General features: G+C 44.2%; 1 protein-coding gene across 3 annotated transcripts; it reads left to right on the top strand.

Moving 5' to 3' along the window:
• The first annotated feature begins 31,254 nt into the window (after positions 1-31,254).
• Positions 31,255-131,130, top strand: MGLL (monoglyceride lipase). Of its 3 annotated transcripts, none has more exons than XM_077325403.1 (8): positions 31,255-31,437; positions 33,028-33,166; positions 57,756-57,862; positions 109,596-109,732; positions 113,950-114,060; positions 116,703-116,792; positions 124,350-124,565; positions 127,308-131,130. In XM_077325403.1, exons 2-8 carry the CDS (start codon positions 33,042-33,044, stop codon positions 127,431-127,433), a joined length of 912 nt encoding a protein of 303 aa, XP_077181518.1. In that variant the 5' UTR covers positions 31,255-31,437; positions 33,028-33,041; the 3' UTR covers positions 127,434-131,130. The 3 variants fall into 3 exon arrangements, with proteins under 3 accessions (XP_077181518.1, XP_077181519.1, XP_077181517.1); XM_077325404.1 differs by lacking the exon at positions 31,255-31,437 and adding an exon at positions 31,720-32,060; XM_077325402.1 differs by lacking the exon at positions 31,255-31,437 and adding an exon at positions 32,106-32,390.
• The last annotated feature ends 1,978 nt before the right edge of the window (positions 131,131-133,108 follow it).

Below are 133,108 nucleotides of genomic sequence, written 5' to 3'. Positions count from 1 at the left end.
GCAAACCTCTTAAATGCCTTCTGAATGAACTCGCAACTTGGAGGAGGGATATTGGTCTCTTTAAATGCTTATTTTTTTCTCCATTGAAAACAATGGATGGGAGCACCTTCTTTGGGGGCCCATCTAACTGGACCCCCTTGTCCAATCTTTTTGAAACTTGGGAGGTTTTTTGAGGAGAGGTACTTGCAGCTATGCTATAAATTTGGTGCTGCTAGCTTTAAAAAAATCCAGCTCCCCCAGTCTCTTGGATACCCATAGATTGATTCCCTATGGAGACTATTGGTTATAATGGTCCCCATAGGGTAGAGATTCTCAGCCAGTGTGTCAGGGCACACTGCATGTTGGGATTTTTAAAAATTATTTTAATTGTTTTCCAAAAAAATCTCTTATATAGGCAGGTTAACCCACCCCCTCCAAAAGTGCCCAATGATGGGTCTGAAGGAAGTAGGAAGGGTAGTAGCCCCAGCCATTCAAACTTTTGCCAGCCAGAATCTGTAACCCAATATTAATTATAGTTTTTAGAGCACGGTCCATGTAATCTGTTTCAGAAATGGCAAAAAAGGAGTCTTACAATTCCTCAAAGACTAATAGATTTGTTGTGCCATTACAGTTTCATGAATTACTTCACTGGATGTGTAAGGAATTTTTTTTCATATTTCACACACCTGATTAAGAGGGCTGGAGTTCATGAAAGTAATGTATGTGTGTCTTTAAATTGCCACAAATCTTTTTTTTTATTTTTATTTTACTGTCAGTAGAGTTCTACACATTGTCTTTGGAAGATACAGAATAACCCTAAAGGGTTTTGAGAGCTGGTAGTTGATTGGCTACTCAGTTTTTAAATCCAATGCCTGGATCATGTCAGTATAAACTTCCATTCTTTAAAAGGCTTTATTTGAAAGGACATGATCAGCCCTAGGCATCTGAGAGTTGATGGTTGGTTGACCATTGAAGTTTTAAGTGCAGTTACTGGATCATTTTAGATGCCATTTCAAAGGACAAATAGAGACAGGATCTTCCTTAGGCATTCTGAATGTTGGTGGATTGCTACTGAGTTTTCAAATTCATTTCTTAGATAATGTCAGATACTATTTCAGTTGCAATTTAGAAAAGATAAATAGGAAATCTGTTCAAATTTAGATTAATCTTTTGTAGCAAATACAAAAGAAACTGTATTATTTTAGTGAGGTGAAGACCCCTATACTGTTTTCAGTGGCTAAGCATAGATTGCCATGCATACCAAGTATCTATTCCTTGAAATTAATAGATAATCCTGACAGTACAAACAATTGATAATCTTGTGTACAATACGATAAACTGCTGATATATTGTTATAACAATGGAAGGAAACAAAACATACATTCTAACCTTATTCTGTATGGAGCAGGGTTTAAATAATATTTTGCTTTAATAGATCTGTAATGTGAATGTAAAACCTCTCTCTGGCAAAAACATTCACTTGATTTCTGTTCTGTGTTCTCTTTCCCGCTACCAAGTAATTGAATGGATACTTCACCTCAACATGGGTAATCCATTCCCCTTGTTCCCTTTTTAGTACTGCCATGGGAAGACAGCATAATTCACTGGAAGCCCATATAATTTGCATGTATAAAGTATTGGGTAATGTTGTGTATGCGAGGCAACAGAGGGCTGAGCTTGGGGTCTGGAGCAGGATCTAAGCAACCCCGAAGGACAGCCAATGAACTGCTGGGGTCCCAACCACAGGACCCAATGAACTTGAGCCTTGGACAGCCAATGAGCTGCCAGGTTCCCAATCGCGGGGTCCAATGAGTTTAAATCAATCAGGCTCCGCTGATCCAATCAAGGCTCAGCTAAGAGCAAGTCCATGTCTGCCCATGTGTATATACTGGGGGCTTGTCCAGGCAAGTCCCCCTCAGCATGGTCACTTTCAACCTGGAATCACTATCACTATAAGAAATAATAAAGAGCTGTAATGCACGACTGCACCTTGCTTGTTCCCTATCAAACCCACTATACAACAGGTGAAATCCCTGATGTTCCTTTTTTTAAAAGTCTCAGAGACTAAAGGAGGACTCTATTAAGACCTTTGAAACCTGCTGCCCATCAGAACAGGCTGAACTGGGTTAGATGCATTAGTGACCTGACTCATGCATTCAGTATAAGGGTTTATATGCTTACTAGCAAATAAGCCCGCTGCAGGCCAAATACAGCGGGCGCTAGCGGGGTTCTGGAGGTTGGTGGGGCGGCATTGGACTGCTCGTCCTTGGCCCCCCCCCGGACCATGGCTCACCTGTGTAGCGGCGAGGGAGTAAATGGCGAGCTGGAGGGTACGGAGACAGTCTGCGGGCCGGGTGTTCAGGAGCAGGTAGGGCCAGCGTGGCGGTGGACACAGGTGCTTGCAGCGGCTGCGCCACCGGCTCTGAAGGCTTGTTTGCTGCTGGCCGGCAGGCGAAGCGTCCTGTGTGCGGGTGTGTCGGGCCGCGGCAGCGGCGCGGCGTCTGCTGGCTTGAGGTTGGTCGGCAGGCTGCTCCGGCATGTGTGGCCACTTGGCGAGGGGTCCTGCTGGTGGGGGTGGCTGCTGGGGGCAGCTGCGCCGCGGCCTCCAGTGAGTGTGGCTGCCGGGGGCTCCCTTGCCAGCGGCCTGACGCATCGGAGGCGCTTCGCGGCGGGGTTAGGATATGGTTGCTGTGTAGGGTTGCCAGCAAGGGATGGGGGGATAGGCTTACCAGATCCAGGTGGGATACTCCTGGAGATTTAGGGGTGGAGCCCGGGGAGGTTGAGGACCCCAGTGTAGTACAATGCCATAAAGTCCACCCTCCAAAGCATCTCTCCTGAGGAACTGATCTCTGTAGTCTGGAGATGAGCTATAATTCTGGGGGACCCCCGGTCATACCTGGGGGCTGGCATCCCTATCACAGTGCTGCCGTAGTCTGAATCTCGTCTTCAGGATTTTCAGTTGAAACCAGTAATCACGAAAGGTAATACTTTGCTATATGCTTCCTGGTGGCTGCCTGGTGCCCTGCTTCTTGACCTCTTCCATTTTTTAATCGCTTTTCAAGTTCCCTTCATCCTCCTTTACAATTGGCTACTTTTCTACTCTTTCCTTTGTCACTTTTCATATTGTTTCTTTCCCCTTCATACTTCTTTATCTCTGTCCTTCATCCTACCCCACACTTGTTTCTCCACCCAGCTGTGAAGTATGTATATGATGACGGGAAGTTGGAGAAGATGCAGTGGGGAGTGGAAGCCAAGTTATAGTCTCCTGCAAAATCCAGCCATAGTCCCGGTTTAAAAAGGTAATGAGTTCCTGAGCCTACAATTTGGCTCCATCACTGTTAATTGGAGTATACATTTTCTTCAACCATAACAATGACTCCATCACCAATTGAAAAGAAATAAAGTCTTCAGAAAGTTCCAAAGCAGAATTACAGTTGAAAACCAAGACAAAAATAATGACTATTGGAGAATTACGCCATTTTTAAGGTTAGCAATAAAAAAAATCAAGATTTTCTATTCCTTAGCTCAATTATCAACCAAAAGGGAGACTGCAATCAAGAAAGAAGGAGATTAATACTAGGAAGGGCAGCCATAAAGGAGTTAGAAAATATTCCTAAGAATAAGGATGTCTTGTTGGTAGCCAAAATCAAGTTACCATAATTCATGTGGAACTTGAAGAAATGACGAAAGCTGAAAGGAAGAACACTGATTAATTTAAAAAGTGGTGCTGGAAGTGATAATACCAACCACCCAAGGACAGATAAGCGAGTTTCAGATCAATTAAACTGGAACTCTCCCTGGAAGCTAAAGTGACTAAACTGTGACTATCATACTTGGGTTGAGAAGTTATGAGAAGAGGTGATTTGATGGTACTTAATACACAAATGCAAAGGCTGCAGTTGTGAAGTGGGTGGTGACCAGACAAGGTTCTTTCACCCCATCTCCAGTGCCTAGCCTGCTCTTTTTTCAGGGACTAGGCTATTTTTTTTATTTTTTTTTACCCATGTTTTTAACTGGGTGTTTGATCTTTTAAATTGTTGCTATTCTGAGGACTGTTATGAGAATCATTTATTCTGCCAAATGCTTTATGAATCGCATTTTTTGTTCTTTTTTACTTTTGGGTTTTATTGGTTGGCTTTTAATTAATTAATTAAAACAGTTCCGCAGGGCCTGCAAAAGGGAGCTCTTCCACCAGGGGTTTGGCTGAGGCCAGGCCAAACAAGCCAACACCTGGAGGGCCCCTGCCCCCCCTCCCTAGAAGCTCACTAAGACTCCTGGACCTGTTTGAATTACTATTGCTTATGTTATACCGTTATGTTATACTGTTACCCAGTTATACCAGTTAATAATATGAATGTTATAATTATTATATGTATGGTTCCATGTATAGTTTTAGTTACTGTTATATGTAAACCTCCCTGAGCCTTCAGGGAGGGCGGTATATAAATATGAATAAATAAATAAATAAATTATTTTGCTTTATGATTTTACGTTTCATGTTGTGAACTGCCTTTAGCAGATTTTTGAAGAGGCAGTGTATAAATAACTGCTAAAGTAAAGTGACCATAAATCTGTGGCCACAAGGTGGGACGCACTGCCATCGCCACCGCGGTACGCGGGCCCTCCCCCCTCCCCGACTGGCCTCAGAGGGGCGGCAGCAGGGCAGAGGTGGCAGGTGGGCCCTCCTCCCTCCCTGACTGGCCTTAGAAGGGTGGTGGCAGGGCGGCGGCGGCAGGCGGGCACTCCCCCCTCCCACCTCAACTGTCCTCAGAAGGGCAGTGGCGGGGCGATGGCGGCGACACCAGAGGCGGTGGTGGTGGCGGCAGGTGGGCCCTCCCTCCCCTCAGGGTGGTGGCGGCCTGGGAAGAACCACCTGAACAGGCCACAGCAGAGCCAGCCGGGAAGCCCCGCCCCGGAGCGCAGGCACCTGCGCTGGGGCCTCCTGAGCCAAGGGACCCACACAGGGGCCTCTTGAGCCTGGGCTGCCTGTTGTAGAATGCCGCAGGATGCGGGGCAAATATCCCAAATGCGGGACTGTCCCACCAAAGGCGGAACTTCTGGCCACCTTATGCTAAAACTGACTACCTGAAATAAGCTGAGAGCTAAATATTATCCTTTCCATACTGATTGTGTCCCAGAGAGCTAACAAGCCAAATAAAAAAATTCTCTTCCTTCCAATATGTATTATCCAGTTCCAATAAAAAGATCAAACCTCTGCATAAGGTAAAGGTAAAGGTATCCCCTGTGCAAGCACCGGGTCATGTCTGACCTTTGGGGTGACGCCCTCCAGCGTTTTCATGGCAGACTCAATACGGGGTGGTTTGCCAGTGCCTTCCCCAGTCATTACCGTTTACCCCCCAGCAAGCTGGGTACTCATTTTACCGACCTCGGAAGGATGGAAGGCTGAGTCAACCCTGAGCCGGCTGCTGGGATTGAACTCCCAGCCTCATGGGCAGAGCTTTCAGACGGCTGCCTTACCACTCTGCGCCACAAGAGGCTCTTAAACCTCTGCATAAAAGGTCTGTAAATCATGATAGAAAGAAAACTCAGGAACACCCACTCAGTATCAACAGCAATATTTTTACAGGTTATTCTGGAATTCTTTATTACACAATGTCATAATGGCATCATACATATACATAAAACCACAAGTGGTAAAACATGCCTGGCGTATCACAACCTCATCAGTTTGCATTAGGGAGATTTTATGTATATGATGTGTTTTTTTTCTTGGAGACTGATGACAGCAAAGGACTCTGTATGTAGCCACACAACTAAATCTTGCAGGGGCTTTTCTTAGTTCTGTTTTCAGGGTTCTGGAGGAAAGTTTCTTCCCGTAATATATATAAAAACTCTAGTATTTCTAGAAACCACCAATATATCAGATTTATTCATCCCATCCTTCCTCCAAGGAGCTCAAAGCAGCAAATACAGTTCTCCTTTCTCCATTTGTTAGGATAAGACCCGCTAAGGTCGCAGTGCTAAGGACACTTTCCAGGGAGTAAGCTTCACTGGATAAAATGGGTCATGCTTCTGAGTAGATCTTCGTAGACTTGCACTCTGACTGGAGTAGAGTAACTTAGTGATCTTTAATGCTGAAAGAGGATTTGACACTCGAGTCCTTCCTCAGCAGTCTAACCACTGTACTGCTCTGGATGATAAAGCTTCTGTGTTAATAAACTATAAATTGTGGGATGCTAGTCCTTCATCAGTAATTGAACGAGAGTAATGAGAAAGCAGTAAAGAGGGGAGTTGTCTGTGTTAAGATAACTGAAGTTGTGATAAAGTAGTGCACTTTAAATCTATTTTGTGTTGGCTATTCTAGTGAATCATGAAAAACGTCTAGTGCAAGATACCCAATATCTGCAGCAGCTTTAAAAACCTGTTCAACCTGTATTTTAATTCCTAAGAGAAAGGGGGGATATTTGAAACCTGCTGGAGCAGTTATTTTAGTTACTTAACTGAGCTAAATGAATTTGGGTCTCTACCACATGTTGGTTTCTTAAGATCATCTTATACTCTAGTTACAGATCAAAGTTGACAGATCTTTCTCCCTGTAGCTCCTTAAGTAGGAGCTATTTATTTATTTATTTATTTATTTATTTATTTATTTATTTATTTATTCATTTATTTATTTATTTATTTATATTTGTATACCGCGCTCCCCGAAGGCTCAGGGTGGTTCACATAGAACAGAACAGAAACAATACAGATAACTTAGATTAACAATAAAGAATGAAGTGAAACAACAAGCAACATGGAACAATAGAAATATTAAACATTGAAGTAACTCCTACTGAATTATGGTGGGTGCCATAGGAGAGAGCCTCAGGGGGAAGGCCCTTGGGAATCCATGGTTCAGATCATCCTCAACCAAATGCCTGGTGGAGGAGCTCCCTTATGAGGAACTGTTTAAGTTGCATCAGGGCCCTGATCTCCTCTGGGAGCTCGTTCCACCAAGTGGGGGCCAGGATGGAGAAAGTTCTAGCCCTGGCTGAAGCCAAGCGAGCTTCCCTGGGGCCAGGGATCACCAGAAAGTTGGAATTGCTAGAGCATAAGGCTATTTGGGGCGATCCCTCAGGTACACTGAGCCCAAACCGCATACGGTCTTGAAGGTGATAATCAAAACCTTAAGTCCGATCCGGAAGCCAGCGCAGCTCCTGGAGGATGGGCTGAATGTGGGACCTCGAGGTGTTGCTGTGAGGACCCTGGTGGCTGGATTCTGGAGCGAGTTGCCAAAGTCCAGCCTAGAGGTGACCATTGCGTGGATCACTGTGGCTAGATGTTCCGGAGCCAAGTAAAGAGCTAGTAGTTTGGCTTGGCGAAGGTGGTAGAATGCCAGCCATGCTACCGTCATGACCTGAGCCTCCATTGAGAGGGAGGCATCAAGAATCACGCCCAGGCTCCTAGCGGAGTGGGCCACTGATAGCTGCACTCCATCCAGGGTGGGTAAGCGTGCTTCCTCGCTTGGGTCCTTCCTACCCAGCTATTGGACCTCCGCCTTTGAAGAGTTGAGCTTCAGACTCTGCTTGAGCCATCCCGTCACTACTTCCAGGCAGCTGGCTAATTCTTCTGGGGGAGATTCAGGGCAGCCATCCATCAGGAGGAAGAGCTCTGTACTTCTTTTAACCCTGCAGTGTATCCTGTATTTACTCTTTTATTCATTATTATATGCTGCTAAATAAAATGTTTGAATGTGGTATAGAAGTCTTAAATTTCTTCCTCTGTTGCATCAATATTTTAGAAAAGTCACGGGAATATCAGAAGGATGTCTACATCTGCTTTGTTGACTACAAGAAAGCATTTGATTGTGTGGATCACAACAGTACGTACACCATTTGGTGCCATTGACTGGTTCAAAATAGAGAAAGGAGTGCATCAAGGTTGTATTCTTTCCCCTTTCATGTTGTTTGCTGAGATCATTATAAGAGAGATTGAACTCAAAGAATCAAACAGTGGAATTAAGATTGGTGGAAGGAATATAAATAATCTTTGGTATGCTGATGACACTACTCCCCAGTCAGAAACTAAGGAAAGCCTAGAACACTTGATTACAAAAGTCAGTGAAGTAAATAAAAAATTTGGCCTTTTCTTAAGCACTAAAAAGACAAAAATAATGATCATTGCAAAAAAACAGATATGTCACAATAACAATTGATGGTGAAGAGATCAAATGTGTTAAAGAATTCATTATTATTGGATCATAAATTGATGTGAGTGGTGAGTGCTGTACGGAAATAAAATACCGAATCGCTCTGGGTCGCTCAGCAATGATGAGCTTGAACTGAATATGTAAAAGCAAGGACAGAAGCCTGACTACCAAATGTAGATTAGTTAGATCTATCATATTTCCAATAGTTACTTATGGCTGTGAAAGTTGGACAATGAAAAAATCAGACAAGAGAAGAATCGATTAATTTGAAGTATGGTGACAGAGAAGGCTTCTGCGGGTTCCATGGACAACAAAAGTCACAAACAAGGAAATACGACAATACATAAAGTCTGATATATCATTGGTAGGCAAAATCATGAAGGTCCGGCTCCCTGAATCCCAATATTTGTATACTATTGCGATTCTTAAAATATTCTGAATATTTGTGCTCCCTGGGTGTTTCAAGGGATTATCTTTGCATGTGCAGGGGGGATAGTTGAAACTCCCTCCCCCAGCAGAGTCTGCTTGCTGACAGCCATTCCTTCAGTTCCTTTCACTTCCCTCCTTTTGGAAAGTTTGGAGCCATTCCAGCTTTACAGCAGGACAGTAATTTCTGAGACTCATTTAGCTTCCCCCCACTTTTAAATGAAGGGAAGCAAAAAAGGATAGCTGGCATGATTTCAAACTATTCCAGCAGTTCATTTTGCTTCCCTTCCTTTGGAAGGGGAGGGGGGAGTGAAAGGAAAGGTTTAAATGGCTGCTAGCCATTTAAACTTAACAGTTGATTAGCAGACCAGTCAAGATGTTAAGTTAAAATAGCTGGCAACCATTTCAGAGCACAGCAGCCAACTATGCAAGGGATTAAAAAGAAATGGGTAGAACACAATTCCTCTGTCCCTCTTTCTATACATTCCATATTAGATATCTTTTCCCTCTTAATAAAACAGTAAGGGGTGTTGGGGTGGGCTCAGTCTGTGATGGGGAAGGACAACAATTGGTCCCATGGCCCTGGACTGACAAGCGGAGGGGCCATTCGGAAGGACAGACCAGAATTCCATCCAGCCAGGAGCAATCTGGAGAAATGGCTGCCAGTCTGCTCCTGACCACCAAAGGGAGAGGAGGTCAGAAGGGCTGACGAGGGGATGAGAACAGAGGCTTGGACAGGCTGTGCCAGCCCTTTTCGCCCCAAGGCTGTCCTAACTGTCATGTCCAACTGCAAATTGCCTCAGAACCCTGACAGAGCTGGCAGGAGGCTGCAGAGTGCTCCCCCTCCCCCCCTTCAGGTCTGCTGGGAAGGAGACTCTGACAGGCCCTGACTGAGGTGAGGGAGGCATTTTCCTTCAGAGAGCAACGCAGGGGAGCCTGAGGGCCTTCCTTTTGAGGGGGAGGGACTTTCCTCTTCTGCCAAGAAGTTGTCTGTCAGGGAGGTTACAGAAAAGCCCCTTCTCACTTAAAATACTGCTCTGGCCGGGGGTTAGACACAGCCAAGCCATGTGGCTTTCTTCTTTGCAACTCTCTGCAGATTTGAGGCCACTGCACAGCGTTATTCTGCAGAGGAAACTGGTTTTTTTTGTCTCCTGTTTCATCTGCACAACAGCCCTGTGCAGTAGGCTTTAAGTCTTTCAATTCAACAACAACAACCTGTGTGGGAGGCCTTAAATGTTTCTTCTCTACCACAACCCTGTCCAAAGTAGCCCTTTCTGCCTGGGGAGCTGATCTTTATACTCTGCAGGTGAGCTGTAATTCCAGGAGCTCTCCAGGCTCCACCTGGAGTTTAGCTACCCCTGGGTTGGAAATATTCCTGGAGGTTTGGAGGTGGGACTTCAAAATTGTACAATGCCTTATTCAGCCTTCAAAGGAGCCATTTTTGCCTGCAGTTGGGAGGGAGTGGTGCAGGTGTTTCCCTCCTGGGCTATGGCCTATGGCCAGCCCTTACCAGCAACTGTTTGTATTCTGGGGCGCAGACAGGCAGACCAGCATCAGTCCTATGAGTCTGGAAAGTGCAGGAAGATCTAAATAAATACTTACAGCCTGAAACTGTAAATAGTGAAAGGGAGAGGAAGGGAAAATGATTGGAAAATGCTTTGAGACACCTTAGGCCTGCTGGGTCACTGTGGCCCTTTCCCAGTTCTCTCAGACCTCTCACAGCCCCACATCCCTCACAGGTTGACTATTGTGGGGAGACGAATGGAAAAGGTGTTTGTAAACCACTTTTCCTTTGGGTAGTAAACAACAGGGTACAAAAATCCGTTCTTCTTCTAAGGAGCAACCATGAAAGAAGCATGTGGGCACATAACATTTTATCAACAGTGAAAAAATGGAGAAGAAGGAACATGGTGGACAGCTGTGTACTGTGACTACCCAATGTGTATTAGGGCAGAGGGGCATTTCGGTGTCTGTGGCCTAATTCCCACAAGAAGGGAAATGATGCAGAACTGGGGGGGGGGGAAATTGGTTGCCACGTAATCTACCCCTAAGAAGAGTCTCCAGTCTGATTTGCCCTTCACGTATCTGAAGACATGACTCTGGAAAGCTCATCTGTAACCATTATGCCACAATTCCCAAAGGTCAGTCCTCTCCCACACTCAACGAACATTCCAAACCACAGGTTCTTGACACCCATATCTCCACACCCATGTCCTCATTTGCCACTATGCCACCACAACCTCCCACACAACACACACACTCAACCCCATGCCCTTACAGACTGGACAACTCCTCCCCTTCCTCTTCCCACTGCCAAGCTCTAGCGCCCGTTGTATTCTTGGATACAACAGGCTTTGCCCCTAGTTAAAATATAATTCCTTAGCTTAAGATCTTATAGATCTCTACAGAGTTTCTATTACTTTGCAGTTTCCTCCAGCTCTTCAGGACAGTACATGGTTAATGGCTTCCTCCTCCAGACCTCAGTTAGGAGTTCTGTATACTCTGATGGACTCAGCAGAAAACAGCTTCCTCCTTGCTTCCAGATGTTTTACCACCGCTCTTTCCTCCACTCACTGACCAGGTCAGGCCAGGTCAGAAAAGCTTTTCCTGGAGATTCCTCAGAAATTCCTTCTTGAAGTCTCTGTTCCCTGCTTGGGCCGGTGTGTGTTTGTGTGTGTGAAGCTTGACTATCCCTTTGTCTGGACAAGACCTATTGTCATTAACACTGGGGTAAGTCTGGAAAGCAATTGAACTTACTTCCCCTCCCCCAGCCCTGAGGGGGGGGGGGGAACTTTTAAAATTTAAAATTTTTAAAAATTAGAGTGAAGATTTTGTTCATGTAAAACCTCAAAAAAATGCCTTTCTTCACAGGGAGCTCATTCCAAAAAAGCAGCGCAACCACACAGAAAGCATGGTGCCTAATGAGGCAGGGTACCTTTCTTTTGCCAGTACAGGGTGGCTGTTGCTTCTTTGAAGACACAGGGACTTTTGTGGGACAGTGATCTTTCGTGTGAGCACAAATGTTGCTCCTGTCTTCAGCCGCATGTACAGATTGTGCAGCGGGCTCTTCTGTATTGTTCATTGAAGCAGGTCAGCTTTGCCCTTTGTAATCCTCCCCTTTAGTTGATTCAGTCTCCAGCAGGGGAGCAGCACTTCCTTTCTCACTTGGCCACGTTACTTCTCAAAGTTCCTAAACTTTGCAACACAGGCAAGCAGCCACACATTCATGTCAGCTTCGTTTTTACTTTTGTTGGGGGTTTCTTGACTTCATATCGTGAAGCTGCTGTCTAGTAGAAGAAATTATTGGTCTTTGCATGGAAGACAAAGGAAAGAAACAGGATTATATTTATGATGAACTGGAGGAGAAAAATGCATAGGTACATTGGAATGCACAGCATGATAGTTGGGGGAAAAACACATCAGGCAGCACAATAACAACCCTTTCTCCATAATTGTGTCCAGTTTGGCTGCTAAAATGCAGCAACATGCCATCCACCAATGAATTACCATTCCTTTTTTCCATGGTATTTGTTATGTAGGGCTTATAAAGTAGATTACGTAGTCATTACCAGTAACCAAAATGAGACCCAAAATAAATAGGTGCTTTTGAAAAGGAAGCCTATAAATACTCAGGGAAATCATGTATCCATATGCATTTGGCCTTTAGTTTACTCTGTGGAAAAGGGAAGGGTGTCCTGTGCTTGAAGCAAGGACATTTAAATTTTAAATTCCACTTTCTGGGTGGTGTGCAGTATCAACCTGACTGAAGAGCTACATGCCCAAACTCCAGCCAGAAGAGACGACAAAGCATGTGTCTATATAGCTTGTTAGCAAAACAGCAAGACAGAGCCATCTCTCTCCCTGCCCTCTCATATAAACTAAACAGCTCATGGTTGCCTGTGCCCCTTTACGTGCTTTAAGTATTCTGAATGCAGAAGGGTGCTGGCCTAACACACAGGTGGGCTGCAGCCCGACCTGCATAATCACATGCTCCAATACAGCTATCTTTTTTTCTTTTTGCTGATTTTTCAAAATGCTTGCTGCTAGTGCATGCACATCAAGGGCATTATGGCACGACAGACTGTAATGTCAAAACAAAACTGAGTCTCTCACAACCAGAGGGTGTGTCAATGAGGCAACTGTAGCCAGTTTCTGTGCCGGTACTTCCCTCCCACTTTGTTGTGACAGGGCAGAGAACTAATCGCAAATTTCCATGACACTGGAAGCTTTGGCAGGTCAAAAGATTCTGATGAGAAAGGCACGAAAAGCATATTATGACAGAGGAGATTTGTGAAAACAGATTCTTCCAGGGCCTCAGTGGATACCCTTGGCTAAGTAAAGTTATTTCTCTGCCCCCTAGTGCCCAAACTTAATAGCTGCCTTATTTCACGACAAACCACTTAAGCACTGCTGTACTGGGATCCCCAGTCTTTTATATATTTGGCGAGCCCAGGAATCCCACACAAGCAAGTCCTGCTACAAAAGAATACAGCAAAAGAAGGGGGGCTGGTGAGTTACACTCCACTCTCCCCAGCTGCATGTTTCCTTTTTTTAAGGGCCTGTTTTATTATTTTGTTTAGTATCCCACTCTGGACTCAGAGTACCTTACAGGAGATTCCCCCCACCCCCAATTTTTCTGACCCTAGCAGGTTCGCCATCAAAATCCAGGGTACTTGAGAATATAATATCAAATAATCTTTGTATTGTCTGAAATTAGGGACAGTCTGGGAAGTTCTCTTGCACGGGCCTCATTCAAATGAATGGGAGCAGCACAGGAACATAAGAGACTGTATCAGCTGTATTTTGCACAATGACATTTCATCTCAATTAGAGAACATGGAGTCCAGGTCTCTGGAGTGAGGTAATTCTTGCACAGCTCCTACTACAATAGTGCTTACCTAAGAGGCTGTTACAAAGATTTTTAAGAACAGCAAGGTCTAAAATGAGGGTAGATATGCTTTGTAGGTCATAAATTTAATCACCATTAAACATTACTAGGAGGAAACAAAACCAACATCTGCCTAGTGAGAATGTTGTTGATAAAGCACAAAATATTAAGTGTATTATGAAGTTGGGGGCTTTGGGGCAAATATTTTTTGCCTCAGTTCTACCGAGCCCTTCAAAGTAAAGTTCAGGAAATGCTTGATATTTTAGTCTATTGTGCCAGTTCACTTTACTTTGTTGACAGTTTATATTGCAATCAGGAATTCAGTTAGAGATCAGCAGTGGCCATATAGCTTGCACAAACAGTTTCCTGATTTCGCAGTGGGTGAAAATGATATCTTGTTTATGGTACACATACCGAATCGTGTCCTTGTTTTTAGCTTAATGCCAAAATGATAGTGTGGAAGACAGCCAGGTAGATGTACCACTAAACATCAACAAGAAGTTGCCATTGGCTTGTTATTGGGTCAACCATCCTAGCAGGGACTCTCCTCCATGTGTTTGTGCTTGAGGAAAAGACTGGGCACGTTACTGTTCTTTGAAGCCAAGGTCTACCCAGACTCTGTTTAAGATAACTTTGACATTGACTGTAGCCAGAGACTACCCAGCATCTGTTGAAGATTAAAAAAGCCTATTATCATGGTTCCTAATATTTTACTAATGAAGTGTAAGCAATTGCTAGGGGTAGTATGAGATCCTCTTTTCTCTTCTAAGCCCATATTTTTCTCTAAACAGATCTAGGGGATAGCATTGTTCAGGATCAGTGCTGGATTGCTTCGTAGCTATTTCTTTTACAATAGTGAGAATGCCAGGATATTTATTTGAAATTTCTCCTATTTCTTTGAAATTTCTCCTATTTCTTTGAAATTTCTCCTCTGGAGCAGGTATCTTGGAGGCCTTAATGGATTCTATATTCATTATGGATGTGGAACCACAGTGTTGCTATTTCTCCACCTTATGTTCTTCCTTTGTGCACCGGTATCAAGGTTTCCATCCCTGGATTAGTAAAGCTTTCCCCCTCCTCCAGAGCTCAAAGTGAAATTTATGAGCAATAGATTCGGGACAGACAAAACGAAGTACTTTTTCATTCAGCAAGTGATTCACTTGTGAGATTCAATGGATGCAGTCACAGCCCTACCATAAGGTGTATTTGTGATTGTGGAGGGGAAAAAATGGAAATAACTCTCTCCCCCCCCCCCCCCCCACAGTGCTGTTTTAGCAAGGGAAAATGGCAGGGGAGGGAGACAAGAGCCCTTCCTTCCCCCACAGAGGTATTCCGAGCCCAAGCACGCACTCCTTTTTTAAAATAGCCTCCCCCCCCCAGTTATTTATTTATTTGATTTTTATACCACCCAACCTGATGAACTGGCTCAGGGCAGTGTACAACATCATATATGCACATACGGAGTATTAAAATTATTTAAATTAAAAGTATTTTTTAAAATAATGACTTCCAGTTTTAAAAATATTCAGTGTTAGCAGTCCAATTTCTTGAACCTCTTCCCATCTAACTCAAGTCGGACTATGGTTTGGATCTCCTACTGTCGGTGGTACATCGTAGGCATGTGGGCAGATGGGACCTAATAGAAGTTAGATGTTTGCATTTCATTGGCCCCAATCAAAGGCCTAGTGGAAGAGCTCTGTCTTGCATGCCCTGTGAAACTGTGCTAGTTCTGGCAGGACTTGGATATGTTCTGGTTGCTCATTACACCAGGTAGGGTCCAGGACGCAAAATGGCAGAGCATAGTGCTCTTTGGTGGGTATAGATAGAAAGGCGGTCACTCAAATACACTGATCCTGGACCTCAGATGCCCTTATGGGTAAGAACCAATACCTTAAACTTGACCTTGAATTCAACTGGGAGGCAGTGCTGCTGTTTGAGCATCGGTCAAATGTGTGCCCTCCAGAGTGTTCTCATAGGAACCCCAGCTGCTGCATTCTGGACCAGTTGCATTTCCTAGTGCAAGAATAAGGATAAGCCTGTGTAGAACGAGTTACAGAAGTCCAGTGTAGAGTTGACTATTTCATGGATAACTATGGCTTGAAACCTGTGCCTCCACAGATAGTTGAACCCCATCCAAGCTTTCTCATTTGATCCTTTCCTACCTAGCCACATGGCCTCTGACTTTGAAGGGTTGAGTTTCAGGAGACTCTGATTGAGCCATTCTATCACTGTTTCCAGGAGTGGAAGTTATCTTATCCATCAGGAGGTAGAGCTGGGTGTTGTCTGCCTACTGATGGCACCCACACCCAAACCTTCAGACCAGCTGGGCAAGATGGTGCATAAAGATGTTAAACGAGGTCAGGAGGAGAATCACACCTTACGGCAACCCACAGTGGGCGTGGTATTGGTGAGTTGCTGTATAGCTGAATGGATTCCAGACCCAAATCAATAAAAAAGTGAACATCTAGTGTAGCCTTAAAAGAGAGTCAGACAGATTCATGGGGATAGGTCCATCAATGACTACTAGCCATGGTGACTAATGGGAACCAACACATCAACATTGCTTCTAAATCAGTGCTAGGAAGGCCTTGACTTCTCTGTTCTGTTCATTAGACCTCCAGGACAACTGGTTGTCCACTTAGAGTTATAAAATACTGTAGTAGATAGAGCACTATTTCATCATGCAGGACACTTCTTATGTCAATTTATTTAACAAGGCAATGGGTTTAGCAAAAGCATTTTGGATTTTCCTTTCTCAAACATATTTGAATGTGATGGGGTATTTTGTTTTGCTTGCATGCTGATTCCTCTTCAGGCTTCGTCATCCATCATTATCCATGCAGCTTCATGCCTTGCATTGTCTTCTGCTTTGTCTGTCTGTTAGAATGATAGAGTTGGAAGGGACCTCCAGGATCATCTAGTCCAACCCCTTGCACAATGCATAATAATAATTATTATTATTATTTATTTGATTTGTATGACCGCCGCTCTCGGAAACCGGCTCGCGGCGGTTCACAACATTTTAATACAGATACAATATATTAACCATTAAAATTCCCCATTAAAACCCCATTAAAACAATGACTAAGTCACAATGATGGCGATTAAAACTATTCCCGTACAGGCCCACTGGATGAGCAGAAGGGAACGGAGGATAATTGGGCATAGGATGGAACACTCTGGGGAACCAGATCAGTCTAGTACTGGCCTCCCCCCTCCGGGGAGAGGGGTCCGATCTTAGCCCCGGGCCATCACCCGGCCTTAGACAAACGCCTGGCGGAAGAGCTCTGTTTTGCAGGCTCTGCGGAACTCAGAGAGCTCCGACAGGGCCCGCAGCTCTTCAGGGAGCTCATTCCACCAGGTAGGGGCCAGGACCGAAAAGGCCCAGGCCCTTGTCGAGGCCAGGCGTGCCTCCCGGGGTCCTGGGATCATCAGCAGATTCTTACCCGCAGAGCGAAGTGCCCTGCGGGGGGCATAAGGAGATAGGCGGTCCCTCAAGTATGCAGGACCCAAGCCGCGTATAGTCTTAAAGGTTAATACCAAAACCTTGAACCTGATCCGGAAACAAACTGGCAACCAGTGCAGCTGCTTCAGCAGAGGCTGAACATGGGACCTCCAAGATGATTTAGTGAGGACCCGTGCAGCTGCATTCTGTACCAGCTGTAACTTCCGGGTTAGAGACAAGGGTAGGCCCGCGTAGAGCGAGTTACAGAAGTCTAATCTAGAAGTAACCGTTGCATGGATCACAGTGGCCAGGTGTTCCGGGGGCAGGTAGGGCGCTAGTAGCCGAGCTTGGCATAGATGGAGAAACGCCGTCCAGGCTACCTTAGTGACCTGGGCCTCCATGGAAAGTGAGGCATCCAGAATCACTCCCAAATTCCTGGCTTGGGGCACAGATGACAATTGTACCCCGTCCAGGCAGGGAAGACGCGCTTCCTGTTCCTGCTCCCTTCGGCCTAGCCAAAGGACCTCCGTCTTAGAGGGGTTGAGTCTCAGGCGGCTCTTCCTGATCCATCCAGCCACTGCTTCCAAACAACTGGCGAATTTTTCTGGGGGGAGATCTGGCCGGCCATCCATCAAGAGATAGAGCTGGGTATCATCAGCGTACTGGTGACACCCAAGCCCATAACTCCGTACCAGCTGAGCCAGGGGACGCATATAGATGTTAAATAATCCCTGCTGCCATAATCCAGAGAAATGAATTCTGTGTTTTTTGTCCTTACTTGACATTTTTCAGATCTGATGTTAAGACTGCTCCTTGGGTTTTTCCTTTTTCTCATCATCCTTGTCAGCATCAGTGAAGCAAACCTTCAGGTGCAGATTCAACAGAATTGCAATAGTCTGGCAAATGCATCTGATTAAATCTGCTTCACAAATCAAATTATTCCTTTGCAATCAGAGAGACTGCAGCAGAAAACTAGAGCAGAAAGGTGGCATGAAGTCTGTTTACCTGCTAATGCCAAAAGGAAATAATCCTTTACAAACTCCTGCTGTGATTGAGCCAAGTGGGTAGCCGTGTTGGTCTGAAGCAGCACAACAAAATCAGAGTCCAGTGGCACCTTTAAGACCAACAAAGATTTATTCAAGGAGTGAAAGCACTCTTCCTCAGACTATGAACTGACCTTCATGACAGTGGGAATATATAAACAAGAGTTAATCCTGTTAACATAGTAAACTGTATCACAACATCCAAATACAGCCATATGATAATTCTTTGCTAAAGCAGCCAATCAGACACCCTCGAATTCAGCTGTAGTTCACAAAAACATAGGAAAAGTAAAACTGTCAGTGATCAATGGCTTCCATCCCACCAATTTGCTGCTGCCCCCCACCTGTTGATATGGTGGTTCATAGTCTGAGGAAGAGTGCTTGCACTCGAAAGCTCACACCTTGAATACATCTTTGTTGGGCTTAAAGGTGCTACTGGACTCTGATTTTGTTTTGTTAAACTCCTGCTGTAAAAGCGTAGTCCAGGAACCACATATCTAAAATGCTCCCGTGCTGTCCCCTCCTACAGTCTTCTGGCCCCAATCTACTGGCTGTTTCCCTACCCAAGGTAGTCTGTCGGGCATCAGCCAGAGCCCATTCCTTCTCTTTTGTTGCTCCCATGTTGCAGAACACACTCTCTGAGAAGGGCAGGGGGAACACCATCATAAATAATTTTTAGCAGGCACAAGCCCATTTTATTTGCCATGACTTTCAATTGGATATAAACTGCAAGTATTTGTGGTGGGGTAGGGGGGTTATTTGGCTGTTTTGTTTATGATGTTGTTAACTATGATTTGTAAGCTGCCTTGAGACATGAATAAAGGTATTGTAACAAATGGTGTAATTGTTGCAATTTAGAAGCACACCCTTATAGGAACATAGTGAACACAAGTTCCCGGATCACCCCTCCCAGTAAATTCAAGTTTATGACTGATGTCCTACCCAGGTCCAGATTTCTAAGTACAGGCATAAGTGGATGATGGTGAGGTCACAAGCCTATTACAGATGGGAAACTGCAACAAATTAAGGATGGAACAGGAAAAGATGACACTATGGAAGTTCTGAAACAGCGTATACGTGAAGGCTGGCCAAAACATCATAGCAGCTGTGATCCAAGTAACTGGAAATATTGGAACTGTAGAGATGAATTCAATGACAGATGGACTGATTTCCAAAGGCAGCTAGATAGTAATCCAAAGGAAACTCTGGTATATCAAGCTCCAAAAGACATATGAAAGCCTTTGGGGATAGAAAAATGTAAAAAAAGAGAGCATGGAAGTTCATGTATTGAGAGCCAGCTTGCTGTAAGCCGCTTTGAGACTCCTTCTGTTAGAGAAAAGCAGAATATATGAACCATTTCTTCTTCTCCTCCTCCTCCTCCTCCTATTGGCCACAGATTAACCATGAGATTGCTAACACTGTGAAAAATTGTTTTACTTGTTTGCAGTTCCAAAACTGGCAGCAGGTGGACCCTCTAAGGGTGCCAGATCCCCTGGTGGAGGAAGGGGTTCCCTGTTGCCAGCCCTGACCCCTAACTGCCAATCAATTGACCTGAAGAGGGACTTAACCTGGAAAAAGAGAAAGGCCTTGCTGGTGTTGCACTGGGAGCGATGCCATCATGTCAGTGTCTTCCAGGGAATGCTGTGTGGTATGTGTGTGAAAACTCTAAAGTAAAACTGTCTTCTACTATAGAGTTTTTGTCCAGATACCCTAGTGTCACCTGGACGTCACTGGTGTGATGATGACTGTACAACACCAGCAACAAGGCCTGGGCCTTTCTCTTTCTCCACACAAATGTCCCCCCCACCAGATGCCAGGAGGAACCTGGCAACCCTCTGAGCCATTGACTCAACATCCTGTTCCAGAGAGGGCATATGAGAAGATATGCATTGATCTTTTTACTTGGAATTTGTGACATAATTGATAATTATGGATTATTGTAGCAATGAACGTGAAACAGTCATTCTAGCACCTCCAATTGTGCCGTCAAAATCTTTTCACCCCTTCTACCTTTCATTTCTGCTTCTCCGCATGTTCCTGATTTATATGCCTCTACTTATATGCCATTGGTATTTTCCTTTCCTGCATTGTTTTCTCCTTTCTCCCATCAATTACTGTCCTTAGTAAGCACACTTGCTTTCCTTTATTTTTGCAAATACAGCTATGATTGCATGGATGAGCAGTCTGATTCTACAAGAGTAGCAGTCCAGTCCTAAACAGTTTTATGCCCTTCCATTGCCATTGACTTGTCGATTTAGAAGAGTGTAACTCTGTTCAGGATTGCACTGTTAGTCCATCCTAATCCAGCAAAGCACTTAAGCACCTGCTGCTCTCTCACACACAGGACACAAATGGTCCCATTTGCATTAGACATGCCTTTTAAATAAATGGCAAGGTACTTAGCTGTGTCAGGCTACAGTTTTCTGATAACACAAGCAAGCTGAAGCTCAACGTGAATACAGCAAGGCAGTCCCCATAATGCACAAATTATATTTGTATCCACCACCAGAACATGAATGGCAACAGGCTGTGTTATAAACAGAATCTTACCCTTTGGTTCTGGGTAATTAACCAGTACCATACTCACAAGCATGGAACACATCCAGAATAAGAGATAAATAGTAAGCATATCACAAAGGAATGGAAATTTTTTTATCATACTTTACCTGTTATACATTTTTTTAAATTAGCTAAAATATGTTTTCACTCTCTTTTCCCATGATAGATGACAAATGTACCATCATCGTTAGCTCGACTCCTGTGCTTTTGATTTTCTGACATTTTTCATTTGTGCAATAATCCTGGGCAGTGAAGTCCCTGCATATAATATTAGCTTCTGCTGTGGACAGTGCGAGCATCACAGAGACACCAATTTTTTATCCAGGAGCAGTACTAATAAAAGTCTAAACAACACCTGTTGAACAACAATAACATTAATATATCTAGAAATTAGCTGTAAAGATGTGTCCGGGGGGGGGGCAGAAAAACTGAGCACCCCTCCCTTTGGTGGACTGGAAAACGTTGCTATAAAATGTTTTCTCTTTTAGAATGAGTGAAATGTTTTAAAGAGAAGGTAGGCATGCTGTAGACCAGTGGTCCCCAACCTTTTTGTCACCGGTGCACAGTGCCACAACGAGGGGGAGCCCCAGCCATGGCAGCAGCCGGAGAGCAACAAAGGCGAGCCAGTGGCAGAGTGCCAGGGCAGCCCCTGAGGCAGCAGCTGGGGAGGAGGACGAGGAGGAGCCGTGGCCCAGTACCAACTGATCCACGACTGATCCACGGACCGGTACCAGTCTCCAGACTGGAAGTTGGGAACAGCTGCTGTAGACTATACAGCTTTGAAAGCTAAGATGCATGTTTACACCTAGAAGGATACTGAATCTTCATGAGGTGAGCATGTAGGGCTTTCATTGCTTCCCTGCCTTCTGTTGCCTTCTGTTGTCCTTTTGACCTCACTCTTTCCTTGTAGTTGATCTTTTCACCTTTCCCTCAGACTGCTGTGTCACATATATCCAGAAACATGGGGAAAAGATGAAGAGGAGGTAGGGCAGAAACTAAACCAAACCCTTGCAGGAAAATGGTGAAAGTTTCATTGAGCACTCAGCTTTCTTTAACTAGTAGCCACAGAATGAAGAAGTCAGCATCTAACTGGAACTAAGGAGCTAAGGTTATATCACTTTGCAGTTTTTCCTCAAGTATTGGTATTGGGTATATTTGCAATTTTGTTTATAGAAAATTAAGGCATTTATAACTAGGAGTATGCATTCGGTATGGGTAAACTTCAAGGGGGGGGGGGGAAGAATCAATATTAATTTGGTTTTTCCCCCTGAAATTCTCTGGTGTGACTCAGGCCCTGAATCGCAAAAGCCAAATTAATTTGGATGTGGATTTGGAATTCCTGGGTAGATTTGGCTTCACTCTAACCTATATCAATCAATCGATTTAATTACTGTCATTCACCAGCAAATTTCCAATGCACAAATATAAAAACACATTCGACATTTAGTTACAATGCTAAGCTGTATGAATTCTATACAAATGAGCATTAAATCTGATTCAGTTATGCATATGAAGAAATGTCTATCAAACAGTGGGGTAAACATGAATCTAAAATGGAATCCTGGCTACAAAAACTGCATGATTGTTGGCAATTACTCAGTAATAAGAGTGATTTGCATTTACAGATATGACAGAAGTTTACTGCAATGCATGAGGCTCTGTTGTGCCTATCATTGAGAAGACTCTCTGTGTGATCGAAGAAGCTTTCTAGAGGATGAAAGCGCATGAGGAGGGGCATGATTAGCAGTTTCCTCTCTTCATCATGTAAGGGGCAGTGGATTAAAATGTGGGCAATTGTCTCTATTGTGTCTACCAAGCAGAGGCAATGCCTTGACTGTATAGAGATTCAGGAGTACTGCCAAGGGGAGGGCATTAAATCTTGCCCTTGAGAATGCCAATCTATATTTTGGATTTGAGATCTTACTGAGACATGCTGCTGAAGTCAAAGCCACTCCAGTTTTCAAGTTCTTGTAGGAAAAGGGTAAAGATGCAAACTTGTTTTGTTCTTCAATGTCCATTAAGAGAAGCACTATGGGCCTGCTGGAACTAATGCAGTTTCACAGGAGACAGAGCTCTTCCACTAGGTTTTTGGTTGAGGCCAGGTTAAGGGAAGAACTTGGGTCCCTCCTCTGTTACTCTCCTACAATGTTCATCTATATCTGCCTGGGTTGTCAGTTATCCATTGGCAGTTGGGGGGAAGGTTAAGGGAATTGAATGGCTATTAATCGCTGCTTTATAAGACTTTTCACTTTAATAAACCCAACCTCTAGGAGCTGTTCAGGATCTAACCCAATAGTTTATCTAAAACTCCAAGAGACCATTGTGGGTAGAGAGTGGAAGCCGGCAAGGCGGGGATTATGCCAGACGGTTTTAGGTGAACTCTTAACCAGTAGTATAACGTGTGTGTCCACTGTATGGTATTTATCAAACATAAGCCAGCTTCTTGTTTTAGAATTGTTTTAGAATTGTTATGAATCCCTCTGGGAGTATTAAATAGTGAACTTAAAAATGTTGATGTTTTCATGCAATCAAAACATTAAGAGAAGGAGCCTTTTATCTATTGTAGTTGCCAATTTTGCCCAGTCTTTCATGAACAACTGAATCAAAGGCTGCCTTCAAATCCACAAAGGCAGCATTTAATGTGCCCTTAGATTGTCAGACATATTATTGTATTCAGCAGTCCTGAACAAGACAGTAATCTATGGTACAGCACCCATATGCAAATCCCTGAAATTCCAGGATCCATCCAATTATAAAATTTAATGCACAGGTACTTAGTGTAAAGTTTACGAATGATATGTATAAGACTAATAGGCCTGAAGTTATTCAGACCCAATCTGTTATTTTTCTTAAAAATCGGTATTAGTACATTAATGCTGGATACAAACTGAGAAAATACCATTTGCAACACTTCATAGTTCATGGTGTGCCTGGTCTGTGAACCAAAAACTGTCATAAACGTTTAATGAACTGGTTTAGTTTGTGAGATTTATGATAAAATGGCCTCCCAGGCCGATCAGAGACACTAAACTCACAGGGGATCTCTGCTTGACTCACTATCCGTTCTCCAAGTTTGGTGGGGATTGGATTTATGAGGTCTGAGTTACAGCACTCCAAAGAAGGTGTCCCCCATTTCTCCATTCTGACCAGGTGCTGATATCAGGATGCAGTGACTTTCACAATTCTTTCAAATAAAAAAAGCTGAGGGAGAAGACAAGATGCAAAGTCTTTCCAGTCTAATGTTCAGGATTCCAGTGATCAGGAAAACAAAATAGTCCAGTCCAAAAGGTCAGGGTTTTCAGGATTCAGGAAAGATGTCAGCATATAGCTTACTTTGTGTCCATATCCCACAGTGCCCCTCAAGAGCTTTTTATAGTTAAATGTGAGCTGTTTAGACTCAATCCTGCAATGACTCATCATTGCTCTCAGAAGCTAGCTGATATCTAGCCGTGATATCAGCTTCTTCTTTTAGCCTTCAGCTGTAGGCCTGTGTCTTCATTTCTGTAATGGTGCAGAGGCTCCCAGAGTGCTAGAAACAGGAAGCTGGCTTTCATCTGCTAGATCAGAACTGGAGGGTTGGAGGTAACTCTGTACAAACTCTTGGCTGTAAGTTTTGTCATGCTTGAGCCTCCTATTGTTTGTTGGCTTCTGCTGTCCCTAGTCTAGCTATGCTGGCACCTTCCTCTGAGGAGTCCTCAACATTGCTGGGTCTTGGCTGACCCATGACACATTGTTTCCAATGGAGGAAAGCTTTAAAAGCAAGGGCAATAGAAGCTTAGCAGAACAAAATCAGTCCCAGGGAATCTCTGCAATAGAAACTGAAAGTGTGTTATTCTTATAAGAACTAGTGGCACTATGACACTGCAAACTCAAGAGGAGTAAGGTCAAGCCAGGGAATCTCTGAAGGGGCCATTTTTGCAAACCTAGTAGAACCTGTGCAATTTATACAATGCCCAGCAGTACCAGTAAAATCAAAGAGCATCTGGCAGGATCCAGTGCCATTGTGGCAATGCCAGCTCAACTGGATTCATGATCTCCCATTCATGGAGACTGTTGGTATCAAATTAGGTATCATTACTGTCATTCTGTGCACTCTTGTCTGTGAACTTTACTCATTATGAATTAACATTTTTATGCCAATAAAGGTTTTCTGAATCTGAATATGGATTGATGTGAATAAAAGAACCATGATCCAAGCAAGTGAACCATGATCCAAGCAAACCAGCATAAACCTCCACAAACATGGAAAGTTCATACCAGCTTACCTGCCACAAACTTCAGTTCATAAACCACAAACTGGCCAAAATTTATCACAAACATTTTGTGAGCCAGTTCATGTCCAACAGACATGGTTGACTTGGGCAGCTGGTTTTTGTCTTATCCCTGCACCATTGTGATCCCTTATTCCTCAGTTATGTAATTTTCTCAGGTGATCTTTTAACATCTTGTCCGGGCAGGAGGGGAGGGGTTGGAGAAGAGCCCTGACCACCCGCCGACTCCAAGGCCAGAGACGGCCTCCCAGACCGCAGAACCGAGTCCGTGGGGGAAAGCACAGGTGCTCGCTGGGCAGCTCCAGGGGACGACGAGAAGATGGCCTTACCTGTCTGGCTGAAAGACCCTGAAGACGCCGGAGAGGGACAGAACCAGGAAGAGGGCGGGGCGAGAGGCTTTAAGGCAGGGGGAACCAGGGAGGGATAAAAGGGAAAGAGGAAGAAGAAAAGGGGCTGCTGTTCGGGTGTATAGGAGGAGAAATGGAGAAACGGTGACGCTTGTATGGTAGAGGACGAGTAAACACACTGCAGCAAAACGCTGGGGAGTCGACTTGTTTGTTGGGGAACACAGCGGGCTGCGTGGTGACGAGACGGCGGAGAAGGGCAAGGGGGCAATAAGGCCCACCAGAGAGCGGACACATCTAAACCCAGGATGAATGGCCAACTGCTTCTTGTTTATTTCTTCAACACTTCTGTCCAAGAACAAAATATGTGTCTGCAAAATATACAGAGGCCAAAGCATTCCTTGCACACTCAGGATGGAAAACAGGCATAGCCAACGAAATATTAATCTGGCATGTTTTTGCTGAATTCGCATAGTGGGTGGAGTATTTATAACATTTCAAAAATTCTGACGTTACATCCATTGGCAACATAGAGATGGATTCCACCCTGCTGACCATTACTGTCCATACTGCGTGAGAGAAATGAGAAGATTCCTCCCTTCTGTGGCATAACGCCAATTTCCCCTTTGGGGTCAGTTCCTTTTAAAAGCAGGCTTTGGGGCTGTAGTAGGAGGGAAGAAGGCAGAGAAGTTGTGGTCTGCTGACAGAAATCCACAGGCATTTTCAGCAGGGTCCAAGCCACAGAAAACATTTTTTTTAATATGTGTTCCTGATTCAGATCAAACATGTATCTAGTCAGGCACTCCTTTGTCATTGGTGAACTACCGTTTCACTTTCTATATTTCAATAGCAATGTAGTTTACAGTGCAGTTTTGAACAGAGATACTTATGCATGTAGCATTCATTATTCTGGAATCTAGATGCCTCTGTGCCAGTTCAAAACACTGCCAGTTGTTTAGACACAGTGGAATGAGCAGGGTTATAGGGGGACAAGTTATCTTTCAGAAAGCTGTCTGCTTTTGCAGAGTGCCTGCCTGCACTTCCAGCTTACCGCACAGCTGCTGAACTAGGAAGTTGTTGTCTTCATTTCTCTCTAATAGGCTGCCTGAGAAATGGTCATTTTCCACGCAGACTTTTAAAGCGGTGGTTCTTTTCTGAATGGATTTCCAAGCTCCCAGCAAAGGGTATTGAGCAAAAGGAATGAAAATTGGCTCATTTCCAGATCAGGAGTTTTGGAACCATTTTTATTCTTTGTTTGAAACCTCCTTGGGCATGAGTCCTAGTTTTTAAGATACTATTTGCTTCAATTCTTAAGGTGCAAAAGGTTATTGGACATTGATGGGCACCTGAAAGTAAAATTATAGGGTTGCTTTATAGTGGTGGAACAGAAAAGGACTGAATAAGCTTTCTTCCAGGACCGGTTTTACAGAACACTTAAATAACACAATTAACCTCCAGTACTGCCAGTTATAACGAAGTAGTACATAGCACAATGGTACATGTTTTCATTTTTTTTACTGATGTGTTCCTTAATCTCATAAGAGGCATCAAGGGATCTTCATAAGTACCCCACAGAGAGATATTAATTCCCAAGTGGTTGCCACTGTTAGTCTATACTAGCAAAATAACACACTAACACAGAAGTCCTGTGACACCTTGAAGACTAACAGAATTTATTCCAGTATAAGTTGTTTTGAGTCATCTCACTTTGTCAAAGGCATAGAACGGAGGCTGAAATTAATTTTATTTGGTCTTTAAGCTGCAACTGGATTCTTGTCTGATTTAATTCTGGCCTTTGACCAGCCATACTTCACTAGACAAAATGTGTGTGTGGTGGTTGAGGGAATTATGCACTCCACCCAGAGTTCCCTGGAGGAAGGGTAGGAAAAACTGGATACACAAATATCAGAATGCCTCAAAGGATGTCAGCCCCAGCAGCTGAGTCATCAAAAAATTCCAAAGAATCTAGCCAAAGACTGGTTTGATAATACTGAGGATGTTAATGTGAGGTGTGTGTGGGGGGTGTTTATCTCTAATGGAGAGTTCTCCGAATAGGAGGTGCTCCAATACTATTCTGCTCACAATATCAGTGATAAGGATGAAGCAGGAAAAGACTGCATTGGCACTGTCTTTAGGCAGAGAGCCTTAGTCATATCAGAAGAAAAGCAACACATTTGTAGATTGGTAATTGGCGGCATGCACAGAGGGCTGGCGGCCGGCGGAGAGGGCGGCAGCTGGGCAATCGCAAGGGTCATGGCGCATCCTTGCCATGCAGCGAGCAGCCAGGGAGCATGGTGCTGGCGGCGAGGGCCGCTGGGAGGGCCTGGTTCACCGGTGGGCAGCCAGAGGGCAGCACAGCTCCGCAGGCAGGAAGTCCTCTGTAGAGGTGGAGGCTCCGTGGCATGCAGGCGCTGGGCTGCGGGGTGCCGCCGCCGAAAAGGCAGTGTGTGGAGCAGGTGGCTCCATGGCAGCTGGGCGGAGGGCTGTGGGGCGGCGCTGCCAGGCATAGCTCTTGGGAGCGGGTGCCTCGCCCTGCAGCCAGGAAGGAGGCGAGTCGGCAGAGCCCTCGCCGGCCAGGAGCTTTGTGGCGGTGAGGCTTGGCAAGTGGTCCCACGCGGCTGGGGGAGGCTGGCGCTCTAGGGGCTGTCCCAATCTGGAGGTGCCCAGCTTTGCTGAGCACATCCAGATTGGCCCACTGGGGAGGCGGGCGTTCTAGGGGCCGTCCCAATCTGGAGGCAGCCAGGTTTGATGGGCGCATCTAGATTGGCTCGCTGCTTGTGGATTCCGAGACCCAGACAGCAGACCGTAGACCCGGACAGAGCCGCACAGATGGTTCTTTCAACTTTATTTAAGAGCCAATGGTTAACATACCGCCGCTCTCAAAGGTCTCGCAGCGGTTTACAAGATTCATAAATACAATAAAATTCCGTAAAAACCCATTAAAACACAATATCACGATGGCGGATAATAAATATATAACCCACTCCCCTCCCCTGATTCAGCAAAGTTCTATTACTCTCTATCTAGGAATGAGGGACTTAGTTGGTTTCAACTAGACATCCACAGCTGACAGCGCCAGGAGCCATTTTGGCATATGCCTGGCGGAAGAGCTCGATCTTGCAGGCCCTGTGGAAAGTTGACAAATCCTGCAGGGCCCATAGCTCTTCCGGGAGCTCATTCCACCAGGTTGGGGCCAGCGTTTTGCCCTTCGGGCTTTAGTTTGTGTGAATGATATCTCATCTGTTAGCTATTTATCCGTTCTACGGTGGGACCACCCACACTGCTGTGACTTGAACTCCGTTTGCTTTGGTGTATTTTGAAAATGTGGGCATACATTTTGCATGGGGGTGATTCTGTTTAAAACCTACAGATGTTTTGTGGTATTGGATGGTGATCATTGGCTTTCTGGATTACAGGAAGTCTTTTGTAAAGTCAACATTTCAGAAAATTCTGTCTGAAGTGCTGTCTGGGGATTAGGAACATCAGGCATGTTCTCCGGAAATGTTCGACATTTCCATTCTGCTGAATGGACAGGAGAGAAAGTTAACATTTCTTACCTCAGGTGTGTTAGCTCTTGAACTGTTTGGGCTTTGGGGTAGTAGTAGCTCAGCTGACATAGTGGTGAGAGATTACTGAAATGGTAACAGTAGCTGTGAAACTACAATGGAATCACAACCAAGGCTTCCTTTGAGAAGGCAACATGCAGTGATTATTTTTTAAGAGCACAGTATTTTTGCTTCCCACTGCTTTTAATAGGAAAACTCTAATTACAGTTGAAGGATTTACAAGAATGTCACTTCAGCTTCTTAGGCATTAGCTTTTTGATACTATAAAGAATGTTTTCATTCAGTTTGCACGTAGCATAGCTGGCCCAAAATGGTTTAATTACAATTATCTGACTACAAAGTAAGAAATACATTCATTGCCTAATCTAGAGTACTTATTTAATTAACTGTCACAAATTATTAATTTATTGTTTACTGGGCATGTCCAATGAACATTATAATGTATAGGTCCAATTAGCAGGAATATATTTTACAAGGAGCTGTGCACAATGAGGGGCTAAATTTCTCAAATAAAGGATACTCATTGTGCTGTATGAAGACATCACTTTGTGAAACAAGGAACAATTCTTTCAAAGAACATCCAGATGTTAGTTAAAGCAGAGGCAAAGCAACAGTTTTAAAGGGATATCTCTAACCCAGACAATGACTGTATGAAGGAAAACAACATTTGCGTCCAATAGCACCTTCAAGACTCAAATTTTGTTGTGCTACTTTAGACCAACACAGCTACCCACTTGAATCTGTGTGAAGGAAAAGTGGTCATAGAGGATGCCCAAGTGAGATCAGGGGTATCCAGTTCAAATTCCCACTGGGCCAGTCACACTTGCTCAGCCTGACCAACCTCCTAAGAGTTGTGAGTATAACTTGGAGGAGGGGACAACACTATATGATGTCCAGAGCTCTTTGGGGAAATGGTTGGAAAATATAGTAATAATAAATAGTAAGCAGCCTTATATTTAACATCAGACTTTTGATCCCCAATGCACAGCCCAGGCTGTTTTGAATGACAGCAGACTTTTACATGCAGAGCACATCCCCAGTTCCTGTGCTACAGTCTCCACTATGATCTTATAGTTATTGTTTTATGGATCACAAGACGAAGGGGATACAGGGCTGAGGCAAGATTTGATCTGCCAGTTCCAAACTTCCACTCTTAAGAGAGCAAATTCTAAGCAGGTCAAGCCCAAAAACCCATTCACATCTATTCACTGGGATTTACTCCCCGCTTTCATAGGATCGCATCATTAGTCCCTGCATAGTGCTGGCCGCCCCTCCCAGGACCCATATTGTTGGAACGTAAAATAAAATGGCTACTATAAACAGTGGTGTTGCGGCCCAGATTACCATATCTGCCGGCGTATAAGACGACTGGACGTATAAGACGACCCCCCAACATTTCCACTCAAAATACAGTACTATGGGCAGCTATGTCTATCCCAACTGAAGTGCACCCGGCGTATAAGATGACCCCCCCACTTGGAGGCATGTTTTTCAGGGGGGAAAAGTAGTCTTATACGCCAGTGGTCCCCAACCTGCGGGCCGCGGCCCGATGCCGGGCCGCGAAGGCCATGGTGCCGGGCCGCGGCTCCATCTCCCCGCCCCCCACCGCAGTAAAAAACTTCCCAGGCCGCAAGCTTGCGGCCCGGAAAGCTGCTTACTGCGGGAGGGCGGGGAGAGGGAATCAGGGCCGGCCGCGCCCATGCGGGCACAGCCCGACGCGTGGGCGCGGCACGATGCGTGGGCGCGACCTGCCGGCGCAGCCCGTGAGTGCGGCCCAATGCGCGGGCGTGGCCCGTGGGCACGGCTGATGCGTGGGCGTGGCCCGTGCTGGCCGCGCCCTGATGCCCTGCCGGTCCCCAACCTCAGAAAGCTTGGGGACCACTGTTATACGCCAGCAAATATTGTAATAGGAATGCTAACAATTACGGTTCTCAAAAAAGTCTAGCCATGGGGGGGCAGGGAGAATAACCATCTCGTTCGTCCGTTCTGACAAAACAAGAAGGAAAAGGGTCTTGTGGCACTTTCAAAGGCTTAACAGATTTACGATAGCATAAGCTTACCTAGTTCCAGAAACTTTACTACACCGTCGTAAATCTGATCATCTCAGTGGTGCCGCAAGGCTCTTTATATTTCATAATAATATAGTACGGATATACGGTTGGGGCCCAAGAGGTCCCCACAAGTTCAAACCCTCTTAATTGCATCTTTAAAGCATCCCCGTCCCCCCCCCCCTTCAAACCCCTGGGACAATATCTGAAATACAAAACAATGTACTGTTGAGTGGGGCTCCTTCCCCTTCTGTCGAGTGCCGGCTCCACATGTGAGCTACCTGGGAGAAAGGCAGGGCTGTGAGATTCATGTCCATGGGGCAATGTGTGCAGCATAGACGCCGGAGGGCTCTGGCCTTGCTGGTCTGTGGGGGAGGCGTGATATTCTGCCAAGGAGAGGAGCAGCTCGTGTCCCATTGAGCCGCCATTGCCAGGTTGATCACTTGGGGCTCAGGGAGATCCCGGGCACAGCGCGGAAAGCCATCTGCCCTCCAGCGCACAAGATCCTGCTTGGCCACAAGCGGGCTCTGCAGGGCGCGGGGGAAGGACGCCAGCTGCCTCCGCGGCCGCCCCTCCCAGCGCCATCGACTCGCCTTTTATTTCCTCCGCCGCAGCATAAGGCTCGGGCACTTTTGTATCACGCTTGTTTGTGAGTGAGTAGAGCGAGCGGCTTCGCGCAGCAACAGCATTGCAAGCGCAGCGCGTCTCGGCACCTGGTAACTACGCTGCCTCTCCCTCCCCCATTCCGCAGGCCGCGGGCTTCCCACTGAGTGTGGATCGCGCTCCCTTCTCTAGGGGTCGCGGCGCCATGTGAGTCTTGTTGCTCGCCTGGGGCTGCGCCGCCAGGATAACCTTGCCTGCCCTTTCAGGACAAGCACGTTTCAAGCGGCGGGGGGGGGGGGTGCAATTTTATTCTTAAAAAAAAAAAAAAAAAGCGTCTCGGTTGCCAGGGCTGGATTTCCAAGGCCAGAGCAGGTCTCTTTGAGGAGTGGGTGGCGGAGCCCTCAGGTGTTCTCCTGCGCGAGGGATCGCAGGGACGGTGCCCTCCCGCCACTTCGCCTGGACTGTGGCAGGAAGGAAAGTTTGCCGGCCTCCCCGCAGCCCGTCCCGTGCAGGAACTTTCCCCGCGGACGGGCCGCCGCCGCCGCCGCCTGGGCGCAAGGTGCCTTTGCTGTTGCTTTGCCCGGGCGGGCGGGCGCGCGCGTGCAGTCCCCGGAGCCGGCCGCTGCTCTTCCCACTCTTCGTCGCGCCTCTTCTCCCTCCCCGCTTGCCTTCCACCGGCGCACACACGCGATTTGTTTAAGGGGAGGAGTGAGAAAATTAACCAGAAGTGGTAAATGTAAGCACGCTTTCCTTTTCGGCAGAGAAGATTACAAAGAGGAGCGGTTGGGGGGGGGGGAGGAAGAGCAAGAGCGAGAACGCATCGCAGGCAGCCCAGCCCCTGAAGAGCACAAGAGCTTGCGAGGAGGGGTGGGAAGGCGCGCTGCTGCTGGCCGCGGCTTGAGCGAGAGCTGCCTTTTGCCACCGCGAGGGATCGAGCTGGACAGGAGCGGGGCGCTGGGGGTTCCTGCGGCTCGGCGGCGACATGCACAGAGCCCTTTCTGATTGCATTTGACTTGCAATGCCGGCTTCTCTTTGGAATGCAAAAGCGTGCACAGGATGAAATCAGGTTTGTTATGACATTCTCTTCTCTGTGGCTGCCCACCCCCCCGCCGCGCCTCTCCATTCCCCCAGATGTCAGAAAGGATCATAGCAACAAGGCAGTGTCAGTCACCTCATCACAGTGTCTTCTTGTGCCGTTCACTGGAGATTTTTGTTTTGAAAAGGGAGATGATGAATCTTTTATGCAGCTGGTTTCTTGTATCCATTCAGGAGCTTTACAATTTGCACTTGATTGCAGCTAAAAATCCCCCCCCCCCTTTAGATCCGCTTTCCCCAAACTGATGGAAAATAAACACAGATGGGAGAATGTGTGTGGTGCTGCTGGTGGGGAATATGAGCTGTAATGAGGCAATGGATGGGGTGCCGTTGCCTCCCTACACCCTTTCAGCATTTTCCCCCCCAGGCAAAAATAAAAAATAAATAAAAATGTGAGTCTTCGATCTGCGAAGCAGTTGGAATGAGCCAGATGAGATTCAGCCTAGGTTTGTGCACCTTTGGAAAGTGAAAGGGATTCTTTTGGGCAGTATCTGTTGATTTGCAGATTAGCTTCCCTTCAAGAAAAGCAACTGGGAGATGCTTTGGCAGCATTCTTACCCATCCTCTTTGCTAAAGAGGACTGTATGGTTTCTTTCCCCACTTTGCAGGTCACTCTTCCAGGATGCCAGAGGAAAGTTCCCCAAGGAAGACTCCCCAGAATGTCCCATATCAGGACCTTCCTCATATGGTTAATGCTGATGGGCAATACCTGTTCTGCAAATACTGGAAGCCTGCAGCTACGCCAAGGTGAGCACTGTTGCATGTGGTGCATTCATTGCGAGTGCATACCGAAGACCCCATTTGTTTCGCATGTTTGCTGTTTGTATTACTGTTTGTGGACCGGCATAGCAGACTCTTGCCCCCAAGAAATCTCCCATGCAGAGGCAAGCAGTGTGGTTTGCCTTGAAGTTAGTTTCCTGTTGAAATATTGCACTTGTGTACAATGGTAAACCTCCAAGAACTTGCATGTTTGGATTATTAGGAATTTGTCCATAATGCATTCAGTCTCTTCATTAGAGTAGGCCTTGCGTGGAACAATGCAGCTTACATGTGAAATTTTGAAGAGTTGAACAATTCACCCAGCGAAACAAAAATAAAACTTGAGAAGAAAACGTGTGGATCATGTGTTTTGGCTCCTAACTAGACATTTTAATCGAACACTGCTGGTAAGAGTGATGTGAAGTACTTGGGTTGATGTAGTTCAGTCCTTCCCATTATTTTTTTAAACTTTATAACCCTGTTTTAGGTTGCTGTAAATCCCAGTATAATGACTAGGGTTTCATACGTTGTATATAATTTAAAAGGTAAGGTAAAGATATCCCTCTGTGCAAGCACCGGGTCATGTCTGACCCCTGGGGTGACGCCCTCTAGTGTTTTCATGACAGACTCCATACGGGGTGGTTTGCCAGTGCCTTCCCCAGTCATTACCGTTTACCCCCCAGCAAGCTGGGTACTCATTTTACCGACCTCGGAAGGATGGAAGGCTGAGTCAACCCTGAGCCGGCTGCTGGGATTGAACTCCCAGCCTTATGGGCAAAGATTCAGACTGCATTTCTGCTGCCTTACCACTCTGCGCCACAAGAGGCTCTTGTATATAATTTACCTCTTCCTAATTTTTTAGTTGAACTTAAATCTTTTCCTCTTCAGATGGGCTGTGAATTTTGGAGGGCTGGAACCGAATTCCAAGGATATGTTCACATTATTGCTGAATTACAACATAATTCTTATAATGACTCCATATTTGGCTCATGTGCTTCCATAATTGTGGTTGTATTCTGGGAGGACATACCTTTCATTATGTCATTGCTGTCCTTTTGCTGGCCACTGTATCTATAAGCGTGTGCTGTATATAAATGTTAGCTCTAGCTAAGAACTGTAGCTACATTTGGAAAAGGGTGAGACAATTGTTCTGTTCTTTGTCTTTCCTGCAAGCCAACAGGATAAGCTCTGTTTATTTTTACATTGCCAGGCGAGAAGTCAGTTGAGGAAAATGGCTACCCAAGGAACAGTAGGAAATTCAGCTTTCCTGTCTCGGTGGATTTTGTAGCTGTCTAACTTCAGTGCTTCAGATTCCTTGAGTCTTTTGCTAGATGACTGATTCCAGGCTGAAGATAGGGATGTAAAACTTCCATATGTCAGATCCATGATCTGTCTATCCTAGTAACCTGTCTCCAGCATCCTGGTAGCCTGTCTCTCATAGCCTAGAAGGCTCTCTCTTAACATTATTGTATAGTTCATAGAAAGAGGGAGAGTAGCTAATATAGCCCTGACCTGGATGACCCCAGCTAGCTTAATTTTGTCAAAGAAGCTAAGGAGGGTCAGCCCTGGATGAGAGACCACAAAAGAAGTCCAGGGTTGTTTTACAGAAGCGACAAAACACCGCTGTTCATCTGTCCCCTTGAAAGCCCTATGAAGTCATTGTAAGTTGCTATGACTTCATGACACTTTCCACTACCAGGTGTACCCAAACTTGGATAGCCAGGGCTAACCTGATCTTGTCAGATCTTGGGAAATGGTTAATATTTGGCCCTGAGTACCTGGATGGCAAACCACCAAAGAAGTTCAGAGTTGCTGTACAGAGGCAGGAAATGGCAAACATCTCTGAACATCTCTTACATTGAAAATCCTCTAAAGTGTCTCCGTAAGTCAGCTATGACTTGACAGCACTTTCTCCCCCAGTTAATACAGAGAAAACATGAATCAGTTCAATTTTCAGGCTTTCTATTGGTTTTCTGTGTGCTTCCTAAGCCATGGTTATCTGTGCTGCCTAATGCATACCTGTGAACTTGGGAGTCTGGCTGATAGGCTTAGTGGATTATTGCCCTGTCTCTGGAAGTAAGTTTATGGTATGGTGTCAGTACATGGTGACAATTTATGAGCCATTGAAGTTGCTTGAAGGTCCGCCTAAGTGATTCTTTGAACAAAGCATAGCCTTTGTTGAGGCTCATAAAGTGCTGCCTTCCCATTCATTTCCCAGGTTTTTCATGCAAGCGAACTGCTAGTAAGATTTTTAAATTTCAGTTCCTTACCTGCCTTCAACTTTGACCTAAGTGCAAAACCTTTTAAGAGTCCCCTCAACAGCCTGAAACAGGTTCTGTAGTAATATTGCTGCACCATTTCATAACTGCTGCTTTAGTGGTTTGCAGCGTGTTACATTGTGTGCATTCTGGTGGGTTTATCCTTGCAGAATCAGCAGACAAACCGGACTAGTCACGGTGTTGTCTCTGAATGGTATTGCCTCTAAAACTGCTGTCTTGGCTTGTCCATGTCCACTTGATTCAGGCACCAGCTCCAGCAAACCCAAGGGGATAGCTTCTGACACCGCCTGTAACAATCCTGGCATCAGCATAAAGATTTCCTCTCGTGAACAAATCCAGTATCAAAACAAGCTTCTTCTGTGCAATCAGCCTGTCACGTATTATAATGCTAATTAATCATTAACTGCCCACAGTGTTCTTCAGTGACTTGCAGAACTGTATTCCCCTTTCATGTTTAATTTCTTAGCAAATTAGTGGTGCTCACATGAGTCTTTGATCAGGAAAGAAAGAGCTGCAATGTGTTGTGAAAGTTAGAACTTGGCATTTTTCATTTCCTCCTGGTAACTCGCCTTTTCAGAGTCCTTCACACCAAGCAGTTAATTGAGAGCAAGATTGCCCTAGTTTTGTGACAACAAAGTAAACAGAATCCGTGCTGCTTACTTACAAGTGGCTCTCGAGTGTGTGGACCTGTTTATTTTTAGTCCCCATTGTATTTTGTGTTGTGTGCAAAAAGGAGAGAGATTGTAGACTTCTGAATTATTTGTTGACTGTGTTTGACTTTCCTGAAATGATCCTGAAATACTCAGATAATGGAGAAAACTCATCCCTTGATTTTCCCATGTCATGTTTAGAAGTGTCCTGGCTGGTAGCTGCTCAATTACTTTACACCCTTGTGAATTTAATAGGGTTTCCATCCTGAAAGGGGGACAGCTATATTTTTTGTTAGGTGAAATAAGGGGTTCACACTTACTTTTTCCTCCCCAGAACTACAGGATTGGACTGGAATGACTTTGGTGATTATGTGGGGAGGGGGATATGATTTCCAGGTTTTAGGCATTTTCTCAGATATGGTAACTTCTGAATTTTTTTACACCATTTCCTCATGTGAAAAACAACCACATGAAAGCTTTGCCACATGGGAGTTTTACCAACTCAGTGTCGCTGCTGCCTACCCTGCCTTCCAGCAGAGTTAAATTTTGAAGATGTTCAGATGCATGGCAGAGAGATGGAAGCAGCTTGAAAAACAGGATTTTTCTGAATCCCATTGCCTGCTGCAAGAGAACGAAATGATACATGCTAAATGTGCATCATTTATTCCAATTGTAGGGTTTTGGAATTTGGTATAAGAATGAGGGAGGTCAGGCGAGAGATGCCTGTGGGAGCACAGGATAAAGAGCTGTGGAGAAGGATCCAGCACAGAGGAGCGTACCCCTGATCCTCTGTTAAAGCAGAAACAATATGCACATTTTCTGTACAACCACAAGAACTGGAATCCTTTTTTTTTCCATTCCTGGGTGCTGCTTTTAAGTACATGCATATCCTAGATCTCCAAGTTCTGTGATCATTTTGGCCCCACAAAACAGAGGTAACGTAATAATGCATGGTTTGGTGCCCAGGGAAGAGATAGTAAGAAAGAATAACACAATTGTTGTATTGCAGTTGAAAAAGACTGGTGGAGAAGAGTTGAATCATAGGAAAAAGATTACTTGGGTTGTGGTGAGGAACTATTGAGGTAGCACGTTGATGCTGAGTCAGGGGAAGCAACATTGCTGAATGAGAAAGGATGAGGAAAAAGAACAGGATATTAGGTATGAAATAGGCAAAATGTGGATGACAATTTCTGCTTCATCCAGTTTTTCCACGTGCCTCGGGTGTAATGTGGACTTACCTGTACCTGTTGGATGCCACGCCCTTGACATTCTTCCAGTGCATGTGACACTGACAGATGCCTGCAACACAAGAAGGACCAAACTGCATGCATTACTGAGAGAACTGTGAATGATTTGTTTTAAAATGTAAATAGCAGTAGCAAAATGTGCAGGCTCATATCAATCAGGGCTCCTTTAGGAAGGGGGATAGAGATGTACTCTTGCTAGGCTGCTGTTTGCCCTGTTGAGCAGGGGTGAGTTGGGGCTATAAAGGCACCTGTACAGGAGGTTAACTGGGGTTGAGAAAAACAGTACTGGGAAAGGCTTCCCACAGCTGTTTACTCTGGACAGGGATCTTCTGACATCACATCTGGGTTGACCCTGAGAAATACAGTTCTGATTTGGAGGTGAATATCAGGCAATGGAACACTCTGTAAAATAGACAAGAGTGATGAAACTTTTGATGTTTTCCCTTATTATGATTCCACCCACCCCTGCTATTTAGCAGAGTTTATAGGGTTCAACTCAGACATCCATGTAGAGAAATGCAGGTGCATTTATCTACTCCAGGCTTTCTCACCTAGGGTTTCTTGACGACCCTGGAAGGCTTTCCCGAATGGGTGGGAGTTAATTAATATTTTATATATTTTTAAAATTTATTAAACATTTATCAAGTGATATAACCATATATTTATTTATTTAATTTATTTTTAGACTTGTATGCTGCCGCTCGTGGCGGTTCACATGAAGGATAAAACAATGTACAACAAGGCACATCATAAAACATATCCTAAAACAATCCTCAATAATCCTAAAAACAATCCCCAGCATCATAAAATTGGCAGAATACACAATATACTATCAACCTCTACTCATGCATTGGGCCATTAGGCTGGTACCCATGATAATATTGATCGGCAACGTAGGTTCCTGATGCTGCCTAATACTGTGTACAGGAACAAAGGGAGGGGGGAGGGATAGTATTATATTGATCTCCCCCCACATACCAAATGACCAATGATGGGCCTGGGGTTGGGAGGGTCCCCAGGTGGGCGTGTACACAGCTCTGCTTCCCAACCATATTCTGTATGATCACACCACTTCTGGGGTTTTTCAATGCCTGAAGAATGTTTCAGGGGTTTCTCAATGGTAAAAGAGTTCTAAAGGCTGATCTACTCACATAAGCTGTTGGACTTGTTGAGCTTGATTTATTGTATAAGTTCTTTGAAATGTCGTAAGATATGCTAAAAGGTGTATAATATGGGTGGGGCAATTTAAGCATAGCAATTCACTTTGGAAGGGACAGCATGTGTGTGTTTTCAGGTAAAATTTCTGGTAGCATCTTTATTCTATGTTATTTATAGTTTGTCTTTCTCATTGATCAGTCTTTCTCACTGAGATTCAAGATGGATTACAAATCAATGAAATCAGTAGGATGATATATCCATTATTATTATTATTATTATTATTATTATTATTATTATTATTATTATTATTATTATTATTATTATTATTATTATTATTATGGTACTAGACCAGTAATCAAATTACAAAGTACATAAAAACATCTGGCATTTACAAAGTACGTAAAAGAATCATTGATAATGAAAATAGTATAAAATTTGAAAACATTCCAGCTATAAGAATCAACATTCTAATTTTAAAACTCACAAGCATTATCTCAAGCAATTAAGACTATCTCTACCTAAGTTGCTCTGAATCCACCCAGCTCTTCCTTGTTTTGATCGCTCTCCAAGCAAATCTGGCCACAACAGAAGTTATTTCTGTGCTTTTGTCTGACAACGTGTCTTTGATCTCCTCTGAGTTGGACTTATTCTGTAGGGATGGTATAAGTTCTTTCCTGAATTGATTGTATAACCTACATTGGAGTAATACGTGTTCAGATGTCTTAATGTTCCCATCCTGGCAGATGCATAAACAATCACAGATGGATATTTTTTTGAATAAGCCTTCTCTACAAACGGATGATATATCTAATAAACAATGTGATAGTACTAGGATTGCTGAAATTTGCAACAAAGATGTCATCTGAATAAAGCATGACATATTAAATAATGCATGGTATTATATAAGTAGAAACCCAGTGTATTTCCTTGGGACTATCTGTTACAACATAAAATTGCTTCCTGAACAATTCTATTTTACATAGTATGCTAGGCATGTAAAAACCTGATCTCATAACAGCCATTCCAGAGAGTGGGGATCAATGAAAAAGCACAGACTGCAATGGTTTGGCCATGTCTGCAGAATGAACACCAGCAGACTGCCTCATAAACTCCTCTGGCGAGAATGACCAACTGAATGGAAGATCCAGTGACCGGCACCAAAGAAAACATGGCTTAAACAGATCAAGGAAGACCTTAGAAATCAGCAATTGACTATCCACATGGCTAAAACAACTGCCACCAATTACCAAGAGTGGAAATGTATTATAAACAAGGCAGAAGATCCAGCGGCACCTACAGCAGCGTATTAGCTGAAAGGACAACCTGCTCCACTTATTGCCAGCCAAAGGATAAAAAGTAGTAGAAGAAAGGGGATCAATACAGAGAAGGCATATCTATGGAGAGTTGTTTATGTTGCCCATCTTCAGGGTGGCATCTGCAGAAGACTCAGATGAGTTAAGTTGTTGTGGAGGGGCATGGTTGGAGAAGTGGTCTTGCAGATATAAGAGTACAAGGCCATAAAGGTCTTTCTTTAACTTGAGTTAAGCTTAGGAGCAGCCAATGCAGGGACTGTAGAATGTGTATAAAATGCAGGCTCTGCCCAGCTCCCAATAATAATTGAATGGCACCAATTGAGATCTCTGAGCTGATTTCAAAAGGGAAACCTAGATAGAGCGCAGTACTGTAGTCTAGTCTCAGCGTTACAATGGCCTAGATCCATGTTGCCGGGTCAGGTAAGTCCTGGTAGAGAGCCATCTTCTGTAAACTTGCTTCTCCAACAGTAATGCTGGGTCTAGTATAACTCTCGGCAAGAGTCAGCTGAATCCCATTAAAAGTCGAAAGCGTGACTTTCTTCAGGCTTTGTAGTTACATTACTCTGATTTGTTAGGGCTCAGTTTGTTTGTTGGGTGACATCAGAATATTAATGGCCTCAATTTCCAAAGGGATTTCTCCTAAGGGCTTTGCACAGAGGTTGAATACTATGGGGGGGGGGGTAGAATCATAGAATCATAGAGTTGGAAGGGGCCATGCAGGCCATCTAGTCCAACCCCCTGCTCAACGCAGGATAAGCCCAAAGCATCCTAAAGCATCCAAGAAAAGTGTGTATCCAACTTTTGCTTGAAGACTGCCAGTGATAAGATTTAACCCCATAGTGCTGAAAAGGGTGCAAAGTGGGTGAATTATCCATTGGCTTGCTACTGTTCTCTTAACATAATTGCAACCGTAGCTGCACAGTATGCACTCAAGGCCGTACATCATTGTTTGAAAAGTCAGTTAATCATTAATGCAGGAGCATAATCAGCTTAGAGAACTATACCATGCAACGGAGGGATATCATGCTTGGATAAGGGTCTCTTTCCCCCCAAATAAGAACTGTAAGCTACCTGTTCGTTGTGTGGAGGGAAACATGGTATCAGGTTCAAGAAAATATTAGGAGGTGAATACACTATTCCCATTTCCCTATTTTATGTCTGTCCTTTACTCTTCCATCATTTGTTTTCCAGAGTGCACCAACTAAGTGTATGCTTTCATAAATAGCTGCGCATTTTGTAACCATTTTTGACTATACATAACCATCTGGGTCTTCTGAAATAAAAACATGTTCCTTCTGAAAACAGGGCTCTGTTGGCTTAGCGTGTTCGGTGTCCTAAAATGAAGAATGACAGAGGTGGTTTAAAAATAAAAAAAGCTTTGGAAAGGGATGACTGTGAGGGAGGCCCCTGCTGCAGGTTCCAAAGGTGGGACAGGACCGTGTGTGCTTTAGCTCTGTTCATCAGATACAGTCCCTGTTTTCTAGTACTTTTTCTTGGTCAACTGCTGTCCATGTTTTTTTAGCTCTTTGAGTTGGTTTTATTGTTCAGCATTCAGTTCCTTCAGTATGAACTGTCGAGGGAAAATCTGAATGAAAGGAGGTATAGATATACCTTGCCTCTGGAGCACCTTTAGGTGAATGCATATGCATGATCACTCACAGCCTTGCATTTCACATCCTGAGATTGCTGAGGTACGCTGTGATAACATGTTGAAGAACAAATCAGGGAGTGTTACAAGTGTCTTCATTTTCTCCTATGAAATGTTGGTGCATATGGGATTGTGCTAATAGTTCTTCAAAGACGGTGCTCTCCCCGTATAATTACATCTCGCTTGACTTAAGAAAAGTGACAAAACACAAGTATTCCCACTTCAGATGAGCTAACTACATGACTACCTTTCTTTTACTTGACGATGAGATAGTGTGATTGGAACTGGATTGGTTCTAATGTAAGTGGAAATCTGTGGAGAAGAATACAAGAGGTCTTTTTGTTATCTGTAAATGTTGCAGAACAGTGTTAGGGAAGCCCCGGCATATGTACCAAACGGAGAAATGCCAAAACTGTTTGGTTCTGCACACAGGGCCAGTTTCCCACCTACAGTACTGTGATCTGCTGAGGCATCAGCAGTGCTAACAGGGCTGGCAGTGTGGGAGAAGGCAGTGGGGATGACTTACCTCAGATAGATTGAAATGAGTAGCCGTGTTGGTCTGAAGTAGCACAATAAAACCAGAGTCCAGTAGCACCTTTAAGACCAACAAAGATTTATTCAAGGCGTGAGCTTTTGAGTGCAAGCACCCTTCGTCAGACTATGATCTTCTTGCATGACAGGGAGATTTATTCAAGGCATGAGCTTTCAAGTGCACTCGAAAGCTCATGCCTTAAATAAATCTTTGTTGGTCTTAAAGGGGCTACTTACCTCAGATAGCCTTTGCTGAAACTGGCTAGTTGCCCATTGGACCCAAGATGAGCTTCTGAGATCCTGCCAGTGTTTCTAGGATTTAGCTTGAACCTAATGTGTTTGGCCAAGGGTTTTTCCACACGAGGGTCATTAAGCCACACTGTCACCTGGAATTTTATCTGTGTCTCGTTGCTGAGATGCTTTCTGCTACCACACGGATTTTATCCCCCTGTCTTGCTACCACATGTGGCAGCCGTAGACTGGAAGTCAGGAATTCCCACCGGGGTTTTTTTTCTATTTAGCCTTTCCAACCAGTCAATGTCACATGGTGTCAATGCCCATTCCACTTCCAGCACCATCTTTCTGCACCCCTCCTCGGAATATTAATTTTTTACAAAAACTGTACCAAAATTGCATTGTAACGCAAAACTGCCACAACATGATTTAAAGAGATTGGGGCTTTTGCCACATTTGTTTCACACACAACCCGGACCAGGGGTTTAGATTGTTGATCCCCCAACCCAAAAATGTGGGAGAGAACAGCAAAGAGATGAATATTCTGGAGAGAGGGGCAGTGGCTTAATCACGCACACTAAACCAATTGGCCACCTCACCCTTGCTTGAGAATGACAGATGTGGGAAACAACATTAAAGATATTCACCCCAAGGGGGTTGTTGATGTAATATACTGTATTCAATGTCCGTGTGCAAAACTGTGCATTGGTATTAGTAGTTGTCCGATTAAGATCCGGATCCAGGAACACCAGTCCAGACTCAGACACCGGGTAATGTACGCACGATGTTCACCATGGCAAAAAAGGGGCTGTACATTTTTCTGCGTCCCTTTGTTGTGGGGCAACTGATGGCCAGAATCTCAACAGCCCTGGAATCACCACAAACTGGCATTGATGTCATGATGAAATGGGAACTTGCTATGGGACTAGGCAAGCACTGAGCCATGGCAAATCCCTTGTGCAGAAATGGTCCAAGTGTAGCTCTTCTCCTCCTTCTAGTTGATACCATGTTAACATCTTCACAAGTACACATGAGGGTTTTTTCACCCCAGCACTTTTGCTGAAAAGGTGACCTACCTTTGCTCTATACATAAAGTTGCTATACATCAGCTGGGCTGTATTGTTCAGTAAAGCAGGATTTTAAAAAATAACTATTCCCCCTCCCCCAATGTCGTCCTTTTGCTAAGGCCCTGCTGAAATGAAATTGGTCATGGGACAATAATTTATGTTTGATAGGTTGTGCACATTGAGAAATTGACAACCTCTGAGCTTATTAACACAATCAGATTCTATTTTAGTCTTCTCCCCCATTCCTCATGTAGCATCTATTTATTCATTTCCCCAGTGTTAATGCATTCCTTTGCAGCATGATGTCTGCCTCATTAATTTTCAGTGGGACTCTCTTCTATGAATTTTTCCTACCTCAACTGGGTGGGGGGGGGGATAATTCAGCTTCAAATAAGCAGGTATCTTTTATAGATAGTCCTCTTGGTCTTGTTGCAGTGGATGATTGAGACATCCCTCATTAGTCTTGGTAATTTTTTCCAGAAAGCTCCATAGAAACAACATTGTCTTTGTTTTGCAGTACGAAAACCAGTGAAAGAAGGCAAACAAGATGGTTCATGGATAATTATTATGATTGGATGCTTATTACACTGTTCAGCCTTTGTGTTTTGGATATATGCACCTTTCAGTTAAGACACCAGATAGGCTTCCCTGTTGAATGCTATGTATTTTCTAAATGCAAATTTAGAAAGTTGATCATGACAGTACAGGAGCCAGTTAAATTAACTATACTAAGAAGAATCCACTAAAAGTTTCAGCATTTTGGTTAAAAAGAAAAAAAGATGTCCTGCTTCACTGTCAAGGGTTTAGGATGATGCTCTGAATCTGAATAAGGAACTATAAATGGAGTTCTGGTAAAGAAGATGGAGAAATCCATATCCAGTAGTATTAAAAACCATGTTTTTAGTCCAAATTAATGCTGGGGGAAATGGTGATTGCATTAGCAATTCCTTCCATGGAGAAATGCTAGAAAGAATCTGAGAGGAGCTCAACTTTGCTTGATTGTGTACATAACCCTATTCCCTGATTCTTACTTATAAAAATATTTATCTGTGTTTAATTTTGTCTGTGAACTGCCTCATAAGTCACTACATGTTGAGAATGCAGGTTATAAATACTAAAAATTGTTGTACAATTTAAAAAGTTATAAAAGAATATGGCATAATAGTCTAGTAATTTCCAAATCCTATTTATATATTACAATTTAGAGGAACTGCAAGAAACTTGTGGAGGAGGGGAAATTCCAGTGCTGCCCTGCTTGCTTGCTCACTCAGTGCCACCCCACTGGTGTGTCTGTCGCTCCACCGCTGGTGTCTACTTCAGCAACAACTTGGTGTTAATGACACTCCCAAGTCTCTCAGCCCTCCTATCTTCTTCCAGGCCACTCCTGCAGCATCACTTCAGGGTTGGTGGCAGCTGACAAGGGGAGCCCCATATTCAGTACAGCTGCTGCTCCTGCTCCTCCCCTGGCTTACTGTAGCCCCGTCACTGCCTATCTCGTTAAGGTAGTGGCAGCTACCTTAAATGTCTACCATGTGTGCCCACAAATCCCGGGGGGGGATTTAACCCCCTCCCCAATTGTTACAAAAGTTTACGGAGGTTTTCTTTAACAGATTTGGGGGGGGGTAGGTTTTCCCCAGTCTTTTGTAAGTGTATAGTTCCTAATGCTTTAAACCCCCCCCAAAAAAAAAAAAAAAATTCTCATGAGGAGATGCTGCCTATCTAAAATGCACTTTTGAGGTCTATTTCATAGTCACTGTAGCAGGTTAGAAAACATGGGTAAGGGGCAAGAGTTTTCTTAGCAGTTTTGTTTAAGTACCTTTGGAACCTTCTTTCAGTAGGCAGTAGAAGTGTGGAGTTTCATTGAGCTTACCTAATGCAGAATGAAATCCTACAGATATTAAAGAGATGTGTTTGTGCTCATTTGGGCATGAGAAGCAACCTCAGGAACCTGAGTGAAATCTACAAGCCACAGTCATTTAGCTCCCTCTGTAGTTTTCTAAAAAACAATAAGAGGTCATCACAAATGATTCGTAGGCCACTCCTTGGCCCCACTGTGACTCCAAACATTGTCCCAGTGGTAGTAAAGCCATTGTAGAAATGTGCTGAAATTATTGTTTTTGGTGGTAGACTAATAGAAATATGACTAATGTTCCATTCTGACTAGTTGCAAAAAATAAAACTGAAACAGAGCAAGTTAGATTCTGATGACTCAACAGAAAAATGCAGCTGGCAATAGTTCTATCCAGGTTTTAGAGAAGATCTTTGCAGTAACATTAATGAGAGTGAAACCTGTGGGCATGTAATTAGATTTCGGTGTGGTCATTACATTTTCTTCACTAACTTAAGCTATCGAGCAGCATATTCTGTTGCAAAGACTTCGTCATGCATCTCTGCAAAACGGTCGAGCCCCTGCTATTGCTTCCATGCTGCCAATGAGGCAACTTCCGCAGCACAAAATTCACGCTGTCCATTTGCCTTGGCTTTCATCCATGTTGAAGTGGGGTTGTCCTTTCCTGTAGAGCAGGAGTGGTCAACCTGCGGCCCTCCAGATATCCATGGATTACAATTCCCATGATCCTCTGCCAGCATTCGCTCATAAAACCCAAACTGACAAGTCACCCACTATCTCATTGCCCTCACCCAGGAATGGCCCGCCCAGGGGCTCATGGGAATTGTAGTCCATGGACATCTGGAGGGCTGCAATTCGACTGCCCTTGGTGTAGAGCATCTGTTTTCCGTAAAGAATTCCCAGGTCCAATCCTTGCGATCTCCAACTGAAAAGCTGTAATGGTAGTAGGTCATACTGCCGGAGAGCCACTCCCAATCAGAGCAAACAGTATCAACCCCGATGGACTAATGGCCAGACTCGGTATAAAGCCCTTCAGAGCTTCTAAGGTGAATGACACTTGGGAAATTACAGTTAAGGATCAGCCACTGGAGAATGTGCAGTTTATGTGAACTGTTCTCAAACTAGTCATAGAGGTTCTAGCAGAGTATCAGAGCAACAGGCCCCTTTCAGTCCTTGTGATTTGAGTGTTCCTACCTGACATAGCAGAACAGTGTGCTATGCATAATCCACTCAATACACACAATTGCCGTTTTATGCAAATGGGGCAAAGGGCATATTTCCCAGGTTCAGTATGCATGAATTTGTGCCTGCAATATGCTGTACCCACATTAATGGGAAATGCACTGACTAATGAGGATTGTGTCCCCTGGGACACAAGGTAGAAATCCGAAGATGTGACAATTGAGAATGGCTAGTATGCCAGAGGTGGAAGTCCCCCTCCTCATCTGTTGTTCGCTACTGGAATGTATGGTGGCCGCTAGGGCTCCCACTAAAGCTATTGCTGAAATCCATACAAAGGCTAGTAGGGGTGGGAGGGAGGGTGCTTGCTCATCCTAACCCCTCCTCTCCCCATTTCAGCATCACCGAAAATGTATATGCTGTATGCTTTGAAATCTTTTAAGCATGATGCAGGTACTAGGTATTACTTATTCATATTTTTATTCCCTTCTTCCATGGAATGCAGGATGGCAAATGTAATCCTCCTGTTTTATCTCCACAACAACCCTGTGGGTTAACAATAGGCCATGAGGGCCTCTCTACACATGACAAAGTCCTTGTGTTTGTTGGTGGATGATGCAAGGACTTTGTCCTGAGTAGTGAGGCCCACCGAGAAACTGTGACTGGCCCAAGGCCACTCAGTGAGCATATGTGGCTGAGCAACTGCTTTGGCTGTCTGCCTGCTGTCTTTTCGAGATGGCTTGCAGAGGCGCCCAGCTTGTGCTGCTACTCCTTGCTCTTTAGTCTAAGAGTCTTCTGGTCTGACTGAGGTCCTGGCTTTTTGAGCTGGTGACCGCAGAGCCCATGGAAAGTGCTCTCAAGCGTGGAGAGTGGGTTTGGCTGAAGGGGGTGTGTGTGACAACTCTCCATTCCATCAGCAGCCAGGCTAGCCTGTTGCCCCTGCCTGGGAGCCAGAGGAAATAATCCTCCTCCCTTCACCACATTCTCTGGGCCTCTTTGAAAGCCACGTACTGAACTATGAAGCTCATTTCCCAAACTCTCACAAGAGTCCTTCTCAGAAGAACTTGGGCACCATTTCTGGTTGTCTGTTACCAGGATAAGCAATATGGTGTCTGAACTCTCTTGGGAGAGGAAGTAATCTTGTGAGACAATGAAATCAGAGTCCAGTAGCATCTTTAAGACCAACAAAGATTTATTCAGGGCGTGAGACCAACAATCTTCTTAAAGGTGCTACTGGGCTCTGATTTTATTGTGCTACTTCAGACCAACACGGCTACCCATTTGAATCTAATCTTGTGAGAGTTCAAGAAGCCCTGTCCAGCTGCAGCATTCCTAGAGAAAATGATAAAGTGGGTGGTGGTGGTGGTGGTGGTGGTGGTGGTGGTGGTGGTGAGGCATGTGAGGAGGTGGCGGGTGGCAGCCTGAGGCAGCAAAACAACTTGAGGTACCACCAGCTGTGTAAGTTGTTCATGGGAACAATTAGCAGAGATAGCAAGTGCGGGGAGTAAAGCCAAGGAGATGAGAAAGGGTGGGAAGGAGAGCTGCCTTTTTCCTGCTGCTCTTCCCCACTCCTGTATATATCATGAGTCTTCATGGTTCTTTTATTGTCTATAGACTGAGGAACTTGTGTTTTTTGTATGCGGTCACAGTGTTATTGAGGTTGTGGAATGAAAGCAAAATGGTCCCAAGCCCATCCATGAGATGGAAGGGAGTTAAAGGAGCCCCCGAGTATAATAATAATAATAATAATAATAATAATAATAATAATAATAATAATAATTATATATATATAAATATATTATATATATATATATATTATATATTATATATATATATTATTATATATATTATTATTATATATAATAATAATAAGGAAAGCCCTCTGACCAGAGACTGGGCCTCTAGCAACAGGGAGAAGAAAAACTCACAAACCCAGAGCACCTAACATGACTAAAGTTTCCCCAAGGAAGGTTTATTGCTGAAGTGACTCAAAAGGTTGTTTCTGCTTTTCTACTAGAAATAAACGTGTGATGATACTGATCAAAGAGTGCAAAGAATTGTACAACATTTGAAGAAGAGGCAATTGGCCAGGAACTGATGCTTGTTTTTGGATTTCTTTGAATGCCTATAGGAAATCCATCTAGAGTGATTTTTCACTCTGTTAATGTGCAGAGATGGCCGAGGCCCGATAAGAAGAAGGGGCCAGATGAAAACAAATAACATTGTTTAAAGATAAGGGAGATTCGTAACCTCTTTTAAGGAAAGTCCCTGACCTAGCGAAATTAGAGGTGACTGTGTACCTTGCATCTTTCTTCAGGTTTGAGGCTCAAAGGTGTATAAATGTGGCCCTATCTAAAAATGGAAAGCAGATGCAGTTTGCCGGTCTGGCGTTGAGCCAGTTTATGGCTTGCAAGCAAAGATTTTCATAATGTTTCCCCACTATTGTTAAGCACCTCTACAGCCAGGTTTTAGATTTGTCTGTCAAAGTGTACAGAGAGATTTTGTATCTTTGTTTTGTTTGGCTGAAGGAATGAGGTAGCAGAAGCAATTAAATGCTTCTAGGGATAAGCATCTATTTGACCTAGTAGCAAATTTGGAATAGTTAAATGTAGAATTAAGAATGCAGTCTTGGTTTTAAAAATGAATAGATAGCTGTTGATATTAAATTTAGCAAGGACTGCCATATATTTTAAAATACCATGTATTGTAAAACAAGTGTGTTCTCCCTTTTACCTCCAGGCAAAAAGGATATTGTATTCACCTCTTACTGGTAAGGTAGCATTGCATTAAATTATACATTTAAATTGTACCTAGTAGATACTTAGTATGCCCTGTGATTCGGTAGTGAAAATGTTACCTTCAAAGAGAGCCAGCTTGGTGTAGTGGTTCAGAGTGTGGACTTCTAATCTGATGAGCTGGGTTCAATTTTGCGCTCCCCCACATGCAGCCAGCTAGGTGACCTTGGCCTCGCCATGGTGCTGATAAAGCTGTTCTGACCAAGCAGTAATATTGGGGATCTCTCAGCCTCACCTACCTCACAGGGTGCCTGTTGTGAGGAGAAGAAGGGAAGGCAATTGTAAGCCACTTTGAGACTCCTTTGGATAGAGAAAAGCAGCATATAAGAACCAACTCTTCTATTTTAAAAAACGAGTCTGGCTTTGTGCACAATTAAAACCAATTTTAGGTATTAAAATTCCATAGAAAATAGTTGGATGCACAGTCCGGGCCTGTTAGTCTGCTCTACTCAGAAGTAAATCTTGCTGTGCAGTGGAAATTCCTAATCTTTGTGCACATGACTGCAGTATCTAGCCCTTAACTATGTGCTCCACATTCCACCCTTAAGCACACGTTTAATTGGAATTGAGTGCCACTGATGTCACTGGAGTTTTGTATGTTGAGGCAGCTCAGGTTTTTCAAGTGTATTTTTCCAATCTCTAGAGCTAGAATTTTTAAACTAAAAACCAAACCAAAAACGTACACACAAGTAAAGCCCCTTGGAGATTGGGTATCACTCTGGGATATTATACTCAAGATGTAGATTTAAACAGTGGTTTAGTTGTAACTGTTCGCTGATTTGATACTTAATGGCATGTTCCCATTACTGCCAAAACTCAGAATAGCAGTTGTCACTGGCTGGCATCTCAAGAAACTCACGGTTTTGTTGCTGCTGTTCCATTTAAAGTTTTCATACTTGCAGGAGAGTAATCCTAACATATTAGAATAGGAAGGGGGCTAAAGGTTAACTCGGCCAACTCTCAGTTCAAAGGAATTATGTCAAACCAGTAGTCCCCATACAAGATTAACCTATGCACCCCAGATCACATGTATGCCACATGTGCAAACAGTGTTGAACAGAAGACAAATCAGCTCTGCAGAATCGTCCCCTCCCAAGCTTCTGGCAACAAACCTACGCAAGTCACTTGCAGACCAAGGCTGCTGTGCTCCACTATTCACCATCAGCCCCCTTTGTTCACTGCTATTACCCATCTCTGACATCCTCCCCCATTTAAATAAGTTGCTTGAAATTGTAACAACCAGCTTTTTGGATCTCATCTAATCCAGCATCCTGTTTCTACCCTGAGCCAGCCAGAAGCCTCCAAGAAGCTCAAAAACGGATTTATTTTGAAGTTGTATGTTCTCTTAGTTGGTGCCTGTACTAGTGACTTCATTGTATCCTACAGCCTTGTTGGGGCTGGCAAACATAAGTGGCACTATAGCAAAATCAAAAATGTTGGAGGAAAATCACACACCTTTAGCAGAAGACTTTGTTTAGACTGCATAACTCCCAGCCATCAAGAAACTCTGGCATCGAGTTACACACGCAAAACGTGCTGATGTGCACATTTGTGCAAAGTACATAACTGATAACATCTCTGAACTTCCAGTGAGTCTGCATATTTCTCACTTAAAATCATTGGGATTTACAAATATGTAACTACAGGAATTGACTGTTTTTATCCTTGCAATTATCATCATCATCATCACCATTGTACCATCAGTGTAAAGAAGCTGTGTGGGATGCAGCGCAGGAGCAGTTTTGAGGATGCTGAGACTTTTGCCTTTTAAAATATGCTGTAATTTCTCTGCCATTAATGAAAGAGAACACCAATAGAGCACAGCTTTCGTATAAATGAATAACAGCTTGAAGTTTAGACTGGAATTGCCATTTTGGCATTGCTGTAGGGACGCATGTATGTTTTGGTTCCGCAATTGCCAACAATGCTACAAATGAGGACTAATCTCCTTTCCTGTTTTCAGTATTAGGTGTAGAAATGTATTCTGACATACTTTTGAGAGTTGAGTACATATTAACGGGATTTTCTGTCCATGCTGGTTCTTTTGAGAATATCTTCTTCTTTTTTCTTTTTTTTAAACCAAGGGTGCCCAAACTGTGGATCTCCAGTTGTCCATGGACTACAGTTCCCATGAGCCCCTGCCAGTGTGGTGCTCATGGTCATTGTAGTCAGTGGACATCTGAAGAGGTACTGTTTGGCCACCCCTATTCTAGACTAATTAACAAATGGGCATGGACTAGATCTGAGCTCTCCAACGTGGCACATACAGGCAACATGTTGCTTGTTTATCTCTTTCCTGGGGACCACTGAGTGTTTCTAGAAAGGGGACAAAATTAGGTGTGGCTTTTGCCTAGCTTGACTGCTAATTGACAACTCAAGATCTGCAGATCAAAAGGCATTCTGTCTCCTGTGGCAGTCATGTTGTCATTGGCTGCACCCTCTGCAGCAGCCTTTTTGCTGTTGCGCCCAGCATCCTATGCCAAAATCCCATAGGTGTCAACAGGTTCAACAAGGATGGAAATCCCTGCACTAAATGGACCACTGGTCTGACCTAGGAAGGTTTTTCTTATGACTTCGTTTACCATTGGCATATTGCCCCATAAAGTCAAGAACACAGTCCGTGGAATACCTGTTTATCAGGCCTAACCCAATGGCGCATAATACTGCAAGTTTTGGAGCTCACTGGAACTCTTCATCAGGTCAGACTCTACAAAAAAAATTTAAAAAGAAAACAGATTCAAATGGTAGTTTAAGACTTAGGCATGGAATATGCAGCCTTGTTTATTATTTGTACAAATGCTTTTTCACTGTTGAATATCCTTGAACATAGTAATGTTTCTATCACTGGCACTTGAGAAAAAAATTCTCTCTATATATATATGTAGAAAGGTTAACTAGAGAGACAAAATGAATGAATGGCTATGAACCAACCACAGTATCTAATGTAAGCAAAATGAAATGCCAAAGAAGTCATCCTCTGTAAACTAATATGAAACTATGACTCAGCCCTTAAAACATATGTTGACTTATCTATCAGTCAGCAGTGTGTTCATTGTTTTTGTGTTGTCCTTCAACGTTTTGTTACTGAGGTGTGTGTGTGTGTGAAATGATGAGTTACATGAATGGATAATGCTCAGCCCCTAGGCTTATTTCCTCATATAGTTGATGTCACTGTTGCTACATACCCTTTCAAAGATGAGTTCTTGTATATTTTGTGGGCCTAAACTGCATGTGACCCTGACATACCTTGAGGGGAACTCCCAAATATGTAATTTTGTAGACTTGGGAGGAATATCCTCTGATGTGGATATTGGAGTGAGGGGTAACTCCCTCACCCCTTCTGCCATTTTGCTAATCAGATGGCTCCCCATTTCCTTTTGGCCTTGGTAAGGAAGAAAAGAAAAGTGCAGTATGGATACCTGTTTGGTTCTTCTGAGGATTTGAAGGAGATGTGGAGTGAGGTGGATACTTTTGGTTGCAGAAATAAGATTGTGGTAATGGAGTGAATCTACCCCTCTCCCATCACAACAAACCTGTTCTCCCTCTTAAGTGAAAGACATCTTGTTTGTGATTTCCACTCCTTGCAAGATATCTTCCTATACCTCAGGGGAGAAGTACCCTTCATGGTAAGTATCCAGTGGTTGTTGCAGTAGCTTTTTGAGAGGATTATTCATATGCATGATCAATGTGATTAATATCTGAACTGCTTAAAAATATTCATCTGCCTTTCTCTTCAGATATAATGCTTGAGGTCTGGTGCATGTTGCATAGTATGTCAAGGTTATGTTTTTATTCCATATGGCATTGTGATACAGAGGTGGCGGAAATTGTGTGAGGGACACCATGCATGTTCTCCCTGGGGTTTAAAGCATGTCCTTCTTCAGAGTCTTACTTAATCATGTCCTTTTAATATCCTTTTAAAATCACACATTTGTGGATACATGGTATTTAATTGAACATGGATGAAATGCCCTCCAGAGGGAACAGTATTTAGAACCTATGACATGGCTGTTTGATGCCTTTATGCCAGGGTTGCCGAATACCCTGCACTAATACTCCATCTAATTCATTCATTGTTGCTTCTGGGTGTTAGAAAAATGCTAAGTACAATCAAAGTACATTTAACTCATCATTACTTGGTGATGTGGTTGGTGGTGATGATAAGCTGCTTGATAAGTCAGACGATTGGTTCATCTAGAACTGTCTACTGCAGTTGCTCTCCAGAGGCCGAGGAAGAATTTTCACTTCACCTACCACCTGATCCTTTTAGCTGGAGATTCTGATGATTAAACCTGGGACCTTCTGATGATTAAATCTGGGACCAAACAGATGCTCTTTTCCTGAGTCACAGTCCCTTCCATATGCTGATTGGCTCAGAGCACCAAATCAGATGTTTCCTTTGCAGCCAGATTGCAGTCTCCCATGCCACAAAACTGACAACTTCCTTCAGGTAGATTCAGTGTGGACCCTCCATCCTAGATGATGGTGTGGTCTAGACCAACACGAGCATTTCTGCAGTGGCAACATGTTTTACCAGTAATATAGATCACTGTCCCAATATATCTTCATGCCAATTGGTCAAGTTTCAGCTTAGTTCACTTAAAACTCCCTTCAGGTTTTTGTTTTTCATTGTATGGGAGTGGTTTAATTTTCAAGTATCCAAATTGCAATGACAGCAATGCTATTTTAAAATTGTTCTACTTACGGCAATGAAAACTTTCATATATGTATAATAGGAGAGCTTGGCATATTCCTCACACATTCTACGATGCAGCATATTCATAAGGTTACATAATAAAGACTCTGACCTAGATAAATGCAAAATAGTGCTTTCTAATCTGTTCTGGACATTAATTTTTCACACATGCTGTGGGGCAATGCAAGCATAATCAGTTGTAAGGAGACAAGTGAGTGGTAAAGGCAATTGTGTAAGGATTTTTCTGACAATGTTTTGTCCTTTATAGATGGAGAGATAAGTATTTAAGAAAGGTATACACAAATACATATAAACTCTGTGAGATTAAATCAGGAAGCTGAGGGAGGAACTGAAGGAGGTACCAAGGAAAGGTTAAGAGCGTAGCTGAGAACGTATCCCCAGGAAATGAAGGGTAGAATAGACAGCTATTGGAGTGGTGGGGAAATGAAGAAGAGCTGGAGGGGGGGGGCATTTGTACTAAGTAGGTGAGACTGAGAGAGTTCTCAGAGAAACTGTGACTGGCCCAAGGTTCACCCAGTTGACTGCACATAGAGGAGTGGGGAGTCAAACCCGGTTCTCCAGATTAGGGGCTGCCGCTGTTAGCCATGACACCTTGCTGACTCCTCCAGTAAATTGTATTAGAACTGGTGGGATTTATTCACAAATTATACAGTCTCAGTAAGTTCTGCAGACATTACAAACTAAAACTCCAAAAGGAGCTCCAAAAGGGTCTCTCAAGCTGTGTGAACAGGCAACAAAATGGCAAATAAGATTTAGAGTAGGTTTAATGTGATGTTGGATCAAACAGCCCTGAACTTGCATATTGGGATCTCAAGAAGATGAGAAGGGATCATGAAGGAGTATTTGGGATCATGATGAGCAGTTCACAAAAAAAGGGGGCTTAGCGTACAGCAGTGATGAAAAAGGCAGATTCCACATTTGGAACAATTAGAAAAGGGGTTGAGATTAAAATTGCTAATATTTTATATCAGTCTGTATTGTTGCTGTATTTGTAATGTTGTGTACTTTTGTTCACATCTTTAAAAGCTGGAAATAATAGAGGGGTTGGAACACTTTCTCAGTGTTGTTTTCACTTTTAAAAGTTACTAACGTGACACAAGGGGAAGATTTTATAAAATGATGTATGATATGGAGAAATTGATTGGAGAAGGCTCTCTCTCTCTCTGGTATCACTGGACATAGGAGTTCCCCATGAAATTGATTGGCATTGCATTCAGAACTACTTTGTCAGAACAGGTGTAATGACTGTTTTCTTTGCTGCAGAAAATAGTGATCTGATTGCTTAAATGGCTTTAAAATGCATTAGACAGATTCATGAGGGGTATGCCTATCAATGCCTATTTATTTAGAATATTAATATGCCCTCTCTTCAGAGTCCTGCTTGAAGTAGCTTACAATTAAAAAACATTATAAAAACAAGCCATTCAAAATATAGCAGCTGTAGTAGCTAACTGAATCCTCCAAAATGAGAGGGTACCACCAACAATGTTTTTCTTAAGGGCTCTTTCCTCTGTCCCAGCAGGGCTCCTCTTATCTCTCAGTTCTCAGTCTGTAAAATGAGCAATAACAGTGACATATCTCACACTGTTCATTTATTTATTAACTTCATTTATGCCCCAGTGGGGATCCGAAGCAGCTTGCTCTCTTCCCCTCTACATTTCCTCACAACGCTGCAAGGTAATCAGAGAAGGTGAGGCTAGTCCAAGATCACCCAGCAGACTTCCATGGCAAAGTGGGGATTAGAACTTGGATCTCTCAGATCCTAGTCCCATAACTCATGGGGTAGATATGAGGGTAGTAGCAATTAAAGGCTGTAGGTACAATTAACAATAAATAAAGCTTGTTGCCATGTTACATGTCACAAAGTTCTCTACCAGTCAAGAGTTCTCTGAGGTGTTACAGCAGCTAGGGAGAAGCTGCTGAAAACTCTCCTGTATAGCAGCTGTACATACTGCACAGATCCATGTCAACCGTGTTTCGCTTTGATCAGCCATTTTGTGTGGGTATTTTCCAAGCCATTCAGTGCCAGGAATGTGCCCTGAGAGTGGTAGTTCTCCATAATAAAAGGGCTGATTGGTAACTAGATTGTGCAAATTTGCAGCAGCAGAGTGGAGTTGCCACCATTTGAGTGTGTTTCTTCATGTTTGCTGAAGCACTGAAATGTCTGTCATAAGGGAGCAAAGTTTCCATGCAAACGAAGCAGTCTCCGCATGGGTGCTGGAACATTTGAGGCCACCATGATGGTCTGGAAACAAGGGCCAGTTATTGCCACAGAAACTAGTTCCAGTTATTTTTTTGAGATTTGTTACCTGACTAAGGCAAAATAACTACCTCTCCTTATTTTTTTAGTAGTTCACCTGCCCATATATCTCCCAATATTTGTGGCACATTGACAGCATGACAGAGGGTGAGAAATCTCTCTCTTGCATTGTAAGAACACTGCCTATGGGACTGCCTGGCTGAAATATTTACTTTTCATGGGCAAGTGGCCATTTGTAAGTCTAGAACAGAATTACAAGCCCCTGCTCTGTTGCCTCTAACAAATGGTGATGCTTATATCTCATGGCTGTGAGACGCTTTATGTGCTGATCTGGGAGATCAAGCTGCTAGAGAAGAAATAAGAAGAAGTCAAGCCAGGGATTTCCCCCTGATCTAGTCTTAAAATGGCACCATGTTGAGTGTTCTAACAGTAAAATGTCATGGGGAGGGGTGGCTGTTACCTGTGAGGGTCAGGTGGGTAATACTTACTTAAAAGTTAGTCATGTTACTGGTGTATCGTAAATCCATTTACTAAATTGATTTTGGTGGAAATTACTCCTCAAAAGAAGAGTTGGTTTTTACATCCCGCTGTTCACCACCCAAAGAATTTTCAAAGCGGCTTATAATCGCCATCCCTTCCTCTCCCCACAACAGACAGCCTGTGAAATAGGTCAGCCTAAGAGAGGTCTGACAGAACTACTCAGCAAGAACCAGTCTAACAGAAGAGAACAGTGAGTAGCGCAAGGTTACCCATCTGGCCGCATGTGGAGGAGCGGGGAATCAAATCCAGCTTGCCAGATTAGAAATTGCCACTCTCAACCATTACACCAAGCTACACTAAATCAAGCTTGCAGGCTTTAAATTGGTGTCGATGGATTTACTGACTCCTGGCCAATATGGTGTTTTTAATGTCGTCTGTAGCAATTGCGGGTTGTTGTGAATCCCAAGCCACTCCTCATGGAGTGTGTATAGCTGCTTTTGTCTCTGCCATAAGAGGTGTTTTGAAATGGGCACAATGTCTGTGTGCACAGGAGAAGCCTTTCACCTACTGCCTATGCTGAATTCTTCTTTGGGCATGCCTTGTCCGCCTTGTCATGATGCTCGGACAGGAAAGCAGCTGTAAAAGAACACATTGTATGGATGGGGATGTAATGCTCTCAAAACCATTGACATAAAATTATAAAACTGTGTCAGATTTTCTGTATGCTAAGTGGGACTCCACAAGATGAACACAGCCCACCAGCGTTGATGTTCTGCCAGATGCTTCACCGTCCACTTGCTCTTGCAGTCCTCAGGATATGGGATATGTGGGAACAGGGCTCCATGGCTGAAGGGCTTCATTCGGCTTGGTTGGTCACAAAATGTCTGGGGTTTATATTTTCACACGCACTTTGAATTGATGGGTTGTAATTCCCAAACAGGATTAATAGGAACAAAATAGTTACAAGTTCCTCCCATCAGTGGGTTCCCACGTTTCAGTTAATACTCCTAGGACTTTGCATAGTCTCCCACATTTCAGTAATGTTAGATGATCTTTCTACAAAAAGAATTTTTTGACACTTGCAATGGTAATGTGGATGCTTCCTTTGCATTCACAGTTTGCTTGTTTCCCTGTCTTCTAACTCTGCTTCTGCTTTAACACTCCTTTTAGGGGCCTGGTGTTTGTGGCTCATGGTGCTGGAGAACACTGCTGTCGCTATGATGACCTTGCCCAGGTGTTGACAGGAATCAACCTTTTTGTGTTTGCTCATGACCATGGTGAGTGCCTTGTAAAGATAAGCATGTGGTTAGGACAGTAGCATAAGGATCATGTCAGAATCTGCTCTACACCTAGGAACAGAGACAATATTGTAGTTTTGGATGAGGATGAAGCATGCTGATACAGTTCTGTCCGATCCACTTCATCTTGTTGCCTGTGCAATGAATGGGTAGTGGTGGTGCATATATCCAGAATATCGGAATGCATTGATATCATAAGTTTGAATGCTCTTTTCAAAGTGTGATATTGACACAGGGCTGTGTGTGTGTGTGTGTGTGTCTTGCGGGGGAGGTAGAGTACTAGAAAGAAGTTTAGATCTGTAAGATTGGGGGCTCTTGTGTTTAGCTATGAAAGAATCTGTTTATTCCTGGTGCATTTTTGTTGCCTGGTCACCGGTTGATTTTCACTGGCACATCATAGTTGTAAAAGTTAACTCAAAGATGATATTGGAGATGCATGACTGCATCTCCTAATTATTATTTTTAATTATAAAATGAGCACAGAGGGCTCTGAATTTCAGTAGTACCATTTATTCAATGCTATTTCTCTGGCATAAATTCTACCCCAAGGCCTGTTCTCTTGTGTGTGTTTTTGCCAGTGGATGGCGGATAGCAGCTTTGAAAGATGAGTAGTTTAAATCTGGGAAAAGGGAGGGAGGGAGGGAGGGAAGAGATAAATGTATCCTCCTCTGGTGCTCTGATGAGATTTGTCCCATCTTAATTGGCTCTGTTGTATCATGTGTGGCTTTGGCCTTAAGTGTTGTGATAATACTATTACATTTAGAAAGGATTGCAACCTTCTCTGGAGGAAAACACAGTAACACTGTAGAAGTTAGTTGTCCTTTCTGAGGAATAGTGAAAACTCACTTTGAGGAAACTGGCCATCCTTCACACTCCATCTAGGAACAGTCAGAAGACAAGCACCACCATTCACTGTTTGCTTCCCTATTTCCTTTTTTTCCCCCACGGGCCCTTTCCCCTCTTTTTTTCTCCTTGTCTTTCTGATAAACTCGGCATTTACAGGGGAAGTCTGCATTTCCCCAAACTCTTAATTGCTTTCATAAGTTTAAAGATGGCACACTTGCATTTCGGTGGGCCCCCAGGAAACCTCGATGATTTCATTAGGTTATCTGGTGCCATAGCCACACAGCTTGAGCAATTAAGCTCATAATTCGTCTTAATGATCATCTGGGAGTGTACACTTGGGCTGTATCAATGGTTGAATATCCCCCGCCCATGCTAATGACTCTTAATAGTGGTTATTATGCTTTCAGTGGTGTATGTGTTCTGTTTCCTGGGTCATTGGAAGACTCTGGACAGAAATGCCTCATGAAGCCCTTGCTTTGTTGCTATCACTGACTACAGTAAGCTGTTAGGCAACTTAAAGCGACATTATAGGATTTTTGCCATCCCTTGTTGAAATGTGTCTTCTACATATGGGGTTGAAAAGTACAGAATATTTTTTTGAGATTTTATGTTGAATTGATCATACAAAATACTTTTGGATGTCTAAGACTAAAGTTCTTCATAGAGACTAGGAGAAGTACAACATAGATTGCTGTGAATACGTCAGAGAGTAATATCCAGATAGTGGATGTGTTATATCACCTCTCTCAAGTTCTGTCCATTCAGCAGCATCATATTTTATTATTAGATTTATATACTGCCCTCCCAAACAGCTCATGGGAAACCTTCTATAAAAATGGGATATATATTAAACTAATGCTGAGATAAATAGCCTGCTTTGTCAGGAGCCTGTCAACTGCTGTCCTTGTTTCAAAGGATGCCAACTAATTTTATGCCAGTGGCAGCACTGTAATTTTCAGGATAGTCCCATGTTTTGTCCAAGTTCTGAAAAGCAGGCTCAAGCAAATGAATATAGATCCATCATCTGTTCTTACGACATGCCGTGGTTTTGTAGTCCTTTATCAAGAGTACATCAGAGTGGACCGCTTGTGTTTTAGCCTCTGCCGTATTGATAATACTCTGTCGTCAGGGACTGAGTTGCCAGATCAAAATTTTCATGAAATCCTCCAAGGGCCTAAGGAGGAAGGCTAGGGCAGGAAACTCTTCACAGAGCTTCACAGAAAGCAGCAAGTGGTTTGGGCTTCAAAAACAAGAGAAGACAGAGGGTAACTTCTGTCCCAGAGATAGAGAGGGGAAAAGGTGGTAAGGCTACCCATAAACAGCTTTGTCCAGCTTGAAAGCTTAAAGTTCAGTGGTCTTTCAACAGAAATAGCCACTGGTTTGTTTCTAAGACACCATCTCCTTCCCAGACAATAACCATTATATAACTGGATTAATTTGTTCAGACTGCACAGGGATGGTTGATTTTCCTGAAGGAAAGTTCAGCTTCCAGAGTTTGCAGGAAATACCAGACTCTTTTCTGCCTTAGTGGGAGATTCATACTGTTCCACAACTGAGTAGCAGAAACAAGGAGAATCCAGCTGGCTCCCCAGGTACCCCACTGACCTAATTTGAGGAATTCAGCAGCGACAGAGTCAAGAGAAGCTGTTTGTGCAAGTAATACATGCAATAGGTTTGTCCTACTTTTCCACCTCTTGGGCAACATAAATGTGCAAGGAGCCATTTATAAAGCTCTTGAGAACATATGTGCAACCTAAGGGACAGAGGAAAGAGCTAATGCGGTTGTCTGAAGTGGCAGATTTCAGGGCCAGCAGTGTGCCCCCTGCCTCTTCCATAGTGATCCCCGTGCCTCCCTTCTCCCACCTGCCCCTGTCTCTGCTGCCTCTGCCTGGGAGTTAGAGCAGCTAGGCGTTGTCTCCTGGTCTCCTCTTTGATAACAACCGGGCCCTCTCAATAGGCCACCAGAAGTGGTGGTCAAACTTGGACGAGAGGAAGAAATCTATCAAGAGATTACAAAGTCGTACAGGGTGTATGATGCATGCCACAGTGTTGGAGAAGGCAAAGATCAGTTATTACCACCTCTAGGCAGAGGTGTAGTAGAAGTGGTCATGGACGGGATGATGCGAAGCAGGATTGAGACTGGTCTTGAGCAGTGTTATGGCTTGAGCTGGCATTGGGAGTGATAGCTAAGCTGGGGACAGGGTAAGGAAAGAGAGAGCAAATGCACTGTGGGAGGAGGAATAAAAAGGTCTGGACAGTGGTGATTAGGTAAGAAGCAGATGGATATGGGGATGGGGTCTGTGTATCTGAAGAAATAGTACTAGTGTTGGTATTTTATACCTAACCTTTCACTACCCGAAGGATTCTCAAAGTGGCTTTCAATGGCCTTCCTCTCCCCACAACAGACACCCTATGAGGTAGATGGGGCTGAGAGAGTTCTGAGAGAACTGTGACTGTCCCAAGGTCACCCAGCTGGCTGCATGTGGAGGAGGAGTGGGGAATCAAAGCTGGCTAAAAGGCTGATAGCCACTAGAGAGCACGCAGTATGGTTTATAAGGCTGAGAAATGTCACAATACCCAAATGAAGACTCTCAAAAAATGCTACTAAGTTTCAATAGAGTATAATATTTGTAGGCCTCTTGAAATGCTGATTTTATGTAAGAGCAATTTCTAGAACTGTGTGTAGATTCTCATCATTAGCCACATCCATCTGAATTAACTTTGGGTTTGTGTGGACTTGTTTTTGATGCTTTCCATGTTTGGCTGTAATTTTTTTAATTGGCTCCCGAGCTCAAGTTCTTGACAACACATTTACATTTGGCCTATTAATAGAAATGTAAAAGATCAAAAGATCTTCATGCTCTGAATATGGTGAGCAATTTAGGTGGGCAGCCATGTTGGCCTGGAGCCACTGGACTCTTGACTTTGTTCCGAATATGGTGATTCTCACTTTTTGTGCTAGTTCCTTACATTCTTTCGGCTCTTCACTGTTTTATATTTGAAATGTGTATATCGCCAAGACACAATACTAGAATAGCACTTTAAGGAGATACTGCTGAGAGAATGGCACATCTGGAAGCTGGGAGGGGAGAAGAAGAGAATTAAGGCAAAAATGCTTCTGTTGTATTGCGTAAAGAGACATGTGTTCCCCTTCACGTATCTGGAATTTCTTTTATGCTTGAGAGTAATGAATAGTCTTTTATTCAAGTATAATAATTGTGTGTGTGGTTTTTTAAAAAAACTTTCTTTAACAGTTTCCAAAATAGACTATTATACGTTTGCACCTGGTAACACTATTCCATTCAGTAGTTTCCGTGAGTCAGGATGAATGATCAAGGCATGATACACACTGCCTTGGGATGTGTCATCCAACCTTCTGTGTAGTAAAAAGATTTCCCCAAAAGTCACACAAAAGCAAATAGCTCAAGATTTTTTTCTGGTTTTGTTGTGTGCGCTGAAGTCTTTAGAATAATAACAAAAATCCTCAGCAAGCCGGGGGGCGGGGAATTCCTGTTAGTTTGTACTGGTTTATTCACTTATACAGTGAAATTCCTTTATTATGTATCAAAATAATGTCATTTCCAAATTTCTAGGTCATATTTCAGTTGGCAAAGTTAACATGACTTTGTTCTTCTGTTCCATCTGTTCAAATATTTGGGTTTATTTGAAGTTTTGCCTTAAGTCTGAATTTGGTTGACAGCTGCAAACATTCCAGTAGCTCTTACATCACTCCTATACTCTCTTCAAAATTCTTCCACAGTTTTAATTTCCATGTGATATAATTTCTTCCTAAACTGTCCCATATTAAAATTGGTGCATAATGCTATAATAATTTTAAACTTATTGCCATCCAGGAAAAGTCCAGGAAATATCTCTTTACTATACTCATTTTTAGGTTGGGTGTGGTCCAGTCTAGATCACTGATTCCCAAACGTTTTCAGGGTGCTACCTGCTTGGCTCCCAGGCCACATACCTAGTGCCTGCACACACATCTTTCCTGGCATTAGGTCTGCTGCTAATTCAAGAAACACTATATTGTCTACACTCATTTTTGGTTGTTTTACGGCAGCCATATTTTAGTCTGGAAAAAAATATGTAAGTTCTTTGTAAAACTCATTTGTAAAAGTTGCTTTAGGTTCTCATTGGGGATAAAGATGGGGGGGGGGAGAGAGAGAGAGAGAGAGAGAGAGAGAGAGAGAGAGAGAGAGAAGCAAGGGTTAAATCTCAAGGGTTAAAGTGAGCTTTGATGCCATACTAATACTGAAGGGAAAATGCTCATGAGCCACTTCCCACGAAAACGAATGACAAAACACTTGCAAGGATATACTTCTGTACTGGCAAATGTTCACTGGATCATGGTGAGATGTCTCAATCACAAGAAGAAGAGTTGGCTTTCATATCCTACTTTTCTTCACCGTAAGATGTCCTAAAGGTGCTTACAACCACCTTCCCTCCCTCTCCCTGCAGCAGCTACCTTGTGAGGTTGGGGGGGCTGAGATTGTTCTGAAAGAACTGTGACTGGCCCAAGGTCACCCAACAGGCTTTACGAGGAGGAGTGGGGAACCAAACCCAGTCCTCCAGATTAGAGGCCTCCACTCTTAACAGCTATACCACATTGGCTCTCTGCACAAATGTGGAGTCCCGTTGGGAAGAAGTACTTCCCATTCACTCCTGTGAGATGAGTTTTTCAGATCACATGTGTCATTTGTTGCAAAGTTAAGATTGATGTTCATAAGATTGGCCCATTTAGTCTTCACAACAGCTTTGTGTGTATGTTAAGCAGGAAGACAGTCCAGAAACAACGATGGAGGTTCATTTTCTTCCTTTTCTCCCTCATTTCACCTCTTCTTGTGTTTGCACTCATTTCTCATAGACCGTTTATGCACTGGGAACTTCACTGCCCCAGCTCCCATGCAGGAGCACTAATCGGGGGCAGATGAGGTACACCAGGACAAATGCTCCCCCATGTGGGTGCAGGAAGGAGTGGGGAAACCTGCCATGTCTAAAACTCCAGCCTGCAGTCTGGCATGAAACCTCCAGTGGGTAAACGGTCATAGTGAGGTTCCTAATAAAGGCAAGAAAGACAAGTTGTATTGTCAAGTACCCTTTTTCTTTAAAGGGCAGCTACCAACTTCCGTTGCTTTTAACCCACCTTGAAGCCATTGGAAGAGGGACAAGAAAGAATGAATATAAAGGGTTCAAAGAAAAATGGAGGGAATGTGAATGAGGTGGAGGGGGACAAATAGAAGGGAACTTCAAAAGGGGATCATGAAGGCATGTGAAATAGGTCAGTGGCATGGAGGATCATAAACAGGGGAGACTGAATGCGTTCCAAATTGGCAGTCTGGGATTCCTCGTAGGCCCCTGGTTAGGTTTGTATTAAAAGTTACATATGATGAGGAATCCAAGGAAATAGTCAATATGTCTCAATGCCAAGAAACTTCCTTTAGAAGTCAGTCCTACAGTATTTCTGCTTTATGTATTCAGAGTCTGAGCAAAAATCCAGCTTTGTAAAGCCCAGAGGGAACGCCGGCTTCCCGGCATCTGCCTTTGCAACACAGTGTTTCCCATTCAACATAAAGTCAGATCAAAGGGAAATGAAAAGATGCTGCTTTTTCTTTTCTTTCTTTAAAGCCCACCACATTCGGAGACTTAAGATATTTGCAACTGAAGTGCGTTTTCCCTCCTTAGAGAGTTACTGTTCTGGCATTTACATTCTTCATTCTGTATGAAGGAGTCCATCAATGACAAAGTCTTTTCTACTTTTTTAAAAAGCAGAAACAGTAGGAATTGTACATTTAAAAATATTTGGGATTTTTCAGCAGGACTTTGGTTTTGATCTTGAGACCTTAATAGGGCTATTGTTGCCGAAAGCAGGGAAATCTTTTTATGACTTGTGTTTGTGTGCGTGTGTGTGTGCATCTCTTTCAAAAGAATTGATTTTGTAAGAGAAGGCTGAAAAGATTAAATTTGTTCAAGCTGGGGAACAAATGTCCAAAGACATATTTTACAGAGCCCCAATTCTAATAGGGTCAGGTTTGTCATGAGATTTAAAAAGAAAAGCTGGTACTCAAAAGTGCTACAGAGCAACATTTTCTAGTTGTACAATACAGTCAGTCCCACATTATCATGTATCTCGGGTACCCAAGAAAACATTCAGAAGAGTAGATAATCTTATTCTGGATTAATTGCTGCAAAATTTATTTACTTGTTTATTTATTTGCTTTGAGCACTACCTTCTTCTTTGGCTCTTTGCCATTGTACTGATGGTTGGGTAGTGATTACTTGTCTTTTGGCAGAGGGCAGTTTATTGACCATGATTTTATGCCTCTGGGAATTCTGGTATCCAGTTGACTCCTTCGATTTTGCACGGTAGACCAGTCTACCTGGTTGGCATTGTGACAAGGAGCATAGTGAGTCAGGATTATCTCTATCCCCCCAGTTCTGTCTACCACAGCATAAATAATGTGGGATACATAAAATGATATCTTGAACCGGCTTCGGGATTGCAGCCTGCAGCTGTATTCCAGAAAGTCCTACTGTGCACATTCCTCATTTTACTGAAGCAAGGCTTGTGCAAGAGCTTAGCATAAATCCTGTCGAACAAGAATTATTCGTTTCGGTATTGCTGGTGACCTCTTTTAAAAGGATTAGCCAGTTTGTGGAGGATAAGTCTTTCAATGACTGTTAGCCATTATAGCCAGATGAAATCTCCATGGTCCCAGTCAGCCTCTGAACTATCATGTTCATCCCATCCATTGCCCAGGACCGGATACAAAGCTGCTACCTTCTGGGCTCTGCTGGTGAGCTTTCAGAGGCATCTGGGTGGCAGCTGGGAAGCAGAATGCTGAGCTTGGGCTGCAGTTCTTACAGTCTTGTGGACACAGGTAAACAGCAGCAGTGCTTACCTGATTATGTATAGTGTAATGGTTAGATTAGATCAGGGGTAGTCAAACTGCGGCCCTCCAGATGTCCATGAACTACAATTCCCATGAGCCCCTGCCAGCGTTTGCTGGCAGGGGCTCATGGGAATTGTAGTACATGGACATCTGGAGGGCCGCAGTTTGACTACCCCTGGATTAGAAGACTAGGCTCACAGAGAGTTGGTTTCAAATCCCCAAGCACAAAAAATATTCCAAGCAACCTTGGGCTAGTGATTCTCACTCAGCCTACCCTACCTCATAGTGGTGTTGAATAATTTCTGCCTGTACTCTAAAGCAGGGGTAATCAACCTGGTAGCAAACGCTGCCGGGGGCTCATGGGAATTGTAGTCCATGGACATCTGGAGGACCACAGGTTGACTACCCCTGCTCTAAAGGGTCCAAGATGCGTTAAGGCAAAGACAGACTAAGTTAGTGAAAGAATAAAAGAACTTTATTGCAATATGGGGAGAAGGCATCCTACTGGGAGGAAAGCATCCTTCTCAAAGGCTGGGCAGTCCAGCATCTACTTGTGAAGCCTCCTGCTGTCCATCGAGCCCCCTACCCATTCCTTTCCAACCCTGAGGTGGAGTTACAATCTAATCACCTCGAAACAGCTGCTTCATACAACCTACGTCATCACATGTGCATTAAAATAAGATTATAAATTACTTAGAGGTATTTGATAATATGTAGGACTCCTCATTGCACTTGCCTAGTTTAGTCCTAAACTCCTGACCTCTAATTAATTTCCTGGAATGGGCTGCTCATTATAGACCGGCAGCCCCCTGGGCTACAAACTACTTGCTATTTCCTTTCCATCAAGAACTGCCTTTGATGTCAAATGATGCCAGGGTATCCAGCTATTGTCCCATAGCCTACTGCCAATTTAGCTAGTGGACGATTAACGGGCACAGTCTATGGCTGAAAACCTTTATTCCCTCATTTCTTTCCCAGTGAACATTTCATGTCACTCAGTCATTTTCCTTCAGTGGGATGAAAGCCGTGGTAAGTTTCACACTTGCATAATCTTTGACTACTCAGAGAAACCAGCAGTAGCAGTCAGGAGTATTCCCATGAATTGTGGCAGGAACGTGAGAACCAGTACTCTGTTCTTTCAAACACACAGTAGATATCCTTGCCCAGAATAGTATTTATTTATTTATCTCTCACATTTGTATACTGCCCTCCCCTGAGGCTCAGGGCTTTTCACATGGGCCATGAAGGAATAATATATTGAGCAATACAGTTTTTGTGTTCAGTAGAAATACAGCAATGGTAATGATAATAACAACAGAGAATAACAATTTAACAGGATAGCAGTCAAACAGGTCCATGGATGTTCATTTCAGGTGCATGGAATCCTGGGAGGGAGGTTCAGGGGCCTAGACAGTGTTGTTGGTTCTGGGCGACCTCAACCAAATGCCTGGCAGAGGAGCTCCCCTTTGCAGGGCCTGAGGAACTGCTTTAGTTCTGTTAGGGCTCTGAACTCCTCCAGGAGCTCATTCCACCAGGTGGGGAATGAGCTCTCTCTCACACACACACCCCTCTCAACATACTCTGCAACTTTAGTTTATCCCTTTCTGACTTAGCTCGCAAGGGGCTTGCGCTTCCACAGATTCATGGAATGCCCTCTGTTTAATCTGCACTGATTGCTGCAGCAGTTTCATTCTGGAAGTTGATTAAGTAGCATTCCACAAAGCTTCTTACAGAAGTCAAACTTTCGGTGCTCTTGATTAGTTTAGCAAACACAGTCCCCAAAGAGAAAGAAATTTAAATTAGCCAGGCATCATCCTTTCGCTACATCTTTTATTATTGCTGGGGGTAGCTGAGGTCACTAAGGCATGATCCAGGACTCATTTTGTGCCTGTATCACAGCAGGATGGATTAATGAAGTAATAATGTTATCCTTAGTTCCTACAGCTATTATGAATTCTGAACAGGGAGCTTCTAAACCAAGCAGCAGTAATTAGAATATTTTATCAGCAAAGGAAGCTTTTAAATAGGCCGTTTACTGACATATGTGTCTTTTTATGGGAGTTTTGGAGCTCTGCTAACCACCTGGGAATTCTCTCCTTTGTTTCATCTACCTTTGTAAAAAGGAAAAGAAACCATAAACACTTCCTTTCTTTTGAAACAGATGATCAGGCCGATGGAACAGAAATAAGTTAAACTACCATTCCAGTTTTGTAACTGCGGGGGCATTTTGGGCTCCAGCCCATCAGTCTCCACCAGTGAAATGGGATAAGGCCAGTACTTATGAAAGCGAGGCAATAGCTTTTTTTTTTCTTTTTTGGTTGGAAGGTGAAAATGCAAAGCACATGTCTTTGTCGTATACTGCACTGTATCATAGAGTTCTTGTCAAGAAGAATCAGAGGCAGAGGGTCCCTGTGCAGTAACCAGGAGCCAATCTCATGCAAGGCAGCCAGATGACTATACAGATTTTGTATCACTGGGTTGTCGTTTTCCAAATGTTTTCACAAATGCAGGTCCTCAAATCATAATCACTCAAGCAAAGCTATGATATTCACAAACTTGAATTAAAAATGCAACACCCCCATCCACTATCCCTCCCTGCTGTATAGAGTAAGTTTGTTGTTGTTCAGCAGTTATGTTATTTTTGGATAGATATGCCAAATATCTCAAGAAGAAGAAAGTAGTAATTTGATGGTTCAGCCAGAAGATAGCTTTGAGGTCCATTTGTTTGATTGCTTCTCACTATCATTCTTCTGTTTTTTAATGTTATCCAAATACAAGTGGTGGTTTCACGAAGACTTGGGGGGGGGTCACTTAATCTCACTCCCTTGTAGGAATGTGAAATTTAGGAGGTGCCAGAAGCTTGTTGATACCAAATGCTAGATAGCATATCTTCCTGGAAAGGACTGACCCACAGGTGATGGACAGAGGACTTTATTTCTGTTGATTTCATCTGGAGGAAGGAGCTCTCACACCTGGGGGTAGTCTGCACAGGGCTTTTTACCCACTCCCAGATCGACTAAATCCCTGCAGTCTACACAGAATTCAATTTCCATTTTGATTTTGGGAGCTTTAAATTTTCCCTCTGCAACATGCATGATTGATCCGGAGTGACCCTACCTTTCCCCCGTGATATCCAGAAGTGGATATAGGCCTTGATATTTGAAAAATCGGCACCATTAAGTGGGCAGATTTCTGCTTTTTGCAAATTAACTTCCTTCTCCGTGCCTTGTGGCAAAGCAGTCTTTACTAATTGGCCAGGGCATCAGTTCAAAGACTTCCTGGTTCCCGGTTGCAAGGCTTCCCTTAAAGGGACTGCGCTCCAGAAGCCCTAATTTCTCTCAGCAGAGATTTGCCTCATGTTATTTCCCTCTCCTTTGCTATCTCCAATCCTCTCCTCCTCCCCCACCCCCCGTTCAAGAAAAAAGAAAGAGACTCCTGCTGCAATTGGCATTTCTGCCCGTTCTGAGCTTACCCAATCAAGTGCAGAACACTTTTTGTTTCAATTGGGGGGGGGGGGGAATAGAGGAAGAACCGAGTTCAACTCAATCTAAATTCAGCAGAATCCACAATAGAAAAAACAAAGTAAGTGCAGAATCAGCCCTGGACTCCACCTTGATGTGTGCCCTTGACAGCTAAGGCTAACAAAGGATGAGTGACTCAAAGTCTCCACGGTCATGGGAAGTTTTTAGAATGCTGTAACTTTTAAGAGCCTCCCTCAGAATAAGAGCACTAGGAACATGTAGGGCCGAGGAACCTAGAACTGCCTATTGGCACCTTTTCTTTTTATTCCTTGCACTAGCTTTAAAGCCCGATCCTAAGAAAGGGTCCCCTCCCCTGGCTCCTGGCCAGGCAGCTTAAGGTGGCTTTGGGCCACAGCTCGCAGGCAAATCAAGTGGTGCGGGCGGGGGCTGGGCAGCTCGTTAGCAGGGCCAAGGCAGAGCTTCTTAGCAGGCAGTCAGATGGCCGGTAGGCCCTTGTGAGCAGGCCCAGCCTAGCAGGCCAGGAGGCCCCTGTTAGCAAGCCCTCCACCACAACCCTTTGCCCTCTCCCCTTACCTGCTGCTGGCTCCAGGCACTGAGGCGTATGAGAGCAAAGGGGCTAGAGTCCAGGGACGGAGGGCGGGAGCCACAGGGGCAGGGCCAATCAGGACAAAACTGGCTGCACCGTGATTGACCCTAATCCAACTTGGACAGCCGGACACATCCCACCCCCTAGGCTGTTTCAGAAATATATAGAGGAACAACAATGGATAAGGATAATACATTGCTGTGACCACCGACCAGTCACACACACTCAACCTAACCTACCTGACAGGATTGCTGTGAGGGTAAAACAGAAGACGGTAAACATGGACAGGCACCAGCTGAGAGATACTGATGATAGAAAAATAGAACTTTACTACAGCCTAGGCACAGGTCAGTCGGGGTTTTGAATTTAAAATCAAGCTGCTAATGTTTAATCTAGGACAATAAAGGTGATCAACAGCAAGAGTGTGTGTGCATGTTGAGTCACTTCCTACTTCTGGCAAGCCTATGAATTAATGACCTCCAAATCATCCTATTGTTAGCAGCTTTGATCAAGTCTTGCAAACTGAAGGCCATGGCTTCCTTGATGGAGACAATTCATCTTGTGTTGGGTCTTACTCTTTTCCTGTTGCCTACTTTCCTTTCCCATGACTGTTGTCTTCTCATAATATAACCAAAGTATAATAGCCTCGGTTTGGTCATTTTGACTTCTAGGGATAGTTCAGGTTTGATTTGATAGAACTCCCAGTATTTTTCTTTTTGGCTGTCCACAGTGTATGTAGAGCTCTACTCCAACACCACATTTCAAATGAATCAAGTTTCCTCCTGTCTATGTCGGTTAAGAATACTGTGAGTTTGCTGCAGTGGCGTGAGGCAGACTTGACCTAACCTTAATAGGAATGACTTCTGAGTAAACATGTAAATGCAAGATTGGAGGGAGAGGCCCATTTTGATCCAGGTGAAAAAATGAGAATGAAGAACAATTCATTGGTGGATTGTTAGGAACTCTAGGTTACCGCTCACCCGCTTCAAAAAGCTTTTTGCAGAAAGTGTCCAGCAGTCATCAGCCACCTCATCTTTGTAGTCCAGATTAACTTTTATTGATCCTCCTAGCTATACTCAGTCTTGATCTTAGCTCCTAGCTATACTCAGTCTTCATTTTTTTGTTGCCTCTTGTCAAAAGCATTGGGGTGTTTTTCAAAGATTGCATCAAAATGATGCTGAAGTCGGTCATGAAGGCAGAAATCACCTGCCGTTCCCTTCATTTAATACACGTATAAATGTGCCTTTTTCTCACAGTGTGTGATGTTCCCATGAGGCTCGATGGAGCAACATTGTCAAGGCAAGAAGCAGCTGGACCACACCAAGCTAAAAATAAGAAGACAATGAAGCGGCACATACAGCCTCTGCAGCTGACAGTGGAATGGATTCTCAGAAGACCTTGAGGCTTGGAGTATTGACTTACTCAGCATGTATTAGCGCCCCTCCATTATTTTTGGCAGCAGGCTGAGGCGTCAGTTCCAAGTTTCCTGCTGCAACTACTCGATCTGGAGAGCATTTTATCCACTCACCTAGCCTAGGGAATGTGTAGATTTCAGACATAGATTCACACAATTCCCAACCCTTCACAGGTGAAAATTGGCATATTCCTTTGAGCACATAGGTAGCAATCCATTTGGAATGGTTTGAGCTCATCTAGCAATGTGGTTTTGTTCTGGTTGATTTCCTACAGCTTTTAAAAATATGTAAGTCGTGTACGGACAGTATTCTAGATGCAATGGGGAGGAGGAAACCTGAGAAGGAACACCTATTTCTTTCTTTTTTTAAAAAAGTAATCCTAGAATCATAGAGTTGGAAGGGACCCCCAGGGTCATCTAGTCCAACCCCCTGCACTATGCAGGACACTCACAACTACCTGCCCACCCACAGTGATGCCAATTCCATGACCAGATAATGCTCCCCCCCTCAGTCAAATGAGATGGCATTATTACCCATTCACATCAAATATGTGTTGATGTGCAAAAGCCCAAATACTTTAAAACGGGGCAGTAAAGGGATAAACATATCAAGAAAGACAAGGAGACAAAGGTGGAAAACAGCCTCTTTTTAAAAAAAGGGAAAACAATGGCAGTAATACCCCCAAATAGTTGCAGTTGTAGGGGGTGTCAAGGGCAGAGCACATGTTTTGCAAGCAGAAGCCCCCAGGTTCAATCACTGGTCTCTTCAGCTAGGAGAAGGTATTGAGAAAGCCCTTTCTGAGCTTGAGACCCTGGAGGGTGCTTCCTTTCATGATAAACATTACTGAGCTAGATGGACCAATAGACCAATTGCTATAAGCTGCTTCATATGTTCAACACTCGGGGTCAGTTCTACTGTCTGTTTTTGGACTGAACGCCATTTCAAGCTGTTAGAGGAATGCACTTAAAAAGATAAACTTACAAACTTCTCAGATGCCTGTTGCTTCTTGGAGTGGCATCCAGACACAAACTGGGAACCAGTAAAATTGGTAAAATACTGGTCTTTCATTTTAGGATTTCCAAGGACAAAGATAAATGGATTTTTAAAAATATGATGCTTGACGTCTTATTTAAATACTAGATAAAAAGCCCCTTTTATATGTAAATAAAATGGGCGCTAGATGGCTTGTCCCTCCCCCCACCGACTCGCGAAGGCTTCAGCGTGGCCGGGGACGGGGTGGGGCAGATCCGCAAGGCCGCAGAAGCCTCTCCCCCCCCCACGGACTGGGGCAGGCTGCCGCGGGGCGGGGGGTCGAGTTTTTTCAGTGGGCCTACCTCCTGTCTCCCATGGCGGGTCATGAACAGCTGGTGGATCGCGAGCGGCTTTGAGGCGGGCAGATATGCGGCGCGGCGGCGGGCCAGGCGCGGGCCTGGGGGCAGCAGCCAAGGCGCAGCGGTGGTGGCGGAGCGGCTCTGCAGGGGTGTCCTCGCCCTCATGGCGGCAGCCAGGTGTTCGTCGGGTCCTCGGTGGCAGCATCAAGGAGGCGAGTGTGGCGGCAGCAGGGCATGCAGCTGTGGCCGGCGCGCGCTGGCTCAGCGCTGCAGGCTCCAAGGCGTGCGGCTGTACAGCGGCGCGGCTCGGTGCCGTTGTTAGAGTCCGCGGCGCCATTTTGGAGGCGCGAACTCTATGGCTGGGGAGGCGGCGAAGTCCGTGGGAAGCGGGGCAGCGTCAGCAGAAGGCTTGCCGCGGCAGCGGGGAATTCCGGGGAAAGGTGGGCAAGCGGCCAGTGGGAAGTGGGGGGTGGGGGTGGTAAGGGCGTGGGCGTGGGGTGCCGAGGATGTCCGTAGTGGATCGGGGTGGGAAGGCTGTGGCGGGCGGGTCCAGACAGTCAGGGTGGGGGTGGGAAGGGCTGGGGTGGTGGCTGGAGCTCCGTAGCTGGCATAGGGCATGTGGTGGGCGGAGGGAAAGGTTTTCCCCCGGAGGCCAGGGCCGTGGGGCAAGGCTCCTGCCCGGCAGCCATCTGGCAAGGATGGCAGGTTGGGGGGAGTGTGGACTTAGCGGCGGGCCAAGTGTCCAAAAGGGATGGGCCAAGTGTCCAAAAGGCGCCTCCCAATTGGACACTTGGCCCTGGAGTGCCACTCGGAGGTTTGCGGCTCCTGATTCGCTCCTCCGAGTTTTTATCCCGGGCAGAGCCCGCCCTAACTCCTCCCTACCAGCCCTTACTGCTTTATTTAATCCGCTCCACAGGAGCGGATTAAAGATTAACCCTCCCTTTTAGTTTCTACCATGTGTGACTGCACAGAACACCACTCAATGAACAACAGTTACAGGTAAGTGCAACCCTGTTTTCCTGCCAACCCTGACTGCCTTCTCTTTGCAGGAGGATTTTTCCTTTTCCAATTGCCACATTACAGCTAGTGTTGCTAGAAAGGAATTTGGGGGAGGTGGATTTCAAGCAGTTTCTCTTTACTAGTGGCTTAAGAGCTGGCCCTTCCTCCAAAGAGCTGAAGGTGGTGTATGTTGGTGTTCCCCTTCTGAGGTCAGGGCATCTGTGTCAGGTGATTCTTACATGTTGCTAGAGAGGCAAGTGTCATGCCCCCCGCCCCTTGCTCTTCCTAGCCTTGGCTAGGTTACATGCCTGCATCTGGTTTCTTCACTCTTTAGTTTTCCAGTAGCTCTCATCCACCCCACCCCTTCCATCCAGTCCAGGTTGTTTTGCTTTGCCACAGGTGGGGTCTAACACTCCTGGGGAAACTGGTTCTGTCAGCACTATTTTTGTAGGCGTGCATGATATGACTTGGACCAAATGTTCTTAGCCACCTAATTGGCAACTAGGTGTAAAAGTTTTGTTCGAACTTTTCTTTGTAGATAAAATCCTATGTTTTGTGGGAAAGATTTTTGCAGGCAGAATGTGCATTTGATAGGAAAAGAGGGGTTACCTGTATGAACCTCAGGCTTGGTGTAGCAACTTGTTCTTCACAACATTCATCGTTTGTGAAGTGCCCTGATGTGCCCTCCTTGGATTTAATCAACAGCTTTGGACTTTATTGCGTGAAATGTCTCAGCTTGTTTTGTATCCTGTGGAAGAGTATTCGAGGTTCATGACAGCAGGAGTCAATCTTTTTCTTCCACTTTCTGTTTCCCTGGTGGTTTTCCCTCCTGCCTCAAAGGAGGGAAAGTTCCACATTCTTTCTCGATCATTTCCTTATTTATTTTTGCTACTTTCCTTAGTGTTTCCTTCTCAAAATTCTTTAATTTTTTTCTTCTCCCTTCTTAGAGCTGATAGCCAGTTCTAACTAGCAGGGAGAGTAATTTAATAATTTAGTGACCCCTCAGGCACCAGCGTCTGCTGTTCTCCAGTTGCCATTTTGAGCTGTCACAGAGCATGGCAATTAAAAGTCCCACCATATCATGGAGGCCAGTAACCCAGAGGATAACTTCCTCTTCACTGGCGATTTGGAGGCCCCAATTGAGGCTTCAGCCAAAGAGGCATCAGGCCCAATAGGCAGTGCCTCTCAACAGGCTGTACTGACTGTGGCAAAGCCTAAAAAACAGAGGGAGCCCAAGCAGTGTGAGAAGAAGCTGTGTGAGAAAGGCAGCGCCACTGAGGTGCAGGCCTCTGTAGAACAGCTGAACCCTTTTGGTGGCCAGGCTGTTGGCTCTGTTAGAGTGGAGCATGGCGAACCCCAGGCCTCTACCAGATACTTGGAGCCCCAGATAACTGCACCGGTTCCACAGGTTGATTTCAGAATGGAACAGGCGAGTGAATTGAGTCCTTTGGGGGTGCCCAATGCCTTTTTAAACCTAATAAGGCAAACCACACGATTTGCAGTTTCTACCAGGGGGAAGGGGATTATGAGCTATATCCTCCCTATTATATTTCTCCTCATCCCGGAATGCAGAATATGGAAGTTTGACTTCAGCCCACTAAGGCTGCTAGAAAACAGGCCAGAAGCACTCCCCTGGTTATGGACTCTATAGAAAGTGATCCAAATGATAGAGATGAAGGGGATGATGAGGAAGAAATACAGGAGATACAGATACCAGAGCAATCCCAGTGCTTCTTCAAGACTGAGGTTTATCAATATCTCCCATCCATGGTTGCATTAGATCTCAAACAGCCAGCAGCCACAAAGGAGCCTTCTCCAGAGCTTAAAGGGACACAAATAATTCTTTCCCTCTGTAGACATTACATCACGTCTTTCCTAAATTGCCTGAGTTCTTCAAAAAGAAGATTAAGGCAGAGCGGAGTGCACCTATGTCTAATAGGCAGTTCCCTGTATTCATTAAGAAATTATATAAATTGACAGATTACGCAAAGGACTTTCTCCAAACCTCAGTAGTCAGTGCCCCTATTACAACCTTTCAGAACCCAGGTCTCTTGTCAGAGGATGGTAAGGGTTCTATCAGAAACAGTATAGATGAAGGGCAGATTATGCTCTTAAGAAAGGTCATGGGTCTGTGGCTACAGCCATAAGGGTACAACTGCAGCCACAGTAGTCTGTAGGGCCTCCATTGTTTGGACTTGAAAAATTATTCAACTGTTGCATTCATATAATCGTAGACCAGCTGAAGGATCGAATAGGATGCTGAAGGGTTCTTCCTTCTCAGCAAATACTACTCTAAATGCAGATTCAAGTGCGTAGCTGTGTTGGTCTGAAGTAGTACAACAAAATTGAGTCCAATAGCACTTTTAAGACCAACAAAGATTTATTCAAGAATGGCCTCCAGGACTCCTACATGCATTTCTGCAATTTCTGATCCTGTCAAAACTTCTATGAAAAATTCAGCAACAAAAAGTGAGGGTCATACTGGTAGTTCCTTATCGGGCTCCTTGCTGGTTCTCGACCATCCTTCGAATGGCAGAAAGTCCCCACTTGACTCTTCCAGTATAGGTGGGTTTGCGTCATCAGGGGTTGATTTGGCACCCCAACCTGTCTAATCATTGTATTCTTTTTGCTGGTAGGACTTTTTCTCTTGGCTCCGAATGCCCATTGGTCACTTCTCCTGTCACTAAAATAGAGCCTCTGCATTCAGACGGTATAGAGCACCTTTGAATGTCAAGTTGTGGAGAGGAACAACAGAGGGAGACTTTGCCTTCTGTGGACCCTCTGGAGGTTCTCTGGGGCAGAGCTGAATGCTGGACTTAGATGGACCAGTGGTCTAGCAGAACTTGATGAGGTTAGCAAACACTGATTTCCAGACAACTTTCCACAAAGGCCACATTCCAAACAAGGGGGAGGAATTATATAATTTGGGTTCCCCCCATCTCAGTCCCATATCATGTGACCAAGGTGAAGTTCTCCTGTGATTTGATCTCCGATCCCCACCTGGAAGTCATCACCTGACTTCTACATGACATGAATGCTTAATTCAGTAACATCATTTGTCCATGACTGCACCATTAACAACTTTGCAATGCAGTCTACTTGACTCTGTCTTTAGGGGTGAAGAGAGGTGTTTTATTTTTTAAAGGAAGCACTGGGATTTCTTATGTCCCTGCTGAATGCTTTAAGGTGTAAAAGATAAAAATGTTTTTAGAGAGGAAAGGGTGGTTGTTTGACACAATAGCGCTGCTAATCATCCTTGGACCAGTCAAACCATAGGGAAGGCTAATCCTTCTGAGCAAAGATTCAAGTGGGTATCCGTGTTGGTCTGAAGTAGCACAATAAAATCAGAGTCCAGTAGCACCTTTAAGACCAACAAAGATTTATTCAAGGCATGAGCTTTCGAGTGCAAGCCCTCTTCCTCAGACTAAATGAACAACCATCATATCCTGAGGGAGTTTGCCTCACACTTCAAGAGCTGCCATTCTAGCAGGAGCAAATACAAGCTGGACAGTAAAGGGATCCCCCCCCCCCTCACTGTTCCTTTAATTCAGCTTGCCAGTAGCTTCTGTTTCACAGAACAGCCAAGACTTGGTCTGCTGTGGAGCTGGCCTGTTTTAACAACAGCAGGGAAGAAATGACAGATTGTTAGGTCTGGCCGGCCTCCTAGTATGCTTTATCATTATTCAGTGCTCAAGCATGCATATAGAGGAGAAAGTCACAGAATTGTTCAGCGAGGTAAACTACCACATTGCTACCTTGGTCACCCCTTCTGTTGGCTCTTACATGAGAGCACCCTGAAGGTAGAACCCCAGATATCAGTAAAATGGCAGAATGCAACAAAGGTGGGGGGAGAGGCTCCCTTTGAAGGCACAAAGCCTTTCTACCGTACTGTGCTATGAGCACAGTAACATGGTTCCCCGTGCCAAAGTCAGAGGGTTACACACCCCTTATTAGTGCAGAAGGGTTTTGAAAGGGAAGGGAGAGCAAGGGAAAATAAGCTTAAGCCTATTTCCCACACTGTTCCCCTGGTTTCCAGGAGAAAGGGAGGACACAAAAAGGATATGATTTCACAAGTACATTTAATTGGAAAATGGGGTTGAAAGGTAGAGTTCAGCCAGTCAGTTCTACTCTCGTTTGGCCTAAAGATCTCTGCGTGAAACAGATAAAGATATAGCCAACAGGAAGCTAAATAAAAGGAATGTATGAAGAAAAATCCAGAGGTTGGGCTTTCAGTGCATTCCTTCAATATGAGCAGGTTTCTGTGGTTTGTATTTCTCTCGATCAAGCTGCCATTAGGGTTGTTATCTTGCAGTCTGGACCGATACACATTCTGCTGGGATACAGGGGACCTGCATGGCACCCCTCCAGGAGCTGGGATCCCTATCTATGCTGTGTGAATCTGGGATGGCAGGGAGGGTAAATGAAGGGAGCAGCTATGCCGTGGCCTGGGTGCCAACACGTGTGTCTCCTGTGGTCAAGGTTTTGATCTGAACCTGCCATCCTGCCTTACCTCCCCTATAATTCTTATTGCCACCAAGCCTCCCCTTCCATAATTCTGTAGTACATTTTCAGCTCAGGGAGGACACAGCCTGGATCCTACTTTCTTCTTCCATTGTGGAGATGGACCACCACTATGGAGCAGGCATGCTCGGCTCTTCTGCTCACACAACACCAATATCTTCCAAGGAGTCAACCAGTGCCTAGCTTGACACAACTGTGCTCCCCATTGAAGAACCACCCTGCAACAGACAAAGAGGAATGCAAGCAAAAACAAGGTAGAGGGTGTGCATCTTCCACGGATAGGATTTGAACCCATAACATGTCCCCGACTGCTGTGCTTATTCCTCCCCAAACAAACTTCCATCTGGGTGCTGTCTTCTGTGACCATGCAGCTCTGGTGTGTGTGCTTTCGTGTCCAAGCGTTGTCTCGCTGGGGTCTGGGCTGTGTGCACATGATGTCACAGCCCAAATACGATTTGATCCATGTGTTGCTCAGGCTCTAACTCAGAAAAACGAACAGAAGTGCTTTCCCCTGCTGTTGCTGTCTGTAAGTGTGCAATCTGGGCTTCTCAGCTGATTCAGCCTTAAGTGCCAAGAGGGGGCCTTCCAAAGTACCACTGGCCATGAAACAGGCAACGTGGCCACAAGCGGAGATTGGCAGGTTAAAGAAAAGAACTGTTGAGGATCGAAAAGCCTTGACTTTCTTTTCCAGTGGAAAATTTAACAGCCTTTGCAGCAGCCGGCTATAATTAAGCACCACTCTGCTTGATCACAATAGAGAGCCAGATTTTGCTTTCAGTTACTTGGCTGTGATTGTGGGTAATAATTCAAGACTGGTAGTCACCTGCTAAGGTTCCCATTGACCAGCTCTTGTGCCCTTGATCTCCAAAAGTGAAGCTTTTCACACTACGGATATCAGCATCACCACCTACTAAAATCTGTAGTTCATTATGGGCTTAGGAACAGGAGTGAGCAGAGTGGGCAGCCCTATTGCCCCGGCCTCCCTCGCTGGCCTCAGCTCTTCCCTCCACTCCCCTCCTGCTGCCACCAACCTGGCTCAGGTGATTAAATCAGAGCCTGGGATTTGATGATTCTAACCCAGAAACGCATCACAATGTGAGCTATTTTCTCTGTGAGCTGTTTTCGCTGCATGCTCAAGTCTTACTTTTATAGATCCAGGAGGCTTTAAAAAGGCTAATAGGTATTCCTGAAATCATGATGGTCTAATTTGTCCTGGCATGGGTGTTTTTCCATGTGTGGGAGATGCACATTAACCCCCCTCCTCTTCCAAGGCATAGCAGCCATGTTTTCCTTGTAGGGTTATGGCTTCTTTCCCACTGGAAAATCGTGGATGTGGCATTTTTATGAATGCAATAGAGTTAGTGTTTGAATGTGCACGATATAGTTGGTGTACACCACCATGCAGGTTAAGCAAGTAAAACATATATTTGTTTATTAAAGTAGACTACATTTTTCTTCAGAACTTAGGTTGCCAGGTTATTTCACACTGCCGACAGGAGCATTCTGGGAGTGAAGAAGAGCACCACAACATACTGATATCACCTGGAAGTGACATCAGCACAAGGGGAGACAACTCTAGCTTTGGGGCAAAGCTCTATGGTAAAAATTGCTTCAAACCATAGAGCAGGGATTCCCAACCAGGGGACCGTGGACCCATGGGGGTCTGGAGTTCTGAAGGGGGTCCATGGGAGCTCTGAAGTGGCATGGTGTTGGGGGGGGGAGAACTGGGCTCTCTTCTCAGCTCCTACTCTTCTTTCTGGGCTACAACTGCCACAGTAGTAGTAAGGCAGGGGGAGGAAGCAAAAGGAGGATGGGCTAAGGGTGCAGGTAGTGGTGTCACTTCCAGGGGTGTGGCATGGGACATGGCCAGCTGACATCACTTCCAGAGATCCTTGAACTCTGATAAATTATTTCATTTCTCCATAATCAAAAGGTTGAAAAAGGCTGCCATAGAGTTTTGCCCAATACCAGAGATCACCCCCCACACACACACACACAAACACACACACACACCGATTTCCATGTTTTTCTTGGTTCAGGGGAAGGGGGGGGAACAGTAGACCTTCCAACCCTATTCAGTATACAACTGCCAATCATTTTCCCATGGGGTTTGGGTCTTTTGATTTTATTTTCATTTTCGTCAGTTTCACTTTAAAATGGCTTAGTCAGACTCTAGCACTCAGGTCCATTTGTGGTTAGTCACCATCATGACTGAATGAACTCTCAGCTAAAAGGCAGGCTACCTCTGAATACCAGCAGCAGGAGAGGATAACAGGCTTTGGTCACCGTTTCTTTTTTGTAAGCTTCTCAGGACATCTGGTTGGTCACCATGAGAAATAGGAAGCTGAATTAAATGGATCTTTGGTCTGATCCAGCAGGACTCTTCTGCTTATTGGATTTGTAAGTGCTTCACTGTGGCTGGATTGTGCCCTTTGCAGCTCTTTTGCTTAGGGTGGGAAAGATTGTTCTTGGACCTTGAGAAAATGCAGACCTTGAACTGCAAAAAAATAAATTTTTAATAGGTTTAGCAGATATGCAAATAAGATCATTGTTTACAGGAAGATGGAACCATCCTTCCCTTTCTTTCATGCCACAGATAAAAACTGAAGGCAACCTTTTGTCATTGCATAATAAGGGAAAGAGATGTAAAATGAGCTTTCCAGAAATGTCCTTGTGGCTACTAGAGTAGTTTTGAAGGACCTGTATCATCAGAAATGATTACAGACCTACACACAGAAGCTACCTTTCCTGCTTTCCTACCACTGAGAAACATTAACTGGTAAACGGATATCTTTCGTTTACCCGTAGAAGTAGGCCAAGTTAAAAGTATCCCCTTACTGTGTATCTCATTCCCTAGTACCTAAATTACAGCAGTTCTTTTTCAGTTCTGTTGAAGGAAAACGGCATAAAAGTGTGCATCTTCCCCTAATAGATGCATGCCCAATACTTTTGGTGCAGTCAGATCCTGCGATTAAAAAAGGAAAGCATCCACTGCATTATTTACAAAACACCCAGTTTTTATCCCAGTTGCAGTATTATAAATCAAATCTCGCTTATGAATAAGTGCATATTCAGTCACATAAAATGAACGTCAGTAGGGTGACTAGACGCAAGGGCAAACAAAGCCCGTGTACCTTTAACAGCAGTGTAAAGGAGACTGTTGGAACACATACAGCTTTGTTACTCCTGCATGAAAGCTGCACCTCCCCTCTTCTTTGCAACAGTTAAATATACCAGGGCCTGTGTTTCTTCATATCTAATTGCTCTAACAAGAAGAAAAGCAGATCTGCATGGCACATTGCTGGTTCAGAGATCCTCCCTTGTAAAAATGTAAAGTTCTCCCTACTGCAGTGGCATTTTGTCAAGATTGTGGATCCATACTATAGTTACCTCGACCCTTGATTATTGCAGGGCATTCTAGATTGGCCTGCTCCTAAAGAGAACTTGGAAGCCTGGGTCCTATTGTGCACTTGGTGGACCGTGAATGTCCCATCCGTTCCTCAGACCCATCCGTTCCTCAGACAGAATGCGTTGCTGTTCAGTTACCTAGTTCAGTTCAAGGTTCTGATGGTTCTGCAAAGCCCTAAACGGCCTTGGTCCCAAACACTTGTAAGAACTGCCTTTCCTGCTGTGCTTTGCTATAACAGCTTCACTGAGCTGAGCAGAGAAGGTGCAAATCCTGCAAATGGGTGAGATTAACAGTCACCCGCTCACATCCATTCTCTGTTCCTTCGCACTTCTGTCATTCTGCAAAACAGAATTGTATAGGAGGACATTTCTGGAAAGATGGTAGAACTGACAAAGGAGGCCACTTTATAAGAGGTAAGTTGTTGCTGTGCTGCTGTGTTATATACATCTATTTGTGTTAAGTTGCACAATCTCAGAAGCGTGGTATCATATGCAGTAAACAAACTCCAAGCAACTATATTGCAAAAAGGAAGTCTGACATTTGTTGAGATAGATTCATAGGACACCCGTCTTGCTGTCGGAAGGGCACAAGAAGACAAGGATCAGAGAGAAGCTCCCAGGTTAGGCAGAGAGAGGCATTCCATCAAGAAGATAACACATCTTCACATCAAGGTAGCTCTTCCCTCCTGTCTGTGCATGCTCAGTGGCCACACTCCCAACAGTATCACATTCTTTTTAATGCACTGCCTTCTACCCTTGTAGCTCACTTTTTGTATTGTAGCATAGAGGTTTTTGTCCAACTTGTTTTCCAATTCTAGCCCTACTGCATTGTTCATTGGAGGTCTTTGCTGTCTGATGGAACAGTTGTTTTGCATTTTTAATCCACCTGGAGTCCTAGTGAGAAAGGTGTGCTATGAATCAAGTAAACAAAATAAAATAGAGCAGCATCCACAGAAAAACAAAAATCTTCCATGCATTTCGGAGTAATCCAGAGCAGCTCCATTGACACATGTGCAAAGCATTATTGCTATAATTTAAGCTGTTCTTTTAACCTCCCCAAAGGTTAACCTCTTTCTTCTTCCTCCGACCATCCAGTTCTGTTAATTCTTCACACTACAGTGTACTCTTTTGCCTCTTAGCACCTTAGCAAGTGGCTGGGCTGTATCACCACTGCAGGTGGTGGATTGCATGCAAAAACAATTCCCTCTCCAAACAAGACTAGCATTCAGTGAAAACAACTCACCATTTTCCTCTCAGCATCCCCCCTTCTCTTATTCCTGCCCATGTTGTTGATCGCCTTGTAAACTATTATCAGGAAGAAGAACCAGTCACAGATGTTTGTAATTGTCCCCTGGGCTACTGAGAGTTAGGGGCCATAATCATCCTTCAGGCCTGAGGTTGTGAAGAAGGACAAGCAGCTGGCAGTTGTGTTTAAGGAAGTTAGGGAAAACCAGGGCTAAAGGAGAAACAATTTAGCCCTACCATATGTATTATCACTGGATAATTATGAGGATACTGGGTTGATCAGAAATGCTGCGTTTTCTGAGGTTTAAATAAGTGGATCATCCTGAAGTACATTAGTTGAAGATGCAGTGAAGAGTTTGGGAATTTCATATCTTCAGAAAGAAAAGGTACATAATATAGATCCCCCTGCTGTTGGCTACATTCATTTTTCTCCTATAGACTTTATTTGGTTGCATATAATTAAATTTTAAAAACTTGGGATAGGAAAGATATGAACAATTTAAACATTATGCTGGGTTACCCCTGCTCATGAAATGTTTTCTCTTGGACTGCAATTTATACAAAAGCATTTAACCAGGATCCCCTATGAAAATGGTGGTTCTCCATAGCAACAGCATTTCATCAACCTGATTCATTAACTGGTTTCTCTACTGCTGGCTTATAAAGTATGTCTGGTTTGGAAGGTTGCTTTTCTTTTCTTTTTTACATGGCTATTGTTGGTGACTTTTCATGCATTAATGCATCGGGAGGCATTTGCCCTTTTGCGGGAAGAAACAGGGTAGTCTTAGATCTAATCCTGTAAGGATCTAAAGTAAATGCTGGCAATCAAAAGGGAGAATAGCTGGATCCCTATTAATAAGTAAGGAACTTAAATGATAAAGGCATATATATCTAACAGTATAATCTTAAGGAGAGTTATACTTTGCTAAGTACATGAAAGTCATTGAGCACAGAAGAACATAACTCTGGCATTGCACTACAGATTTCCTCATTTATTCTGTTCACAGACTTTTGATACAGTGGTCAGCTTAATAAAGTATTACAGTGAAATCTGTGTTATTCAGTACTTTGTTATCCTAACAGCTTGGTTAACAGACATCTGTCCTAGATGGCGACACAAATCTTCCTGCAGTTAACCAGAAAAATTCCAATAGCCATCTGGTATCCTTTTCTGGTGCTTTCAGAAGTCAAGTTTGTAAATTCACAGCCTGCAATATGTCTGAGGGTGGAAGGCTCACTGCTGGCCATCTACTCCCTCACTTAGTGGAGAGAAGGTTCTGAGAAGCGCAAGTGATGAGCCAGGGCTTTTGCCATGACCGCAGTGTTAAGGTGCCACGGAGTACAGTGGGATCACCTGGGTGGCTGCTCAGCCATCCCAAGATGAACCATGCAGGAGAAAAAAAGTCCCGTCCCACCCACAGTTCCAAGAAAGGTAGTCACCCTGTGTCTCAACCGGGGCAGGGAGTCTGGTTCCCTTGCATGATGTCAGAGAGTGAAGTAAGATAAAGCTAGTCTGCCACGGTATCTTATTTGCTTTCTACAAACAGCAGATGCACTACTTTAGTAATATTTTAATTGCCTTCATTTTCTGCAGACAGTGAATAGCTCTGCAGCCATCAGAGCAAAGCTCTATTAAATAGCACATTTGATTAATGGGCAATCTCATTCCCTGGGGATGCCGGATAACAAAGGTTTTTTACTGTGATATTATTTCCCTCAAAAATGGATCCACTCTGTGGCTTCCCAAAGATCCTACACCTGCCCGTAAAGAAAAAGAGTTATTTAATGCACAGCCCTCTGCAAATAATATTGTTTCCTGCATTCTGTGCCATACAGAAATTGTACAGGTCTGGCTACAGTATTCACAGAACTGTCTAATCAGCACTGCTAACACTAAGTTAATTTGCCAAAGTGTGCTGATCTAATCGAAACAGAATGCTTACGAACACAAACCAAGTTCGGTGTACGGGCTAATAGAACAGCCAATTCAGAGTTGGTTTATTAGTTCTTTTCCTTAAAAAAAAAAATCAGTGTGCACCCTACGCCATTGAGGAGAAAGCCTTCACAATCATTCTGTCACTTTCAAATAGTCCAGGCAGTAAGCAGTTACATTTTTGCAATCCCCTTGTCAACTTGCATTGCCAAGATTTTAATATAAAAATAATGGAATACAGTAAAACCAATTTTGAAAGCACACTTTTAGAACCGTGTCTAAAAAAGGGAAATACACTTGGGAAATGTGTAGTGGATCATCCTAAAGCCCCTACAGAATAATTTTAAGAAACCCTGTAGATGCTTCTTAAAGGTGAAAAGAGACAACTAGGCAGAGCAAGAATAAAATATAGACAACAGTGAAAAAGATTTTAGTTTTTTGTCACTGGACAAGTTCTGGGGAAATACAGGGTTGAAACAGAGTGAGGGAGAAGTGAATGTTTTAGGTAGCATAGCAAAGATATTTCTGTAACATATTGGTGAGCCGGCAGAGTTCCTTTAATTGCTCTTACAAGTGTTTCCAAAGAAAGACTATTGTTTATTTCAAAAAATTTCACCTGGGAACACTGGCATACAGTGTTATTGTAACAGTAGCTGAAGCAGTCCCTAGGGATTTTTTGGGAGGAGGGTGGCTGTCAAGTCACAGCAGATGTTCAGAATATAGCCTTTGCCTGCCACTGAGTCATGACCCAGGTATTTCTTAGTGGTCTCATGTCAGAATACTAGCCAGGCCCACCCCTGCTTAGCTTCCGGGACTTGACAAGACTAGCCTGGGTTGTCTGCATCAGGACAGTGTCACATGACAGATGCTCCAAAATGCTTCTGAGCCAGAACTGGCCATGGCCTGTGGTAAAGCCTATGGCTTCCTGTGATGTCCCTGTGTGCATTGAGTTCCCTGAGAAGCTACACATGCCTATGCCAGAGCAAAGCACTAACAGTGTTCCATTATATTCTTACAGCCTGACACATAATGTTCTTGCACAAAAAAGAAAATGGAACTTTTTTGCAAAACTTTCCCGTTTTATATCAATAAAAGAGACAGTGCCATGCATCCTGAAGGCCATACACATAAAACAGTCCCTTCATCATCCTGTCACTTCCCATTTTACCCTCTTTTACACTTACAGTATCACTGTTGATGGATCCATCCCTTTGGCATTGTCCATCTTGAGCCTGAGGTTGGGTAATGTACTACTTCTGTGCTCCTAACAGGGCATAAGGCAGACCAACAGAGCGGGAGTGGGTTTGCACACAGAGGTTCAGACTTGACGCTCAAAAAAGATCCTGTTGAAACACTGGGAAGTCTTAGCAGATGATGAAATCTGTTGGGAACTGTATCTCTCATGTAAAATCTGGCTCCATTTGTTCAACATCCTGGCCGCATGGCTGTGTTTTCACTGAGATGAGCCTCTCCGTTGGGTAGTCGTGACAGAGGGAGTGTTTTGAGGAGGATTTTGGCAGTGTTTGCATAAGAAAGGAATGCAAAACATTGAGGGTGGCACAGGAGTAATCAAAGGCAACCCTGCTGGTCTCCAATTCCCTTTCACATCTTCGACTATAGTCAGGCATTGCTTTAGTTTGTATTGAGCCAAGGTCCGTGAGCCTGATTTGCTGGGTTTGTACCTGTGCTTCACTCACCACTATTCTCACCCCTCCCCGCTGTGTGCATAGTATACGGATCAGAAATGAGCTTCATTCACTTGAGATTTATGTGTGCACACAGGTGGCTTAATCAAATCTAGTCCCCTCCCCACAACCTGTGATTCTAAGCTTGGATGAAATTTAATTTAGAATCCCAGGTCATGGAGGGGCTGGGACATCTCTCCAATTAATTTGTGAAACCGCATTTCGAAATTCCAGGTGACTGAAATTTGTTTTGAAACTGGGTCCTCCATGTGGAATGAGGCATGTGATTCCAGCAACAAGCCACGTGCATGCTAAAGCAATGCCTGAACACAACCGCCATCATGTCTTGGAAGAAGACAGATGACTGTATTTTCTCTGGTATAAACTTATTTGAAACATGCTGAGGTTCTGCACGGTGTGCTGCAAAAGGATCCTCCAATGTGCCACCTTCCCCAACTCCTCAAGAAAAATAAGTCTTTTTCAGTTTATGTCTGTTATAAAATGTCAGTTTATAGCAGTTTATAGCAGTTTCTTTTAAAGGGAGGAACTGTCAAATGGGTGGCACAGAACACTCAATTCATAGCAAATGAAAGCTCGCAGAAGAGCTGGAAATGGATTTGTTGTTGTTGAAAAAAACGGACATGTTTCCCAGCTAAACAAACTGCTGCTTGGGGCTTAATAGGATGCATGTGCTAAAAACCACAGCCACACACTCACAGTACCAGCAATGTAAGAAGGCATGTTGTGGTGATCAGCAGGTATGCACTATTGGCTGGATGCTTTGCTTTAGGGGGGGGGGACCTCAAAATACTAATGAAGGTAGAAATTATGTCTACCCCTTTCTTTTAAACAAGGACTGTATGTTTCCAGTATTCCTAAAGCAAAATCATCACTGTGTTACACCAGCATAGGGGCAGGATTGCCATAGGGACTTTAAGATTGTGCTTTATGTTTTGTAGTTGAACTGCAGTGAGGCTAGAGGTCTTAACAGATGATGAAATCTGTTGGGGACTGTATCCCTCATGTAAAATCTGGCTGCATTTGTTCATTGTACTGCTCCTGTGCTCCTAACAGGGCATAACAGAGCGGGAGTGAGTTTGCACACAGAGGTTCCTCAGGAGGGGGCCGTTCTCTATGCACTCCCTCAATTTCCACTCCTTATCAGGTTTATAAAAAAAGCCAGAAGAAAGATCAAATATGATCAGGGTGTCTCCTTTTTGGCCTCATCAATTCTGGTTTCCAACCCTTCTGGATATCTCCCGGAGAGAGACCAGATTTAATCACTATCAGTCAGGAGTTTCATCCTGATCTAAATAATCTCAACCTGATGGTGGCAGTTTGGGATAGAGACAATTTTTCTGCAGGAGGTTAATGAAGTACTCCTGTATTTATACAAACCTAATACTAGAAAGATTCAAGTGGCTAGCCAGGCTGCTCTGAAGTAGCACAACGGAATTTGAGTGTAACGGCACTTTTAAGACCAACAAAGATTTATTCAAGGCATGAGCTTTCGTGTGGTCTGAGAAAGTGTGCCTGCACACAGAAGCTCATGCCTTGAATAAATCTTTGTTGGTCTCAAAGGTACCATTGGACTAAATTTTTCTTATACGAGAAAGACCTATATAATACTAGAAAGTGGAACCAGTTTTCTCTCTGGTGCAGTGAGAAGCAGATTTCTCCGGCTAGTGCTTTATAGCAAATTATATCTGAATAGCTGTTGCACCTAAGGAAAAAGAGTTAGGCATTTTCTTCCTTAAAAGTCCACCTGGCGGTCATCTCTTGTTTCCATCAGGGTGTCAGTTTTCTCCGTCACTTGTCCAAAAGATTACTTAATGGACTATGTCATCTTTGCCTACCTGCCTCAGGAGCCATTGGATTCCCAATAGTCTGTCTCCATTGTTTCGGCACAATTAATGTTTATGCCCTTTGATCGCCTTTCCACATGCTTGTTGGCTGAACTCTCTATGAAAGTCTATTTTCTAGTGGTTGTTACATCAGCCAGGAAGGTAAGTGAGTTAGCAGCTCTTCATTTTTGAAGATCTTTCTGAGAGCCTAATCCTTCAACCTAGTCTTAGTTTTCTCCCTAAAGTAGTTTTTGGATTCCACTTATCCCGGGATATTATTTTGCCTGTCTTTTTTCCTGCACCAAGCTCTGAAAAATGAGCAATTGTTGAATTCCCTAGAACAGGCTTCCTCAACCAGGGTTTCACGTCTTGACAGCCCTGGAAGGGTTTCAGGAAGGGGTTGGAGTTAGTTAATTTAATATATATTTTAATCATTTATGGGTGATATGACCATATATGGGAAGGATCCCTGGATGGGCATGAACACAGCTATGCTTCCCAACCATATTCTGCACGATTGTGCCACTTCTGGGGTTTCTCAAAGCCTGAAGAATGGTTCAGGAGGTTCTCAACGGTAAAACAGTTGAGAAAGGCTGTTCTAAATATTAGGTGGTCTTTCTCATTTTACCTTAAAAGAACCCTGACATTCCTTAGAGACAGAGGACTGTTTATATATTTTAGTGCAGGGGTCATCAACCCCAGGTCTGCGGCCCGGTGGCAGGCCGCAAAGGCCACGGTACCGGGCCGCCGCCAGCCACGCCTGCCTTCCCCCGCCGGCAGCAAGAAGGAAGGGAAGAGGCAGGTGCAGCCGCCGGCATGGTGGTGACGCAAACGCACATGCGCGCTGTTGCCGCGCATGCGCGATATCGCCCCCTAGTGGCGAAAACACGCACACACAGTTGCCGCACATGTGCGTTAGCACCACCTGGTGGTGAAAACACGCATGCGCGGCAATTGCGCGTGCACGTTTTTGCAGCACCCGGGCCGTCGGCTCTTCCCTCACTCCGGAGGCGGTCCCTGACCTGAGAAAGGTTGGGGACCACTATTTTAGTGGACAATAGAGGAAAGAGGGCTTCATCTCATACTTTGTCCCAGTGGATTGTCTCAACCTTTAGGGAGTGCTGTGATTTGACTGTGCCAGCTAAACATTCATGGCCATAGAGCTATAGTTTCTTCAGCAGCTTTCTTCAATGGAGGACCACTGACAGATCTACTGAGCTGCTGCTTGGACATCAGCAGACATGTTTATACGCCATTACACTTTGGATCTGTGGCGAGGTGAGAAGCTTGAGTGGGAAAGGCAGTGTACTTCATTCACTATTCAAGTGAGGAAAGCGTGCCCCACCACTTAGTGAGTAGCTTGTGAGAGTCCTGCACAGAAGATCAATGATGAAAATAAAGCTGCACTTACCGGTAACTATTGTTCATCGACTGTCATCTTGCCGCAGGCTCTGGCTTCATGTCACTCGAGGTACTGAGGTGGAGGCACTGCTGCGTGGGAGTACACGATCCCTGGGTGGGAGCAAGTTTCTGGCTCTGGTGCATATTGTCCCCTGCAGGCTTTTAGCTGTAAAAAACCTCTCCAATGGCAGGTCTGCTAATGTGCAGTTCCCGTTTGTGCCTGCATAGAAGATACTCAATGAACCATAGTTACAGTTATGTATAACTTTGTTATCTATGACACACTCTACACTTATAGGCAATTCTGACTCACCGCAGGCGACTAGGTGAGCTGCTGTTTTCAGCCTAAATTAGAAGGCAATCCTGAAGTGGAAGACTCCAGTTAAAATGAGGCCTAATGGAAAAAAATCCCAAGTATGTTTGTTTCATGAAGAGCTTCAGTCATTTTCAGTGGAAGGAGGCTATGTTAAAGTAAGGGACATTGGGTTTAGGATTGTCTGGAATTCAGGTTTTCATGAGGCTGTGGAAGGGAGGAAGCGATACAACAAGGTCTTCCCACTTTTTGGCATAGCTTCATTCCCCAGGCAAACAGTTTCTCTTGGCTAGAAATGCTTCAGATGAGGTCTGTATCTTTGCATGTGCTGTAGTCCCATTCTGAGGGCCCATTCTGCACACGTTGGATAATGCACTTTTAGTGTGCTTTTGCAGCTGTGTTTTCCTGTGTAGAACAGGAAAATCTGCTTCTAATATGCATGTAAAGCATATTATCTAATGTGTGCGGAGTGGGTTCTTTCTCGTCTGGCGCTCTGTGCCTTCCCTGCATCCTTCAGTCAGTCAGACCTTTGCACTGAAGCCCTTGTCTTTAATCAGTTCTAGGATTTTTTGTTGACTGTTCATATTTTTGTGATGTACAACTACTTCCTAAGTCTTGTTTAGGTTCTTTGATGTAATACACCATTTTGATCCTGGTCTGTGTCCTCCTGCCAGGTGGTGCCCCACAAGTTCATAGTATAAGGCCATTTCTGCACAGTGGCCAAAATGACGGGACGGTTCCCTACGACACTAGCATATTTAATCACACTATCTCCCCCCCCCTCCACACATTGTACTCTCCCTTCCATGTCTTCCACTCCCTACATGCTGCGCAAGCAGCAAATGTGGGATCGAAACTAGTGGACGGCACGGCAAAGGCGGCAAACTCCCCCCCCCCCCCGATCATTGCAAAAAGCTAAATTTGCTTGGGTATTACTATCTCCGTGGAGCCTACCCGTTTTCGGTCTGCAGACCTCCACCCCATGCGCTGCTCTCTTTCCCCGCTGTGCTGTCAGTCTGGCATACGATCTGGGGGAGGTGCTGCAGAAAGAGGCCTGCGTCCAGCCCCCCACCGCCTCTGCTTGGGAGATGGAAAGGTCAGCAGGGGTATGGAAAGGTCAGCAGGGGGGAGCACCCAGCCCTCAGCACCTTCCCTCCAGTGAGCCTGAGCTGCCATCGCTCCATCATCCCAACTGCTCAAGCCACACGGCTCGGGCTCGCTGTAGGGAAGGGGTTGTGTTGCCTATTAGAGGAGGAGGAGGAGAAGGAGAAAGGAGGAGGAGGAGGAGGAGAAGGAGAAAGGAGGAGGAGGAGGAGGAGAAGAAGAGTTGGTTCTTATATGCCGCTTTTCCCTACCCGAAGGAGGCTCCACAACAGACACCCTGTGGGGTGGGTGAGGCTGAGAGAGCCCTGATATCACTGCTCGGTCAGAAGAGTTTTATCAGTGCTGTGGTGAGCCCAAGGTCACCCGGCTGGTTGCGTGTGGGGTAGCTCAGAATCAAACCTGGCATGCCAGATTAGAAGTCCGCACTCCTAACCACTACACCAAACTAGTGGTTTCAATGTGGATAAGTAATGGTGGGGTAGATCCTGTTCCTTCCCTACCACTCCATCTAGCAAAGTCTGAACATTTCATGCAGCCTAAGGAGTGGAAGATCCACTTAAGTTCAAGAAAGGTCCCTTTAATCAGGATGGGGGGGATTAAACTAACCATATCAGTAATCCCAAGAGCCTCTTGTGGCGCAGAGTGGTAAGGCATGACTAACAAGCTCCTTGCATTTATGTCTCTGAAGATTTATTTTCCTGCTAGCAAAAGAGACCAGTTGACAAATCCACATTGATTTATGCAAACTCAGTTGAAAGAAATACTTTAAAGCCCTCCTTTTCTCCAGAGTAGCCTCTTGTGGCGCAGAGTGGTAAGGCAGCCGTCTGAAAGCTTTGCCCATGAGGCTGGGAGTTCGATCCCAGCAGCCGGCTCAAGGTTGACTCAGCCTTCCATCCTTCCGAGGTCGGTAAAATGAGTACCCAGCTTGCTGGGGGGTAAACGGTAATGACTGGGGAAGGCACTGGCAAACCACCCCGTATTGAGTCTGCCATGAAAACGCTAGAGGGCGTCACCCCAAGGGTCAGACATGACTCGGTGCTTGCACAGGGGATACCTTTACCTTTACCTTTACCAGTAATCCATGAAGGAAAAAATAGCGAAGGGCTACATGACTTGTACAAAGGTTCCTGTTGAACATAAGAGATTACCATATACTGACCATTAGATCCACTTAGAATGTGATCTATTCTGCCCAGCAGCAGTTTTCCAGGATCCTTCCTGTACTGACTGCCTGAATTCTTTTTAACTGGAGAAGTTGAGATTTGAACCTGTGACATTCTGCATGCAAACCAGAATGCATTATTGATAGACTAGATGCGAAGCTCATTTTAAAAGCGGGCTGGAGGCTGGTCCTCCCTCCCCCCCTCCAGCTCCCATGGCAGAAGAAAGCAGCAAGAACTGGGTGGTGGACGTGGAGGCCCCACCTGACTCTGCTGAGGAGACATGTACGGCATCTATCACCACCACCAGGAGATGGGAAGGGCGCGCGCCTTGTCCACAGAGGCCCCAGCAACCTTCGCCATCTCCTAGTTGCTTCAGGGGACTGTGAAGGTGGATCTCTGTGGTGGAGGTGGACAGCATTCCTAGCTCCTGCCAGGCAGCTGTGGAGTGGCCTCCACATAGCCAACCTTCCTCGACCCCAGGGGTGGGAAGGAGGACATGGATGGTTGTCCCTGTTCCCCACGGCAGCACAAAGAAGAACCATGGGCCTATGCAGAGGAGATGGGAGGCCTCTCATGGCTCTGGGGGCAGTGAGAACCCCAAGGTCCCCATGGTGGAGGCAACTGGCCTGGGCTGCCCTCCTGCAGTGGCAAGGAAGCAGAGAAGAGGGAGTGTTACCTTCCTGGCACACAGTCGCTGGGAGGAGGTTGCCGCAAGGTGCTACAGGGTCGTCTTCCCGATGACATTCCGTCCCTCTTATTGCCCTCAGAAAGGGGAGCCCTTCCACTGAAGGCAAATCATAGGCCAGGGAGAGAGCACACCAGACTTTTGCTTGGCCCTCAGTGGGAGGACCCTCCCCCCCCAAGGGCCAATCAGAGGGCCAGCAGGTCCTTGCAAGGATCATGCACATTTTATGTGGAATTATGATGATGTCAGAACCAGTTTATATGTAGAATATGTGTTCAGCTGATGAGGTCATTCATTCAGGAAGTCTGAGGAAGGATTTGGAAATTCAGTCTCAGCTGAACAGATCACGTTTCAAAAAAGGTCTGTGGATGATATATTTCAGCACACTGTTTTCACACAGATGTGTTGAAGGGATTCATTCTAAAAGCTGTCCTGTGAATACAGTAATAGGAAATCAGACCCACCCATTAAGGACAAGTCTCACGCAGCCTGGGGTAGTTCCGGTCTGTCTCCCCTGATTCTGATCCCTCAAGAAGTTCAATGGTGATGTTGCCATTTGCAGGTGATGCGTGCCAAAGGACCTGTTTATTCTTCAGACTGTTTGCTTTCAACATTTTTAGCAGAAGCCGCTAGTGTTATAAAGACAATTCAGGAAAAGATTGTGTAGAGTTACAGTTGACTACCCCATGACCTGTAGCCTTGACACATAAGAATAAACAGAGGGTTGTTGTTTTTTTAAGCACCCCAGTTGTTCTAATGGATGGGAATTAAGGTTCTTTCACTTTGGATCGTTTTGTTTAGCATAAGACCCCGAGTGGGGTGGATACTTGCGACGGATTTACTCGATGAGGCTTTCTGCTCCACAGCAATGGCAGAAATAATTTTAGCCTAGAAAATTGCCTCTTTCCAATTACTCTTTTTTTTTCCTTACCAAGACAACAAAACAATAATGTAAGTGTTGTGCAGGCACTAGTCTAAAAATATCTTGGCTCTCCAAAAATGTGTGCTTGGTGGGAGGAGAGCCTTCTCAATGTGTTGGACTGTTTTGTGTGAGGCGAGAGAAGTAATCTTGTGAATGCTGAAAAGAAATGGAAGTTGATCATGTGGGGGGAAAGAATGTGTGCTCTGTCAAAGAGACACATCTGTAGTATAAAAAGGATCACTGATGGGCCCCTTCGCAGAAAATAAAGCTAGATTACGTAGCTCTTTATAGACATTGAGAATTTTTTTTAGATTGGGTGGGGGAGCTTAGATAGAGTGGTGGTGGGGGGGGGGGGGACTTAGCCATAGGAAGGACTCGGCCTCTGTGCCCTGCTGTTAGCTCTCCAAAGATATTGGTTGGCCACTCTGTAAGACTTGTTACTGGACTAGATTGCCCAATGGTCTGATCCAGCTGGGCTCTTTATTTATTGAATCTCTGTACTGCCCTTCCCTCTTCTTTTGCTCTTAGGGAAATCACAGGTAAAAGCTGTCCTGGACTGACTTCCTGTGATTGTTGGCCACAGTATGGTGGTTTCCATCGGTATGCACATGATACAGTATTTGCACACTGACCCAGATGGGGGTTAAACGAAGCATGCTGAAAGCTGAATCTCTACTGAATATCCCGAATGTGGGAGCAAATTCTTATGGCTACTTTGCTACGGGTCGGCACAACTCGTGGGCTGGCTTTGTCCTGTAACTGTTTAGAAAAGGCCCTTCAGTGCTGGGAGTGCTTATGGAGTTCAGTAGCATCAACAATGGGCATTAGCTCCACCCATTGCTTCCTCCCACTATTTGAGAGCCAAGGTGGTGAAATGTTGGGCTTGGATTTGGGAGACCCAGATCTCAGTCCTCACGTTGTCATGGAAGCTTGCTGAGCCAGTCACACATTCACAGCCTGACCTACATTGCAGAGCTGTTGCTGTGCAGAAAAAATGGAGGAGAGGGAGAACGGTGTGAGCTGCTTAAGGCCCCCACTGTGGAGAAAAGCAGTGTATAAATGAATAAAAAGAAACTAGTGGCCTTGTGAGAGGAGGCAGTTGGTGAGATGAAGCACCTAAGGCTAAGCCGAGTGGTCCCTCAAGAACTGGCAAAGCTGTTGGGACTTGGCTCTGCTGCCCACCAGAAGTCCTCTAGGGCAGAGGCCCACTGGGAAATTTTTCAGTACATTAAATGGCCAGTTTCACTTGATGTGTACCTCATGGCTCTGAACCCAGCTATTATTTTGCTTTTGTATGTTGCTTTAAATGACTGTTAAAGTGGAAAGGCAGGACAGAAATAGTAAAACCTTTGCTGAAATGCAGCACAGAGGATCGGAGCAGAAGGAAGTTAGCGGTATCACATCTTTATCCTGCCCTTTCTGCAAGGAAGTCTGGACAAAATGCATGGTTCTCATTATTTTCCTTTAATCATTGCAACAAGATCAACCCTTGAGATTCTTGGCACAGGGAATTTGAACCTGGGTCTCTCCCTTCTTAGTCTGACACACTGACTCACACCTTATAACTTCGTCTTCTGGTAACAATCCTAGACTGAAGTAGCATGTCTTGCTATGTGTTTTCTGCTCTCTTAATTTAGCATTCACTTTGCCCAGAACAATGCAGATTCTTGAGTTTCTGGATGTTGATGATCCAGGTTAACTGAGTTGTATGTTCCATGAATAAGTATGTATTCTGATAATCTAATGTTTTATAGCCCAGCTTAATTGAGGTCGTAAAGAGACATTGTGTTTCAGAGTTTTTTATTCCATTTTCCAATACCATTGAAGCTGAGTGATTCGTCTGAATGCAGTTGCTAAACTTCCCCCAGGAACTTCAGCTATCCCAAGGTTTTCATTAATCCACAATCATTACATATGTCCTCTAAGCATCCCAATGTCAATGTAATCCTAAGGAAATTGCACTCCTGTTTATCCAAACGACTCATTATCCAAACAGTTTGCATGGCTCCCAGGCCATCTGGGAAAGAGAGGTCATACTGTACATCTGCATCTCACCGCTTTCTCTAAACTTGAAGTAAACATCTGTACAAACAAAGGAAGACTGGATATTCAACATCGAGGGCCCCTTTTCCTGCTCTGGTCATTGCACTGAGCCTCTTTTCTCCAAATGTGTATATCTCTGTTTCTCCAGATCTGCTTATCTATGGAATATTCTGACAGGGGAGGGTAGTGGAATTTCCTTCGGTGGAAGTTTTTTTTGGGAGGAGATTGGATAAGCACCTGTCAGGAATGTGTGTGTTTTAAGTCCCCAAGAGGGTAGGGGACTGGACTGAATGGCTCTCTGTAGTCTCTTCCAGCTCTATGTGATTCTGATACTGAAGTGTGGCCCCCATCTGTGGAAACATAAATCTGTAGATTGGGGCCACACTTAGCTAAAACAGATTTTACTGCAAACTTCGGTGATCCCCCCCCCAAATAAAATTCTGAAATCTTTAAAAATAATACATGATGGGTTAACTTCTCCTGCAATTAAATAAAATTCTCTACTCAAGCACGAAGAACGCACCTATTTCAGGCAGTCATTGGATGCACCTGGGAGCCATGCAGAGTCCTAGTGACAGAGGTGATGCCCAGGAACCATGCTGGATCCAGGGGTGGAAGCAGTGCAGCTGAGGAACCACATTGGGCTCAGAGCAGCAGCATGGCCCTGGAATCACACTGGGCCCAGCACAAAGTTTTTTGGGGGGGGAAATCCCCCCCACAAGTCCAGCAGGCCCACATTTGTATCTCAGAATTGGCAAATACTTTAAGAAAGAAAATAGTATTGAGATTCTACAGGAAAAGCTCTATTAGCCACTATTTGCTTCATTTATACCACAAAGACCAAACCTGAACAAAGTACAGAACAGAGCAACCAAAATGATTAATGGGTTGGAGCAGTATTCCCCAACGCCCGGGTGCGGCCCGGTACTGGGCCGTGCAGCCCTTGGTACCAGGCCGTGACGAAGGGGAGGGAGGTGCGGACACTGGCGCGGCAGGAGGTGCGCCTCCCTCCCCCCATGGCGCAGCGCTCGGCCGCTTTGCTGCGCCAGGAGCGATCGGCCGCTTTGGTGGCCGAATTGCTAAAGCCTAGCACTGCGGGAGGTGCGAGTGCAAACACGCAGGTGTGGCAGCCCCGCGTTTGTGCCTTTGCACCCACTGACAAGCGCCGCACTGGGGGGGTAGGCGCGGGTGCAAACGTGTGGGCACGGCAGCTCCACGCCTGCGTGCACCGCTCTCCTTCTCGGCCCCCCCCCCCCCGGTCGCCAGCCTGAAAAAGGTTGGGGACCACTGGGTTGGAGGACATGACCTATTAAAAAACACTGAAGGATCTGGAACTTTTCAATTTAGAAAACAAGTGACTTGAGGGGGACATTATAGAAGTTTATAAAATTATGCATAGAGTGGAGAAAGTAGAAACTCAGGATGTCTTCTCATCTTCTCATAATGCTAGAATGTGGAGGCATCTGATAAAATTGCAAGGCAATAGTTTCAGAACAGAAAAAAGGACTGCTTTATTATATGAGCTAGCTTGTGGAAATCACTGCCACCAGACGTACTCATAAGCACTGTCTCTGGAGGACAAGTCCATCAATGGTGACTAGCCACGGGGAGTCAAGGGAATTTCCATAGCAAACGTCTGCTGCAAATCATGCTAGAGACAACATCAGGCAAGGCCTTGGTCTCTGGCCCCTGCCAGTTGTCATCCAGAGCAGCATGTTGGCCACTGTGTAAAGCAGGCTAGAGGGACCACTGGTCTGATCCAGCAGAGTTCCAGTTATGTTCTTTACTTCTCTGATCTGCTTAATTACAAACCAAAATCCATATTCTTGTGCAACCACATGCTCTTTGGAAGAAAAGGTTATCATTAAGGTGCATTCACAGATAACTTGATGTAGAGTAGGTACCCCTTGGATAATAAAATGTTCTCTTTGTCCTTTTGCTACTCACAGGAGTAACTGGCTATTACATAATGCACCAATTCCTGCTGCTACAGCAGAGTAACTTCTAAAGGGCCACTAGTGGGAATAATAGAGCAACTTACTGTTCTTACTTCAATTTATTAAATTAGCTGCAACCGATCTAAAGCGTGTATTGCTGAAGGCCTCTTGTGACATAATTAATAAATGTCCCCTTATGTGTTTGGGCTTCTGCCTACTGAGAGATTCTGTTTGGTGTTGGTGATTAATTGACCTGCTGGTAGTGACTGGAAAAATCCTTTCACTTTTAGAAGTGTGGCTTTCAGGCCTTCATAGCTTTACATGTTAAGGAATTAAGAATTGCACCCCATCCATGCATGGGAGACGCGCTTCCTGATCCTGCCCCCTTCTACCCAGCCACAGGACCTCCTTCTTGGAGGGGTTTTGTTTCAGGCGACTCTGCCTGAGCCATCCAGCCACTGCTTCCAAACAGCTGGCAAATGTATCTGGGGGGGGGGGTCCGGCCGGCCGGCCGTCCATTAGGAAGTTGAGCTGGGTGTCATCTGCATATTGATGGCAACCCAGCCCATAGCCAGCTGGGCTAGAGGACGCATATAGATATTTATTTTTTGTAACACAATGATTTCCCTTCCACCCCCTATTTGATAATTTCTTTTTAGTCTTCATTTTCCTAACTTTGCAGAAGCAAATTCTCATTAAAAACTGAACTTAAAAAAAAAATCTATGGGTTGTGATTGTGTTTCCTTTCCGCCTCCTTGCCTAAGAGCACTATAGGTAAATGAGAGAGAGGAGCTCTGTTGTAATGTTTTGATAGTAGCAAGAGCCTTAGTAAAATTGAGGACCATTCCTTGCAATTCTTTCCTTTTTTATCCTTGTTTTCTTGTCATTCCTTTCTGGGAAAATGTCTGAATCTTTGAACAGCTCAGGGACTCATTTGAGAGAAGTTTGGGGGGGGGGGGGCATTTTTGCTTATAAACTGTTAGTCCATGCTGTTGCTACAACAAGGCACCGTCCTTTTTTCTCTGTTCCTCTCCTCTATTGCCTTCCTTTGCTGCTGCTCTGGCTTCATCTTCATCCTTCCTTTCCTTTTAATACAAACTAGTACCATGGACTAAAAGTCTTTATGCCCATTCAACCCAAGGCAGAACAGCTGCAGACTGTGTTTGGGGTCCCTGTGCTGAGTCACAGTTGATATGATTCCAGACTTGTGCTCCAAAATCTAGGTCAAATGGCATCGCAGCTCAGGTACATGGAGGTTAGCCACCACTGAAGGGCCTGTATTCGTTGCATTTGCCTTTTAAAACCATCTGCACTAATCACTGTGCCTGCATCCTGTGACCATAAATTCTAGAAGTTAGTTATATAGTATAAGAAGAAGTACTTTATTTCTTGGAAACATTTCTGTGCTGCCTTTCCACCCAACTTAGGGTTCACAGGGTAGCAAACATTAATATACATCAAACATTAAAATATTTCAAATAGCATTCAAATACACACACAGAGAGAACATATAAATACACATACATTTATATTAAACCAAAAACAGGGAGGAGGGCAATATGCTCAGGTGACATGAGGGTATTTTCTGGCTGCCATTCTTGGAGAGTTAGTTAGGGAGTTTTATTGGGGTTTTATTAATCTATGAAGTTTTATTTTGTAAACCGCCAGGAGTCTCTGGAGAAATGGTGGGATATAAATCCACCCATCCATAAATAAATAAAAGTAATTCCCATCACTATCTTTGGTGTGGTTGCCAACCTCAAGGTGGTGACTGAGGATCTCCCATCATTACAGCTGATCTCCAGGTGACACAGATCAGCTTCCCTGGAGAAAATGGCTGCTTTGGAAGGTCAATTCACCTGGAGAAAATTTCAGACTTTATGACATATTAACCTGCTGAATCCCCTCCCCTTCCCAAGCCCAGCCCTCCGCAGGCTCCATCCAGTAAATATCCAGGAATTTCCCAACCTGTCATTGGCAGCCCTGGGCACACAGCATCAGAGGCTGCTCCAGGATTCTAAAAATTTGGCTTTTGGATGTAATTATAGCATCATACCATTATAACAATGTGTCTTACAGGTTTTCTGAATGCCCTGATTTCATTTTTTTTTTAAGTACATGTCTTGCCCCTTTTGTTGGAGTGGTAGAACAGGAAAGGCATATCTCCACAAAGAAATAGAGTACTCCTTTTGAAATGGAAGTTGGAATCCAAAGAACCCAATAGAAACATTGTATGATGTACTACACTTTAACAACAGTTAGTTATCTTTTTAAAAACTGTTTTACAAGTCTTAGGATGGCAGGAAGGAAATGCCTGCTGTGGAGAACTGGGATAGGGATGATGGGACCCAGTATGAATGGGACAAGAAAGATCTGGACTTTTTCTTCCTTATGGACATTCCTTTGCTTTGTTGCAATCTTTTCCAAAACATCTCAGCAAACCAAGCCTGGGAGAGATTGCAGGAAAAGATAGAAAACGGCAGAACGTTCAAAGATGTACCACAAAATGCCTGCTTCGCATAGACCATTTATGCACTGAGAACTTCACTGCCTCAGCTCTGGTGCAGGAGCACAAATCAGGGGTGGATGAGGCACCTTGGGCCAAATGCTCCCCTGTGTGGATGCAGGAAGAGGTGGGGCAACCTGCCACGATTAAAACTCCAGCCTGCAGTCTGGCATGAAACCTCCAGTGCATAAACGGTCATATAGTGTTGTTACAGGGAGTGAAATTTCTTTTTCTGAATTTTGCTTTTGATTCCTTTTATATTCTTTTTCTAGAAGAATTTATCTTTAATTTCTCTATGCACCCCTTTGTAACGTGAGTCTTTGCAGAGCACTCTATCAGTAGATCAGGAAGGTTTAGGAAGTCACTGCTTGACTCTGAACATTTTCAGAATTAATTTCTAAATGTTGTAGAAGCCTTCCTGCCTGCCCCTCCCCTCCTCGAATCACTTTTGATCAAGACAGAAGCTACTCAAGAAATAGACTCCTAATTCCTAAAAACAAGAAAAAGTAACAGATTGCTGGATTTCAGGGAGAAATTGGATAGAGGAATAAAGAGAATTCCTCTTAACAATGCTGTTTCCCAGTAAGGTGGAGCAAATAACCTGTGTAAATGACCAAGGTTGCTGTATCAAATACCCACCAACCATACCCCTGGATTCAACAAAGTAGTAGTCCCATCTCTAGTGCATACATTGTCAGGATCAAGGAGTCAGAATTGGGCTTTCAAAAGCTGGTACATTTTTTTTAAATTCTTTCTTATTCTTCTCCTCCTGTATTGGGTTGGTACATTTGGATTTCTACCACAAAATGACCTAGTTAGAAGACAAAAGACTCTGTTAACATTCACTTGGAGTTGCAGTCATAGTGAACAAAGCTTTAGAGAGCAGGTGGTCTCCATTAAACTTTCCCCTAGCATGCGGAAGATGGGGTTGGGATGAAGTTCACCTCGTTTCTTTCTTGCTTCATTCTGGGGATGAGCAATAGTCTGAAAATGCACACTGCCTTGGCTAGTAGGGTTATTATTAAAATAATTTTTCCAGACTCCTGGGCTGTGCTGCCCTGAAGAGGTTGCAGCCAAGTAGCATATTCTTGTTATTTTCATCATCACAGTTCTGCAAGCTGGATTGTTTACTACCTTAGCTTTACAGATGGAGAAAGGTGGAGAAAAAAATGATTTGCCCATTATTTGGCCAAGAACTAAGTGCTGGTTCTTAATCATTCTGTCCTTAATGACTGGTACTGAATGTAAGAACTGATTACGTGGAAAGTGCTGCAAGTGAGGGAATACCTAGGTCCATTCCGCACAACTTAAATGTAGCCGAAGTCTTACCTTTTGTAAATGCTATTAATTTAACGTTCCGCATGACGTCATAAACAAGCCGCAAAACTCCTGCCAAACTCCAGCAACAATCAGAATTTTATAGTGCTTAAGGGGATATCCAGAAAAGTGGATTCCCCCTGAAAAAAACACTACACTTCTGAGCACAAGCTGCAACACGTCAGCGAAAGACATGTGCATTCTCAAAATAGTGGCAGAAAGAATGTCCCTCCCTAGCTCTCGGCCCCGAGCTTCCGGAGATGCGATCGCCATTTTTTCCCCTTAAACCAGCGAAAGCCACGAATAAGTGAGGCTTCTCCAGCTGAAGTCCCTCCACAAGCAATTCAGAAGTGCTTAACAGTAAAACAAAGCTCCCTTCTGCAATTGTCTTTAAAGTTCCCAAGCACAATACAGCCCCCTATTCAACACTGCCCATCATTTCAGCCAGAAATTGCACCCATCGGGGGGGTGGGATTTTTTTATACTTGAAGAGCATATGAACTATTAAGCGCCAGCTCCTACGCTAGCGAAAAAGGTTTTGAGACATTGAATTAATAAATACTCGTGGCTACTGGTGTTTTGGGGTTTGTAAAAAGCAGTTTTTAAAGGGAAAGGGGATTTTCGAGAGCACGAACACAACAGTTCATTGGCTGTTCTGTTTGATTGACAGCCAGGGATGGGAAGAAGCGCGGAAAAATATTGCCTCCTTTGTTGCGATTCCGGCCAGACTGGAAACCTGAGGGGAATGAATAGACCACTACTGGGACTTCAATATTCCACTAGAATTGAAGGTGTGCGGAATGATGAAATTCCACTATTAAATATAGCGTTTCTTCATACTGCTAACATTTAGCAACATTGGTCATTGTGTGGAATGGCCCTTAGATGTACTAGTTCTGTTTGTGGTATGGTATCTACATTAAACCGCACATCCAAGTCATCATTGGAGGCTGTTGCTTCCTGTTGTCACAAAGTGAGGAACATGCATATAGGTGTTGTGGAAAGTGCCATCAAGCCACTGCTGACTTATGGCAACCTTATTATAGGGCTTTCAAAGTAAGGGAGATTCAGAGGTGGTTTGCCATTGCCTACCTCCACATCATTCCCTTGGTATTCCTTGGAGGTCTCCCATCCAAATACTAACCAGGTATGTGATAAGATCAGGCTAGCCTTGGCTGTCAATGTTATGGTGTGGATATAGGAAGCACGCCTAATTTGATCCTATCTGTAGTTCCACACTCAAGGACTTGTTAATGCCATCAAGGGTACAGGTGTGATAATCACAGGGTTGTCATCCTGAGACAACTTTTTTTTATTTACATGTGGTCAGTATTGTAGCTGTATCCTTTGCTTATCTTAGATTTTCATGTTACTCAATTTCATTAGGGATATTTGCCTACACCCAGTGTTGTGTCAGATCTATGAAAAAACAAACAAACCAGAATTTTGGGGGTTCAGCTATATTGAACCTGAAAAAAATCAGTATTTACAAATATTTGCAAATCTCAATACCAATATTTGGATTCAGGATTTTTCTGGAATCCCAGATTCTGGAGGGCTCCATTATGCCCCAATGCCATTATAATCAGTGGCCCCAATTGGGGAATTAATTGGGGGGGCCTGTTTTTTGAGGTAAAGGCACCGAATTTGCTGCATAACTATTGGTTTCTCTCTCCAAAAGAACCTCCAAATTTCAAAAAGATTGCACCAGGGGGTCTAATTCTATGATTCCCCAAAGAAGGTGTATCCACCCTCCATTGTTTCCAATGGAGAAGGAGAAAACGTTTAAAGGGACTGTGGTCCCTTTAAAAGTCTTCTGCAAGGTGAACATTTCCTCCAAAGCCATTTAAATGTTGTGTGTCCTTTAAATGCCTTCTCCAAGCTACACGTTCACCTGAAAAGATCCCTTTAAACACCCTTTCATTGCAGCTTACTGGTGGTCCCAAAATCCCAAATATTTTGGGGATTTTTCAGCCTTGGCTATATTGAATAACTGAAAAGATACTTAAATGGATATCAGTTGAAAGATTTTTTAAAAGCTATTTTTCCAGCTTGAGTGTAAGCAAATGCACACACTCTAATATACACTCTGTTGTTGTTTGTATGAGCATTTACAATGAAATAAGTTAACCTGAGAGAGAGTGGTAGGCTCAAGGTGAGCTACATGGTAAGTACAAATTTGAATTTAGGCCTCCTTAATCTTAAACCAGCCTTTTTAGCCCTGCGCAATGCTGGCTGGCAATGTTCACTGTAAGAATAAGAGCATAAAGTGAGTTCAGGGCCCTGACTACACTACAGGTCAGTTTTTATAACATTCTATCAATCATTGCTTCTTACAAGCTGTCCTGGGAATTACTATCTGGGTACTAAGAATTCTTTTAGAAATCATTCCTTTCTCCCCTCCTGACAGAAGTATAGTTTTCATAGTTCCCTGAGAAGAGGCAATGATATATGACTTCCACAAGGGTTTTCTTCCCCAAGGACAGTGGGGAAGTGGTGGGATTTTCCTGCTTCCCCAAAGTATTGTAGCACATTTGTGCATCTTCCCCAGTTTTTCATTATTTCTCAGACCTGCTTTGTTCTAAATTTTGGGGAAACATTGCAATAAATCCACGATGCTTGTGATCTCGGTGGGAAAATTCAGATTTTCTGGCACACATAGCAGCCATTTTTCCTTCTTTTGTGCCCATTGCCTCGTCTCACTATAAAGGTAAAGGTAAAGGTATCCCCTGTGCAAGCACCGAGTCATGTCTGACCCTTGGGGTGACGCCCTCTAGCGTTTTCATGGCAGACTCAATATGGGGTGGTTTGCCAGTGCCTTCCCCAGTCATTACCGTTTACCCCCCAGCAAGCTGGGTACTCATTTACCGACCTCGGAAGGATGGAAGGCTGAGTCAACCTTGAGCCGGCTGCTGGGATTGAACTCCCAACCTCATGGGCAAAGCTTTCAGACGGCTGCCTTACCACTCTGCGCCACAAGAGGCTCACTATAAGGAACTTTTAAAAAATCATCAATTTTAAATCAGCATACCATGATAACAGTAATAATATAATGATATGAAATTGATTATTTTCTAAATTGGAGATATCTCTTTGGCCCAGAGAGGACAAAAGCAGGAAAACGGTAGGAAAATCTGCCAGATGGAAGCCCTGTTGCTATTGCACTGTATCAGTGGCTACACCAGCAGTGGGGAAACCACACAAGCCTGCTTCCATGTGGAAACTACCACAGCTAATCCAACTGTCTGTGGCGTGAACATCCCATGGGTGTCATCCTTACAGACTAAGCAGGTCTCTAAATCATACTAAATGTTCATATACTATTTTAGACAAATTTGAAGCAAGCACACATACAGAAACACATAGACAGTACAGTACTAACACCCACACCACTAGACCCCTTCCTGTACTAGGCCCATTTGCCTAAGCACAAGAAGGGGGTTATTTATTAATTTAGTATTGAAGTATTTGTACCCTGCCTTTCCTCTTAGCTCAAAACAGCTTACAGGTAATACCTTAAACATTAAAATCTGATAAAATTCCCAAATACCTCCACCCCCCCCCCCAATACCTCTTCATTGTCCATCAAAAACCCCGAGGAACAAGCAGAGCCTCCTGAAGATCTTCAACAAGGAGGGCCCCTCACCTGTCCAGGAAGCCCAGTCCACAGAACTGGAGCCACATTGGAAAGGCTCAAACTCTGGGAGACAATTGTTGAGATATGTGAGCCCCATGAAGGGCTTCATTGCCTATACTGGGTTAGGAAATACCTGGAGATTTGTGAGATGGAGCCTGAGGGAGGGAGAGGCCTCGGTGGGGTATAATGCCATAGAGCCCACCCTCCAAAGCTCTGGTCTTGATCATCGGGAGATCAGTTGTAATCGCTGGAGATCTCCAGGTACTGCCTGGAGTTTGGCACTTAGAATCATAGAATCATCGAGTTGGAAGGGACCTCATGAGTCATCTAATCCAGCCCCCTGCACTATGCACTATGCAGGGGTTTGGACTAGCTGTAAAGGTCATAACCAGCACCTTGAACTAAATTTCGAAAGAAACCAACAACCATTAGAGCTGTTTCAAAATAGGCAACATATGTTCCCCTCTTTCTGGCCCTGACAGTAATTGGGCTGCCACATTTTGGACCAGCTGCAGTTTCTGGGTGGTTTTCAAGGGCAGCCCAACAGAGAGGGAGGCAGAAGCAGCCGTGTTTATAGCTTGAGAATGGTAATAGTGGATTCAAGGGACACGTAACTGCCAGAGAGCAGGAGAAGGAGGACTGAGGGTTGAAATGAGGCTTCTGTGCCTGGGAGGTGATGGAATAATCTGTCAAGTGTAGCAGTAAAAGGATCATCATCTGGTATATGTAATTAAATGAAGGGGGGGGGACTCTTGTAATTATGTCTGTCCCTGAGAACAGTCTCAAAGGAACAGAAAAGCTGTGAGCTATATGTCCCAGTGATCCTAGGAAAGTGAATTAAAATCCACAGTCTCTGTGTACCAAAATGTAAGAGGGTTTTTACTCTAATGTCCCCCTTTGAACTTAAAGAGGCTGAAATTGTATTCGAAATTACTACTTACAAAGCATGCACTCAGAGCCCTTTGAAGCTACAAGGCCTGTGTCAGAATAAAGAGCTGTTAATTGCAGCTTCCTTTCCCTGGGAAATCATTCAGGTGCTGGATTTCATTGTCCTTTGGTTTGTTGTAGTCAAGTCATGCCCTCATCACAATCAGGCTGCAGTTTGTAATAGAGATTTCTCAACTCATGTTATTCCAAATGGACTTGGGAGACATGAGGGCAAACAACAAAATATTATCGCTGGTGTGTGGGAGTGGGTGGATGGAGGGGGGAGGGCCAGGAATCCATGGTGACCTGATGGCAAAGCGGCTTCATTCATATAAAAAGCAGCTCCAGTGGCTGACCAGCCATCCAACATCTTGCAGAAGATATTTGTCTCTGAGTTAATTACCCTGTGAAAGTGCCCCTGCTGGATGGTCCGGATGAGGAGGGTTGGCTGTTAAGCTACTGATGAAAGTCCTGGTGGATTGATGGCCTGGGGGTGCCCCCTCCCCATCTCTCTAACCCTATGGTAACCTAGCACAGGGGTAGTCAACCTGTGGTCCTCCAGATGTTCATGGACTACAATTCCCATGAGCCCCTGCCAGCAAATGCTGGCAGGGGCTCATGGGAATTGCAGTCCATGAACATTTGGAGGACCACAAGTTGACTACCCCTGACCTAGCATGAGGGGCACAGGAACCATCACTGCTGCAAGCTGTGAGATGCTTGGCAAAAAATATCAGTCTTGTGGGGTGATGCAATGAAATTAATGTGGCTCTGCTGTTTTTAAATTTATTAAAAGTTGCAGTTGGTATCCCCTCCCCCCCCTTTTTTTTTTCCTTCTGAAAATCTGTTGACTGTAAAACCTCGTAATTAGCATGTATTAGTGGTAGCAGGCAGACTTCTGCTGTATCCATTTTGGAATCTGTTTTAGGAGTGACGTATCCCCAGACAAAAGGTGTCAGAATAGAAGAGGCACATACCGGATGGATGTGAGGGATCTGGATTTAAAAAATCTGTGGTGAAGGCAAGAAGACTGTTTCACCAAATGTTTCTCTCACTGGTGGTAGAAACCTATCTGAATCTTAACCACCCCTCCCAGCTTGGCTATTCAGCAATTCTTTCCCTTTGGAAAATCAGAGATGCAGTAAAGAAGCTGTAATTTTGGCTCAGTGAAATGGCACTGGGCCACCTATTCAGATCAGTTTACCATCAGTGCCTATTGCTGTTCTAGCTCTGTTCCTCAAGGGATAATTATGAATTTCAATAGCCCAGTGAAGTAAACAATCCTTATCTGGCAGTAGAGAAGGAAGTGGAGGGACCTAATAATTATTTTTCTATTTTTAATTGCATTGGGCCCCATTCCTATAGTCTGCAATCAGTTCTTATTCACACAGTGCACAGTGTTTGTCAAGGTGGCTTTAGCAGGAATGGGTTGGTGGGGGAAATTGGCTTTCATCGGTTTTGCATTCATAATGTTTTTGTGGCCGAATAGCTAAAAATACTAGCAAAATATGCATCAACGTGACACACTGTAGTTGTTTCCTCCCATAGAAGTGAATGGTTTCTACTAACTTGTATTGGGAAAGATAAAGGAGCATTCTTGACACGAGCCTTCCCTACGCAGCAGACGTCCTTGGTAGCAATTTTTTTTGTCTTCATGTCTTTGTATCCTTGGGTGGCATTCACACATTCCAAAAAGCTCACAACAAGCTTCAATTAATTCACATGTTGCCATGTATGCACCTTCTTATTTATTTATTTATTTATTGTTTCAGTTTATATCCCACCACTCTCATGGACTCGTGGCGGGTCACATATAGCAATATAAAATCCCCAGTAAAATCAATCTGACAATCCCCCCCCCATAACATAGAGCACAAGAAGGGGCATAATCCCAACCATCTGCAGCCACCCATCCTCACAGGGAAGGAATTTGCAAGATGGCACAGCATTTGACTGGAAGAGGGACCTTGGTTTTTCCTTCCCTTCTCACATAGATCATTTGTGTTTTGTTTATTCATCTAAACATTTATATCCCACTTTTGCCCCCACTGGGAATTGACATGCCTGACAACTTGATTTTCCCTTCCTACGTTTTATCCTCACATAGTCCCATGTGATAGCTTAGGCTGAGAGTGAATAACTAGCTCAAGGTCATGCCATGAGCTTCCATGGCAAAGTGGGTATCTAACTACAGTGTGCTGGGTCTCAGGATTAAGGGATACTGGTTTGAATCAAACTTCACTGCCCCTTGATAGACACATGCAGACATAAAGGTGAACTGGAGTTTTTTTACTCCCCACAAACCAAGATTCTGAACTTCCAAGTCATGTTGGTGCCCATTGGAGCTTCTTGAGATGTCTGAAGGGAGCCTTCATCTAATCTTATAAGGCTTTGGCATGAGGCTGAGGAGCAATCCGAGTGAATGCATCTTAGATTTTCATTTAATATGGGTTTCTAAACTAAACAAGAGGAGGGCTCCTTGTTCCCCGTTGACATTTAACATGCTGTTTCCTCAGTCATCAGGAGGTGTTTTAACTTTTCATTCCTCTTGGCAGAAGCTTACAGATGTTTAATGGGAGAAGATGGGATGGAAAGATTCCCAAAGTAGCATCCAAGTCCTGACAACAGTATGCAGCGCTAGTGGTGATAAGCCCTGTACTGAAGTTCAGGGAAACAGTTTTTAAATGAAGTCTTGCATTCTAATGTAAGACCATTAATATCCTGACTCTCCCCCTTCCCCCCCATATTAGATTGTAACACTGAAATTTACAGTAAAAGCTGACACACCTTCTTCCCAGCCATCTTAGCTGCCACATTTCTCTATATTCCTGGCACTGTTTTTTTTTTTTTGTCATTTCTTTAACCGTCAGCTGCTTCCTCTATTCCTGTATCCAGCTTTGAATCAAAACAGCTGCTGCCTTTGAAACAGAAATGCCTTTTTAACCTTTAGCGGGTGAATCCACACCTCCTTTCAAGCTGGAGGTTTTAGATACTGGCAGCGGAGTGCTGAGGGCAATAATTTGCATGTCACTTCTGGAAAATGCAGGCGTGTCTTCATTTGTGTGGAGCTACAGTATTTGTGTAGTGATCATTTCCAAAGATGATCTTTCTGGATGCCCGTTCATGAATTCTTCACTCTGAGCCGTGGACAGAAAAACCAAGATAGGAGATCTATGCGTGGAAGATGACCCTGGAGGTCCCTTCCAACTCTGTGATTCTAAGGAGGCTTCTATATGTAGGTCTCTTAAGTGGAGCAAGGGGGATGAAACAAGGTATGCATTACACAGCATCTGTTTGCTCAGTTCTTCACAAACAGGAACAAGCTTTAAATCAGAGCCAAGGTCCACCTTAGGTATCTGCTTATTAACCAGGTAGACATTGTGCCATTGGCCCTGTCCTGTTAATTATGGCATGCCAGAATCCTTTACTAATCATATATAGAGCTATACTTACGTGGAATTATCATTTTTATCTGTTGCGTTTCAGATATACCCCTGCCTCTTTACATGAAGGGTGTTAAATATTTTTGACATAGCAGGCTGCTTTTCCTTTCCCCTCCACAGTTGGCCATGGGCAGAGCGAAGGAGACCGTATGGTTGTGTCAGACTTCCATGTGTTTGTCAGAGACAGCTTGCAGCACATTGACCTCATGAAGAAGGATCACCCAGGCCTCCCTGTGTTCCTTCTAGGGCATTCCATGGTAAGCACATGCCACTATCCCTACTTAATGGAATCTTGGCCTCCTGTTGAAAAGCAGAGGGTGATTTCTTTTCACTGTGGCCTTTTCTGTTCTCTCCTCTTCCTCTTCCTCCCTCCCTTCCCCCTTGGTTAACAAGGATATTAAAACCTATTACAGAAAAGTAACAGGGAGGGAAATATAGAGTGGAATTAGGATCTTTGGATGACTTGTGGGGAGGGTTTCTGGGACTCTGGATGCCTTTCAAAGGCCAAGAGCATATTAACATGTTTACATTTTCTCGGGTGTCCCCTGTGCCATACTGATCAGGCATGCACTGCATGTTCTGTGCCTGGAACGCAATTCCCTGGTGTGCAGGGGCCCATCACAGCTCAGTAGCACAATGCGTGAGGAGAAGGTCTTAAGCATTCCTTCTGTGCTGTTTTCTAGGCCTGAAATGGTGCCAGGGAGCCCACTGGGGAAACTTGCATGTATTGATGGGCTAAATTCAATTTCCCCCACCAGTGGCAAATTGGGAAAATGCCAAGCAGGGAATGGCTGATGCCCTGAATTTTGACCAGAAATATACTGATACCCAGTGCAAACCTCTTGATATGCCTTTTGTTGTTGCCTTTGTATCCTTTTCAATAACATTGTTGAACACATAAAAGCTGTCTTATACTGAGTCAAAGATGAGGCCTGTCAAAGTCAATATTGTATTCACTGACGGGCACTAGATCTCTAGGATGTCAGCTTGAGTTTTTTCATGTCATCCATTCCAGTAGAAGAAGCCACTTACAGATCCAGAAGAATCTTCAGGGTCACATTCCCATCTAAAAGGATATATTGCAACCAGACAATAGTTTATATAATTGTCTAGGCTGGCAGGAGTTTATGGTAATTGTAGTCCACGGACATCTGAAGAGCCACAGTTTGGCCACCCCTGGTCTAGGTCCAAAGATAGCATCTTGAGAATCTGACTTCCACCTCTTTCTGCAATTGCACCATGTGTCTCACTTTTCATACTCTGAAGCAATTACTTCTGCATGCAACTAGTCAACGCATTCAGTCAAAAAGATCAAGATGCACAAACTGGCTTGCATTTCTAAGCACCCTCTCCACATCATCATGCTGAGGTCTTCAGATTTCTGCTTAGTTTATCACCACCACACCATTCTCATGCACATCTGGAAAAAGGACAGATACACACAAAGTATGTATATTCTACTCATATCACAGAATAATGTTTTCCTTGATACAAACTTTGTGTTATTTTGGTGAAGACATATTTTAGGTTTTTTATCAGAGGAATCTTATTACCATTAAAGATTGATTGATCAATCAGAGAAAGCCCTGACTGTAGCTAAATTTCATTATAAATTTAATTTCAGGGGGGGAAAGAGATCAGGATAAGTGATGAAAATATTAAGATAGCCCGCCTCAGCCAGTTACCATTGCATGCTATCTCAGGGAATGAGTGCAGCCCCAAAGAACTAGCTGACAGCCATTTCCAGTATGAGGAGATATTACCCTTGTTGCTCTGCCTTCCCAATCTTGAGGTTTGACTTTATTTGTCCACAATGGTACCAGTGGCTTGCCAAGCATGCCCAGAATTGTGATTCATGGCCTGCAAGGCCCCTAGGGTGCCATGGCAACAGATTGCCCTGTCTTTGATTTCACAGTGTTTGGCAAAGTAAGTAACAATAGGGTGTACCCATCCTTAGTCGGAGAGCCAGTGGCTGCACCAGCATCTGTGGTGAGCTTGGAATAGGAGCTTCCTAGCTCATTCTTTCCACCATAGGAAAAGGTCATCAAGCTTGAAGCTGTGGAGATTCTATCCACCCAAACGTTTCCTCCATCTGGCCAACTTCTGTGCTGTCCCAGAGCTCATCTCATGAAAGCACATTACTTTTATTTGTTAAATATTCCTCAGCTAAAATTGACTCAGGCTGTGATGCCTTTGGATAATTTGAATTTGAAACAGCTGGCATGGCTTTAGAACACACTTTTCTGTAGTAGTGAGCTGATTTCCAAGTCCTCTGCCAAGTGAAGCCCATTCCTTTTACTTCTGTTGCTGCTACTTGTAAACAGGATGGTAGCTTTTCAACACTGTGGAAGACCACCAAGTATTTCTCCTGACAACTAATTGTTCCTGATCCTTTTTAAGCATTTCTGGTTACTGATGCCTGAGCCTTGCCAGCTCTTAGCTTTCAGCTACACACGAATAGAGCTCTATTTAAGTAGCAGTCCAAGTTAGCGTTGGCACCTGATCAGCCAAAACATCTTAGTTACCTGACTGGTTAAATACTGCCAAACAAGTATGTAAACCATGAATTTATTAGAACAAGAAGAACTGTACTCACTACAAATGCATTTGCTGGCAGGGGCTCATGGGAATTGTAGTCCACGAACATCTGGAGGACCACAGGTTGACTACCCCTGTTCTAGAATACAGCATAGTCTGTTCCCTCTCAGAATCATAAAGATCACCAGTTCACATGGAGGCTTTGTGGTAGCCACAGTTTCTAGGCACATGCCTTTGCTATTGTGGTGACAGCTTAGCCTTACTATTGTCATTTATACAGCATGATCAATGTGCATGGAACTTGGCAAAGTATAGGACAACAGATTACTATCCAGAAGATATTACAATATAAACTTGGCCTAAGGATCCATTATACAATTTGTATATGTTTGCTACATGTTTTCTCCAGAACTCTTCTTCAGAGGTGCCTCTAGCTACTACACATGACCAGTAGGAAAAGTTAGGCCCTTGTGGGTTAGGCCTAGGTCTCATAAGGAGACTACCCAGTTTCTTAGAGACACAATTTCAGGCTGTGGGTAGGGGATTGTGGCACTACAGGCTTTTCCTAACAAAAAATATTTGCACATAGAAAGCTAATACATAATGGAGAAAGTTTCTAGCCTAGCCTATCTTGAATATCTGTGTGAAAGGCAGTATTTGTGTATGGAGGAACAGTCAGTCACATGAGCTCCCACCTATAGTGTGAAATGGTAAAACTAAACAGGTTAAGCAGCTCATTTATGGTATGTGTTGATTTTGTTTTAAATAGGAGATATAAAGCAGAAGTTATCTGGAGAGAAGCGTAAGGCGGAGGGTACACACTCTGATATGAATAGTGTGTCCATGGGTGCCCTTGACTCCTTCAGGATATTTAGTTATCTAAAACTCATCTGAAGGCAGGGAGAGCAAGGGGCTCTCTCTTCTGCTATTAGTGTGTGATGACCCCAGGATGCAATAAAGCATGGCACCATTTGCATGCAGGCATTTTTGACTTCTTGGAATATTAGATCATATTTGGTTTTGACCAACATTCTGGCTCTGGTTCAAAAACAAGACCATGGCTATAAGGAGCTACTGTTTGCTTTGAGGGAGGGTTTTTAAAAAAAAAATCTTTAAATGATGTCAGAAGTATCTAACTAGCTAATGCTGTCTGTTTTGTTTTGTCTCAGCTGTCATAGTCAGTCAGCTGCATTTGGCAACTCCTCTTTGTAGCTGCACCATTCCTTAATATATTGGGTATCTTTTGAAGGTCCTACATACATCTTACTGCCCTTTAGTCATGCTGCTTCTCCCATAGGTTGTGTCTGTTTAAAGACATGACTATTGTCTTGCCTTTCTGGACAATCACAGTTTTTCCTGTTAGAACTTGGTTCTTTCTTTCAGATAGCAAATCATTTATCAGGGGTTGGGGGGTGGGCAGTGGCTTACGTTCTTGTTTCATCTCTTGCTCTCCAGCTTTGTATAATGAAGCTGAATTTGTTATATATAAATGCATTTGCTTTATGAGCCTGATGTAATGATCCCATAATAGCTGTGAGCTGGTTCACACAATGACTTCTTTTGCATGCCTGTGCATCTGGGCATGCCAAAGGCTACCTCAGCACTGGAGCATCTTTGCTCTTTTGAAAGAAGCAGATGAATTCCACATTTCATGCACGGCTGTGCTTTAGAAGCTGAAATCACCGACTTTACAGTGGCTGATCTAAAAGCCATGATTGCTGGTTGAATTCAAATATATGTGAAAATGAAGCCTGGCCTAAATTTGACTTTTCCTATAAGTAGAAGGCAATTCAGGTTAAACAGCTTTAGCTGAAAGGTGGCTCAGGAACAGAGCAGAATGACAAGATTCCAGCCTGTGAAGTCCTTAAACTCTTTCTTAGTACTCCTAACAGTTGTCAGTGTCATTACTCAGATATTGCTTTTGTTTCCATTGCAGGGAGGAGCCATCACTATCCTTGCCGCCTGCGAAAGACCAAACGACTTTTCAGGCTTGGTATTAATTTCTCCTTTAGTAGTTGCAAGCCCAGAGGTAGCAACGCCGATTAAGGTAAAAATCCAGACAATAAATGAATGCCAGGCAGTTTAGCTTAGCTCAGTGTCAGCTCACCTCCACCCTGCCTCCAGCCATGGCTCTTCTTCCAACAGTGCTTTCTGTGTATAAGTGCTTTTCCACTAAAAATGGTGTGGATGTCAGCCCCCCCCCCCCATTCATTGGGAGCAACTAATAGATGCTGCAGGGCTTCGGACAGCACATGCTATGAAATCCCAGCAGTTGCCTTAGGAGGAACCTCCTTAAGGGTGCAGTTTGAAACAGAGCAATGCCCTCTAACTCTTTCCCCTGTCATTGCCTTCCCTTGTGCAACTCTGCCTCCCTGTACCTTAAGAGTTCCAGGCATGTTGTTGCATTGGCAGTCACCATCAATGGGAAGAGACCTTAAATTCATCATCCTGTCTAATAAAAGAGTTTCCATCAGCCCAACAGACATGATCAGCGTTTGGGGACATGTACTTACATTATTTGCAATCTACCTTTCTCACTGAGACTCAAGGCCCACAATGCAGTGTCTATCAATGCAGCCAGTGGGATGGTACATCTGATGAGCAGTGTGAAAGGACTAGGATTGCAGAAATTTGAAACAAAGCTGTTGTCTGAACAAGGCATAAGTATTAAACATGCCATCTTAAACAGTGCAGAATATGATATTCCAACAGTAGAAACACACTGTATTACTATGGGCCAGCCTGTTACGGTGAAGCCCTGTTCCTTTATTAAAACGCCCTCCTGAACAATTTTGTTTTGCATAGCTTGCAAAATGCCAGGAGCATGGGACTCCTGACTCCCCTCAAGCAGAGAATGTGGGCCACTGCAGAGAAGGCATCTGTACAGGCAGCTGTTAACCTTGCCCATCTTCAGGGAGGTGCCTGCAGAAGAATATTAAATCCCCATATATTTTAAGTGAGTTGCCACATGCAAACAAGCCAGGCCCTGCGGTACTGTATTGTGGAAGAGGTTGCGGTGGCCCAGCTGCCACTACTGACTTCTCTTCGTAGTCGTGTTGATACAGTCATGTGGCTGCTTCGCTGCTTTTAGTCCTGCATTTAGAATTGAAAACTTTCCAATTATTCCAATGGAAACCTTTCTCTCTCTAACACACACACACATATATGAAATGTATACCCTATTCTGAGTGTGGAGTCCAAGGCATACCATCTACTTATACGTATTGAGTAGCTTAATTTTGATAGCTCAGTTATCAAGATAAATGGAATACATTAATCATGTTTGCAACTCAGATGGTCCATCAGTTCCCCTTTCTCAAATGTGTATATCAAAGGGCCTGTTATAAAAAGTTTTGCAATTAAAAGCCTGTATGTAGCACTGACTTTCATTACCAGCTCTCAGGACATCAGTGAGGCCATGCAAAGATCACATCAGACCAGTGCTAGGATCTGTGCTGAGGCGAAGCATAAGTGCATGTGCACAAGCCAAGACTGAGAAAGCACACAAGATGTGCCAGTAAAACCATCAGTCACGCTAAGTGCTTTGAAGTTATGAGACCACATTTGCATTTCTGGCAACACTTTTATCTCCAGTATTTTTCTCTTCAGCGGAATTGAATGTAGTTCATGAGAGTTTGGTATCAAAGGGGCACTCGATAGACAGTGAGAACATTACCTGCATATACTTCTGAAATTTGTGGCTGCTTTGATAGTTGATCCTTCTGGAGGTCTTTCATCCCATCCTTTTATCACTGCTAATATAATAATATAATATAATTTTCCCGTCCGTAGCATCTTTGATGCAGGAGGATCAGAGAACGTTATGGAACCTGATTGCACTTAATGGATTCAAATCCAAGCAAGGACACACTGTCCATTTTACATTTTGCAGATTATATCTATGGCTGCAGTGTGGCAGTTATGTGGAACAGAGGGCAAAGACCCAGCTATTTGTTTTCTTTGCTGTTGTCTTTTTCACCCGATGATCACTTAATTAGAAGACAGTTTTCAAAAGAAAAGGAGAATTTTAAGTACTGGGCTTGCACATGGAATGCTGTTAGAAGGAGAAAAAGATATTTGACTTTCTCCTGCCAGCATCTTTATGCTCCAGAGGCTCCATGTTGTGCTCCAGAGGGACGAGGGTGCAATAGATTTCCTTAGTCGAATGCAAGCGCATTTGCTCTTGTTTATTTGTAGCCCCCTAGAGAACACTTATCAGGAAGAGTTGCAGCCTAGGCAACTACTGTAAATCACTCAGACTAAGAAGCTTGGTTTGCAGCCGCCTGAAACAAGAAGTAGATAGTGATGAACGAGAGCTGCAGCAAACCCAAAGGGGCTGCACAGAGGACTGGGGAACTGGCTCAGAACCAGCTGCTTCAGCAGGAACTCTCTCCATGGTTAAATTGGTCTCAGGGGAAAAATGCAGAGGGGCCTGGAGCTGAAAACAGGCTCCAGGGAACACTGTGTGCTAAACGTCGTGTCTTCTCAGTGGGCAAGGGGGGTCCATTTCTCTGCCGTTTCAGTATTTTGGTGGGGATGTGTGAACTGTTTGTTAGCATTTAAGGACGGCATCCTCAGCTGGCATTCACTGAGATTGCAGCCATGGACCTCACCACAATTTCTTCCATCGATGTCCTGCGTTGCTCTTTTTCTGCTGTCCAAGTTGCTAACGTCATTTCTCTCCCTTAGGTTTTTGCAGCTAGAGTACTTAACTTAGTCCTGCCAAATCTGTCCCTGGGAGCTATAGACCCAAACGTGGTTTCCCGGAATAAAAAAGAGGTGAGAATGCTGTAGCCCTTACAAAGCATTGTGGTGTATTGTACTCCTCTTTCTGTGCTGCCCGTTTCTTTTGCTGTTGCCTTGACAAGCTGACTGAGACCCACCCCTGTTGCCAAGTTCTCTTAGTACAAATAAGTGAACTTGAAAACGGCCGTGTATTCTCGAATCTTCCATTAGCGCTATGAACCAGAGAAGAGGAATTATAGTTAATGGGGTAAAGAAGGAGACCCTGTTTTTCACTGCCCAAAGGAGTCCCAAAGTGGTTTACAAACACCTTTCTCTTCCTCTCCCCACAGCAGACCTGCTGTGATGTAGGTCGGACTGAGAGAACTCTCAGAGAACTGCCCTGCGTGAACAGCTCTAGCTCAAGGTCATGCAGCTGGCTGCATACGGAGAGTGGGAAATCAAGCCTGGTTCTCCAGATTTCAGCCCCACTATACCATGCTGGCTCTCTGAGATGATATCTCTAAGTAGTCGGAGGAATTGTCTGCGTTTGGTGTGTGTGTGTTTATCTGTGGAACGAATCCACATCCAGCTCTGAGGCACATCTGACCCTAACCACATTTGACCTGCTTCCATATGCAATCCAGGGAAGTCTGATTGTGGAATTGGGGTAGCAAGCCAGGCTACATCATAGCATATATCAGGGGTAGTCAAACTGCGGCCCTCCAGATGCTGGCAGGGGCTCATGGGAATTGTAGTCCATGAACATCTGGAGGGGCGCAGTTTGGCTACCCCTAGCATATATAATAACAGTTTGGCAGCAGGACACTTAGTTCACACGTATAAGAGCTGAAGCTCAATGCTTGGATGTCCAGGAAAAGGAATCTCTGGTAAGACCTTAGTCACAGCCCCTGAAAAGCGGATAAGTAGACAGTACTGGGACAGATAGACCAATAGTTTGATTTCCCGCAAGACACGTTTTTTATTTCCACATTGTTCGTGCTTAAAACAAATGTTATTCACACCCCTGTTTCAGTTTCATAGTTTGAAGGGGGAATTAAACATGACTGATGAGCAGTGGGAGCTGCAGTTGAGCACTCGAAACATTCTTATGCGTCCCCAATTGTATATTGGTTAGCTATATAGCTTCCTAGTATCTTCCTCCGTTGTCTCCAGCTGCCAGCCTTACAGTTTCTCAGCATGGCCAAGGCCATGAGGACTCACAGGACTCTCAGTGCTGTGTCTGGGCATTGTCAGGAGGAGGGCTAGCTGAAAGCCTCACGTCTGAGGACAATGGCGAAACCAGAAGGGTCAGCAGTAGCTTTGGTGTCACTGCGGTAACTAATAAGCAGTCACTTGCTCTTTAAAGGAGGATGTCATCAGGAGTACACTGTGAAAGGAGAAGCACCTAGCACAGCCACATGACCAGAAAGGGTTGTAGTTCATTGTTAAGTACTGTTGAAGTGTCACGAAATGGCACCTTAGAGTTTTTTTTATAAAAGCCGGAGAACATTGTGCCATTTTTCTGGACATACATGCCTGCAAGTCCAAATTTCTCTCAATGGTGTTGTATTTTTTAAGAGCTTTGTTCACTGACTGGGTAAACTGCATTCTGAGGATTTATACGTGCTGATGAAACTCACAGTGGAAAAGCTAAGAGGGTGTTTAACAGCAAAGAGCAAATAGGATGTCAGCAGTGCGGTAAGGTTAGATGTATCCAGCCTATTATATTTATTATGAAACTCTCCAAAGTAGTGGGGGTGGGAGGGTGGCTGTGACTCAGTGGTGGAGCATATGGTCTTCATATAGAAGATTCCATGTCCTGTCTTTATGGGCATGTCCTGTAAAGCCTTCAATGTAGGACTGCAAAATCCTTGCTTGAGATGCTGGCAGTTAGTCTCAACAGTGCTGTACTAGATGAGCCAGTGAAGTAGATTCATGGGAAGCAAGTCCTTCGAAGGTCCAAGCAGCACATCAGTTCTGTGTGGTCTCCATCTGCCATGCTTAGGCCTGCAGAGCAGCTTGTAAAGTCTTTCCCAGTAAAAAGGTTGATTCCTACAAACTCCCTTAGAGCAGTGGTCCCCAACCCGCGGGCCGCGGCCCAGCGCCTTGGCGCCGGGCCGCGGCTCCTTCTTCCCTCCCCCCCCCGAAGCGAGAAGCTCTCCAGGCCGCGAGCAAATCGGCCGCCAAAGCGAACAGGCCAGCAAAGTCCTGTTCCATCTCGGACAGCCAGGACTGTTCCATCTTGGACAACCAGGACATTCTCCACCCCCAGGGCTTTTTCTCAAATATTAAGAGGAACAATGGATAAGAATTAAGGTCAGGTTCCAAGGAGCCAATACCAGCACATTAAGATTTTGGGGAGGTAGGTGTTCCATTAAATTTTTAAAGATATTTCTGCAACAAAGAGTTGTTTTCCCTGTCCAGTGTTCTGAAGAACATGAAATTGCTGTCAGTGTCCCCTTGCTTGCTTCACATAAATACAACAGCTACATGACACATCTGCACGGAGGGAATTGCCAGCTATCAGCAACAATATTAGCAGAACAAAATGGGAATCTTGTTGGTGTTTATGAGGAGGGTAAACGTGGCAAGTTTCTCCATTCCTGCCAGATAATGTTTTCACAGTGATCAGTCTGAAATAACATAGCTGGGATGGAGAAAATAAATTTTCTATTGTTCCTCTAGCAACCAGGAATAGCAAGGCTCTTTTTTCCTTGTACATCTTGAACCTTCCTTCTATGCAACTGGAACCATTCAAGTATTAGAGTTTAGCTAGCTCTGCTTTGCCTCACTGGAAATACCTTGCAACTCAAAACCTCTGTTGTCACTCACCACATTTCTTCTGCAAAGTGACCTGTGAAAAGTATAGCTAGTTTGTTAATATACTAGAAGGGTTTATAGCTGTCGCCTACTTTCGGAACCTGCAGAGTGCGAGATCAGACTCTGCTAGGAACAGCCATTATTTACATGTTGAATGTATTCATCTGCCAGACCAATTTCTAGTCTCTATAAATATCACTGGGCCACCCTCCAAGAATTTCTTGACTTGTTTGTGTTCATAGCAGTTGGTTTTGTAAAGAAGGAATGGAATGTAAGAATGAAATGGAGAATTTGAGACATTTTGTTTAATTTTCTTGCTTGCTTATTAATTCTCATGTGTAACTCAAAAATGTTACGAGCATAAATTCAAAAGCCCTCGCAGTCATCTACTGTTTGGCTGGTAGCATACTCCTTAGTAGGTCTGCATCCAGTATGGCTGTGAATTCTCTTGAGACCTTCACGGAGAGGACCTGCACAGCACCACTAATAGTCCCAGGTCATTCTGTACGCCCACAGTTAGCTGTCTCAGTAACAGCCTGAAAAAGCATCCAAATCAAGTTTTAATATATGCACAGATTTTTCTTGCTGGATTGTGCTGAATCTGTGAAAAGCACACTGCCCTGAACTTGAAGGTGGAGAAGTTTCTGATTGATTGAAATAAAGATTGATTTGGAAGTTTCTGCACAGAAGCCTGCAAGAGATTCTCTCCAACCTTATTGTATGTTTAACCTTAGAGTATGCTTAACTCTAACAGACCAACCCCATCATGTTCCAGAGGTGTTATCTAAGTATTAGGTATTATTTAGAATACCTGTCATGCATTTCCCCACTGAAAGCACTCTTCTTACTGGTGTGCACTAAGTGCTCTCAGGTCATCTATTAACTTCCCTAGAAGGCTCATGAGGCAGGTTTGACATCATTTAGAACAGTATTCATAATACAAAAAAGAGTAACACTATAAACCAGTAATTGGCTATTTTAAAAATCCAGTAGCATGATATTTAGTAAGTTTAATTAGGCCCATAACATGGTGGTTGTGGTGGTTAAAAAAAAGGCCATAAACAGGCCAACTCAATGCTTTCATTGGCCCATAAAACAATCTAAACAAAGGACGAAGCAAACAGTGAGGGAATGTTATTGAAACCTTCAGTAGGACACCAAAGAGTACTACAGAATGAACAGAAACTTAGAGCATTCACTGCAAGATAAATGCATCCTATTGCCTGCATAGCATTTGCCAACATCTGAAGGTTCTGACTTCAGGGGACAAGCTAATAGTTATCCAATTCAGAACAATGAATCCCTTAAGAACCTTGGTCCAGATGTTCTATAAAGCTATCAAAGACCAATTAGGATAAAAATACTCAGCAGGAACACACTGAGAACTAGCAACCAAATTCCCCAAACTGTCACAAGAATCACCCACGCCCACACTTAAGGAGGGACAGAATACATAGTTCTTCATGGGTCAGAGACCTTAAAGCCAAGATGAGTTTGTCAGAGGCTGCATCCAGATCTGGCATATAACCGCTGTTCAGAAAAACAACTGTTTGTTGCCAGGGTTGCTTGTTTGTCATCACTCCTTTCTCATGCAAACAATTGTGATTAAACATTAACTTCAGTCACCTGTTTCATACAAACGAGGGTTGCCAGCTATGGGTTGGGAAATACCTTGAGGTTTGGGGACTGGAGACTCGGGAGTAGGTTTGTGCGTTTCGGCCGCTTCGGCAGCCATTCAAGCCCGAGGGGCCCAGTGCTGCGGCATGGGGGGGAGGGGCGGCGCCAATGGCGGTGCATGACCCGGCACCTGCATGCAGGCGCAGACTTCTGCACCTGCATGCACCAACTGGCACCCGCCTCCCTCTGTGCCATGGTGCTGGCTACCTCGGGCTTGAATGGCCGCTGAAGCACGCCAAAGCACACAGGCCTACTCAGGAGAGCACAGACCTCAGCAGGATACAATGCCATTGGGTCCACCCTCCAAAGCAGCCATTTTCTCCAGGGGAACTGGCTTGGTCATCTGGAGATCAACTGTAATGGAAAGAGATTTCCAGGTACCTCATTCAAACTAACAACTGTAGTTAACTAACTGGTTTTCAGATGCAACCCTGGTTGGTGGGAGTACAAGCACAGGTTACTGCGGCCATGTTTAGAATACAGTGTTCGGTTCTAGATGCTGGAAACAGATGTTAGAGGATGGTGTTTATTACCATCCCCGTTGGTAAGATTTCCAAGGCCAATTTAAGAGTGAGCTGCTGTAATAAATTAACTTTTTAATAGGTTGATAGTGGTGGTAATAGAATCTCTCACTATTCTGTTCTCAAAGGTAATTGAGGATTAAGGAAATTCAGAACTAAGAGGTAATCTGAGGGGGACCAAGTGTTTTTACACACACACACACACATATGCCTAAGAGAATACTGAGCTGTGTTAATAGACTGCAAAGATAGCCAAAGAAGTGTAAGATGAGGCAAGTGTACCTAAAAAGGCCTCATTCTTCCCACCCCAACATCTCTCACACAAGAAAAACATCATAAGTTTTTCTTCATAAGAATTGCCTCATGGATCATTAAGAAGATTGCCACTTTTATAGTAATTCAGAGATTGCAGAGACAGCTTCGGTCTCTGCCTCATTTCTCTCCTTTTCCACTGAGATGAGAACCATTGTGCAGCCCTTGCGTCCTACATCCCAGTCATTATCTCCCCAGTAATGGGGGTAGCTTGTGCTTTTGGGGTTGTTAAGTGCTGTGTGTGTTTTAATCCCTCTTAACAGTTCTGAGGAATCTTTTTCATCTTCCAATCGAACAGAGTTTGGGAGAAAAAAGGAAAGAGAAAAACCCATTAGACCATCTCCTGACATTTGTGGGTTTATATGGGGGTGGCTAAGGGGGCACCTCATATGGATTTATCTGCATTATTTCACTCTGCAGGAAGAGACGTTCTGTCAATCTAGCCACCCACTCCTTTGTGGTTTTCCTTCCTCCAAGAGTTCTTCATCTGTTGTCTTTTGGTAGGAGAAGCGGCTCAGAGCTGTGTTGCCTTTTGTGCACGGGTGTGCCACAGAACCAAACAAACAACTTGCAGCTTTAGTCTGGCGCCAGTTGCTAAGTAGCCAGGGGAACCCAGCACTTCTGTTTAAATTGGGAGGGGGGAGTCCAGTGGGCCCAAGTGAAAATGTGAGGATATACCCAGTTGCTGCTACAAGAGAGGTTTCACAAAAGATGATGACTTGATTGTTCCATTACCAAAGTTCTCCCTTCCTTCCTGAGAACATTCGCAGGACGTCAGTTCTTTCTAAATCAAGGTTGTCTCTTGAGAGTATAGAGGAGGGTGGGGGAAAGGAAATTTTCGGTTTTAAATACATAGCAAGAAAGGCCTTGAAACCTTCCTGACCCCTCTGAAAGTGACTTGTGGCAACTTTCTGTAAACTGCACAGATGCTGCACAAATGTAGCTGCCTCTCCTGTGACAGTACCCCCCCCCCCCGCATATGCTGGCTAAAGCCTCATTCAAAAGCAATATCACTATCATCAACACTAAGGGCCTTTCTGTATGCCATGAATTTAGCGTCACACTTACCTTGTGAAGATGCTATATTCTGGGCGTTCTGCATGACACCACCAGCTTGGAGTAGTGGTTAGGAGTGCGGACTTCTACTCTGGTGAGCTGGGTTTGATTCCCCATTCCTCCACATGCAGCCAGCTGGGTGACCTTGGGCTTGCCACAGCACTGATAAAGCTGTTCTGACTGAGCAATGATATCAGGGCTCTCTCAGCCTCACTTACATCACAGGGTACCTGTTGTGGGGAAAGGAAGGGAAGGCGATTGTAAGCCACTTTGAGATTCCTTTGTGTAGAGAAAATCGGCATATCAGAACCAACTGTTCTTCTTCAACTTTCAGTGTCTGGGCAGTAACCAGCGAGCTACATCCTCCATTTTAAAGCACTACCTGGGTAATCACATAAAGTCGATTCCCCAACCTATTTAGCACTAGCTAAGGGAGAGCAACCAGCAGGCCACCAGCCAAAGAAATGTGTGGAGGTGAAGAAGCACTACCTCTGCCTCCAATGTCCCGCCCTTGCATCCATCTCCCCTTCCCATCTTCCGGGGGGATGGGAAGTGCTTTTTAAAAATTAAGTACAGTCTAGAGCAATGAACAGGTGGACAAACATGCAGGCAATGCCAGAAATATTTTTTCCCAAAGTTGTAACACAAAGCATGCCTTTCTAAAGGGTCCCCCCCCCAAAAAAAATCAGGAACAAGATTAATTTTTAAAAGTATAAAAACTAGTGATTCCATAAGGGGTGGCATTCAAAAAGCGCTATGCATCAGCGATTTCATGCATAGGCATTTAAATGGAGAAGTATCAATTAAAAAAAATAGTGGGCATCGTGGGACCTTTAAAACATGGAGAAAGAGGATTGGCTGCCTGGCTTGATTGACAGGCGGAAGAGAGTCACATATAAATCGCGTTTCTCTCTTCCGCCACTTCCAGCAGCAGTTGTAGAGGGTGAGAAACGTAAAAAGGTGGCAGACTGGAGCGAGACTGCAAAAAAGTGCAGAGTGAACGGGAATTGCAATAATATTTAGCGCTATGCCATTCAGCTGGGATAACACTGTTTTTAATGATGTGCAGAAATGCCCTAAGAAACTTATAAGGAGAGTAATTGCACGGAAACAACAAAGCTATACTGTTTGTAAAAGTGGTGTCAGAGAGCAGTTGCCTCAAGGGATGGTATTTATGGCAATCAAGTATTATCTACCACTTCTTAATGATACATTATTCCGGCAGGTTGAATCTTACGCCACAGACCCACTGGTTCATCATGGCGGCATGAAAGTCTCCTTTGTCATCCAGCTGATGAATGCCATTGCCAAAATAGAACGCTCTCTCCCTAAACTGACCCTTCCCATCTTGACGCTCCATGGCTCTCCTGACAAACTCTGCGATATCAAAGGATCCTATTTGCTGATGGATACTGCACCAAGTCAAGATAAAGCACTCAAGGTGATGTTGGGGTTTTGGTCAGGGAATGGAGGGGGATGATGATGTTTACTTGGTTGTGATTGAAAGGGGCGCCTTTCAAACCAGCATGAGGTGCTACATAGGGAAATTGCACACAAGCAAAAGGTATGCCTAGACATTGCTAGATTATCTCCAGACCCTTCCACCTCTCTCGTATCTCATGCTGCTAAGCCCATTTCCTTGGATAGAAATCCCGTTTATTTCTGTGGAATTTACTCTCTGTAAAGGTTTGTTCAAGTTTACAACATGAAACTATAAAAGGAAATTGCTTGCTTGACTGCCAGATCCATCTTCGTTCTCAAATCTATGAAAAGGGGGACCAATGAAGACATCTCTCTCTGTAGCTGCACAGTTCAAGAAAGCACACAGCCAGTGAATTATTACATCATGGGTTAATCTAGCATATTCATTTCCAGAAATTTGGAAATAGTAGCTAGGGACACAAGGCATCAAAAGAGTTACAAAGGGCATTGACAGGCCTCTTTTGTATTTAAATATCCAAACACATGGTTATGGCTTCAGTGGATGTTGAAGTCAACCCATGCTTGGCTATTCAAGTATCATATTTTTGTCAAGGAACTAATATCCCCTCCTCATTTTATCCCTGTTTCTGCCTCAAAAGGTAGATTAGGCTCAGAGAGAGTGAGCTGCCCCTCAAGGATAAATGGGGATTTGTAGTCTGGTCTGCCTTGATCAAATTTAGGCACCCAGTTCGATACATCATAATGGCCCCTGTCACAGGGTGTGTTGCAAGAAAGAGATGGGAGAGGAAGCCCATGGGCACAGCTACAGGTGTAGGAACATATATCCTTGCGACAATCTGACAGAACATTCCACACAGGGTAAAGGTCATGCTGATTCCTAAGGAGGAGAGGTATGGGGCGGGGGGGGGGGGGAGATAAGCATAAAACACATGGAGGAGAAGGAAAAACTGAACAACCACTAGATCAATAAGAGGCATCTGAAGGTGTATGGATCTGACCTCTGATCAGTGGAATTACATTCTGCCACAGTTTCTAGCTGGGTGCTCCAAACTGGGTGAAGTATAAACAGGAATGTGGAAAAGGAGAATGCTAATACTTGGGGATCTGAAAAAATAAGCCCGTTAAATTACACTAAATTTTACTAATTGGATATTTGAGTGGTTTAAAGAAACACCTGCTTCAGTTGTAGCGCTGGAAATAAAAACGAAGGTAAGATTGCCTTTTTATTACATTTTTGCTGAGCGTCCAGAAACAGGCTCAATGAGTATTTATGAAGATTTATACAGCACGTGTGAGAGAAATTTGGTGCATAAAAGGAGAAGATATGCTGAAAAGCTGCACCTGTGTCTCAGCACTTTCAACCTGATGTTACAAACAGTAGATAAGATTACTTCAATTGTTGAAAGAGAGAAGAATAATTAGAAGTGTTTGTTCTTCAACCTGTACTCTATTTTGTGCAGCTGTGGTCCTGGTTCTCAGACCCTGTTTAAGTGTTGGGGGGGGGGAGAGAAATAGAAGTATTAAGGTAAATTCAAGTGTTGCTCTGATAATGCAGTCATGATTTGGCAAGGCCAGGATGGTGATATCCCTCATGATCACCTGTTTAGGTTTAACATTTGTTACATTAACACTAGCCATGTTCAAACCCCCCCTATTTTGGGGGGGTTTGGGTATATTGGGCCCCCCAAATATTGGTATTGCCCGATATTCCTGAATACCAAGATTGGGATTCAGAAAGTATTCGGGAAAGTCTTTTAAAGGAGCCAAGAGCAATTTATATGCCTTGCCCCCCCCCCCCAGTCCACCAAACTGTTCTCTCTGCAAGATGGACTTGGAGTCTGCTGAGGGTCCTGGTTTGAAAACACCCCCCTCCCCACACACACACCTTGTAGATGCTGCCAGCTGTCAGCCATTTTAGTGATCTCTTTCACTTCCCCTCTTTGGAATGGAGGGGAATTGAAAGGGAGGGTTTAAACTGACGATTTAAACTTAATAGCTGACAGTCGGGCCTGTCAATCTGTTAAGTTTAATGACCGGCAGCCATTACAAGAATATACATGCAGACTTCTATCAAGATATAAAAAAGCAAATAAATGTAAATGCTATACAGAATCTAGCAGCTCTACTTGAAGCCACCAAGAAAAGAAGAAAAAAACCAAACCTCAAATCCGAATTCAATACCACAAAGATTTAAGAAGGAACAACATAAAAATAAATTAAACAAACTCAATTTATTATGCAGTGCACTTAAAATACAAATTTATAAGAACTTAAATTTAGCTTCTAGACAGTCACCATACTAAGTAGTCCTGAGGTACAATATATAATACAAATGAATGTCCCAAAGTTGGCGATACACAAACAAGACCATAATTACAGTGAACAAGACCAAATAAGTTTCAGCCTTATTGGCCTTCAGTGGTCACGACATCCATGCACGTAGTCACCGAGGACACGTGTTGATATAATTGGCCCAATGGTGACATTATTAAGATCATGAATCTTATTCCATGATTTTCATGCTTGCACATAAAAAAAAGTATGATTGTAAATTATATCCAATTTTGACAGTTCATTTCTTGTGGCGTGTACATCAACCAGCAATCCCTTTACAGCACTACTGTGTCCTTCATCTTTCGGGTCCCATTCCCCACCCCCACACACTTATTTCTAGGCCTGTGTTTCCTTACTTGCACATGTACTGGTTTTGTGATCTTGACCATCTTCTTCTTGGTTGCAGGTATATGATGAGGCCTATCACGCCCTCCACAAAGAACTTCCTGAGGTGACCGCTTCTGTCTTTAAGGAAATATTAACATGGATTGATCAGAAACTTTCAGCAGCTGAAAAGGCCTCTCACTCTTAAGGAAAGCCACATTGAAACTTCCTGAAAGGGTTGCTGGTTAAGCCTGAGGACAAAAGATTCTTCTTTGTTTCTTTCTTTAAAAAAACAAACAACCCCCCTCCTCTCTTTTGGGGAAAGAAAGTTTCTCTTAAATGGACTCCTAAAACACTTAATTTTTAAGTAGGCATTCCTGTGACATAGGATGAGGGAATACAAGTCAGCCTTTAAAGTGGTTGTTATTCTCCAGGAGGAAGGATTAGGGAAAGTTTCCCCGCTGCAAGTGCTATGTTAATCCAGAGCACTACCCCTGTTCTTCATTTTCTAAAGAGTTCCTGAGGTGCTGAAATAATTTTTTAAATATTGCAATAATTTTCAGAATGTTTAAAAGTCTGGCATCTTCCATGTCATTCAGTTTCTACTCTTGCCAGGTTATGACTTTTCCCTTCTGTACTTTCAAGGTGGCCCGTAACGATGGTCACCGCCATGTGGAGCCGGCGTTAGAAATGAAGTCAGGCAGGTGGTGGCATCTTTCCACGTGAGATGGCAGAACATGGTGAGGCCAAAAGGCAATGTCCCACAGGGTCTGGGTACACTCAAGCACCCAATAGGCACAGCTTTGCATTCTGAAATGATACGGCTTAGAGCCGTCTCACAATCAGCCCCAGGACCAAGTCCACAGAGGAGAGGACTAATTGTAGAATCGTCTATTTCAAAAAGCCTAAGCACACTAAAGACAATGCTGCTTCCAGAAACCAAATCTTTGTTCTGTGCAAGAAACTATCCTGTAAATACGTGTAGGGGCTGCTTTTCTTGTTACTTGTATTACTGATAACTTAAGATGTAAAGTCAAAAAGTTATATTTAAAGAGAAACTATTACATATAATATATGGTGTTTATATAGATTGCTTAGAGATATCTGGAGGCAGAAGGGTGCAGGGTGCAAAATGGTTAATAGGGGCTGCAATTCCTACACCAGAGGTCCCTTTAAGGTAGTCCCAAGCAGTACAAAATGTAATTCTGCTGCATCTGAAAGCAGCTGCCCCTTGAAAATTATGCCACAGCCAAGGTTATCACAATAACAGTCAGATGTAACGTCAAGTTCAACTCTCATTTTCCAACTTTTCAGTTGGAAGGACAAGGCAGAAATGGTTTACTTCCTGGCAGCTAACTATTCCCGCCCCCTCCCCATTTTCCCATTTCTTGTTGAAAGTGTTCTGTGCAATTGGAGAAAAATAGAGGGCAAATAGAGAGAAGCCAAAGTGTAGAAGAGAAGGGGGGTGGTCAGCAGCCACAGACAGGGGTTAGGGGTGGCTACAGAGAGGAGAAGAATAGGTACTTAAGGTGGTCACATGTGCACGTTTTGGAAGTTTAGAGGACATGCAGGCTAGCAAGTTACAGTGTATTCCTGAAGAGAAAATGTGCAATGCTGAGGATTACGGCCAGTCGAAACATACCTGTCAATGCATATGCACATGCATGCGTACATGTGAGAGCCTGGCATCTACATGGGGAAAGGGCTTTGGTGCTGCTTGGAGTAGACCTATCTGATGAACTAAAGGGAACTACAGGGAATCTCTTCATTTCAGCTGATCATAGCGGGTTACAGCCTTCCCCGGAAGTAGCTGCCTTCACCAGCCTCAGTCTACGGCATCAGACGTGAAAAAGCTGCAGAGAGCCACTTGCTATGCAGCTATCCAACAGGGCTTCCAGGCAGTCAAAATCTGCCACCTGTGCTGAAAGGCTGTCTCTAAAAGTACCCATCCTCCCTCTCAAGTGTGCTTCACACAGTGCCTCTCTCCCAGCTCTTAAAAGAGAATTCTCCCTACCCCCAGAGCAGCTGCAGAGTAACAAAGGAAACACTGGAAGTATTGGTGCTTTCTTCTAGCATCCCAGCTGGTCCACTGAAAACCACATAGCAACCCTGCTGCAAGAGAATCCTGCTTGTCCGCTGCCTTGGGTGCAGAAGGCATGCCACTGGGACCAATGGCCACTTTGAAAATGACACGTTTGCCCCAGGGAACGCCTTTCCATCTCTTTTGATGCATAGCAGCAGACATTACTCTGCCTGTAATAGAAGTCAGAGACATGGATGTACTTGTCACACGTGAAGGCATTTGTGCAGTTTTTATTCTTTTCCCTATCTCTATATGCCCCATCTCAGAAGCTAAGCAAGGTTGGCCCTGGTTCGTACTTGGATGGGTGACCACCGACAAAATCCAGAGTCACGATGCTGAGGCAGGTCATGGCAAACCAGCTCTGAGCATCTCTTGCCTTAAAAATCCCACAGGGCTGCCATAAGTGAGCTGCAGTTTGATAGCACACACACACACACACACACACACACACAAACACACACAATGCTGCCTGTGTAGGAAATTAGTCATGTTTGCAGTTGCCAGCATTCGCTGGGCAGCAAACAAGTACCAACTGCAGAGGGAAATAGGGGCAGAGCATAGCAGCTTTGCAAGACATATATTTTATGATCCCAGAGGTGCCTGAATGACACAAGAGCATCAGCTCTAATTTACCAAGACTTCCTTGGTTGACTAACAGAACTTCTGTATTCCCCGTGTATGACCTCTAGGCAAGAGACTGTTTACACCCATGGAACACAGTCTTGATACTGGAGTACACTGAATAACGTGACAAGGAGACACATCACGTGAAAAGGCTTGCAGAAGTTACTTTGGACCACATGCAAGGGCTCTGTAGTTTGTAGGTGTACTAGCAAGGGCCCTAAAGCTAAAGGAGCAGAGGGCAGCTGCCTGGAATATGCTCCAGGTTTTGTTTCCATTTCCCCAAGAACTGCAGGATGGCAGGCCTCTCACAGGGTGTCACACCAGGGCCATGTGCTTCCTTCACATCCGTTGTTCACCTCCCAGCATCGCCCTGGGAAAGAATAATCTACTATTTGTGCTGTTGAACTTTGCAGCTGGGCCAGCAGCCTGTGGTGCAAAACCACCCAAACTGCAGCAGTTTCACTTCCCACCAGCAAAGCTCAGTTCTTGGGGAAATGTGAAGGAGAACTTTGTGCAATGACAAACAGCGCCCAAATCTAACTTTAATTAGCTCTGACCTGTTCTCTAATAAGTGTGTGAGTGGCAGAAGCTTAACATATCACAAGATCTCCGAAAGAGAATCTCTGTAGTAGTTATAGTTGCCTCTGTGTGTGTGTCTAATTTTTTTAAGAACAGGACGTTTTTTTTAAGAACAGGACACAGATTATGTAGGAAAAAACACACATCCAGTACTTCACAGGATTAGTTACGGCTGTTACAGGATGCCTAAAGCTCCACTTTGACAAAGCTCAGATTAGCTCCTGGTTGCAAGTATTAGAAGTCATTTCTCAGTACGCAGGGAATTTTTTCAAAGGCAAGTTCTGCCAGGTGGACCAATGCAGCCCAAGACTGAGCAGTGTGGATGATCAAAATACAGACTTGAGGAAGGAAGAGCTTGGGGGAGCAGGGAGTGCATGCATGGAGGGAGAGAGCTATTTCAGCAACAGAATCCTCAGTGAATTAGGTGCAGTGCTGGCTCCCCTACTGTCATAATAGGCTTCATTTCCTACTCTTGCTTTCATGAGCTAAGAAAACAGGCATGTTGCTTTACCAGTGGCTAGCAAGGGTGAATACCTTTGCAATGTTTTCCAGGCCTTAAAAACCATCCGGTGCACAGCCTGTTTAGCAATAGATGACCCTCCAAGATTTTATAGATATATATTAAGAAAGCAATCAAGGTGGAAGTTACTCCAAAGACGTATGAGTTAGCTTAACAAATCTTCATCTAGTCAAATGAATTTGGGTATAGATACGGTCTCCGCACTGGGAACTTCGCTGCCTCAGCTCCTGTGCAGGAAGACAAATCCAGGGTGGACGAGTTGCAGGGCGGACGAGGCCAGCAGGAGCAGGAAGAGGCAGGGCAACTTGCCTTGACTCAGACTTCAGCCTGCAGTCCAGCACGAAGCTTCCAGTGTGGAAACGGTCGTCACAGTGAGAAGAAAACCTAAATCAGTGTGGCCTGCTTTGGAGGGGAAAGATGAGGAAAGGTGCAGTTTCAAACACTGCGTCTGCATGCATCAGGACACTGCTGCACTGGTCCCTGATATCCAGGTGAGGGTCTAAGTACAGTGCCTTTGACTATGTTTGCTCTACAATGCCTGCCCCCCCCCCCCCCCAAGAGAACTCTGCAGCAAATGAAGGATTTGAAATATATTCAGCTCTTTTCAAGGTCACATGGGTTCAGGTAATTTTGATAAAGACATCTCTCTTGAAGAAATCTTATGGTCAAGGTGTGCTAGGGTTGTCCTGTTCATCCAAGCACTGCCTTGTGAGTTGAAGCCATCCTCGCCCTGCATTCATAGACTTTTTTGTGCATCTTTCTGGTAAGAGCCCCTTCAAAGGAGGACCTCTTTTGAAGGAGAGTCTGAATCATTCCTGCTTACTGATGCTTGAAAATAACAAAGGCTTACATTGGCAGCTGGGATTGATGTTTGTAAAATCAAGTTGGCCTTAAGCTGCAGTTAAAGAAGTCCGTGCTTGTCTTTTTGCTTCTGAGATGCTGTAGAGAAGGTTGCTGAGTACAACAGTAGCTGTTGGCCTGAAACGCCTTTAGGAATTGCAGGGCCTATTGTGGGAAGCTGGCAAGCTGTTTACGGTGGTTTACGGTGGTTAAACAGCAGTGCATTGGAAATGAACATGAGAGCAGGTGGTGGTACTCACATGGGCCTGGTGAGCAGAGCTTTGGATCCAGGAACCCATATGGATAATCAGCGTCAAACTCAACAAAAGACCTTGAGGCAGTCTCTTGAAGAGCTCTAGTCATCCTTTCTCAGGCTGTGCACACTTTGCAAATCACAAAGTTGAATGCCCTTCATCAGTCTCATATGGCTAAACTACAAACTGCTTGGTCCCCAGTTTCTACGGTCCCATGCTGGCAGTAAAATGATGATGTTTAACATCCATCTGATAGCCACCATTCACAAATGTTGAGCTACATTCAACCTGAAGAGTCCCAAGTGTCACAAACCTGCTCCCACCTTAAGGCTCAACCAGAGGAAGGCTCCTTACAAGAAGCATCCACTAAGCTGTATTTTCTGACAGGTGCAGTTTAGGGAGAGCCAAGCTCCGACTGTACCGTCAGCTTCCAGACTGCCGTGCTGGGACCAATAGGGAGTTTTCCCTTTGAAAACAGTTCCCTTCTGACAGAGCAATAGTTGTGACTAATGTATATAGCACCAATGTATGCACCACAGGCTGTGGCATGACAGCCATCCCATTCATAATGTGTGGCACAGCGTTTTATATCGAGCCTGCTCTTTTTATACCCACCACCTTACCACTTCAACAGTACTATGTTATCCAAAAAAAACCCCACCTTATTTTTCCAAGTAATTCCTAAGCCACTGTATCTTGTTCCACTTGTGCTCCAACTCACGTAGAACTTTAGATTCTGTCCCACACACCCTTGTACTTACAGCAAAAAGAATGTGTACAACTTTGCATTCTTTGGGGAGGGAATACAAATGTATATTGGCACTAATAAATATATGTTTTCTGAGTACAGTGTGGTTGTGCATTTATTGGGAGATTGGGGGGGGGGACATCTGGTTTGTAAACGAGAAATAATAAAGTTGATCCAGATTATATTTCTGATAAAGGAAGGAGAGAGCTCATTTCCACCAGTTCGTCCCCCAGAA

The sequence above is a fragment of the Paroedura picta genome, chromosome 3, assembly GCF_049243985.1.
Source record: "Paroedura picta isolate Pp20150507F chromosome 3, Ppicta_v3.0, whole genome shotgun sequence".
Taxonomy (NCBI): Eukaryota; Metazoa; Chordata; class Lepidosauria; order Squamata; family Gekkonidae; genus Paroedura; species Paroedura picta.
Note: the sequence above shows the minus strand (reverse complement) of the source record. Positions and strands in the feature narration are given on the sequence as shown.

Coding starts and splice junctions, on each gene's coding strand:
- MGLL (XM_077325402.1), top strand. Junction 114,061..116,702: donor AGGTAGCAACGCCGATTAAG/GTAAAAATCCAG, acceptor TCTCTCCCTTAG/GTTTTTGCAGCTAGAGTACT. Junction 124,566..127,307: donor GTCAAGATAAAGCACTCAAG/GTGATGTTGGGG, acceptor TCTTGGTTGCAG/GTATATGATGAGGCCTATCA.